Source organism: Protobothrops mucrosquamatus, unplaced genomic scaffold (assembly GCF_001527695.2).
Source record: "Protobothrops mucrosquamatus isolate PMUCROS unplaced genomic scaffold, P.Mucros_1.0 scaffold1173, whole genome shotgun sequence".
Lineage (NCBI taxonomy): Eukaryota > Metazoa > Chordata > Lepidosauria > Squamata > Viperidae > Protobothrops > Protobothrops mucrosquamatus.
This window is the reverse complement of record NW_015387387.1, coordinates 37,167-143,774: the sequence shown is the minus strand read 5'-3', so window position 1 is coordinate 143,774 and position 106,608 is coordinate 37,167. Positions and strand designations below refer to the sequence as shown.

Below are 106,608 nucleotides of genomic sequence, written 5' to 3'. Positions count from 1 at the left end.
TAACAAATGCAGTGATTCACTTAACAGCTGTGGCAAGAAAGGTCATAAAATGGGGCAAAATTCACTTAACAACCGTCCTGCTTAGCAATTGTGGTCGTAAGTCGAGGACTACCTGTGTGTATAAGTTGTAGATTCACAGCTCACTCTTTGGTCTTTGTCTTATATATATGATCTATTTTTTCAGATTTATTCCTTGCCATGAATAAGATGTAAGAGCTTCTTTACGCTTTGTTTTCTCTCCCAGTTTCAAGATTCTGACTGTACTGTAAACATCTCCAAATATCGATTCTTTTTATCTTTCTTTTTCAGTGTGATCGTGTCGTTCCTGATGAACTATCTTTGAAAGAATTTGGACCTTCTCACTGAGAACTTTGTCTCTCTTGTTGTGCTGTGATGATGCTGTGTAAACTATAAAAATAACAGTAAAATTACACCCAAACCTTTCAGCTACTCAAGGTTACATGAAGAAAAATAGTAAATGATCAACATATGGTTTCTTTGCAATAAGAACCTGGATTGCTTGCTTTAATCAGTCATTCTGATTATCAAGGATGCTGTCAATCTAATCTCATTCCACTAATTTACTGCAAATTGATGTCACTGCCCAAGAATGTCCTCTTGGCTTAGACTGTTTGCCACAACATGCTGGTGGAGGTTGGACACATTTCTCTGGTTGTGAAGTCGAGGCTGCATGTCAACAAGAAACACAAAAAAATGTCTGGATAGTAGATGTGGCAATACCTGGAGACAGTAGAAAAAAAGAGAACTCACAAAATACAAAGACCTGCAATTAGAAGTAGAATGACTGTGGTAAGAGAAAGTAAATGTAGTACTCATAGTAATAGGCACCTTGGGTACAATCCCAAAACATCTGGAGCACTACTTGAACCCCATTGGCATTGACAAAATCATCAAGAGTCAATTGCAAAAGGCAGCTTTACTGGGAACAGCTTAGATTCTGTGATGATACTTTGAATGGCACCAGACAACAACATTTGCCTATCCCAAGTCCTTGAGAAGGACTCAATAAGTATATAAAAATGCCAAATACAATCTAAGCCTCTGGTTGATTGTGTAATGAACTATAATAATCCAGAAATCTTAATATAGCTCTAGTAATCTTCACCGAATGTATGAAAATCAAATTAATCTCCAATCCTGAAGGACAGTCCATCATATCTACTTGGGGTTGAGGAACCCTTGCATTCCAAAAACTGTAAGTTACTTTACCTCCAGTAGGAGAGAATATACAGAGTTCATATATTACGTTCTTTTGCCAAATAGGTTTTCCTTCTGCACTTCCCATTACAAAAAAATATCTTTCATAGACATGCTTTGAATGTTTTTTGTACTCTATGTATAACAACACACTTCAACTCCAATGATTAAATGGTAACCCTAAACAACAACAACGTGGTGCCTGATCTGTGCAGGGAGTCTCATGCTGTAATCTGCTACCACAAACACACTTTTCTGTCCCAGCAGGGGTCATACACATATTTAAAAGATCTACTCAAAAGTTAATAGAGGAGAAGCGAGAGTATACTTCGAACTAAATGCCTACAATGAAGCTGGTTCTGCACACAAGGTTTGTTGTTGTTAGTTGCGAAGTCGGGTCCGACCCATCGCAACCCCATGGACAACGTTCCTCTAGGCCAGTGGTTCTCAACCTTTTTAATGCCGTGACCCCAACCGGTCGTAAGTTGAGGACTAAACCGGTCGTAAGTCGAGGTCTAAACCGGTCGTAAGTCGAGGACTACCCAACCGGTCGTAAGTCGAGGACTTTCCCTGCCTGGGAGCACCACGCATGCGTGGTTCCGCCCCCTGCGCCGGCCGAGGCGTAGCTGGCAAGCGGCAGAGACAGAGCAGGCCGACCACCAGCTGGCCCAGCCCAAGGGAGATAAGGCACCCGCCAGAAAAGGGGAAAAAAAATGGCGGACAAAAAAGGTGGACAAAAAAAATGGCGGACAGCCTTGCTTGGCGACCCCCGTGAAATGGTCAATCGACCCCAAATGGGGTCCCGACCCACAGGTTGAAAACCACTGCTCTAGGCCTTCCTGTCCTCTACCATCTTCTGGAGTCCATTTAAGCTCATGCCTCCTGCTTCAGTGACTCCATCCAGCCACCTCATTCTCTGTCGTCCCCTTCTTCTATTTCCCTCAATCTTTCCCAGCATTAGGCTCTTCTTCAGTGAGTTCTTCCTTCTCATTAGGTGGCCAAAATACTTATTTTAACTTCAGGATCTGGCCTTCTAAAGAGCAGTCAGGGTTGATCTCCTCTAGGACTGACCGGTTTGATTGCTTTGCAGTCCAGGGGACTCACAGGAGTCTTCTCCAGCACCATAGTTCAAAGGCCTCAATTCTTTGGCACTCAGCCTTTCTTATGGTCCAACTTTCACAGCCATACATTGCAACTGGGAAAACCATGGCCTTGACTATACATACTTTTGTTGGCAGGGTGATGTCTCTGCTTTTTAGTATGCTGTCTAGATTTGCCATAGCTTTCCTCCCCAGGAGCAAGCATATTTTAATTTCTTGGCTGCAGTCCCCATCTGTGGTGATCTTGGAGCCCAGGAAGATAAAATCTGTCACTACCTCCATTTCTTCCCCATCTATTTGCCAGGAATTGAGAGGGCCGGATGCCATGATCTTGGTTTTCTTAATGTTGAGTTTCAAGCCAACTTTTGCACTCTCCTTGTTCACCCGCATCAAGAGGCTCTTTAGTTCCTCTTCACTTTCTGCCATTAGAGTGGTATCATCTGCATATCTTAGGTTGTTGATATTTCTCCCGGCAATCTTAATTCCAACTTTTGATTCATCTAGCCCTGCCTTTTTCATGATGTGCTCTGCATATAAGTTAAATAGGCAGGGCGACGGAATACAGCCTTGCCGGACTCCTTTCCCAATTTTGAACCAATCAGTAGTTCCATGTCCAGCTCTCACCGTTGCTTCTTGACCCGCATATAGGTTTCTCAAGAGACAAATAAGATGGTCTGGTACTCCCATCTCTTTAAGAACTTGCCACAATTTGTTGCGATCCACACAGTCAAAGGTTCTAGCATAGTCAATGAAGCAGAAGTAGATGTTTTTCTAGAAGTCCCTAGCTTTACCTGCAATTCCACATTTATCCACCAGGTGTACCTATAGATCTAGGGAATTCAGTGGGAATGGGGGTGGGGACAGGGAGGAGCAGATCTTTTGCTCTCTTGACAACTGTTCAGGTTAAAGAAAATATTTTTGTAGAGAAAAGAATGCACCTGCTTTTTATACTGAGTTGCTCGCTATTCCTGAAATAAGTCAAAATGCCACCGAATGATATGTGGCGCATTCGTAAAAAGAATAGAAGAGAATATCGGTGGCTCAGGTTGAATTGTGGGGGTCCTTGGTGCTCAGTGAGCTTGGTTGTTTTCTTGCAGATATTTCATAAATAGGTGCTACCTAGCTGGGTAATAAAAGGTGTGCATGAAAACAACCAAACTGAAAGAACAACGTTAGAATTTTCCCATCACCACCACACTGTTCGTTGATCTCTGTGTAGGTCACCATGATGGCTGGGTTGACACATTACAAAGGTGGCTTGTTTCATCCTGACTTTGTTTCGAACCACCATTTGTTGCGGAAGCAAAATATCCTAGACAAATCACACTGTGGCTACATTCAAGTTGTAGGAACATTTTTTCACATGACAGAGGAAGTCTTTCCTACCAGGTTTCTAATACCAAGATGGCTATTAGGGCTATGGAAGAATTGGCTTGTAGTGGGTGGAATTAAATGCTGAAAAATGTCACACAACAATCCAGAGAAATACGTCCTTATAAAATGAGAAACTGATCAACAAGCTTAGAGAACCACTGAAAGAAGGAATCTAGAAGTTGGCTAGCACTGGCAAAATCCAGTTGGTCACAGCACTGCTTTGCTGCATGATCCCACTTGAGCGACGTAACCAGTGGTGGGATTCAAATACCTGAACAACCGGTTCTCTTATTGGATGCAGGTCTGGGCCTCCGAGGCCTAGAACAGACTTCCGGAAGTGGCATCCATACACTTCCAACGGGCCATTCTAGGCCTGTGAGGGTTCCTCCAGGCCTCCGAGGCCTAGACTGGACTTCCGGAAGCAGTGTGCATTCAGCCGGTTGTCCGAACTCAGCAAAATTTAGCTACTGGTTCTGTCGAACCAGTGCGAACTGGCTGAATCCTACCACTGGACGTAACCCAACCAAATCACTTTCATGGACCCTTTGTGTAGCCCTACTAAATAGCAATCAGAACTAATAGTTCTTGATTATTATTTTGTCTCCCCTCCCCTGCTTTAAGAATAGGAAAATTGATAGCTCCAAGCTAAGTGTACAGAAGGGTTTCCTTTAATTTACGTCCTTGATTTCCCCCCAACCTTTATTATTGTTTGTAAATAATTTAAGGAGGTAAACATACCTAACTCTCCTTCCTCCCATTTCCCCCATAACAACAACCCTGTGAGGTGGGTTGAGCTGAGAGAGAGTGACTGGCACAAAGTCACCTAGCTGGCTTTCACACTAAAGTAGGACTAGAACTCACACTCTCCTGGTGATTGACCCAAAGTCACCTAGCCAGCTTTTAGGCCTAAAGTGGGACTGGAACTGAGTCTCCTGCTGATTGGCTCAAAGTCACCCAACTGGCTTTCATGTCTAAGGTGGGACTAGAACTCATCGCCACCTGGTGATTGGCCTAAAGTCACCCAGTCTAAGATGGAACTAGAACTCACAGTCTGTTGGCGTCATCATTTCTCACCGTGGAGTTTCTCTGCCCCCTGATGAATATGCTGGCCCTTTTCTGCATCGTTTTCAGCTCCACCACATTCTTGTTCAGCGGGTGGCCACCGCATAGATGCAATCTGAACTCACACCCCAGATGTATTTAAGCTCAATTCTATACTCAGAGTGTCCTTTTCACTTCAATTCGTTTTCATTTGAGCTGACCCAATGAACCTCTTCAAGGAAAGGGTTGGCCCTTAACCCTTCCCTTGATCAAAAGCTGTGTTTTGAGGACCGTGACTTGAAGACTACTTAAAAACTTGTTTCCTTATACACCTGCTTAATCTTCCTTCCCCCCCACTCCAGTGAAGTGACTTAAAAGTAAACAAATTAATTCTACAATAGGATCTGAACATAATTGCCAGACCAACTTTGTGATGAACATCCAAGTCAATCTTGACAAGTTTTCTTTTCTTCTTGACAAATAAAGATTAAAAAAAATTAAAAGATTTAATTGTCTCACCAACTCCCCCCCTTTCGTACCTTCTATGCAGCCCCCACCCCCATCCAGACCCTCTTTTTGCTATCTTAATGCACGTACAATTCTGTCTTCCATCCAGATGCACACCTGTGGAAAGCATCCCGGCATGTTTGCCTTCAAGACCTGTCAAGGAGTCTGTTTATGAGCTGACTGCTGACAGATGAATTAACTGTGGAAAATGTGAATGACTTAATATATTATGTGTTCAGAATTGCTTTTTCTATATTATGTATCTCCGCTTAATTTATAACTCTGTCTATACAGCTTGGGCTGAGAACTACATGCTGCCACAGGTTTTTTTTTTCATTCCTTGGGATGGCATCCAATTCAATATTTTTTTTTTCCTCCCAAGAATGAAAACAATCCAGGCAACATAAATAGAACATGGAAACAAGGCTGGCATCTTGGAGTAAAGGATGTTTTACGGAGCAGAAATACCAACGTCCTCATTAAAAGGCTGAAGATCAAGTCTTAGAACAGTGACGGCGAACCTTTTAGAGACCACGTGCCCAAACCTCAACCCAAAACCCACTTATTTATCGCAAAGTGCCAGGGCATCATCAGCATTGTGGTGCCCTCGGGGTGGGCGGGCAGGGAAGCACCTCTGAGTGCCGCCTCTGGCACGCAAAAACCGGGGTCGCAAAAATGGGCCACAGTGCTGCAAGGCGCAAAAACGGCCGCCGCCACATCGCTGGGTGCAGATACAAGGTGCTGCGCCACGTAAGAACGGGACAGGGCTAGTGAGTATCACGCAGACACTAGCCCTGCCGCATTTGCAGCAGGTGCTTGCTCGCGGTCCTGTGCACACATGCACACATGTAAAATGCTTCCCCCTCCCTTTTTTTCCAGTCCACCAATCGACAATGGTTGGTTACCTCTGCTCTACCACCTCTACTTGAGCTTGCTAGTTGGCCGCTTCGCCTCCTTTGTGCTGGGTGGGGCTCCTGCTCCGGGTGGCGGGGGCAGCCTGATGGACCTGCTGCTGGCGGCGGTGGCGCCCGTGCCAACAGAGAGGGCTCTGAGTGCCGCCTCTGGCACGCATGCCATAGGTTCGCCACCACTGTCTTAGAACATGGTTATAGATGGATTTTCCAACTGCAAATTATTATTCCTTGTGAGCAATGTCACATTCACACCAGCCCTGGCTTTGGTCAAAATGTGTGCGTTGGCAACCTAGGTATAATTTATACATGGTTTTTTTGTGTGTTTTAGATATGTTGTATCTGATATGTCTTGTCAGATCAGGGATCTATCAAAAAAGTTAAGACATCACCTCCCTGTTCAAAGCCCTGTCTTTTTAAAAAAAATTGTGCGTCATGTCCACAGTGCGTGAAAATAAAAGGTGGAGTTTTGTTGGCTTGGGTGTCTTATCTGTTTTACAAATTGACTGAAATGACCGAGTGAAGAAACTTTGATAAGAAACATCTTCTTAGCAATTAAAAAAAGAAGGTTGCAAGGAAGAACAGCATTTTTTTAAGGGCTAGGCAAGTTTCAGAAATGATTAGGAAGAGGTGCTTTTCACAGAACACAAGGCTTCTCTGTTCATTAAAGCAGCCCCTTTAAAAAAGATGGTTTTGAATAGTTGTTTTAAAGAGCTGGTTCATCAAAGATAAAGATACTTTTATGAATCGTAGTGTCTTTTCAATATATGTTAGACACTGGTTGAGTTCATTCATTGTGCCAAGCTCTATGGTACGATGAGTTGTTTTAGTCGAGGTGATAGGTAAACTCATGGTTGAGGGCTTAGTATTGTGTGTGAATCAAATCGTTGCATTTTCAGCAAACTATAATTGAAGCAAACCATAGCTCAGTATGATATGGACTGACTGACTGGATTTATTCACACTACGGCAGATTTGCTATCACTGTGACTGGCTGAATAAGTCAGAACTGGCTGGTTTACTAGTCATTGTGCAAAGCAAAATCACACACACACACACACATGAAACCCAAAGGTTTGTATTGCATACATTACTCCTTTCTTGTGGAGAAAGCATTCTTCTTCAGATCGCCATACTGAGCTGCAATTGTTAGAAATGTAAAACTACTGGATTTGGGCTGTAAAAATTTGGACAATGATGCAATGGCAGCCAAAATTTAGAATTTTACGTATTTCTTTGCTGCCTTTTAGTGGTCATCTTATTTTTGCATCCTATTCTGTACAAACAGTTAAATGGTATGAATTTACATTCATCCCAATTTACAAGGGCAACTAACAATTTGGTTTTTGCTTCTTTGTTTTGTTTTTTCTTAGACCAAAAATAAAATAAAAAGGATGGATGAATGGACCTTTTGTTTTTCCTAATGTACAGTTCCCCATGTATTCCCACCAATAATAACGTGCAGGTAAGAACCACTTGTCATTCTTGGTTTCCAGAATTCTGATTTTTTTTATGTGTGGCTTTGCAATTTGGGATTGGCTGGCGGAGCTAAGATAAGCTGTTTTTCGAACCTTTTCCAAATATGCAGTTTTGTGAATAGCTGTCATAGAGCTTCCTGTTTTTCTGGTTCTTTAATCTGGTTAAGAAGCAGAATTGATGACAATAGGAAGTCCATGAGCCCTGGATATTGAAAGCTTAAGGCACCTGCATGTGCCGCCCCAACAGAAGGTACAAAACAATGTATACTGGAATATTTCAGGTTAATGTCAGGAAATCAACAATACAATAATGGATCTGTTGGCTGGGCTCCTGCTTTGGTTCACATTAAGTTCAGACCTTCTTAGTCCCTCTTTGTTTTGGTTTACACTTAAAGTGTTGCAATGCCTTGGTAAGGCCACACTTGGAATACTGTATCCAGTTTTGGTCACTACGATGTAAAAAAGATGTTGAGGCTCTAGAAAGAGTGCAGAGAAGAGCAACAAAGAGGATCAGGGGACTGGAGGCTAAAACATATAAGGAACGGTTGATGGAATTGGGAATGTCTAGTCTAATGAAGAGAAGGACGAGGGGGGACATGATAGCAATCTTCCAATATCTCAGGGGCTTCTACAAAGAAGAAGGAGTCAAGCTATTCTCCAAAGCACCTGAAGGCAGGACAAGAAGCAACAGATGGAAACTAACCAAGGAGAGAAGCAATCTGGAACTAAGGAGAAATTTCCTGACAGTTAGAACAATTAATCAGTGGAACAACCTGCCTTCAGAAGCTGTGAATGCTCCAACAATGGAAGTTTTAAAGAGATTGGATAGCCATTTGTCTGAAATGGTATAGGGCAGGCATGTCAAACTCACAATGTCACGTGACGTCGCGCAACATATTGGGCCGGTTTTGCAATTGCCAGCAATGGGGTGGGTGCGGCTTCCACGTGACGTGTCTGGCCCACGGGCCGGCAGTTTGATACCCTGGTATAGGGTTTCCTGCCTGAGCAGGGGATTGGACTAGATGACCTCCAAGGTCCCTTTCAACTTTATTATTATTATTATTATTATTATTATTGTTGTTGTTGTTGTTGTTGTTGTTGTTATTATTATTATTATTATTATTATTATTATTATTATTATTATTATTATTATTATTATTATTATTACCTGCAACTGGAAATCAGTTCCCACTCTTTACCACCATGTACCATTTTGGGCTCAAATGAAAAAGAATTACATGCACAGGGACCTGAAGCAAGCCAAGTTACGGCTAGAAGATGAGAATTATCTCTAATCACTGGCCTATTAGCTGCTACAAGATTAAATTTATTCCAGTTGATTGCAATCAATTCCAGCCTTCTCTGGATGATTTGCAGCATTTTAGCTGCATTTGCTTTCAAATGGTTCTCTCATTTTTTTAAAGTAGAGCCCCATCTCTTCAGGTGAAGCTCAGTGGTTGAATTCTCACAATGTAGCCCACTTTGTTATTACCTCAGGGGTCTTCAAACTTGGCCCTTTTATGATGTGTGGACTTCAACTCCCAGAATTCCTCAGCCAGGCACGCGTGGGAGTTGAAGTCCACACGTCACAAAAGGGCCAAGTTTGAAGCCCCCTGTACTACATATTGACTTTGCAAAAAGAAAATGAATCTTAAACTAAAACAAGTAGGTGGATTTCTACCACCTGCCAGTTTACCCCAGCAACAGCAGCAGAGGTGGCTAGATACAAGTCAAGGAGGGCACCAACTTAGAGAAAGATTATTTTAGCATATCAGTAAGGATGAACTTTGTGGATTTGGATGTGAGCTGATCTCAATTGCCCCTCTAGGGCCTAGTGCATATTAAAATTTAGTCATCAACCATTTTTCATATTTCCTGAATGTCTCGACACACTTTCCCGCTCCAAGCCATATCAGAATGCATGGAAGTAAATCTTACTTTGTAAGAAATTATGCTGATATGCGTAAATGTTTTTTAAGCATGTATTCATCTTCGAAAGATGTCCTTCTGGTCTCCTGGAAGATGGCATGAGGTACATGGTTTTACGGAAAGTGATTTTTCAGGGGTGGCAACTGCTAACTGAACGATCTTTCTAAGGAAATGCATGTTGCTACCTGCTCAAGGCTGAACTAAGACGTTCGGTTTCTAGATGGCTTTTCAGATGGGAGTCGTTTCTTTTCTGAAAACATAAGCACTCTGCATTCAGTAGGTTGGGATTATTAAAATGCCCTCTGCATAAGGCTGTCCTTGAAAACCACCCAGAAGCTTCAATTGGTCCAGAATGCAGCTGCGTGGGCATTGATGGGGTCATCCTTATGCCATATAATACCTCTACTACAGATGCACTGACTTCCAGATGGGAAGTGTGGAATCTTAAAGTAAGATTTAAGAGGTTGAAGACTGAATCTTAAAGTAAGAATTATTGTTTTGTGTTGCTGTCTCTTGTCTTTTTCATTGGGTGTTTCCACGACAGAAGGAAGCCATTGAGGAGCTGGTGATGACCTTTAAAGTCCTACATAGCCTAGGACAGGGGTAGGCAACCTTGGCTCTTTTATGACTCGTGGACTTCAACTCCCAGAATTCCTGAGCCAGCCAGCTGGCTCAGGAATTCTGGGAGTTGAAGTCCACGAGTCATAAAAGAGCCAAGGTTGTCTACTCCTGGCCTAGGAGCAGGTTTCTTGAGGAAGCACCTTCTACCAAGAACATTGCCCACCCCACATACTCTGACAGGGAGGGCATGCTCCAGGTTCCTTCTTTTGAATCTTGTTGTCTTATGGCTCCTAGGAAAGTATGTGTTTTCTGTAGTTGTCCCTGTCCTCTGGAGCAAACTATATGACAGGTCCCAACTCTTCTCACCTTAAGATCTGGTCTTCGTCAGGCATTAGGGACCAGTTCAGTGGGAGTTCTTTGGTGATCGTTCTGTTATATGCTCTGCTCACCATATTCCATTTGGTATTTATATATTGTCTATTGCTTATTGTGGGGGTCCTTGGTGATTTTTGAAGTTGGCTGTTTTTTGCAGATGGTTCATTACTCAACTAGATAATGGCATCAGTGCTAGAAGGGAGTAGTATTCTAGCACTGATTATGTTACCTAGTTGGTTAATGTGATGTCTGCAAGAAAACAACCAAACTCAGAAAGCACCAAGGACTCCACATTTCAACCCTGAGTTACAAACATTGTCTTCTGTATTATGTGTATTGTGATGTGGGCTTTTCTTTTCCTTCTTTGGTGTACTGTTGTGTTTGCACTGTATGCCACCCAGAGTCACGTTGATTAAATTGGGTGGACTTATAAACCAAAGAAACGTAAATAAATGCTTTGATGCATGTTCTGAAACCCTGGCGTTGGGTATAACTTCCAAGGCAAACTGTTCCTTCCTTCTGAATATGTGTCCATACTCCTGACCTGCTTTTTTGCACTTCCATCTAGTAGGAATCTTAAATTCCTAGCGGATCTAGTTAAAGGTCCTCTAGGAATCTAAAAAAACTTCAAAATATAAGTCCCAAGTCTGAAGTTTCCCAATTTCTTCTTTATGACAACCATCTACTTCGGGGTGTCTAACCTTGGCAACTTTAAGACCTATGGACTGGCTGGGGAATTCTGGGAATTGAAGTCCACAGGTCTTAAAGTTGCCACGGTTAGACACCCCTAATCTATTTGCAAATACAGTGTGTTAATTGCTTAGCTACCCTATGCTGGATGAATGAAGAACACCATAGTAAACCCTCTGCTTTTGTCTCAGTGCTCTCTTTGTCAACCAAAGGAGCAGAGAGTGCTTTGACTGAAGCCCTTAATCCTTATCCTTTCCACACGCACTTCCAGTTCTGCGAGATCCCTTTTCCACTTACGAAAGCTGCTGTCAGAGCTGGCTTGTGGCAACCCACCAAGGGATTTGCGAACCAGGCTGAGAAAAATGACACCCTTTGTCTGGCAGATGCTCCATTGTCTCTCCAACCACAAATGATTATTCGTCTACACCTATCGGTGACTAATTCTTCTGTAACCAGGATGGGAAAGTGTCTTACCTAACCAATCTTAATGGGCTAAGTATTTCAGTGGTATTTGTTGAACAATATATAATTGCTCTGTTTAGATTTAAATGAAGGGCTCCTTTGAGGACTCAGGGTGTAAACCAGAAAGTGTATTCATTTCCTGAGATTCTGGTGAGTAATACTCAGTAATCGGTGACTAAAAGACTTCTGTATGTGCACATTTAATATAAACATGTAGCAGGATGAACAGGAAATTGTGTCCCTTTCTATTATAAAAGCCTAATACAGTAAACCCTTTCACAGATCATAATTTTTATGTAACCAAGGATTATCTAACCTAAAATATGTTGGGCTGTTGCCATGGTTTCATTGAAGCCTCCCTTACTTTTTAAAAGTATTTTATATATTTTCTTCAGTTCTAGTAATATAAATTTTGATATTTTTGCAGTGTCTGGTTGTTTACAGATTATAACAGCTAACTATTTTTGACCACTATAACTATAGAGAAGCAGTTTGGCCTAGCGGTAAAGGCACCGGATAGATATCAGAAGACTGTGAGTTCTAGTCCCACTTTAGGCACGAAAGGCGGCTGAATGGCTTTGGGCCAATCATCAGAGTCTATGAGTTCTAGTCCTGCCTTGAACATGAAAGCCAGCTGGGTGATTTTGGGCCAATCACCAGGAGACGGTGAGTTCTAGTCCTGCCTTAGGCATGAAAGCTGGCTGGGTGACTTTGAGCCAATCACCAGGAGACGGTGAATTCTAGTCCCACCTTAGGCATGAAAAGTGGCTGGGTGATTTGGGGCCAATCCCTCTCTCCCAGCCCAGCCTACCTTACAAAGTTGTGGGGAAAAATAGGAGGAGGAGGAGGAGGAGGAGGAGGGGAAATTAGTACCTAGTAGGTATAGACCAGGGGTAGGCAACCTTGGTTCTTTTATGACTCATAAAAGAGCCGAGGTTGCCTACCCCTGGTATAGACACTGGCTTGAGTTACTTATAAAGTAATAAAGGCAGGATAAAAAACATCAAATATATAAAAATAAAACCACTTTTCTGATTTCTTTCAAAGCAAACTCTCTAGAAAGGCTGCATCCTGAAACCATCTCACCTTTTGGATGGGCAGGGTGCTCCTAACTGTGTCTGAATATTGACTTGGCTCTGTTGCTCTTTATGGTAACCAGTTTGCACCTAAAATAAAGGCTCCACCCTGCTTGCCTTGGCAGTGTTACTCCTTGAGCATTATGGGCTTGATGTGCTGTAAATCTTTATTATCAGCTTCAGTCCTAACCTTTGGGCTGTCATCAGTGCAAATCAAGCAGTCGCTTCCAGGCCAGGTAATTAATTTAAGTGGCATAAGTAGGTGCCTGGATTACCCTTCCATTTGAGGAGTGTCAGCAGAAAACAAGACAGTCGTAAAAATAATTCAATTGCCAAACGCACTAAAAAAAAAAAAACCCCCAAATCTACCTAAGGCCACATTCTCTTCTCAGCCACACTATCTTTGCAGTGGAATAACCTCATCAGCTTGGTTTGTCTTCCTCCTTTTTCTACACTAAGTCTATGCATAAACTTAAGATAGGTCAAAAAACTTGCCCTTTTCAACCTGGTGCTCCCCAGATGTTCTAGATCAGTGTTTCTCAACCTTGACAATTTTAAGGCATGTGGACTTCAACTCCCAGAATTCCACAGCCAGCATTGCTGGCTGTGGAATTCTGGGAGTTGAAGTCCACATGCCTTAAAATTGTCAAGGTTGAGAAATACTGTTCTAGATCATGGGTGTCCAACCTGGGCAACTTTAAGACCTGTGGGCTTCAAGTCCCAGAATTCCCTAGCTAGCATTTACAACATTTATAAAACTGACCATTTTTATTTCCAGTAAGTTTTCTAATGGATCCAAACGTGGAACATAACTTTCCCCCTTCACAGTGCCATGCATGCAATAGATTTTTTTTGTTGTTGAGCAAATTGCCCCATGACCTTAAGGTCCTTTTATCACTCATATGGGGGGTGTGGGTGTTATGTTTGCCTGTTTATCTTGTAAGTTTATCTGAGTGGATATTTATTTATTTTTTCTCATAGGATTCAAGTTCCTTCTTAAACTGTCAGAAATACAAGCAAAAGCTGGAGACAATTGCCATCATTTGCCTACTCTTTGGTCCATAAAGATTTTGGCAAGCAAAACTAGAGTAGGTCACCGGTCTTTCTCCAAAACCATAAACAAAGAAGTCCTAGACCGAACCTCACCAAAAATATCACCCAAAGCCAAAATAGTCAAAACAGAGGCTGTCTGTTTGGTCATGAGAGTTGACATACTTGAAAAGTCAATCATGCTGGGAGTAATCAGCAGAAAAAGAAGAAGGGCTGCCCTAGTACCCGATGGCTGGACACTATAAAGGATGACACCGGGATGACCATGGCGGATCTGAAAGAGACGATGCAAGACAGAGCGATATGGAGAGTGCTGATCCATAGAGCGGCCGAGGGTCAGAACGCAACTGAATGGCTGACAATGATGACAGTGCCTACTCTTTCCACCTGGTCTCTTTTTACAATTGCCAAACAATGTCACAACATGACTTGAAATTCACGATTGCACACATATTCACACATTTTAATCTGACTAGGTTTTGAAGACCTAATGCCGATGCTGGACACCCTCTGGGCTCTTCAGATGTTATTCTGGGATAACTTACATTAAAACAAAGAAGAAGATTGAAAATAAGAACACCTTAATTTCCCCATGTTCTCCTTGCTCACTCCTTATATTACTCCCTTTCTTTGAGGTGCTTCTGACACTGTTCATGAGAAGAAGCAACATCTGTCAAAATTGTGTCAGAAAAAATGTGGGAGAAAGGAATAGAAAGTTGACACACTGATTGATGAAATCATGCTGCAGGAACATGATCTAATGGCAGCAGCGGTCCTTTGATCATAAAATCATAAGCGCTAAAAGGGATCTTTACCATAATCTATTTGAACTTCCTGATCTATGGAGTATCAGTAAACAATTTTAGCTGGTGGTTCACTTGTTTGTTCAATTTACGTCTCACCTCTATTACTCCAGGTGGCTTACAAAGTTATCAGGGCCGAACAACCCGAAAAGTAATCAGAAAGATAACAAAAATCATTAAAGAGGCTTTGAGAACAATAACAATTTTTTTTAAACCATTAAAAACATTAAGTGGATTCAAAAACGATAGGGGGAAAAATGCTACACTGGATATACAAATGGAATCGGCTGACTCTTCACATTCTAACCGAAGACGCGGGAACTGACAGCCACAGCAGGATGAAGAGTTTTGTGAGAAGCAACAAAGGAAGAATGAAATAATGAAATGATGCTTCCATTGTGAAGGCTCGCTTGAAATTCACGAAAATCAGAGGGCAGCTGTGTTAAGCAAAACCATCATTTCCCCATTTGTCTTAAGGCCATTCCATGCAAAACGGTGCTGCTAGGAACAACAAGTGCTTATGAATCAAAAGAGAGGAATTTACTCAGGAGGTGTCAGCAGTAGCTCATGTCAACGTTAATTAAGTGAAGGTTTTCAGTGAGGAGAATGCTTCTGCTTGTTGGCTCCTTAGGCAGATCAGAAAGTGAAGATGGCACTTGTTAATTCTCCTGAATACAGTCTAATTGAGCATCTCGCCGCACAAATATAAATAATGATGGTATATCCAGTGCTGGAAGTTGTTTCTGTCATACTTCCTAAGAATTGTGGTTATGGGAAAACCCCTGGAGGGCACCAAGTCAGAGCAAGTGGTTCTTCTCCAGAAACCAGGAACTGTACAAGATGGCTCGGCTTCCATCGGGACTAGACTTATGAAGCAAACATAGCTTCATAATCAAGTTTACTGCCAGCTCTTCTGTTTCTGAATACAAGCATTCAAGTCTACATCTGGAAAGACATAAACTTTTTGCCAGTTGGCTGACACTAAAGAAAACTTGACGTTATTCAAAATTACTAGCTACTGAAAGAATGGCTCTACTGGACTGGAAACCTTTCTTCAGAGATTATGTCTCAAAGGTGCTTTTCCCCTGCCCCCCCTCCGAAAAAAGGCAACTGGATTGTTTTTTCCTTGAGAAAGACATTTTGCATCTCATCTAAGAAGCTTCATCGGTTCTGATGAACTGATGTCTTCCTCAAGGGAAAGCAAAGTCCAGTTGCCTTTTGAAAAAAAGCATCTTTGTGACAACTGTGACCTGGATGACTGAGAACCTCCACAGACATCCAGAGAGGATGCTTTGGAAATCACATGAGAAGTAAGCAGAGGAGATGCTTTCTCAATCGTGTGTTTTACTTTAGTCCGTATCCCATTTAACTGAACTAGATTTGATACCCAAGTATCACATTTTGCTTTATTCTCTTTTTCTATATTTGGCTATTGCATATAACCTTTGTTGCTTTACAATATTTTATTGATAACATTGATGGTCAGGTAATTTATTCTGCATTGTTTCCTACCAGCTCTCATTCAGTCTGATGAAAGAGTATTTCTTTTAAGAATCTTTTTCAAGGCACAAATTAATTCTGGTAACATTATTTTATCATTGATTTATGCATTTATTTAGTCATGAAGTGATTAAGGAGAATTTGAGAAGGTCCCTGACTTTTATTATGCACTGCTTTTTTTGGTAGTCAACAAACTCAGTGTCATCCCATATTTTGGTTCAAAGAAGGTAAGATAAAACGATAAAATAGACAAGACAATTCTTCTAATGGGACTTTTTTTTTAAAAAAAGTAGGAATGCTATTGTTAGCACTAACTCATGCCATTGAGAAATTAGTCAAGAATCACTAGTGGGAAATTACAGATTCAGGTGTGAATCAATTGTTTTGGGAACAGTAACATATTACAGAATTTTATGAGATGATTTTTGTACATTGGGTTGGTTGGTTACTTGAACAGAAAGCAAAAATGAGATGGTTTTGTCTTGGCTGAGACCAAGTACCTTCGTTTTCCCAAGAAGTTTAAGAACTTACCTTAGATGTGTGATGACAAGGGCATTGACATGATCTGCGCAATGGGGAATGTGGAAGAATGATTTTGCAGGAGCTGGAGAAATTAAGAAATAGAAAGAGCCAGAAATTGACTTTCCTATTGCATCTTCCTTAGGTCAGATCTGGATGGTGGTGCCTGAAGAATCAAACGGCCAGACTTATTTTTGCAAATAGAGAGAGACTAAAGTTGACTCAATAGCAGCGTTTCTCCAGTGCAGCAGATACCATGTCAATCTTGGTGCCTGAATGTAGACCTCTTTTGGGATCTAGTTGCTTCATGCAACACAGCATAGAACAGTGATGGCGAACCTTTTAGAGACCGAGTGCCCAAAAACTGGCCCCGCCCCTGCTCCACCCCCACCCCACCCCCGCCCCTGCCCCGTCCCCAACCCTGCCTGCCCGCAGGGCCACTCACTGCTTCCAGGGCGCACCGCAGATTGCCCAAGCAGCCCAGCAGCACCATGGCGGCCACACCCTCTGCCCATGCCCTGCAGCATCAACTGTGCAGGATGGGGCGTGAGGGCAGAGTCTTGTCTATGCTGCCTGGCTGCCATGTCCTTGGTTGCGCCGCTCCGTGTGAGCCACACTCGGGGACGACTCTCCTCCAGGGGGGCTGCTGGCGAGGAGGGGGTCATGGGGGGAGGCAAGGCTGGGGCAATGGCATGTGTGCCCACAGAGAGGGCTCCAAGTGCCGCCTCTGGCACGCATGCCATAGGTTCGCCACCACTGGCATAGAACATAACCATTCCTCAGTTTGATATCAACGACAGTGAAAGCTTCTAGATGAAACGTAGGTGAATTCTGCTTATCTCAGGGTATTCCCATAGAGATAAGTGCCTTTATATAATGTGGGAAACGTTGATGTTATTGCATTTTAATGTGGCGGCATATAATATCCACTCACTTATTATACCTTTGCACCAGGGGCGAGAGAAGGATTAACACATGTATGAGCAATGGGAATAATATTGAGTGGCTGAAAGATTGATGATTGAAGACCAATTAATATTTATTTTAGGGCTTGTTTTTTTACAGCAGGGAAAATATCCAAAAGATTAATTATTTATCGAATTGCTGAATCTGCAGAGACACCCCAAAACCATAAAGAAGGAGGAAAAGGAGAATTAAAATATTTGTCACTCAGTACTTGGCAAGATAATCCCTTCAGTAATCCAAGCTCATGTTTTGATAACATCCTTGGCTCGAAGGTCAACTTAAAATATAATCAGGAAAAAATATTAAAGGCAGTTAGGCAGAGGAGGAGCGGAAAAACATGGCGGTATTGATTTATTGTTTTCTTATAGTGGGGACAAGTGGCTGGCTCAAGGTCCTTAAAAATGCCAGCTTGCATTGCTCTTCTAATGGAAGTTGCCAATGTGGGCACTTCATTTGCTATACTCAGCAGCCCAATTTATCTATTTCTCAGGAATTTACAAGGGAGTGATAAAAGAATAATCCCATCAAACCAGAATGAAAGCAGTTAGAGTTAGGAAGGGGGAGGAGGAGGAGGAGGAGGAGGAGGAGAAAGAAGAAGGAGAAGAAGGAGGAAGAGGAGAAAAAAGGAGGAGGAGGAGGAGAAGGAGGAGGAGGAGGAGGAAAAAGAAGGAGGAGGAGGAGGGAGAAGGAGAAGGAGAAGAAGATGACAACATTCACACAGATACACACATGCGTTGTTTATCTACATATCTTCCCAGAGGGGTCAAAAGGACAATGCTGACTTTGTCTTTGCATATCTTTCAACAGGCAATGTAATAAATATTACCTAGGAGATATTTTATTTGCCTTATAATTACAGCACCACCTTCCCCCTGAAGAAACAGACAGTGCTAGCTAAGCACCTTATTCATTTGCATAATTAAGGAAACTTCTGTTCTCTCTACATTCCGGTTCCAGGCTATTGTTTTCCTGCATGACCCTTACAGAAATAGAGCTCAGTCAAGTGGGCTTTGCAAAGAGCTGTACTATCTTTCCTGTTCCTTTCCTGATGATCACTGGAGAAGCTCACATAAGAAAAGGCTGATCTTGGATCAATTCACTGGTGTGGTGCTGTGCTCTTCTTCTTTCTCCAGAGTAAACACAGGGGACCCAGAGCCTTCGGTATGATGTCCATCACATGGCAATTTATTGGCCATGCTCATCAGGGCTACTCTGAGATAGAATTAAGGAGGAGCACAACTTACACCTTCTTGTTTTTGATGTTCTGGTGGATCAGACCAACATTTTATTCAGCCTGGCATCTTGTTCCCAGATAAAGCAGGGCATGAGACAATTAACTCCTTATCTCCCAGACACTGCAGCCTAGTGGTGTCCTATGTAAGCCCCTGGAGGTAGCCTATCAACCTGGCAACTGGTAGCTATAGATGGCCTTATTCTCCATAGGCAAAATGTCTCTTGATAACCTATATCGATAATAATTAAATAATTAAATTTAATTAAATTTAATAATAATTAAATAATTAAATAATTATTTAGAATAATTAAAACTTGGACCACACATTTTCTGAATAGTTTTTATCCCAGAGCTATAATTGCACTCAACAACGAACTAAAGGGCCACCATCAGTGAACTGTTGGACAGCATTACTTGGTCTGTTGTGTGGATGTTGGGTGGTTTTAGGGGTGGGGATTGTGGTGGGGGGGAGTGTGTTTGGGGATTATGTGTGTGGGACTTGGTTTTTGGGTGTCAAGTAAATTTTGTTGTATATGTATACTATGTACGCACATACAATGACAATATAATAAAATTCATAAAATTCATATATCTCAGTGGTCCTTCTGTTTATTAAATTAACTATGGATTGTTCGGTGTTCCCATCCCTACTGTAAGGGATGCATAGCTGGCATGGAAGCTTCTATTTTATTTTATTTTTTGTCACCCTTACCAAGTCACAATCTGAAGAAGTGCAGAGGAGTTGTGGGGAAAAAAAATAAGTGCATCTCATCTCGTCTCACTCCATCCTTCTTAAAATCTACTCCCTGGTCACCCCCTCTCCCTAAGACAAAACACATTCCTTCCTTCATTAGATTGCAAGTTGGACAAAAGTAGATGGAATATGGGAGGACAACTTGGGTGTGAGGAAGCTGCAGGCTGAGGATGACTTACGACTGTATTTTTTTTTAAAGACTTGGATGGGGATTCTTTCTCCAGTCCAGTTAGAAGAGGGATCTTATGTGACTATCAAGTCATATTTTATGTAAGAGTTGATCTCAATGTACGTAGCATGACTCCAGTTACAGATGTGGTTCTGCTCTTATCCCCATTAACCAGGTACCTGAACAGCAATAACGAATCAGTAGTACAACAATATCATCAGGCAATCTTGTGAGACCACAAGCAGGAGGAGTAGACTGGTTATGCCCTTGTGATAACCATGGGATGGGTTGCAGACCAAGTGTCTGCTCCCATTACAGCAAATCACCGTTCTTTGGCAAACTCACAAATTATACAAATTTTAGTGACATCTCTTGATTTCAGGGGTCTGCTTAGGATTTTATCAGCCAATGGGTGAATCTCCAAAGAAGCAAGTGCCTACAAGAAGTGACTGGCACACAAACACTTGACTCAAGTTAGTGCTACAAGCTCAGTCAAGCTTCCAAAGACTTGACTGAGCAGGTTTGAATGAAGACAAGGAACTCGTCTCATGTGCTACGTTTAGAACATTTATTTGCCTTCCCAGGAAGATAGGCTGAGCTGTATCCAAAGGCTGATCTTCTGATTCTAGTGAGCAGATTGGCACAATCCTAAGCCAAAAATGGGGGCAAAGAACCTACTTCTCAGGATGGTTAAGCAGGAGATGATGATTATTATTGTTGATCTATGGAGGACTTTGTTTTAATGAGTTTAATTCAATGGAAGCTCGAACTGATTAGTCAGCAAGAGCCAGATTTAATCAGGGGTGGCAAATTTTAACTGATGGTTTTGCATGCTCAACTGGTTTAAGCAACAATTTTGAGAGCTTTGGTTACTGGTAATTGTTTCTGAAAAGCTGTTAGTTTGACCTTTGTAAAACACCGGTTCTGTTAAAGTTCCCTCACTCACAGGTATATGTAGCCGGAACCCCTGAACTGTGTTTTATCTCAACTCCGTTACTGTCTGGCAATTGGTAACTGAGTCTTATGCATTAGAAAGACATCAAACTAAGGAATGTGAAGCCACAGAAACAAGGCAGAATGATGGCCCTCTGTAATTATTTTTTAAAAAAATATATTTTATTAATTTTTTACAATAACAATCTTTAATGCTTCATGAACAGAGTGTTGTCTGCGTTCATATATTCAAAACAATCAATAACAATTAATTTCTACAATTAATCAATATGTTAGTTGGTAATATATTTCTTGATCCTCTCTTCTTCCAATAATAATCTCTTTTTATCTACATTAAACAGATATAGCTCTTAATATTTTCAGTACATACCAAGTTGAATGTAAACATTTTTTTGTATTTACGCATGTGATAACATCAACATATAACATATTTTCTAATCAGCTTATGTTTCCATTATATTTATAAAAATCATCTTAAAGTCATTCTATGTCCTGTTCAAACTTTTTATTAAAGCTTGGTTTCCCCTCAGTATTCAGATCACTCTTATCAGCCATACTTTTCTCAAAATTCTCGGTAATTATTCAAGTACATATCCTAGCAGTGCAAAACATGGAGGAGCACTAGATGTCTTAGTGCACCTAGTAACTTGGAGAACTTGAATTCTCTTTCTAGGAACAGAGTAAGAAAAATAATAGGTTCTCATGCTTTAATATCTTAAACCCCACTGACTACTTACGACCACAATTTCTGTCGCTAAGTCAGAAATTCATTAAGTGAGTTTTGCCCCATTTTATGACTTTTCTTACCACATTGGTTCAGTGAATCACTGCACTTGTTAAGTTAGTGGCATAGTTGTTAAGTGAACCCAACTTTCACGTTGACTTTGCTTGTCAGAAGGTCGCAAAAGGTGATCACGTGACCCCGGGACGCTGCAACCGTCGTAAATGTGAACCAGTTGTCAAGCAACTGAATGTAAACTGCCTGACCCTGGGGTTGCTGCAACAGTCCTAAGTGTGAAAAATGGTCATAAGTCCCATTTTTCAGTGGCGTTGTAACTTCAGAGGGTCACTAAATGTAACTCGAGAACTACCTGTATTTTTTCAGCAGCGCATAAAAAGACATGAGCTGGAAGTCAGTCGTCTTATTTAGAAGAATAATAATTTTAAGTCGGTGCCTGGAGGTGATTTCGCAAGGTTGATCTGTAATGTACTCAATTATGGAGGCTTATTTTATTTCAGGAAAGTGCAGGTGGTGAGTTACACCTTATCACAGGTGCTTTTCCAATTAGCTCTGTGTTTTCTAGTTGAATGTGTGGCCAGAAGCCAAACGTCTTTGCCACTAGCAACAGACAAAATCCAAACTAATCCAAGGACTCATCTTGTTTCTCATTAGAACACCTCTCTCTCCCTCTCTCTCTCTTTTTATATTTTATTACACATGGAAGGATCTATTCCTGCCTGGAAACAAACAAACAAACAAACATAAAAGAGGCACACACATCGCATTAGGCAGCTTCAATTCATTTGGAGTCTTCTTTTTTAAAATAAATAAATAAAAATCATGCTTCCCAGCAGCTGTAATTCAATTTCAACTCAAGCTGTTTATCAGCTTTGGGCAAGAAGCGATTCCTATCTCGATTCTCTATCTGCTAAATGTTTTCTTTGACTAATCAGTATCTACATAATGAATGATATTATGCAACCGTTGCAGACAAGTGGCTTTCAGTTCTTAATTGGAGACAACTGATCATATTCTGTAAAATGAGGCAAGCCTACTTGTGAAACGTACCAGATTGACAAGGCATCATATAGGCAGAAATTATGCAAGTTCTACCGATCACTATCAACTTACCAACATTTGCCAGCAACTCTATTGTTGCTAATTTAAGGGTAAAGGAGATGCTAGAAATGGATTTTTGTCTTAGCTTAATGTGGCTAGGGGGTATTCAATTCAAATAATAATGGTTATAAACTCTTCTCCGTTGCTCTGAGATGGCCTAATTCAACAGATGGAATAATTGCGTGGGGTGTTAAAGATAAAAAGATAACAGCATGTTTTACAAAACCATCTAGGATCAGGCATTCTGTGACTTCCAATACTATCCACAAACTTGCTGTGATAACACTATTGGACGTACTTGTCCTAGCAGTATATCTAAACAACTGAATTCAAGATATGCCAGGGAGAGGCAGTCAGACAATGTTTAAGTCTACTGTGTTTGCTGCAAGAGGGAATGGAAAGATAGAGATCCTATGTCAGGACCTATGGAGGAAACGTGGCTTCTGAACTCCTGTTCATAATAGTCTCACTCAACATGGCCAATGGTTAATTGCCAAAGGTTTAGCATAGCCATAGGTCCTCCCCTCTTGCGCTGTATCAGGGGTCTCCAACCTTGGCAACTTTACAACTTGTGGACTTCAGTCTCCCAAAGTTAATTTTCTGAACTTCAATTTTTTTCTTTTAGAATATACAAAGTTTGGTTATCAATACCATTCTCTTTTTTCCCCTTACTAGGCTGCTATTGTTCAAATAAATTCAAACTACAATTGACCTAAACTTGGCTGGTCAGCCGGTCATGTTTATTTGACCGGTTCAACACCAACTGGTTCAAAACTTACACTTTTTTTTTAACACCTGCCCTTCAGCCTGACCCCAATTGTTTAAGATTCCTATCTAGCCTTGAGAAGCTGTTCCATCACAGCTTTTGGAGTAGCTTTCATTGCATCTGCAAAAGCATGGGTGATTTCTTTCTTTTTGCCTTAAATGCTGTTATTCATTGTGGGGCTACGGGGGACTAACTGAACTATCCTGCTCCCAAAATACTGACTCAGAAGACCTGCTGAATGCCAGCCTCACCTTCATAATCTTTCACTAAAATGCAAAAGGATAAACAGCATCAAACCTTTCCATAATCCTAGGAGTTTCAACTTGCCTGTGGTTTTCTGATGGAATAAAAATATTGACACACCATTGACAAGCTTCTCCTTGATTAACTGACGGCTCTATCCAAAGAACATATAACATCCACGCTAAACACAGAGAACACCCAGCACATTGATGCAAATGGAGCAAAGCACACATACATTATTCTCTATTTATATCATCCCTGCTTAAATCCCTTTACATCTGCCAAGATCACGATGTTTTTCTCTTTCCATTAGTCAACTGCTTCTTGGGTATGATCATAAAAACTGGTATGTTAGATCAGACCAGAGGTTTATCTAACTCAGTATTTAATTTCCTTCCATGGTCAGCTCTGGGTCCAGAATAGCCAGCAGGCAAGGGATGATATTTCATGCCTTGTTATTTTGGTAATAACTAGAAGGTAAGGAGTGATGAATCATTAGAAGAAAAAAAAATCAGCAAGTGGCTGTCATTCAATGGTTTATTGTCATACAGTAATTCAACCTAAATAAATGTGAAGTGATTCATGATTTCAAATTAGTTTTAATTTCCCTATGAAACCAGGACCAATTATCCCTTCTGTCTGAAAGCTGGCATCTCGGAGGCTCTGGAAGACAACCGGTAAATTTCTCATCCTGTTCTAATAAATTTGAGGACTAATAGAAAGTCTGCAAATATCACAACATATGGACAGAGGGCACAATAGTTCCATACAGAAATCTCGATGTCCTAATGCAATCAGAAAGAGGGGGGGGGATGGGAAACCCAACAAAATGAACAAACTAATTATGAACTTGAAAGCAAATGATTGGAAATACAAAATTGTTTGTTCCCTAACAACATTTTATGTAAGTTACACCGACCTTAAACATAAAAATAGTAGCTGAATTGCCATGGCTAATATTCAGTATTTCCTCCATGAATTTGTACACTTTGGACTCATTAGTTTCAGGATATTAGAGCCAACATTTTCAAAAGACAATCTAAACCAGGGATTTCCATCACGTGATGAAGTAATTAATCTTTTAAGATGAAGACTTTATCTCTCTGATTTCAATGCCCAATATTAATATTGTACAGACTGAACATTATATCAGTCACTGTGCAATACCGTGCATTCTCATATCAATGAAAAGTAAATACATTTCTGCAGAACGAGGACAGGTTCATAAAGACTCCCAAAAGGTAGGTTAAAATAAGGCAAAATTTAGACATTTTCATGTTTGAACACCAATTTCCACAGTGCTTCTTGTTTCTAGGATGTTTCAGAAAGATCAGTTATCAGATCTTTCAGTTTACCCAGGATAAAGGCCTCCATTCAGTTGTTTAATATATTCGCCTGCTTCAACAATTGCTGTGATGTTATAAGTTTGAATTAATTAGTATTTGCAAAGCATTTTTAAGGCTGTCTGGGAGACACTAGTTAAATTGCAAAGTGTTATTGCAGAGCTATTATTGGCACAGGAAAGAACCACAACAAGTGTCTTTTATTTTGCATCTCATTATTATCCAGGAATACTCTTTCCCAATTGTGTTCTCATTTTTTTTTTTTCACAAACAAAGCAGGGTGCTTAGTGGGCTCTTTCCACATACGGTTAATAAAACTAGGAGTGTTATTCCAAATTGCAAGTGATAATTGGGAGGCCGTGCCTCATTTGGCTTGCTGTAAGATCAGCACTTTAGAGCAGAAACTTTTTTTTTTCCCAAGGAAGAGGCAACCAGTGCGCTAAGAGACACAGCTCTTCAAATGAAACCAAGAGGAAGAAATAAAAATGTTGTCATCAAAGTCATGAAAGAACATTTGTGAATGCATTGCTGTACACCGGTAGTTCTTGATTTGACGGGTCCTTGGCGCTCTCTGAGCTTGCTTGTTTTCTTGTAGGCGTTTCATTACTCAACTAGGCAACATCATCAGTACTACACAGGAGTGGGGTGTATGGAGTGAAACAGGAGGAGGAGGAGTGTGAGTTTTTTGGTGCTATCTGAGCTTCCTTGTTTTCTTGCAGACATTTCATTACCCAACTAGCTAACATCATCAGTGCTAGTCTGATGATTAGCTAGCACTGATGATGTTACTTAGGTTGGGTAATGAATCATCTGCAAGAAAACAGGCAACCTCAGAGAGCACCAAGGGCCCCTCATGTCAGCCCCGAGCTACAAATATTGTCCTTCAATAAAGTTCTTGACTGAGGATCATCTAGCACTGATGATGTTACCTAGTTGGGTAATGAAATGTCTGCAAGAAAACAACCAAGCACCAGAGAGCACGGTTCTTAAATGAGTCATGCCCGATTTTATGACCTTTTTGCCAGAGTCTCTAAGCAGATCACCACAGCGAAGCAAACCATGAGGTCGTTAAGCCAATTTGGCTTCCCCAATTGACTTTGTCGGCTGGAAGCTGGCGGGGAAGGTTGCAGATGGTGATCCCATGGTTCAGTAAAATCACCCTAAGCACATGGCCGTTGCCAAGCACCCGGGTTTTGACCCTGTGGTCGTGGGTATGCTCCGAAGGGTGTGACCACCCGTCATAAATCACTTTTTTTCAGTGCCTTTGGAACTTCAAATGAAGTTCTAAAAGAACGGTTGTAAGTTGAGGACTGTAAAGAAAATGTCCATGAACAGCAGACTGTTGATGGCGTTCAGTTCCTGAATTCAACAGCATGGGGGTTGCAAGGGTACAAGGAAATAATGTAAACAGAGTTTTTTTTAAAAAAATACTAATACATCAAAGGCTGCATTTCCCTCCTCTTCCTTTTACAAAAAGCTTGTGTTTAAAAGAAACCCGTGGAATGTTCACCTTTTTCTCACCCAATACTTACAATATGAGCAGCAAAAACATAAGCAGGGAGAGCGAAAGTGAGGTGGGACTACGTCTCCTCGACGTCTCCTCTTCATCCCTGCCAGCCTATTAAGACATTGAACAGAGATGATAACAGGCACTCAAGAAAATGTTTATTTGCCCCTCTCTCATGGGCACACAAAACCTGATATTCCTTCTAGTAAAATTACACATATTCCACAGAGTCCTGACAGTCATTTTCAGAAAAACATACATGCAAAGCTTGGTTGTTCTTACCTGACAAGAGTTCAACAGAAATGAGAAGACTGCAATGACCTATGACAGCTTTTAAGTGAATCACATCGAATTTTATGACCATCGGTGCCACTTTTGCTAAGCAAGTCCCTGCAGTTGTTAAGGGAATCATTCACCTGTTAAGCAAATAAAAATAAAGTAGAAACTTACAATCGGGGGGCGAGGCGGTTTTTGGGCACTCAGTCTCTAAAAGGTTCGCCATCACTGCACTAGGCTTATCATTCATTGGTTGTAAAGCTGTGAGTGACCACTCAATGGCAGCAAAGAGTTGGAGTTATAGTACCTCTTTGCTGCCCCCTAGTGAAGGTCTGAGATTGTGGCTTTGATCTGTAGAAAGTGGAACGCATGATGGAAAAGTGCACAGAATTATTATGACAAATACGCAAAAGTCCGTAGTGTTATCACAACAAACGTGCTGTGTCTTTTTCTCTCTAGGGTTACCATGTTCATTTTGTAAGATTGCACAGGCCTTCAGTCCTGTGCTCCAAGCTCTCCTGCTCAGTCAAGTATCAGAAAAAGCCATGGTGCCTAAAATTCAGTGTTCAACCTAAAGGCAATTCAAAATTAACAAAAAATAATAATCAAGGTGTCTTGCTAATGCTTTTTTTTGGGGGGGGGGTAGGAATTGCTTTCTTTCTTTGTTTTTTCAAGACAGACTGCATGCTTTTGCCAGGAACAGGATTATATTAGTATTTTCTCCATAAATGCCACACAGCACAATTGTTCATTAGCCGATGATAGACTTAAGGAAAAAACATTCACTAAAGCAAACTGCTAATTTTGTTAATTCTCAAATTGTCTTGGTATTTAATTTTTTTCAGCGCTTTGGGCATGGGACGATAATGCACTACAAGGAGATTTCATTTTATGCAAAGTGTAATCCACCTTGAGTGATATATAATTGATATTTAATTAGCACATGACATAACTAAAAACTAATTTCCTCTTTATCTCTTTTCCAGGCTAGAATTCTAAAGGCTGGGAGAATTCCAGAGGAAAGGTAAAGACTGGGAGAATTCCACAAAAACACTGGAAGCCAAGCCCTGCCCCAAATGGATCCCTGGGGCTTACAGCAATGTTTAAAAAAAAATACTGCATGGGCCACCTGAGGTGTGAAGCTTTTAAGTCTGAGATCCCATCATTCCTTCCAAGGTTCATTTGCCTACTGTTAGATATTCCCAACTTCAGATGCAGATTTTACTCCTAACTACTTCTGTTTTTCAAGTGGCATGTCTTCCCTCTAGTTAATTTCATAGAACCAAGTTGGACAATTTCAGAGGAGGAGTTACTGATCCCTGAAGAAATTGGTCTGAAGGATATTCCTTAAAGAAATAGGGCCTTTTTCTATCTCAGTTACATGATGTTCACAGTCCTTTCTTTTTCCAGACAGCAGGGGGATGATAGTAGCATTGGAAGAGTAGTTAAGAATTGCCAATTTCAGAATACTGCAAAACTAGGTAACATCAGGAGTGCTAAAAGGGAGTGAGGTTTGCTCTCTGCTTATATATAAGTGGCTTGCCCTGTCAGTATTGATGGGGTTGTTGTTGTTGTTGTTGTTGTTGTTGTTGTTGTTGTTGTTCTTCTTCTTCTTCTTCTTCTTCTTCTTCTTCTTCTTCTTCTTCTTCTTCTTCTTCTTCTTCTTCTTCTTCTTCTTCTTCTTCTTCTTCTTCTTCTTCTTCTTCTTCTACTTCTACTTCTACTTCTACTTCTACTTCTCCTTGATTAGGAACCACTTGTTGTTTACCATTAGCTTGTTTGTCCAAGTTGCTTGTTCCTTGATTGGGGTATTCTGTATTGTTTGATTGTTGGTCTAGTGTTAATTTTGGTGTAAACAACAGGCTAATCAAGGAACCACCAAGAACACTCCCACCAACACTGATAGACAAACTACCAGTATCTAGGCAGAGTTCAAATCCCACTCCTAACCAAGAAAACAACCAAGATCAGAGAATACCAAGGACCCCCACAGTGAAACCCTGAATATTCTCTTTTATTGCTATCCCATGTAGGTTTATTCTATAGTAATTGCATACTTCATTACTTTCTCCCAGGAAATTGGTGATGGATTTGCATCCTATTAATTCCTTCTTGACATCCAAGAGACACTGCAAAAAAGAAGGCTGACGACACCCTTTCTGCAACACAAGTGAGGATGCCTTCTTTAAATCCAGGTTTTATACAATGCATTGGCTTGTTGAATCAGGATGATATGTACTGTACCTTGAGGAGCTGTCCTGAAATCCTAACCAGTTCTTCTTTCCATCATATCAGCATGTTCTTGCTGTGTTATTGAATTGCACCAGTTCAGATTCTAAGACAATGAAGATTCTAAAACCCAGGAGAGTTAAAAACACAGATTGAAATAACTGTTTAATTATAAGGACAATGAGACCATTCAGATAAATTTCATGGAAATCATTGATTGGGGTATTCTGTATCATCATTGATGATTTCCAGTGATGGAAATCTAGTCAGACAGGTTCTACTAAGAATGGGTTTCTGATCAGTTCAATAGAGGTCCAGGACTCATGATTTTATGAGTTGTCCAGTTTCAGGGCTGTATCAGTACCACTGCTACTACTAGGAGTGGTCCTGTCCTGCTTCACTCCTTCTGTAGACCACCACTGGAAGTTATAGAATTGCCAATTCCCCCTCCCCCAAAAATGGGGGCAAGAGAGAGAGAGAACACTGGGGAAATATCCTTTACAGTTATTTTATCCTGCTTCCTTTACCTAGGCTAGCAGATCTAGTGTATCAAAAGACAAGATGGTCACTTGAATTTCAGTATTTCTGCTACTAGCTACTGGTCACCTGGATTTTTGTAGCTCGGTTCTGGAAACCATGCCTCACCTGCAATAGCTACTAATAAAAGTTTTGCTAATAAAAGTTTTTACTGATATATCTCAAAGGAAAAAAACTAAGATGGGTGATTGGATAAGCTTCTTGCTTCATAAAAGTGGTAAGATCATGTGAAATGGAATTGAATTCTGAAGGAGCAAATCAGCAAGTCACCACCACAGGCTAAAACTACCCCATGTTTAGGATCTCTGTTGGGGTGTTTATGTGTGTCTCTCTGTGTTACAAAAGTCCCTGATTGTAATACTCTACTTTGATTTCTAGACAAAAGATCTTTCTACAGCTCTTGATGAACAATCAACACAGCCCTTAGTTCCCAGTGGCTCTTTACATTGTGTAGCTGTAATTTGCTACCCAATTTATGCACCATCACTAATCCCCAAATATTCATTTACACTAATTAAAAGCCTTGACACTTAATGCCGGGTGCATGTTCTCACTTAGCTTCATGAATTTTCATTTAATGGTTTGTTAGTCTCGATTTATAATTTCATCCTGGAAGGTCCCAGTTAATTCCTGCTAGAGACCAAGCCAAAAGTTTCAGTGGGATAATGTTTCTATATTCCATTGTTTATTTTCTTTTTCCTCCCAGTTAACGGCTAGTAATTCACTACTGGTTTTATTTATTTTTATCATTGCACATTTTTATGGGCTTTCTGTGCAATCTCATCATATCTTGATATGGATAGGACATAGGCATAGGCATAGGCCAATGTGGTTGACAACACAGAGAATCAAATAGCATCAAGTAGCTGGAAGCTGAGCTAGGATGGACTACTTAAGATTCAGTTTTGGAACTTAATGTTGGGCTGCAATGTAGGAGTAAAAAGTAAAGTCTCTGTTGAGTCAAGCTTAACTCCTTTGACTTTGTGAATACATCTCTATAATCATTTGTCATTTTCTTGGATGCTTCTCCACTGCCTAGTCTAGTCCACATCTCAGTATTTCCATCCAAATATCAGCTTTGACCCTGCTTATCTTTTGACTAATTCAAAGTTAGCCAAATGCTGCTAAGAATACAAAGTGCCAACTGGAGCTGGATCCTTCTGTTGGGATTGCATATTTGTGATCACACCCAGAATAATGAGACCGTTTCATTAGATCAGAATTTTATATCACTTTAACATAACAAAATGAGAAGAATTATCTTGCACATGGAGAAACAATAGGACAGCAGATTTGTCAAAAGAGGGAATAGGCAGATCCCATCCTACAGAAAGGACAGGGCAAATGATTACTTAGGGCAGAGAAGTAAATACAGAGTAAGGATTTCTCTATCTTAACTCACTATCGCTCAAAGGCAAGCGAGTCGTAGAACAACTCAGACATTCATAGTTATATCTCACATGGAGCATTAGGATTATTTATGAGCTTGTTATGTTAAAGTGATATAAAATTCTGATCCAATATCACAGGTCTTGTCTCATTATTCTGGGTGTGATCACAAATATAGTTACACAATCCCAACAAAATCCAACATTTTCTGCCTCTCCCTTTATCATTTACTCATCCATAAGAGGTATGCCCAAATTCCAATCCTGTTCCTTTGTGATCAGCTTGTTCAAAATGGTGTATTTGTAGATCTCCAGCAAAGGGCAACATTTAGTGTGGTTGACATTAATCAATAAATCCCTACCTCCGGGTCACTTGAGAATTAAATATTTCTTCAAAAATTCAGCCGAAGACAAAGAGCGGTTGTTGATTATTTCCCAGTGTGCTTTTCACAGACATCAAAATGAAGAGATTTTAAGGTGAAATACAGTTCTCTTTGTGCTTTCTTAAAACACAATTTGATTGTTTTCTTAAGTAATCCCATTACTTTTTACTCTGTTGGACTTTAGGAAGTTGAAAATGTTCACATATTGTCTGCTGCCTGGCAGTTCTCTCTGAATTACAGGCATGAAGCCAAAACCAACCTGATATAAATCTTTCAGGAACTTTACAATGTCACATACTTATGCAAATCTTTGAAATGTTGATAGCAACTGGCTCTACAACAAACTAAAGTTTTCAATTAGACATAGCTAACCAAGCAGGTTGAGAAACTGCACCAATGTGCATATAAGTGTGTGTGTGTGTGTGTGTGTGTGTGTGTGTGAGAGAGAGAGAGAGAGAGAGAGAGAGAGAGAGAGAGAGAGAGAGAGAGAGAGAGAGACATTGTACTGGAAAAGTAACCCCACACTATAAGAGTGCCATGCTATCTATTGTTATAATGAAGATGTTCAATTTTATGTTTTGCAGTGATCTTCAGTAAAAATTGAATGGCCATGGTTTGTGCCCTAGGGTCTAGGACAACCAAGCTTTCAGGAAAATTCCTGAATATTCAAGCTGTTGATGAATAGCTGGCTTATAGTGGGCTTAAATAATGATTAGCAGGGTAGATTTTGATTGGATTTAGGCAGAAACATCTTGATAGTAAGAGCAGATTCTCAAAGGCAGGCCTGGCCCTACAACACCCTAGAATGAAGCAGCCTCTTTAGCCAGTGGACTACCAGGGACAAATTCTGTGTGGAACAAATTGTTTCACTGTTCCTAAGTGATGTAGCACTTTAGAGAGAATTGCCTCCCTTGCTGGCCACTTCATATGTGTCCCTCAGAGTTACAGATGTGAAGGTGGCTAAAGCATCTATCTACTTTTTGGGCACCTCATGATGGGTTGTCTTGAAGAACTTCTCAGAGTAATACGGATTGAATAACAGAATAACAGAGTTGGAAGGGGCCTTAGAGGTCTTCTAGTTCAATTCCCTGCTCAAGCAGGAGACCCTATACCATTTCAGACAAATGGATGTCCAGTCTCTTCTAAAAGCCTCCAGTAATGGAGCACCCACAACTTTTGAAGGCACGCTGTTCCACTGGTTAATTGTTCTCACTGTCAGGAAATTTCTCCTTTATGCTAGGTTGCTTCTCTCCTTGATTAGTTTTCATCCATTGCTTCTCGTCTTGCCTTCTAATGCTTTGGAAAATAGGTTGACCCCTCTTCTTTGTGGCAGTCCCTCAAATATTAGATCTGCTGTCATGCCGTTCCACATTATGAGTACCACATAAGCTGGATGGATGATGATGCGAAGACCACTGAGACAATGATGTGTGAGGGAAAAAAAACTTTCTTCTGCTTCCCCTACCAATTCCTTTTGGACTGCTTCTTCTCAATGAGTTGGCATCACTTGTTAAATCTAGTGGCCTCTCCATGTTTTGCTCTACAACAGTCAAAATCTCACACACCCAATAGACCAACGTCTCCAACATGCTCCATAGTCCAACAGTTGAAAAGCACCTAGGCTTGGAAGTTTGTCTGCTCCTGTCTGGAGGTGAGCAAAGATGTTACTGTCACATTCACACTTTTAAGGGCATGTGAAGAAAAATCTTTCAGGGGCACGCCTAAGCCACATGATGTGGAAGTGGCCTTAGGGCGAAATTAGGGACAAATTGGGATCAAGACGAACACTGATCTGTGCTGGGTTATACAGAAGAGGTGGAGTACCTTCACAATGCGGCTGCATTAAATCATGAGATTAAAAATAAATAAATGACTGAAGCATGTCCTGTGTGCTTGTCTAAGCAAGGGCCAGCCATGCTGAGAGACAGCCTCTTTCCCCACCTGGTGGAAACTGCCCTGGGGGACCTTCCCAGTGTACAATTACTTAACTGGGGAACATTGCTCAAGTTAATATAGTTCATTCCTGTAAGGAGATTCCAGATGAACATTCAAAGAGGTGAAAAGGGAAGCCCCACCCAGACGTTTTTTTTAATTATTATTTTTTGCAACGAGCTTAAATGAAAATTGAGTGACAATGAATTGTGCCCCAGGAGGACTGAGCACCCAGGAAAATTCTTGAATATTCAGGGTGTTGATGAATAAGCTGGCATATAGAACAGCTATATACATATCCCTCTTTCTGCTTCCTCTTTGTGTTGCAAGTTGGAAGGCTAATAAAACGAAGAAATATGGATCCCATGCAGCTGGGCCTGAGTGGGAAATCTGAAGGGGCTTTGGAAAAGAAGAAAGTGCCAGGCCTTTGCCCAATGCACAAATTGTTCATTTAACATGCCATTTTTTTAAATTCTGAGACAATTAGCAGTTCATCTTACCCTGTGGTTTGACTTCATTGGTTTCCATGTATCTCCTCTTTCCCTAATATTGCGGATAGCTTTTATTTACCCCATTGAAGAGCTGTGTAATCCATAATTGCATGCTCACACATAATAAGAATAACAACAACTTCAATTATTGTACTGAAGGGCTACGTCATTCATGAGAAGAAGCTATAGGAGTCATTGTTTACATCAATTAGCAAAGTTTTATCGATATATAGATGAAGTGCTGTGTTTGTTGGCTTGAGATGTTTCTAGCCATCTTGGATGAATCCACCACCTGTGACCTCCTTGGAAGGTTCCAAAATATTCTGCTCATACACTCTGCATTACGCACAGATCCTTGAGGAAGACAATCCAGTGATCGTAAGATAACCACTGCCTATTTACCAATAGTCCTCAACTAACAACTGGAACTGGAACTAGAATTTCCATTGCTAAACAAGGCGCTTGTTAAGTGAGTCACACCCAAGTTTACAACCTTTTTGCCGCAGTTGTGTAGCAAATCGTTGCAGCTGTTCAGTAAATCTGGCTTCCCCCATTGACTTTGCTTATTGGAAGCCAATTGGAGGGTCACACATGGTGATCACATGACCCTGGGATGCTGCAACCATTGTAACTACATGCCTGTTGCCAAGCACCCATATTTTGATTATGTGACCTTAGATTTGCTGCGACAGTCGTAAAACATGAGCAAGGGTTGTAAGACAATTTTTTTAAGTGCTGTTGTAATGTCAAGCAGTCACTAAAGAAATGATTGTAAGTTGAGGGCTACTCATAGTTCTGCAAGTATTTTTGAGAATTAGCAATAGCAATAGCACTTAGATTTATATACCACTTCACAGTGCTTTATAGCCCTCTCTAAGCGGTTTAGAGTCAGCCTGTTGCCCCCAACAATCTGGGTCCTCATTTTACCAACTTTGGAAGGATGGAAGGCTGAGTCAATCTTGAGCCGGTGAGACTTGAACTGCTGAATTGCTGACCAAATTATTAGGACCAAATTATTTAAAAGATCACTTGTACTCCTACACATCCACCCGAATTTGGAGATAAACCAAGATTTTGCTATCAGATTGGTGGGAATAAGAGACAGGAGTCTGAGAAATCGCCCTCATGTGGATCTTCATTGTTATTCGTTGTTATTCATCTGCATGTTGTCTTGAAAAAACATTTTGTTCCATTTCATATTTTACTGACTTTCCATGTAAGGTGATATGTTAGCTCTTGTTAGCTACCTATCCTTTCAAGGATCTGATGTGCTTAACGTTGATTGGATTTTTAATATTACATATTTTATTGGTTTGCATCCAGAGATAATCAAATTTGAATGAATAGGCATTGAGCCAGTCATGATTAATTTATATTTCATCAATGTCAATGGATTTACGCTAAGTATGACTCAGTCAAGAACCAAGTGAATGCATCTTAACTTTTTTCAAGTTGCCTTAAAGATATTTAAAGAAGAACTATACTAAATCAGAATGTTTCACTAACTCCATTGTGATATGTTTTGAGGGGGGGAAAAGAACAACAGAATTAATAACAGCTGAGTATATCTGAATACTTCATTAAATCAATGTCTGCTTGACAGAGCTTAGAACATTAATCACGTCTTCAAAATAGTTAATGAATCAAGTAATTGACTTCAGTTTGGAAACCTGAATTGGGAGCTGATGCCCAGGGCTAGGGATGTTGCTGAAAGAATTTTAACTCTATCTTCTATATTATATTTGCAAAAAAATCTGTCTCAAAATTTTCCAAAGCGACTTTAAATGCTCTAAATGTCTGGGGAACAACTGCTACCAAAGACTAACCCATCTGTCCTCTGCAAAATAATAGGCTGATTCCCAGCCTGTATACTATCATCTGAGCAACATCTGGCAGATGTTGCTGAATTCAGTTCCTTGCACCATTCATCATTGGCCATTCTGGCTTAGACTATCTGGGAATGGAAGGTCAAAAGAAATTGGAGAGCCATAAATAATATACTCATGCATTATCTATCTATCTATCTATCTATCTATCTATCTATCTATCTATCTATCTATCTATCTATCTATCTATCTATCTATCTATCTATCTATCTATCTATCTATCTATCTATCTATCTATCTATCTAATTTACATGGCCATGTAAATTTCCATGTAAGTTAGAGAACTTGGGACATACCCAAAACCCATTCTTATTATTTGCATTGCTGCAGATTAGGCTAAAACTTTCTGAACCTTCAAGAACCATCTCATAAACTGTAAGACTCCAGTGTATGAGACACTAATGCCTTCTCCTCTGGATATGAAAGGATTTAGATTTGAAATATACAATATAGGAGAGACAGCGTTAGGCATATCCAAATGTCAAAGGTTGAACTACAGCATGAATACAGGAAAATACACAATTGTTTTGAGTCTTTCTGCTCACGTATGCAATGGCTATTTTAAAATTCTTAATATTTTAAGACAACACCATTACTAACTTTAATAAAGGAGAATATTTGTAGCTCAGGGTGGAAATGAGGGGTCCTTGGGCTCTCTGAGCTTGGAGCTTGGAGCCCTCATTACTACCTTTGGACATGAAACTGGCAAGGAAATTTCTTCCGTGATTAGCCCACCTCTGATCTGTAAATAGTAAGGCAAATAATATGGAGCAAAATCTTGGCATACATTTTAATTGGTGTTAAGTGGCCTGTGGTTTCTGTTCTGTTGCTTTATAGGAGTCAATTGGTCAGTGATTCATAGAATAAGCCATAGAATCACAAACAATTTTATGGCTTTACTTTCCCTCCAGATGTTTCAAGAGCTCATCAGAAATTAAAGGGTCTTTCACTCACTTTCTTTGTGTTTTTACATTATCTTTCTCGGCTCCAAGAGAGATTGATTACTCTTTTCTCATCTCTTTTAAACGTTTCTTTCCTTAATGATCCTGAAACGTTTGACTGACAGAACACTGATTAAAAAAGAGTTGCATTTTCATGAACCATTCAAGACCAGCCTTTTTAATCAGGGTTTCTATGCCTAAGGGAGAGAAGTTTTGGCTTGAATCTGACTTGAAATTTGATCAGCACAGATTTGGAATGTAGAACTTAATACGGGGGGATACCAAAAGTCAAGGTTGAACTGGTAGCCATAAAGTGATAGGAGAACAGAATGAGTGGTGAAAGGAAGCAGACATTGAAAGATGTGAAGTATATGATAAACAGTGTGAAGGCACCAGTGTCCCAAAGCTTTAGTTAGGGTCCTTGATTGCATATTTCAGGACAAAGTCTCTTGAATTGAACTTGATTCCTAGTTATTATAGTAACATGTTCATGTTGGATTTTTGACAATAAGGAAATAATTTGCTTTCCTTTGGGATATTTCTTTAACTTTGCAGTCCAAGTTGATAGCTATAGATTTCCCTGGTGGTCATCCTTACAAGAACTAACCATTGGCCCATCTGGAGATGACCATGACCTATGGAAAGTGATGACTTGAAGTCTAAGGAAGATAAACAGGAAATAGTTTTCATTAGCCACATTTCCTTCTTTTTTTGCTTGTCTCACATCTGTAATTTCCTTTGGTTACTATTTCTTAATCTTCTCTCTGGTTTTGGCATACAATTGCTGAGCACAAAAGGAATAGTGAAACGGGTACTTTAAAAATGTTTGTTGCAAGATTCATGCATTAATTTTAGTAAAGCATAGGTAAAACACTGCCTTAATCTTAGTAAAGTATGGGTAAAACACTTTTGTTAAATAAAAACAACCCTATACAGACATATCCATGGTATCACTACTGAAACAATGAATATGAGAACTCTGTTAACCAACGGTTTTGACTGTAGGATATGTTAATCAAATGAACCATGCTTTGTTGAATTAATTTGTAATATGGGCTCACATAACATGAATAACCATTCTGGCTAGTTTCCAGCTAAGCCCCAAATGGGTTAACCTGATCTTAACTTAAACCTTGTGATATAAACACTGCTGATAGGATCCTCCTTCCATGAGCAAAGGTTCAACAAGATTTGCATCAGAGAAATACCTTACTTAGAGTTGCTGGAATTGGGTATGTCTAGTCTAATGAAGAGAAGGACGAGGGGTGACATGATAGCAGTATTCCAATATCTCAGGGGCTGCCACAAAGAAGAGGGAGTCAAGCTATTCTCCAAAGCACTTGAAGGCAGGACAAAAAGCAACGGATGAAAACTAATCAAGGAGAAAAGCAACCTAGAACTAAGGAGAAATGTCCTGACAGAACAATTAAACAGTGGAACAACCTGCCTCCAGAAGTTGGAAGTTTTAAAGAAGAGATTGGATAATCACTTGTCTGAAATGGTATAGGGTCTCCTGCCTGAGCAGGGGGTTGGACTAGAAGACCTCCAAGGTCCCTTCCAATTCTGTTATTCTGTTATACTTCATTTAATGTATGGTGAGAAAAACAAACTAAGAAACTCACAAACCCACACCACAACCCACTAAGGTCTGAGATGTTGATTGGCTAGACACTGAATGTCTTCTAAACAGAATGAAAGAAGACACAGTCAAGCTGACTAGCATTGCAAACCCAAATGACAGTAGCAAGCAGCGTTAACTGTTCTATTGAATAGTAACAACACTTAAATATTGAGCTATATGCACCTCCTGGTTTTAAGCTTTTTCCTAGTGTTTATATTATCATTCCATAGAAACAGGTTTCTATGTTGACAGGCAAGTTCCATAACATCTCTTGTGAGTATATTGGCTAGTTGTAAACTGAGAAATGCTCGTTTGTAATTTTAATGACTTTTTCAGAAAATGTGCAGAATCACTTTGGATCTATTAGCAAGTCAATTTAAGCATTCTACCTCCCATAGATAAATGGACCTGCAAAGTTCTGTTATTGCTATACACTTTTGCTATTATTCCCATTCTTTGTCTCTACGGTACTCATATTATTCCTTGCACTGACTCTGGTTGCCTAATGAATAAACCTACATTTAATAATAGTGGGCTCATCCACACAAATTCTTCACTGAACTCTGCATAGCATGGAAATGGCATCCTGGTGTGTGTGTGTGTGTGTGTGTGTGTGTCTTTTTTTTTAAGTGAGACATTTGCCAGGCTGTTTGAAAGCTGAAACTTTGCACCGACGGGAGAGTTTTTCCATAATTGCAATGTATCCCATTCTTTCAAAAAACACTAAACGTCCAGCTGGCCATAGAATCACTTCCCCCCCTCCCCTCTTGCCCAGCCGCCTGCTGTGACTGTATGTGACTACTGTAGTGATATACAGCTGTTTCCTGCAGAAAATATGTAAACGGTCTAGACATGCAATAATGAACTGTGGCCAACACAGGGTTCCCCAGTGGGTGTCCCCAGGTGTTTGGGGGACATTGCAAAGAAGGTGAATTGCAGAAATTCATGATCAGCGCTCTCTCTTTCTCAACAAAAACCAAGTCCATGTGCCAATGCCCTGCAAATTCTTTCAGCTAAGAAAGTGTTGAGGGAAAGATATGAAAAATCATCATCATCATCATCATCATCATCTTCTTCTTCTTCTTCTTCTTCTTCTTCTTCTTCTTCTTCTTCTTCTTCTTCTTCTTCTTCTTCTTCTTCTTCTTCTTCTTCTTCTTCTTCTTCTTCTTCTTCTTCTTCTTCTTCTTCTCCTTCTCCTTCTCCTTCTCCTTCTCCTCCTCCTCCTTCTCCTTCTTCCTTTTCCTCTTCCTCCTCCTCCTTTTCTCCTCCTCCTCCTCCTCCTCCTCCTCCCTTTGTGATTTATTTGGAAGGTGTTGATTTTTAAATAAGAAATACATACTTATGGTTTGATTTCATCACATTTATATAGCTGCTCATCTCACAAAATATGGGCACTTGCAGAGGAATCAAGAGTTCAAGCCAACGTCAAGTGGACAATTCATCCCATGTGATAGATCCCTCTTGGCAAAATAGAATTCCAGTTCGGGTATTGGCAGGAATAGCTACCCACTCACTCATTAAAAAGCAGAGGAGTGAACTGTTAATCCAGTAATGTGCCTAGGATGTTGTGCCAGGGAAAAAGAGAACACCTGATAGCTGAGACATAGAAGGAAAAAATAGAAAATGTTAGAGTGAAAAAGGCTACTCCAGAACAATCTTCTACCCGAAAACAATTGAGAAAAAAGAAACATTTTAGTTAATTTCCCTGAATTCGTGGGGATCTCAAAGAAAGGGTGGCCCATGAGTTGGCTACATCTCCATCAGATGGAGCCCTGGTAGTGCAGTGGTTAGAATGTAGTATTGCAGGCCAACTCTGCCCACAGTCTGGGGTTCAATTCTGGTGGGCTCAAGGTTGACTCAGCCTTCCATCCTTCCGAGGTCGGTAAATGAGGATCCAGATGATTGGGGTAATAGGCTGACTCTATAAACAGCTCAGAGAGTGCTGTAAATCAATATGGGGCAGTATCTAAGTATAAGCACTATTGCTGTTGCTAAATCTATATGCATTAAAACTCATGTGTCTGTAACCTTTAACCAAGGATGTCAAACTTGCCGCTTCCTGTGACGTGTTGCAACGTATCACAACTTTTTCCCCCTTGCCGGAGCTGGGGTGGGTGCAGCTTCCGTGTGACGCATCCGGCCCGCGGGCTGATAGTTTGACACCCCTGCCTTTAACTGACTGAAATAGTGCATTTTCTGAATATATTTCCTCCATAGTTATCTCTTCTCATGTGGAAAAATAATAAATAAACCTTATCTTTAGAAATCTTCTCGGTCAGTTGCCAACTGACAATACCACCAAGATATAGTAACTGAATACTGAAAACAGTCACCTGAACCTGAAATTAAAGCTGTAGACAAAGGGTGTCCAGTCTTGGCAGCTTCAAGATTTCTGGACTTCAACTCCCAGAATTCTCCAACCAGCTATGCTGACTGGGGAGTTCTGGGAGCTGAAGTCCACAAGACTTAAAGTGGCCAAGGTTGGGCACCCCTACTGTAGAGATTTGTTGAAGGCCAATCTTCCCCACCTCATATATTCTCAAAGCTGTGCTGATTTCAACTCTAAGAATCCACAACAATAGCTGTGCTAGCTAGGAATTTGAGCTCTTGACTGCCAACATTTGGGAAACCCCTGAGATGAAGAAGATTGCTCAACCCAGTTAGAATAATGGTTTTATATGGCTATCTACCAGGCTAAGATACATATCCTATACTCATTTCTAATCTGGATTCATCTATGGTACGAAATTATTTAATTTGCATGGATTATAAAGGTTTGTTGTTGCTGTTAATACAGAATTTATGTAACTCCCACCAATTTCAGCCTGTATATTTGCTTGATCTGGTCATGTTTATTTTCACAAGCTCTATTTTAAGCTCAGTTTTGTCAGAACAAAGGACAGCTTGACATAGGTACAATCTGTGCTTTATTTGGTTTCTTTTAGATCAGGATTACCATGTCATTAACTACAACCTTTTCCCAGAGAGAGAGAGAGAGAGAGAGAGAGAGAGAGAGAGAGAGAGAGAGAGAGAGAGAGAGAGAGAGAGAGAGAGAGAGAGAGAGAGAGAGAGAGAGAGAGAGAGAGAGAGAGAGAGAGAGAGAGAGAGAGATGTTAACCCATTCAAGAATTTTGATAAGCATAAAATTAGGCACAATCTTTCTTGAGCTAGTGCACAAGCCCCAGAATTGTAGGTAAAAGGCACTGATGTAGGTTTCAGATAAAGGAAAGGAGATGTTCAATTAAAGTTGAATAGCTATACAATAGTTTTTTGTTTTTGTACCCCCCCCCCCAGTCCTCTCACCCAACAGAGTCCAGAATATCTTCCTGATTTTCTCACAATTACCAAAGAGCGGCAGTATCAACGTGTAAACTCAGCTCATTTTAAGCAAGCATACCCCATCATAGAAAAGGAGGTGGGGCTTTCCTGAGTCTAATAACCCAATCCTCAACCCCTAGAGCGTAGTTTCCCAATCGGTGGACTTCAATTGAAGTCCATGGGTTTTAAAGTTGCCAAGGTTGGGAAACCCTGCCCTAGAGGCACATCAAAATAATTTTTGAGGTCTTTGAAAAGGCAAAATAATAATAATAATAATAATAATAATAATAATAATAATAATAATAATAATAATAATAATAATAATAATAGTTTTGAGTAGTTTGTTCAGCCTCAGATGCAAAAAAAAGCCAATTATGACCTATTACACAAAACAGAACTTTATGATCCTGAGCTCTGTGGTTTTCAAAAGCCCAACTTGGTGCAGCTACTGCTGCATTACACAATTTGGTGTTTACCCTGGATATAGACCTCACTCAGAATATCGTTAGCTGCACTGTGAGTGTTGCTGGGTCAGAGTTTGCCAACTCTTGCTTCTCTTTCAATTGTTGGCATGCCACATGGGCAAACGTTCTCAGCTGGCCACACTTGGCATTACTGCAATGCAATTAAGGAGTAATCCTGCCCTGGCAAGAGCAGGGCAACTGTTCTACCCAGCATGCCTTGCAGAACAATTTTGTTTTTATTAATAGAAGAAGCAGTATTAGGGAATGGATGAGAAGAGTTCACCTGGTGTTTTCTGAAACAGTTTGTGGAAATCTGGGGCAGACTTTGAGTCTTAACTTCACACTTCTGATCCATCGGAGAAATCCATCGGAGGAATTATTATTTTGTTGTTTTTGCATGTACAATGAGAGCCTCTGCACCGGAGACAAATTCCTTGTGTGTTTAATCACATTTGGCTAATAAAGTCTTCTCTTCTCTTCTCTTCTCTTCTCTTCTCTTCTCTTCTCTTCTCTTCTCTTCTCTTCTCTTCTCTTCTATTCTATTCTATTCTATTCTATTCTATTCTATTCTATTCTATTGTGTCTAGTCTAGTCTAGTCTGCTCTATTTCCTATCCTATCCTATCCTATCCTATTTTCTAATTCTATTCTATTCTATTCTATTCTAGTCTAGTCTAGTCTAGTCTAGTCTGCTCTATTTCCTATCCTATTTTCTATTCTATTCTATTCTATTCTATTCTATTCTATTCTATTCTATTCTATTCTATTCTATTCTATTCTATTCTATTCTAAAGAGACTAGACAGTTACTTGTCTGAAATGGTATATAGGGTCTCCTGCTTCAGCAGGGGGCTGGACTAGAAGACCTCCAAAGTCCCTTCCAACTCTATTCTATTCTATTCTATTCTATTCTATTCTATTCTATTCTATTCTATTCTATTCTATTCTATTCTATTCTATGTTTTTTCTGTTCTGTTCTATAAACCAGGGAGCCCCAATCTCCGAGCTGTGGACTGGTACCGATCCATGGCCTGTTGGGAACTGGGCTGAGCAAGTGGTGGGGGAGCACGCAAAGCTTCATTTGCGCATGGGTGGGAGCTAGGTTGTGCATACAAACCCATCCTATCCCCGCTGCTGCTGCCGATTTGTGGAGCCAGGAAGGCTGGTTAATGCAGCCATAAATATTAGTTTCATAAGCCCAGTAAGCTTCAGACTATCATCTAGCTAGCTCTAAGGACCACAAATTTGTATTAAGAGAGAATCAGAAATCCCAGGATGGAAAAAAAAGGCTACCTAATACTGAATGGTAACTTATTCTGAAACTATATTTCAGGGAGGGAAATAGGACCCAATTTATACTGTAACTTGTCATTTAAGACAAAAATAAAAATAAAAACAAAACAGGATAATATAATAGCATGAACCAAATACTAATATAACTTCCCAAGCACCAAGGAGTAATTAGGGTCCATATATACACAATCGTTCTCTAAGAAAGAGAGAACTACGATGATGTTTTTATGGCAAAAAAAGGATCATAAAATCAGGGCTGACTTACTTAACAACTGTCAGCAACAGAAATTCTGATCCCAGTTGTGGACATAAGTCAAGGACTACCTGAATTTGTTAAGAAGATTTATATCCAGCTTTTTCTATTGGAACTCAAGCAGGCTTAGGAGGGGATCTCCTTTCATTCTCCCCCTTCAACATAACAAAACCCATTTAAGTATTTTCGTTGGGTGAATCACTGACCCAAAGCCATCCATTTTCACAGCTCAGCATGCACTTGGACCAGTTTTCCCAGCACATTTTACGCAGTTTAGGCCCAAATTGGAAGATATTTTTTTTTGTTTGGACAAGAACCCTAATTTTTCACTACCCATGTCTATTCTTGTTTGAAAAGTATATGAAGGACGGCCTTATTAATGTTAATAGTTTCCTTATAAATACCTCAGATACCTTTGTGCAAACATAACATGCAAGCAAACTCTGCCTGGATTAGCCAAGGAGCTTTGCACAGTGATTTGGAATTTCAAGGGAGGAAAACTGATACGAAATTGTCAATTTGGTCAACTTTATAGTACAATTTGATCCTCCACGTATAATGAGCTTTAAGCTGGGCAATAACTCCGGGATCAGGTGAAAAGAAATCTTTCGCTAGAGAAAAAATGGTGATGCCGTTCATTGGGCAAGATTCAATGTCTTAGGAGATGGAGTGAGAACTGAAGAAGTGATCAGTTCTCTCAGGGTGGGATTAAGAGGTTCATTTTGAACAATGTTTCATCAAATTACTTTCAAAACAATTCTCCATCTCCCTTTTAAGCTGCGAATACAGAATATAGATATGGCCATGGAAGCCCCCTCTGCATTACTGACTTGCCCGCTACATTTTTTTTCCCTTCCAGAAATGTCGATGCGGTCCCAACCATCCAAAGCATCCCCACCTGTATCTCAGTTTTGTACAAGAATGTCCCAAAGGTGCTTTTTCAAAAGACAAGTGGACATTCTTTGTTTTTCCTTGAAGATGTTTAGCTTCTCATTCAAGAAGCTTCTTCAGCTCTGGACTGAAGAAGCTTCTTGGATGAGAAGCGAAACATCTTCAAGGAAAAACAAAGGAAACCCAGTTGTCTTTTGAAAAAGCACCTTTGGGACAACCCATGACAGCACTGAGACCGAGCATCTCCATAGACATTTTATACAAGAAGTCCACCTTCCACACAATAACTGGGGAGATTGAGATTTTCATCATAGATTTTTCTTTTTTTCCAGAGTCATCCTGAAGAAAATTGCTTTTCCACCCCCTTATCTGTTGTTTACACCACTTATGGACCTGAAAGTCATTTTTTTTTTGCATTGCCAGTGTTGGCCCACCAGAGTCCATGTACCTGAAAATAAAACCAGATTAGAGAAGAACTTTGGAAGAAGTCAAGTTCTTCAGCTGGTATCCTTTGTAAGGTGAGTGGTGAAAGTCACCAGACTTGGTGTGTTTAGCCAAGAAATCATGGTACTTTGTACACCTTTTCCTGAGGTTGTGTGATGCAAATTTCTTTGTCCCAAGCAGAGGCAACAATCTCCGATGTAGGCCAAGAAAATACCTACCGAAATATCATTTGGTTGAGAGATAAACTAAACCCAGTTCAGTAATATTACTCAACACGAGAATGCTATTTTTGTAAGCACAACTGAATCTTCTGATTTTGCTTTTTTTTCTTCTCAAAGCGTCATGTCATCCTATCTTAAATTTAGATGTCTTCCATCGCTAATTTGTGTAGTTTTCAGCCAAGCATAACAGAAAGCACCTTTTCTTCTCTCAGGGATGAACATTACAATATCCATCAAGTGTCTTTCTGAGGCAGATCCTAAATAAATCACATACCTCATTAGCAGGTGCATGATTACCTTTTTTTATCCCCAGCTTTGGGTTATTGTTATTTTTTCTCTTGAGTTGCTTGAGGCCAGAAACAAAAGAAACAATCTGGAGTTCAAACACTCAGTTAACCTGACAATAACCCCAATACAAGAGTGCATTATATTAAAGAAAAAGCTGGGATGTTCCCAGTTGCATGATTCTTATATTTTTAAGGCACAGTTGACTGAGTTTTGGTTGATCTTGGCCTTCTCATTGACCCCAGGCAGTAAATTCTTCCTCCCTTTATCCACAGCTTCTTCCTTTTGCTGTTCAAATAGTTTGTCAGCAAATTATCCAGTTAATAAAGTGCCAGTGATGACAGTTTTTCCAAACATAGTGGGACCTAATTGTGAGCCTGATCAAGCAAAACAAATAGAGAAAGAGAGAGGGAGAGGAAGGGAAAGTGCTCAGAAGGGTAAAGAGAAATTGATTAATGAATTCTAAGACTCCTCGGTGCTTAAAGACATTGAATTATATACACTGTATGGAATTTATTTAAAAATAGAACGAAGATGAACATTAGTTACATGCCTGAACTGTGGAACAAAGAGTTTGACTATCCAATCCATGGGTGTTGGTTTTAAGAAATGTAAAATATACATCTTATGATTTAAATCAGTGGTTCCCAACCTTTTCTACACCCTGTACCCCTAAAACGCTTCTAATATATTCTCGTACCCCTTACAAAAGTTTGAAATAACGGCAACGAATTATGCATATACACTATAATTTTGAAAACCCAAGTTTTCGCACCCCTGGTTGGGAACCCCTGATTTAAAGGGTGAAGATAAAACCCATCAGAAAATATTATTTCATGTCTAAAACAACAGATGTTTAAAAAGGTTGGATGTCAAATTTGTGTGTGTGTGTGTGTGTGTGTGTGTGTTGGCATTTAAAGAGGTTTTAGGGCTCTTTATATCATTTAGTCTTGTCCTATCATAGCTTTGGATGGATGGATGGATGGATGGATGGATGGATGGATGGATGGTGGATGGATGGTGGATGGATGGATGGATGAATCCACCATCGCACATATCATTCTCAAATTAATTCTACTTCAGCTTCTCAATCAAGCCTAACCCAGGCTTGCAATTTGAGTGTGAGCTCCACCTACTTTTGCCTTGTAGCCATTGAAGCCATTAGCCTACCACCCCCTACATTACGAAGTCACCATGAAGTTGTTCACTGGTGTGTTAAGGCAATAAGCAGACCCAAAATACATTCAGATCCATTCTGTTTTGTCTGCTAGGGATTGTTTTCTTTGGAATTATGCAAATACATGCATACATGCTACCGGTTTGCCCTTGAAACATTCCCTGTGATGGAATGTCTTTTCCTAATGGGTTGTTTTACAAAAACTGGCAAAGGAGGTGAGACTACCGTAATGCCCCCTGGAGCCTGGGAGGAACGAACAAATGCCTACCAAGGAACGTTGGGGCCTCCTTCTCTTCTCCGAGACTGTTCTTGGAAACAATAGCCTCAGTGTTTCCACCAGATAATGGACATGTTAGAACAGATGGAGGGGTTAGCTCATCTTGTTTGTCTGCCAGCCTCCAAAGAGCACACCTTTCTCTTTTGGCACAATTGACAGATTTCATCAGCCAAGGCAAGCCTGAATTCACCCCAAGTGCTATGGAACAAAAATATAATTACTTCTGTCATTCAGTTAAGTGGTGAATAGTTTGCATACTGGGTTGTGACTGAGAGTTAATTCAAAACCATCAAACTCACAGGCTCAACTTCTTCTGCCTCAGATGGGATGATTAATTTTTTTTTTTAAAAAAGAAGGTTTGCAGCCAAATACACACACACACACACACACACACACACCCGTTCACCCACACCCATGCAAAGGCACATAATGTGCACATTTTTCCCATCGTGAAGATATGTTTGTCAGAACAGTCAACGAGAATGTGGATTATCAATTATCAGATGATAGCAATGATAGAGATGTTAATTTTTTTCCCAAGAGGTAAATGAGAATTATGGGGCCAGGGCTACACCTGCCAAACTCTTTCCATTTTGAGATGATTTGGAGAGAAGAGGGACCTGAACCAGTGATTAATATCAGAGTTACAGGAGAAGTTCTAAGCTTCCTTTAGTAATATACAATAACTGAGAAAAGAATAATCATTAACAATTTAACTGAAAAGTTGTTTCATAAAGAACCAACCCAGAGGCAGCAATTTTAGCACTGAGAAGACCAGATTAGAAATGACAAGATGACAGCAAATGGCTACAAGGATAAGTCTTCCCTGCAGTCCTATATTGTATATAAGATGACTTAAAGATAGCCCCCACTTAATTCCATGGAGATTCCTTCTAGGTTGATTGATATAAAATTGCTGTCTTAATATCTATATGATCCATGATTATGACCTTTCATGCAGATGTGTCTTCTAGTAAAGACACATTCTAAGATTCTTCTCCAAGCTGACATATACTTTGTGCAACTCTATGCTATCCAAGAATTTATCTCAGGGGTCTTCTAACTTGGCCCTTCTATGACTTGTAGACTTCAACTCCCAGAATTCCTTAGCCAGGCACACTGGCTGAGGAATTCTGGGAGTTGAAGTCCACAAGTCATAAAAGGGCCAAGTTTGAAGACCCCTGCTTTATCTGATACCATCATCATTGTTTGGAGTTATCTGGCAAGCTGTAATACTCTTTTCAAGTACATGGGAATGCAGGCTATTAGTTATCTTCAGTCTCACTATAGCTATAGGTCATAGACTCATAGGACTGGAAGGGACATAAGTACATATGAACACAAGCAGTGCTTTGCTGAATGAGATTGCTGGCCTATCTAGTCTACCAGTTTGTTCTTATAGTGCTAACCAACTGTACGAGGAAGCCCATGAGTCTTAACCTTCAGAGGCAGTCCACTGCCATCAAAGCCAATAGCCACTGATCCCCAGGACTTCCAGCAAATGGTCCAACCCCCCCTTTTTTTAAAAAGCTAATTAAGTTGATAGCCATCACCACATATCAAAGTAACATACAAGAGAGAGAGAGAGAGAGAGAGAGAGAGAGAGAGAGAGAGAGAGAGAGAGAGAGAGAGAGAGAGAGAGAGAGAGAAGATTCCATTGACTCTTTTATTTACACATTTTATTTTTAATTAAAAAATAAAGGTTATCTTGATACAGTTCTTTGCAGCATCTGGGCAAAATATGCACCCTTTAACAAGACTGTAGGAAACAAGATAGTTATCTAAACTTTGGCACACAGGACTGGAAAATAAAAGGCAATCCCTCTCCTGCAAAGCTTTCTTCCCAGGTTCATGACTTGTTTTCCTGCTGATGTCAAGGATGGATGGTTCAGCCCTTCTCATCTGAAGAGCGTTACTAAACAGGAGAAATGGCAACAACAACAACAACAACAACAAATGGAACTTTCCAAATCCAGTGGAAAGAGATGGGCACAAAGACTCTCCCTGAGCTGATCTGAAATGGGGGATTCTGGGAGTTGGAGTCCACAAGTCTTAAAGTTGCCAAGGTTGGATACCCCTGATCTATATTGTTACGGTTTGAATGTTGGCTCCAGGGCCATCCACCAAGGGGTCAGGAACATCAAGATGGCAGTCCCAATGACTAGATCAAAGCCCTGCTCCTTCCTCATCTGCACCAGATGGGCAACCCGGTAAAATAAGGGCAGCTATCAGACAGTTGTGCCTGCTCTCTTGATTCTTCTGTCAGTCCCAAGAATCCCCAGTCTGGTTCACAGGTATATTTTCTTTAAAAACTGGATTGCATCACAATAGCATATCTATTTGCTGGATCTCATTACTTAGAAAAATATAGTTAATTGAATTAGTGATGACATTTTTCCAACAAGTGAGCAATTACTGCCTCATTCTTATGCAAAGAGAGCCTTGTGAGATTGGGCTGTTTCCAGTAATAACTACATTGACAAATTTCAGATCCAAGGAACTGACCTGATCTTTGTTTCAGCCATTTGCACATAGATTAAAAATTCAAATAACTCTGAAGCTACTGCCCTCACCAAAAATTTTAATACAAGTCTTGGCACAAAGACATCAAAAAATATTTGCAAGCCCTTCCCTCGAGGGAACAAACGTTTAAAAAAATACAAATTGTGTGCAGGAGCAAATAACATTTTTAAAACAAGCTTTCAAATACCATTTGGATGCATGCCTTTGATGCATTGTTTAAAATGATGATTTCGTTTTTTAAAAAAAATGGAAGAAACTTACAAAGAAGAGAGCAACTGAGGCTAAAGGAAAACCCTAGTTGCTGCTCCTTAATATAAACTGGCCAGAGTTGAACATATAAAGGGTAAACTGGCTTTTGATTATGGCAGCTTAAATTCTTAACAGTTCATTGCACAGATACCCTCGGGGAAATACTATATGCTGGTGTTTTGCTTGGAGCCCAACTTGCTCCCCTATTAATTTCCACTTCATTTCCAGGGTAATACAGTATTCCAGATGATTGAAGGGAAGATTTGCTGCAGAGATCCAGTAATGTTCTCTCTAATGAAAGAAACCATTAAACTGCATGCACTGGCATTCTGCTGTACACATTGACTCAAGGGTTCTCCAAAAGAAATGAGTCAGCCTGGCAGTGATCCAGTTACGGAAGACTCTAGTGCAAGAACTTTTCAGGGCACACTTATGCCCAACTGGATCCCTTTTCAGTCTTCAATACCACCACACAAGCCTCCTCTACTAAGTCAAACCTGGACCACAATCTAGATCAGGGGTCTTCAAACTTGGCCCTTTTATGACTTGTGGACTTCAACTCCCAGAATTCCTTAGCCAGGCACACTGGCTGAGGAATTCTGAGAGTTGAAGTCCACAAGTCATAAAAGGGCCAAGTTTGAAGACCCCCCTGATCTAGATAGAGAGTACAAGGGGATTGGAGAATGCTATTATGTCACCTGCCTCTTGTTTTGCCTTTCTATTCAGAAAAGCAAGTTGAGTAAATAGCAAAGTTGGGTTGGCAGTATCCATTCAGACTTGCCACTGATCAACCCCAGAACACTTAGGGCCTTGACATGCTCCTCAAAATTCCAACCTCTGATGTTGATTTTGGTATTGCATGGAACAATATAATTTACTTACAATGCAATGGAGACAAAGAGTAGCCAGAATGGAACTATGCATATCAGCCATAGTTCTAGATTGCAACTTCAGCCTACTGAGTATTCTAAAAGCAGCCCCTGATCTTTGTTGACCAAATCAATATATTTGCTGTCAAGGGAGCTCTTCCTAGGACAGTTCTCCCTTTCCTGGTGGCTTAAATGATCTTTTAAGGAATGAGCTCACCTGAGACTCACAATTTGAGAGCATCATTAATATTTCTCTTGACTGCCACCAGGCTCACGCACTGGCCAGCATAATGGTAGACCACTGACATCCCCTTGTTTTGAAGGGCCCATGAAAAATGCTTTGCATTGGCACTTTTACAAAATACAACAGTGGGAATCCTGTTCTCTCTGTCTTTGGTAGTTGCTGCTTAGAATCCATTTTAAAGCATTCTGAACAATTATAATAATAACAACAACAACAATTATGGCAAGATAAAGAACCAGGATATTCAGCATGCTGAAGTCCTTAAAACACTTCTTCTCATGAAAGCATGAGGAGTTGACTCGCTTGGGTGCTTCGGAAGCTCCAATCTCTAAGCATGCAGTTTATTTGGAGAAAGATTCCAGGATATGTGTCGGGAAAGTGTATACTTGACCCTGGGAGTCAAGAAATCATCCTGGTTGACATTGGATTTCCTCATCCAACTGTCACCTACCCCACCGATTGATTTCTTAAGGCACAAGGTGCAGGGAAATCCAGTTTATGCACTGTCCCCTGGGGAAGCTTTGAGATGGCTCTTAACTTGAGGTTGTCAGCCCTGGAGATGCCTCTGCTATGTGTTTAGGAGATCCATCGGTTTCTGAAGAGGAGCCCAACTGCTCCTTGATCAACCCACAGTCTTCCTCTGCTTGGCTTTCCTTCAAGACCTCTGGCTGAGTTTGGCTGCTCAACTTTTCTTCCGCTTCGATTTCCTCTGAGGTGGGAATGGAATTTTTCTTTGGGCGGCCTTTGGGCTTTGTGGGGGCCTCCTGTCCTCCTTTCAGAACCTGGAATAAAAATAAATGAAGCTGTTTATGGCTATACTGAGATCCTGCTGTCCAAGTTACAGAGAGGCGAATGGATCGATTTTGGCTTCTTTGTGTTGTCTCCATCTTAAGTTTATCTTGCTCTCTATACCCTACGTTGGTTGGTGTTAAGAACCCCCTCCTCCCCATTATTAACAACACTTTGTGCATTTTTGCTTAATTTACACATGTGACAAGCCATTTCCCCTAATTTATTACATGCTCACCTATTATTTTCCCTGATTCATACATTTATGGATAAAAATATCTATTTTATCATTATTTTTGGGCAGGAGCAACTCGTGTTTTAATATATGCACTGTTGGATGAGAGATGAGTCAGATGTGCAATTAAAAGCGAGTAGAAAACATTCTTCCCATGTCATGAACACTAGTCATTGGTATTCCAGGCAGCTCGTTATTTTACATTTATTGATTTATTTATCACATCTCTAAATCTCCTATCTCCATCCCATCATGCCATCCCCTCAAATTCCCCTATTTTATCATGGTGTGTATTCTGGAGATGACAAACAAAAGACTAGAGTCAAAAATCACTAGAGACAAAAATCACACCAGTGCACAAAACACAACTTCATATGTAAGCCGGCATGGATTAACTGTAATATTGTTTTATATTGTGAACAAAATAAAGATTTCTTTGTCAAAGGCTAAACATCCTTAGGCCACAAAGACAAAAACTATACAAAGTCCTTGTCCAAACAAAAAAACCAATGAATCAATACACACAAATATTTACAAAACTCAGGGATGTCTACAAGTTAGGGTTAAAAAAGTAAGATGGGGCACTTAAAACTCAATCCATTTTTAGCTGTGTTTTACTAACAGGGCTTTGATGTACCACTTTGATATTGTGGTCACCATCTTGACTTTTTGACCATACCTTGTAAAGAACCCTGACGTCACTTATTTTTTTGGGGGGGGGGAGTGGATAGACTTAATTATGGTTGCTAGAGACACCCTGAAATCAACTGATATATTTCTCAGAGTCAACTTCATTCCTGTTGAAGTCACTCAACTGACACTCAGTCTAACCACTAGGACTCTCACTGAATTCCGTAAATCAGGGGTCCCCAACCCCTGGTCCATGGACCAGTGCCGGGCCGCAGTATGCCAGCAACTGGTCCGCACAAACAAGCAAAGCCCCATCTGTGGGATGCAGGCAGCACACAAAACCACACACTCTTTGGTCCGTGGAAAAACCTTTTGGTGCTCAAAAGGTTGGGGGCCTCTGCTGTAAATGCTTACCATTTTTTTCCATTTCATCCTGCGATTTTGATACCAGGTTTTCACTTGGAGTTGAGTGAGGCCGAGTGACTGAGCAAGATCCAGCCTAGAAGAGAAACTATCCAGATTAATGAACAAGAAGAAGAATGTGACATCATCATTCATTACAAGACTTGATTACACTGCATCTTATTGAAAGTGAGCAAATGGTTCATCCACACTATTGTGTGGATCAAGAGACCAGCAGCTTAATTGGACATGATAGTGATTAGAGAAGACCAATGACTAATGATCAAACAAGAGCAATGACCACAATATCAGTCGTTGTAGGGTTTCTAAGCAAGTCACACCAAACTCAATAGGAAGTTAGTCTAAGAAAGCAAACAAAGGCCTGCGCTGTAAACTTGCTTTTTAAAAGTAAACATTTTAATTTGCTTAGGACTGTATTAACTAAACAGTTCTAGGCATTGGATTTACTTCTCAGCAGGGATGCTGTGTACTATTTCTACAAGTTCTGCTTTCAGGTTATGCAAGGTCAGTTGGGGCGTGCCTGTTCAGAATTAAAAAAAAATGTGATGTTAAGACTGAGCCTGTAAAAAAGGAATATGTAGCTTCTCCTGATTCAGAATTTAGAATAGAATAGAATAGAGCAGGAAGGGACCTTGGAGATCTTCTAGTCCAGCCCCCTGCTCAAGCAGGAGAACCTATACTGTCTTGGACAGGTGAATGTCCAGTCTCCTCTTAAAAATCTCCAGTGATGGAGCACCCACAATTTCTGGAGGCAAGCTGTTCCACTGGTTGATTGTCCTCACTGTCAGGAAGTTTCTCCTCAATTCCATGTTGTTTCTCTCTTTGGTCAGTTTCCAACCATTGTTTCTCGTCCTTCCATTTGGTGCTTTGGTGAACAACCTGCCCCCCTCTGCCTTGTGGCAGCCCCTCAGATACTGGAACACTGCTATCATGTATCCCCTATTTCTTCTAGCTGCACTAGATGTTATGTGGCATGCTGAGAGTCACGCTGCAGAACTGGATGAAGCCAGACTCCATCCTGAAGAGGGTATCAGGAGTTTCAAATGGTATTTGAAGCAACTGAAAAAAATACGGCATCTATTTTTCCCTTTAATTCCTCTCAAGATAATATTTTGGCCCCAGCTGTTCTACTGGGGGGAGGGGGCTCTAAGAAGCCATAAATCTAGTAGGTGAGCTTGCCACTTTAAACATGTTTATCTCCATTATAAAAACCTTTAAGACAAAAATAGGAAAAAATATTTTTCCCTGCTGGGCAAACTGGAGTATTACATGATCCACTAAAGAAAAAAAAAGAAAGCTGGACAGTATCGACCAAATCAAGTGTAAAATTGGTGGACAAAGTCAAGTTCTCTATTGCACGTTCACAAGTCAGATGAGCTGCCTAAACAGGAAATATCTTCATCCCAGTTGTGAGAAACTGGGGATTAAAATGTTTGATCTACTGTCTCTCAGAGATCTGGCCAAGGGCAACCAATTAATTCTTTCTTTTTAGAAATAAGAAACTAGTGTGGCTGAGAAATGTTAAAGCAAGAATAGTTATGGCAGAAGATTTTTATTTTGCTTTCCCAAAGTAAAACTTTTGGAGTTGAACAACTCAGCTGAGCCATTGATGATTTTTTTTCTTTTTTCTTTTTTATATTTTTGTTTTATATATTCATTTATTATACATCTTTCAAACATAGAATGCATTAACATACATACATTTCAATTCTAACATTACACATTTTAGTTATATAACTATTAATGCATACTTATAATACCATCCCAACTCTCCCCCCCATCCCATTATCCCCCTCCCCCTCCCTTTCCCCCCCTTTCCCTCCCTCACTTCCCAGAACGGAACACAGGGTTACTAAGCCATTATAATATCCACAACTTATCTACCATACTCTCTAATAGCCATTGATGATTATAAAGATCTACAAGAATACCTTGTTCTACTTTCTGCCTTTCCCTTCTTTTCACTGCTTTTAAGCCCAGCACGGTCTTCCCTAACATGACAAATAGCAGAAGGTATTCCCCTAACATCAGAACTGTATTTACCTAATCATTCCTTCAGAGCTGGAATGTCAGAGTGAAGCTCATTCACTTGAATGAAACTTGCTGGTACTGCTCATGAGTTATGCTTTTTCCATGATTAATATTAGTGAACCGGAACACAAACAGTGTGGAGGCAACATAAACAAACATGATGCACCTTGTCTTGTTTCACGCACTAGCAGTTGCATAATGAATGGTTTTGAATTAGTCCAAAATTTCCCAACCAATTTTTTTTTCTTAAGTTGCCTTTTCCAGCATAAACAATACACTCTGTCCCTAGGTTGCAGTTGTGGAACAGTGGTGGAAGCGTTTGTACTTTGTTTGGAAACAAGTGATTGCGTATATAGGCTGAGTTCATACAATTTGGCATACTGGGTTAACAAAACACAGTGTAGTGCTCGCCACTTAATAGGCTATGTCCAAACAAAGGCATCATATTATAGCCGTGGTGGCGAACCTGTGGCACGCGGAGCCCTCTCTGTGGGCACGCGCACCATTTCCCCAGTCCTAGGCCTTCAGCTGGGTTTTATAAAACCTTTTCGCTTTGGGCATCCACCGCCGTGTGCAAAAAAAAAAAGGTTCAATCAATCAATCAATTTCAACTTCTCGCGGGGAAAAAAAAATCTCGCAAAGTTGGAATTGATTGATTGAACTTTTTAGTCCCACTCAGTCTGCCGTTACCACCTCAGTCACACCCACCTAATGGCCCACGCCCACCCAATTGGCCACACCTACCCAATGGGCCACACCCACCTGGCACCCGACGATACATAAGTGGGTTTTGGGCTGCAGTTTGGGCACTCTTTCTCTAAAAGGTTCGCCATCACTGTATTATAGCTTAATGTGATGACCTGGTTCCTACAACATGCTAAGACAATGAAGGGCTCCCATACCTTGATGAACAGAGACACCAAACACATTTGGTCTAATATAACAAATTGGATGAACCCAACTGAAAAATCTTGTAAGGGATCAGATCATGGGAAGTTGCTAGGAGCATGGTGGAGCTTATATGGATTGTGAGATTAGCAAGTCCATGTTCAAGACCCGAGTGCTGCCATGGGACAGGGTGAGCGCTCGTCCTTCACTCCAGCTCCTGCCAAGGACATGAAAGGAACCCCCAATAATGGTAATTGGATAATGATGATAATGGCTAAAAGGATAAATGGTGATGTCACTGGCTAATCCTATCAATCCAAAAGCACCTTGGTGCTTCTGACACAAGTGCAATGTGATGGGAAGTCACTTACATTGAACTAGAACAGGGTCCCAACCAGTCTGAGCAAGGAATCTAAAAACCTTCCAACTCTTTGGGGTTTTATCAACCTATCATTACAACCAATGGTGAGAGATTGTATCTATCATCCACAACTGAAAGTGCCCCTTCAAACCATATTTATATTGTTTTTCAGCTATCCAAGGCTGCAGGGGACATAGAGAAGAAACAGTGGTGTCATCTATCAAAGGCTTACTGCCCTTATTTTTAACTTCTCCACAAAGCAGAAAAATCCCAGTCCTGGGATTGGGTGGTATGATTTTATGGGTCTCCCGGGGCTCACCACAATTTTCTCCTTATCCATGAATGTCCATGCAATCCTTGTTTAAAATCCCCTATGCTAGCAACCTATAGGCTTGTTGTATCTTAGGGCAGCGAGATTGATCAAGACATTATCTTCAGAATCTCCAACCCATCATCATTTTATTGCCCAGAAAATATTCTGAGAAATTGGATACCACAATGTACTATCCCTTTTATGGTGGAAAGGAGAGACCTTCTGAGAAAGTACATAAACAAATAGATTTCCAAGTTTTCACGTATTAGGGGCGAGTCTCCCCATTCCATTGCCAAAGGGATATGTATCAGATCAATCTTCTTGGGCCAGATAATACATGCCTATCATGGCTAGATTGCCTGTAACCCTTTTGGGCTGCTGGCCTGTGGAAAACTACTGATGGCTGCCTAGGAAACGGGAGCAACAAACACAAAGAGTGAGGCATAAAGCCGCTAAAATTGCCCTTGCACATCGGGCTTAGTCATGTACAAAGCTGAGCAATATTAACACCAGCCAATTCAAAGAGCAGCAGTAGCCTGAAAATGTGATCAAGAGGCCTATGGCTGATAGGCTCTTGGGAATTACAGTATAGGCCATTGAGAATTACAGGGAACTTGGGAATTACAGTTCAGCAAGATCTAAAAAGAGCACGCTTCTTCACCTATAATGTTTAAGGCCAGGCAAAGATTTGGAGATAGTTAGGATATTGTCAGGTTCAAGCAACCACATCCACCCAGGACAGGTTCAAATTGACTATTTTATTGTAGTCTACCTATAGTACAAGAATCTCCCCAGACTGCTTTTGGGAACAAAGAGATAAGCTTCTTGGAACTTCAGGGGAAGATCAGGCTTATGTCTCTTGTGGCTGAGCAAGGATTCAAGGCTAGTTCCCACTTGATAGCAATAGCAGAAGCACTTAGACTTATATACCACCCCATAGTACTTTCACAGCACTCTCTGGGTAGTTTACAATGACAGCCTCTTGCCCCCAACAATCTGGGTCCTCATTTTACCGAACTTGGAAGGATGGAAGGCTGAGTCAACCTTGAAGCCCTATCAGGATCGAACTCCTGGCTGTGGACAGAGTGAGCCTGCAATACTGCTGTTTAACCACTGAGCCACCAGGCCTCTTGATCCCTCTTCCTTGCTGGCTGGGAGTTCCCCAATGGATATAAGGTCAAACTATGGCATTGCTATTATCTGTACAAGCTAGATGAATGTGACTTCCTTCTTTGATACAGTTGATTCTTCTTTAAAACTAATTAAAATTATGCTCCATTCAGTCGGCTTCCCTTCCACCAACAAGGGTTAGGGTTAGGGTTAGAGTTAGGGTTAGGGTAACAAGGACTAAACCCTTCATGTTCTGAATTTCAGGATCCAGAACCCAATCTAGAATGAAACTCCCACACTTTTAATTCAACTTTTTTTTTTAAAGTCAATTTGTTCTGTCATTAATTCTGGGATTCTTGTTACATGATGATGATCAAACAACAGTGAAAACCAAGAGCTGGTTTCCTTCTCCACACCGGCTCCTATTTGCTCTCCGCTGATTGCATATTTGCTCTCAGCTAGTGGAAATAATTTGCTTCTCCCTTTCATAGGAAACAAGCTTCTAAGTATCACTGCCCATAAATCTATGCTGGCAAGTATGCACATATCCAGCACACTCACAGCCTGGTATGTGTTTTCCACTGATATGATCTATTCATGTAGCCTTTGATTCTAAGGGAAGGGTGCTTTGAAATCTGATCCGATTATGTGTCCGAGCCTTCAGACAAGAGCAGGCTCATCTTCACATGCTTAGGAGCTATCATGGTCCACTCAGCACCTGAACAGCTGAGAGGAGCAGGGCTTAGGGACCCCACTCTGTTATGGCTGGAAAGACGGCCTCATCTTCAATGCTTGCTTGAGAAACAGACTAAACCCTGCAGGGGATTTCCTTTCTGAAGTGGTGATATGATGAGGCTAAAATGGTGCCTGGTCTCAGAAGATTAAAACTAGGTATTTTGAATTTTAAAGCATCTGCCTGGTTAGTCTTTTCTCCCCTCCATAACATATAAAGCAGCTCGCTCTGTCTTTCAAGGCTGCTAACAATTGTTGTTAGGTGCAGTGTTTCTCAACCTTGACAATTTTAAGGCACGTGGACTTCAACTCCCAGAATTCCACAGCCAGCATTGCTGGCTGTGGAATTCTGGGAGTTGAAGTCCACATGCCTTAAAATTGTCAAGGTTGAGAAACACTGGGCTAGGGGATAATTTTGTGTGGTTCGTTTTTATTGGTCATTTTTATTGGTTTTATTTATTGGTCATTTTATGGATTCATTTTATTGGTCAGTGACTGGAATAAAGTTCTCTCTCTCTCTAGCCTTCAAATGCAAATCACTATTCCTGCAGGGATACATTGCTCTGCTTGAATTAGTCTAAATCTAAAACTTCTGAATGTCTTTTTTTCAAATGGTAAATGTAGAAGCTATTCCCCCCTTTTACTGTTAAAAATGTAACTGAGATAAAAAAAACATTCTCCTTCCATGTTAGTTGTTACCCACATGTCCCTTAGCTGGCCCTACCCATTAACCATTTGGGACTCTCATCAAAGATAACAGAAAATTAATGGTGCAGGGTCAGGTCCCTATCCAATCTCCTCCCTTTGAGAACAGAGTTATGTATGCAATTGGAATAAGGATAGGATCTTAATCTGTTCGTAAGAATGTTTAAACAGCCACTGTTTTGAACAGCCCCATGATTTGTGGATTACATGAGTATCCAAGAAAGTTAAAGATAATTCTCAATTTGCAAACCCTGGCTCTTCCAGGCTCCAGTATATGGGACTTTGAGGAGTAACTGTCTCAAAATCTTCAGTCAAGTACTGACAATAGGGATTCCTACCACTAGAGAGAAATAGGGTAAATAGCAGTAGCACTTAGACTTCTATACCGCTTCACAGTGCTTTGCGGCCCTCTCTAAGTGGTTTACTTAGTTGGCTTGTTGCCCCCAACAATCTGGGTCCTTATTTTACTGACCTCAGAAGGATGGAAGACTTCCTTTTCCTCCAATTGTCTTAGACTTTGTAGAAGGATCTTTCATTACTATAATCACAATTTAGCCTTCACCCGTCCATTATTTTGAATGATCTAACATAGAGTAGTAGTCAAAACGCTCTATATTATAACACTCTGGCTCATGCAGAATTTCTGCTGTCTTCTTAAAGGCCACTAAGTCTCACTTCACAAAGAGAAACTTGTAATATTGGCGTCCAATGCCACCATACATGCTAGTCCTCAAGGTACGACTCAATCTTGAGTTCAACCCACTTTCAAAGATTCTCCAAAGCTGGAGTATTCAGAAGACAATTTTACCATGCTGAGACTGCAGAAGTGATTGGTGGGTGAATTCTTAACATGGAACTTGACACAGGCATATCCTTCTCAATAGCAACTTGCTCTTAGAATCCTGCTAGTGCAAAAATCAAAACCTAAATGACCTCAATATGCTTTAGATCAGGGGGCTTCAAACTTGGCCCTTGTATGACTTGTGGACTTCAACTCCCAGAATTCCTCAGCCAGCATGCCTTGCTGAGGAATTCTGGGAGTTGAAGTCCACAAGTCATACAAGGGCCACGTTTGAAGACCCTTGCTTTAGAGTCTAAGTCCTGTGCTCCCTTGCTCTGCCCATGCTGGCTGAGGTTGACAGGAGTAGAAATCCAAGACATTTTAAAAGCGCCAGGTTGCCCATCAAGGCCTCAGTGGCTTCTTTTTATCACGAACCAGTTGGGTTGCCCTCTCACTCACTCACTCACTCATTCACTCACCCAACCCAATCTCTCCTCAACCAACCTGTCTGGGGTGGACAGGTACTTCTGCTTTTGGAATTTCTTCTCTAGTCCCATCAGCTGCAACTCCGTGAAGATGGTCCGGCTGCGGCGAGGCTTTTTCAAGGGGAGGGTGGGCTGCTCTGTCTCGGATTCACTGCTTCCATGAGTTTCGTTGGCTTGGCTCTCTGAACAGGTACCTGCCGAAGGTGGGAGTGGTGAGAGAACCCTAGAGGTGGTCACTGCAGGAATGAAGTGAGAGACGGCTGAAGGCTGTCTGGTGATGACAGAGATGAGCGGATAAGCCCGAAGAGAAGAGGGACCTGGGAAATAAGCATCAGAAGGAAAGGCATTACTGAGGGAATTCCCAGCTCTACTTTGAGGAAGATTTGATTAATACATAGTACAGTGGTCCCCAACCTTTTGGGCAGCAGGGACCGGTTCTGTGGAGAGAGGTTTTTCCATGTGTGGTTTTGTGTGTTGCCTGCATCCCATGGATGGGGCTTTGCTTGTTTGTGCCGACCGATTGCTGGCATGCCGCGGCCCGGTACTGGTCCAAGGGCCGGGGTTGGGGACCCCTGACATAGTACATAGTAGGTACGATAAGTACATAGATTGGGACCACCAAAGACAGGGTAGAGGCAATACTTCTTTTCAGCATCTTCCTTTCCCTTCTTTCATTTTAAAAACTATGTTCCAGACACAGCAGCAAGCTTTAAGTAATTACGTACAGGCACCAATTGATTAGGGGTGGTGTCGGAAAAGAGAGGGTTTTATTAGGACAAGAAAAGTGATTTTCTCCAATGCCCTCAGTCCTGAATGGATCACCATTTGTTTTCAATTAAATGTATAAAATCATAAACCTGCAACAGGAAGATATGCAGATTGCGTGTGATCTAGTTACAGCCTAGGCAGCTGTTCTAGCCTCCAATTATGCCCCTTGCTCTGATTTTCATCCTTCAACTCCTTGGGAATTAGCACTGGAAGAGCCAAGGAACAGAGCATTAAGGCATGGCTGGCAGTCACCTTCTTACAAGCGGGGAAAGAAGAATTTATGACTTCAGGAAATTCATCTATAGCACTGAAGGTAAAGAAGTTTCAGTGGAATGATCATAAACCTCGTTTTTTCCCCCTTCCTTTTTAAAATAAATTTACCATTTATTGGCAAGCATAGCCAGCTTCACAAATCAACACACTTGGAGGCTATTATGAAATAAATATAATTTACCCTTATGGTGCTAGAGAAGAAGCTGCAATTCTCTGTAGAGGTTTAAGAGGACATTGCCTCCATTTGGACAGATCAATTTATTCTTAATAATAATAAAGTTGGAAGGGACCTTGGAGGTCATCGGGTCCAACCCCCTGCTCAGGCAGGAACCCTACACCATTTCAGACAAATGGCTGTCCAGTCTCTTCTGGAGGCAGGTTGTTCCACTGGTTAATTGTTCTAACTGTAAGGAAGTTTCTCCTTAGTTCTAAGTTGCTTCTCTCCTTGATCAGTTTCCATCCATTGCTTCTTGTCCTGCCTTCAGGGGCTTTGGAGAATAGCTTGACTCCCTCTTCTTTGTGGCAGCCCCTGAGATATTGGAACACTGCTATCATGTCCCCCCTCGTCCTTCTCTTCGTTAAACTAGACATACCCAATTCCAGCAACTGTTCCTTATACTGTAGGTTTTAGCCTCCAGTCCCCTAATCATCTTTGTTGCTCTTCTTTGTCTGGACTTGTTTGGCATATGTTTGCTGAAAAATTCAGCATTTCTAAAGCATGTTATAAATGGCCATTGTTTTTGTTTGCACGTCTCACATTTTTATGCATTTGATACTTGAAATACTTTGGTTATCTGGAGCGTTCTTTATTCTGGAATATCTACCTTTAATGAATGTCGGTATGTTTTCTGAATAAAAGGAGAATTAAAAACCCATGACAGAAGGGTTTTGGCCCAAGTACTTAGAGCCACGAGTGTCAACCAAGTCAATGTGTTTAAAAACGCAAGCCAAATACATTCACAAGTGTGTGTTTGTGCATATGTAGGCTGGTACACTTTCCACTTTACTTAAGCACAAATGCTTGCAAATAAGTAAAACATTGCTAATTTTTAATTATATTGAAGGAGAAAACATGGCAGCAGGGTCATTTTCTGCCAAAAACATCGCAAAGAAACAGCATAGCTTACTTAAACCCTTTTTGCAGTCATGATTTCTTCCACAATTTTCAAGCAAACCGCAAAAGCCATTAAAAAGTAATAAACCAATAACACTCAAAAACTATACTCAAACACACAACCACAAGCACACAAAGTCTGGAAGATTGAAATCATTACAGGGAAGCATTCTTTAGCAAGGTCTTTCTTCTCGGCATATTAAAGTTGTTGGGATAATGGTTCCTATTTGGGTGGGATTCAAAGACAAGAATGCCCTGGGTGACTGCAGTTTGGGAGAGTCAAACATGGTTTAAGAAAAGGGCAGTGAGTGGAAACATCAACATCAACTCATTGGGGAAATGAAAAATAACAAGCTTCTCTAATAGCCGACATAGGTAAAAAGTTATGCTGGATCCAAAAAATAAATCTGGTTTTTCCTAACCTTTGTCTTTCAATTTCATGAAAAAGGAAGTGCTTCTGCTTTTTTGGGGGGGAGGGCTCCCATGGAGAAGAACAGTTTTGCTGAAGTTGCCATATCTTGGGGTGTAAGGTGTGCTCAAATCAACTGGCTGCCAGTTGCCATGTTGTAACTGAAATCTGAACTCTCTCTTCTCTCCTTGGCCCAGTCTCCCCCAACGTCGTAGTTTTATCTCAGTCTATTTCGGGCACCACCTTGGAGATATTTTCTCAAAAGGCTTTGAAGATTATGGTTTCCACAAGTGCCTTCTTCTGCTTTGGTTGTAAATCTGAATAGTTCAGCTAGTAGTAAGAAGGAATGTGTTGTGTCCCATCCTTTAGGGTGGGGAGTGTAACTGAAACTGCAGGAGGGCCATGGAGGGTGGAGAAGAAACTTCTGCAGAGGTTTGCAGTACTATGGCAACGAGGAAAAGATGGTGTGCTGGCAGTGGTGTGGTGAGTGATGAAGTCAGTGACAGAGCAGTACATAGTCCTTGTCCTATCATTGCCCTGGAGCAAGGCATTGGTAGCCATGAATGAGAAGACTCTTCTTCAGCTACATTCCTCTTTAGAACATCATCATAAAGCTGAAAAGGACCTTTGAGGTCTTCTAGTCCAGTCCCCTGCCACAGCAGGAAACCTTATAACTGTCCCAGTCAAATGGTTGTTTGGCTTATTTTCAAAAACCTCCAGTGATGGAGCACCCACAACTCTGGGAGACAAGCTAGTCCATTGATTAATTGTTCTGACTGTCAGGAAAGTTCTCCTTACTTCTAAGTTGGATCACTCTTTAACAATAGAGTAGAGTAGAGTAGAGTAGAGTAGAGTAGAGTAGAGTAGAGTAGAGTAGAGTAGAGTAGAGTAGAGTAGAGTAGAGTAGAGTAGAGTAGAGTAGAACTGGAAGGGACCTTGGAGGTCTTCTAGTCCAGCCCTCTGCTCAAGCAGGAGAATCTATACCATTACTTCTTATCCTGCCCTAAGATGCTTTGGAGAATAAATCAAAACCCTCCTCCTTATGACAGCCCCTCAAATACTGGAAGACAGCTATCATGTCCCCCCCACACACCTCAATCCTTCTCTATGGTTGGCTAAACAGATCTAGTTCCCTTAACTGTTCACTGTACAATTTAGCCTCCACACCCCTTATCGTTGTTGTTCTTTTCTGCACACTTTCTTATTTTTTTTAATTTTTACTCTTTATTATTTCCTCCTTTAGGAGAAGGTCACATTTTAGGCAGCACAACTACTTCTGATCAGATTGCATTTGTTCAGAAGTTTTCTCTTCACTGGCCTGAAAGGCAGCCGATTTAGTGGACAACCAGGGAGTCTCTGTAGGACACACGTTCTTTCCAGAATCTCCAGAGAACCCCCAGATTGAAAATCCCGCCAGTTCTTTGCCAACCCTGAGTTAGAAGGACTCACGTTTCTAAGCAATGTAAAGTCATTTAACATTTCTGTGTTTTTAAACTCATAAACAAAAAAAAAGTGTAAAAACCTTGGGGCTGCCTTTCCAGTTAAAAGGAAAACCATTTTTTTTTAAAAAAAAGCTAAACAATTAACCAAGCTCGGCAGATAAGAGGTTGGCCATAAACTCAGATGACCCCAGTTCTATTCTGAGTTCTGACTCATAGCATGACCTTTAACAAGTCACTTACCTTCCCCATCTCCATTTCATTTTCTGGCATCTCAATCCTCAAAATGCTGACTTGCAAATAAATCCCATTAATTGGGGAGGAGGGGAATCATTGTTGTCATCGATGCTCATCAATGTACAGGTAGTCCTCAGTTTATGACCACAATGGGGACTAGAATTTCTGGTGCTAAGCAAGGCAGCGATGAGGTGAGCCACACCCAATTTTATGACCTTTTTGGCCGTGTGTATCACACGGTCATTGCCTATCGGAAGCCAGTTGGGAAGATCACAAAGGGTGATCACCTGACTCCGGGATAATGCAATTGTCATAAATGCACCCAGAGTTTGGTCTTTGCAGGGATACTCTGATGGTCATAAGTGCAAGACTTGGTGGTGACTCATTTTTTTTCCGTGCCGTTGTGACTTTGAAGGGTCGCCAAATGAATGATTGTAAGCCAAGGACTACTTGCACGCTATTCTCGGCAATTTTGACAATAAACCTGCAAAGCAGGTTAATGCTGTCATTCCTATCAAGGGGACTTTTAGTTCTCTCTTTCAACATGAGGAGTTTCTCTTTTTCTTTTTGTAGGTTGAAAGAAACAGCTGAAAGTTCTCTTTAAAGGATGGGGGAAGGGCGACAAGGTGTTCCAGCCTTGCTCCTTCCTTTCAGATCTCCCAATGCAGTTAGGGGAGCCTTGTAGGAAAGTGCAGTCGCATTTCTTGAACCCTGTTAAGGATGATTTACAGGAGCAGAAGCTCTGCGCAAGCGAAGGAAGCTCATGTGAGTCATACTGTTTTGCACTGAGCTGAAGGTAATCAGATCTGTTCCATCAGCAGGACAAGACTGGAGGTGGAAAGAACAAGATTTACAAGGATCCCTGATTCCTTCCTTCAGTAGCTTTCTGGAACGTCTCAAAGGGAATAACTGAATTGATTTGCCAAAGCCCACTTAAGTGAGTTCCTGGCTAGGATGAGATTTGAAAGATAAACTTCCGGGTATAAGAGTCCACCATTAACACCACCAGGGCAATAATTTTGAGAAACTAGAAAAGTAATCATGTTAACAATTGGATTCAAGAGACATGTGACTCCTCTGTGGCTGAAAAAGCAATGTCATCTGTGAATCCAAAATGACCCAACATGTTTTCCTGTAGCATAGATTTCAGTTGATAATGTCGGAGAACCATAATTCCTCCCCTAAAATAAATTTAGAAATCTGTTTGACATTTGATATGTTTGTTTGGGGGAGGGGGAATAAATGTTTATACTTGTGATTGATAGATAGATAGATAGATAGATAGATAGATAGATAGATAGATAGATAGATAGATAGATAGATAGATAGATAGATAGATAGATAGATAGATAGATAGATAGACGGACGGACGGACGGACGGACGGACGGACGGATGGATGGAGAGCATAGACAGATACAATTAGCCAAGTTTTTATTCCAGGCAAAACTTGGCTAAATCTTTTTTTGGAACAAAAGTAAAGAGAAGGAAAGATTTATGGGCTGGCGGCTTGCTGGCATGTCAGCTTCGCTGGGAGGCAGAAATGAGATCTTGGCTGAGTGAACACTGTCTAAGGTGATGAGGAAGAAAAATAAATAATAAGAAAAAAAATAAATGAGCTGGCAATGGAAGAGCTCTTCTCTGCTGGCTGGAGACAGTCAAAATAAAACAAAAACATAGAAACAACTTTTTTGCCCCTTTCTGGCTGCAGGTATGCACAGATTCTTAATTCCTGCCACTGCCTCTGCCCAACCCTTTTCATTCTAGGAAATGGATCCTTCACCCAATCCAGAAGTAGTGGAGAAATCCTATGTGCATTTGGCCTTTTTATTGTGAAATAGTTTAAAAAATAATAATAATAACCTGCTGTTCAAAATGCATTGTGAATACTGTTCAATGCTGCAAATTAGATTTTAGGTAATTTATGGCAATTGCACAAGGGTAGTCTTATTAGACTCTGTTTCTTATTAAACTATTATTCTCTGTTGAAAAGGGGCTGAAATGAAAGGGACAGCATGTCTTGCATTTAATCTACATTGCAAGCTGGACTGAGAGAGTTTTGTCCCACAAACACCTGTTCATTGCATTATCCCAGTGCAATTTGGAAACTTGTGCTGTGAGATAATAGCTTACTATTACTAACAGTTCACTCTTATGTTACACGTCAAAGGAGAGATTAAATCTGGCTTGGATTTCTGAGTCACAACTCCACCATAACCCAAAGTCAGTCTATTTAAATGTAGACACACATGAGAGAAATGAATAAGTGACAATCTTCAATCCATGGAGAAAATAATGTAAACGCTGTACATATTTGACCTATCTACCACTGATGTTACTTGAGAGTAAAAGACTAACTACTCATCACTTCCATTCTTTTCCTGGCCAATAGATTAGGTTCTGGCCTATTTCATGCATGTTAAAACATTGGATGAGTGATTAAGTTCAACCTAATTGAACTTAACAGTTGTTGGTTACTCTAATTGTTTTGATAGTTAGAACAAATAGTCAGTGGAACAACTTGCCTCCAGAAGTTGGGGATGCTCCAACACTGGAGTTTTTAAAGAAGAGATTGGACAGCCATTTGTCTGAAAGGGTATAGGGCAGACATGTCAAACTCATGATGTCACGTGACGTCGCACAACGTATTGGGACGGTTTCGTCATTGCCGGCAATGGGGTGGGCGTTGCTTCCGGATGACACGTCCGGCCCATGGGCCAGCAGTTTGACATCCCTGGTATAGGGTTTCTTGCTTGAGTAGGGGGTTGGACTAGAGGACCCCAAGGTCCTTTCCAACTCTGTTATTCTTCTAAAGCAAAGGCTCCCAACCTGTTCTATACCCCGCGTCCCTAGAACACTTCTGATATACTCTCGCACCCCTTACAAAAGTTTGAAATAATGGTAACGAATTATGCATATACACTATAATTTTGAAAACCCAAGTTTTCGCACCCCCTGGAATATTGTCTCGCACCCCTGCTTGGGAACCCCTGTGCCAAAGCAATGCTGTCTGTAGGGGAGGTGTTTTATGCCACTGCTTTGGGCCTTCAGCCTTCCAAGAAAAACTTCAGTTGCAATGAAGAATGCAATTAAATTCAAATTTGACAAATTAATTAGCCAATTAGCCAAACTGCTGCTAAAAAGAGAATGTCAAGAATTTCTTTATTGTGCTTTTCAAATCTCTAAGACAAAAGTACACAAGCTTGTTCCTACTTCTTTAAATCTCACTTTCCCATTAATTCCAAACCTTCCCATTTGTTTTTCTTCTGCCCCAAGTAATATTTGCAGAGCCCATTCTTCCTTTTTCAAAACAACCTATCAACTCAACTTTGCTGTTTAATTGGGCATCATAATGGTAATGAATGAATCTGACTGCAGTGAGCACTTAAAGGTTTCATGCCTTAAGGTGTTTTGGAAGTTAGAGCAAACAAACACACACACAAACCCCAGTTCCTAATCAGGGAAGATAATTAACGCACTAAGATAAAAGTTTAAAATACTACTATATACATCTTCAAGGCAAATGCTCTGACAGTAACTAATTGGCTCTAAAATATTTGATAATCTGCAACTTTTGGAAAAGCCAGAAGAAGTTAATGAAGTCAGTCCTGAAAAGTAATGTTTAAACCTAATTTAACATGTATTATAGCAACTCCACCCATAGGCTGTCAGATTCATTTATCAGCCATAATCATACACTTGTCTGACAGCCAGACTAAAGGGTATTGTAGGGAGAGACCTGGAGCTAAATCATGGTTTATTTAATCCTGGTTGGCTGAATAAGCTACCATTGGCTGGATTTGTTCAAGATGCTGCATTGATTATAATTCTTTATAATCTTGTATGCAGCCAAAATATAGCTTATCTGCCTTTAGATTTATTTCTTACTGTTGTTTAGTGAAGCAATTTTATAACTGTGCCAAGATGTTGTCAATGATTTAAATACCCACAGAATGTATGTTTTTCATAGAGGCTGTGGATTCAACAATGTGTAATGTTGATTCTTTATCTGTCTCCTTCCTTCTGCAGTAAATACAGCAATTCAAAACCTGACTGGCACACAGACACACCCTTTACACACAGATGCTCTTTCTTTATTTTGGATCTTCTGCTAACGTGTGCGTGTTTTTAATCTATTTTTGATCAGCATGATATATAAAAGACTGATGCAGTTTTGAGGCTGTTGCTCTGCAGGGGACAAAGGACCAGTTATTCATTGTAACCTGCTAGCTTTAGAAAGTAAAGTGACTGTTCAGTTCTCTTCAGTTGTTGGCATGTTTTTCTGTCACACTAACCAGAAAAAGGCTCAGGCCTCCTTCATTAGTCTTGACTGCTTCCTACTCACACGGACTCTTCCCAGGTGACATTAAAAATTGATTCATCAAGAAGAGTGGATTCCATTTTGACAGGTTAAATAGCAGCCTTACAAAGGGCCCAGGCGGTGGCTGCAAACATAGACATGCTTAGCCCCATTGAACTAAAACATGTTGCAAATCCACCTCTGTATTCAAAAGGCGCATTATTAACTTAGCATATCGGCATTTGAATGAAGGCATGCGTAACTATAAATCAATCGGTTGTTGGCTTCCTTCTTGGTTAATTAATGCACTATCCATAAGCAAGCATGAATTATGGCTGCTGACTCACAGGGTGCACAAAAGATGCCTTGGGTTCCAGAAGCCCATCCTTCTGCTGGCTGCCAAGAAAGCACTGGCTGCAAATGCCACCGTCTTTTCCTGCTTCCAACGTGCAAAAACAACAGGATGAATGACACAGGAGGCGAAAAGAGGGATCTTAATTATTTGCAAAGTAAGACCTGCTTTAATTCAGGGTTGTGCCAACTTTGGGGACGTGCATTTCTCTCTGAGGTAACATTTCTTAGGTCAGGGGTCTTCAAACTTGGCCCTTTTATGTCTTGGCTGAGGAATTATAATAATCATAACAATAAAGTTGGAAGGGACCTTGGAGGCCATCGAGTCCAACTCCCTGCTCAGGCAGGAACCCTACACCATTTCAGACAAATGGCTGTCCAGTCTCTTCTTAAAAACTTCCAGTGTTGGAGCATCCACCGCTTCTGGAGGCAGGTTGTTCCATTGGTTAATTGTTCTGTCAGGAAGTTTCTCCTTAGTTCTAAGTTGCTTCTCTCCTTGATCAGTTTCCACCCGTTGCTTCTTGTCCTGCCTTCAGGCGCCTTGGAGAATAGCTTGACTCCCTCTTCTTTGGGGCAGCCCCTGAGATATTGGAACACTGCTATCATGTCCCCCCTCGTCCTTCTCTTTGTTAAACTAGACATACCCAGTTCCAGCAACCATTCCTTATATGTTTTAGCCTCCAGTCCCCTAATCATCTTTGTTGCTCTTCTCTGTACTCTTTCTAGAGTCTCAGCATCTTTTTTACATCGTGGACCCATCTTAGGTGAACGACATGTCAGGCACACAGGAGATATGAGTTGTGTGAAAAGACGAATGCATTTTAGTCTGGAGAGATTAATCCTTACTTGAATTGCCAAAATCCAGAAAGTACTCCATGGGGTGCTGTGTACAGCCATGAATGCTTGAAATCAGAGTTTGGGTTTCCTGTATTTCCCCTTCGGATTGTTTGCTTTGGATAGGTGGTTCTGACTTTGGGAATTCTCTGGGTGGCTGGACCCTGATCCATCCAGTGCGAGCTGCAACAACATTGTGGAACGGAGCACATGTCCAACAACATGTTCTTTTTGAAAGATCTAAAGAAAGCTGGCAAAGCTATGATAACTATCTGTGTTGCTCTGATTGATTGATTATATGCCATCACGCCTGTGTTGACTCTTAGCAGCTGAAAAGATAGTTCTTCTCCAAGATGACCTGTCTTCCATCTGAACCTTTAACTTTCCCCGTAATACAGTCATCATGGCTGTCATTGAGTCCATCCAGCTGACTGCTGGTCATCCTTCCACCTTTCTCAGCATTACAGCCTTTTCCAGAGAACTAGACCTTGGCATGAGGTATCCCAAGTAGGATAATGTGGGTCTAGTCATTTGTGCCTCAAATGAGGTCTCTGAATTTATTTGATCTCCATTTGATGATCCATGGGATTCTCAGGAGTTTTCTCCAAAATCAAAAGTCCAACTTTTATTTTCTTAAAGTGTCACAGGGAAGAGCATTGTCTGCATGGTCCAGATCTTTGTAGGCACTGATACCTTAGGACATCTGAATACCTTCCCCAAGGCTTTCATTGCTAACCAACCGAGCACTAGTCTGTGAAACATTCCTTGATGATGGTTCCTTTACTGTTGATAGTCAATCCTGAAAGTCAGAAGCTATCCACCAATATTTTTATTGTCATTTCTAAAGCTGGTTGCTGCACCTGCTGTCATTAGTTTGGTCTATTTTGTATTTAATCTTCACCTTCATCTCCCAATGTGATCCACAGCTTTCATTATAGAGGTTGTCTTCATTTACAGCATGTAGAAAAAAAAGAAACATCATAATTGCCTTTTTCTTTCTTTAAATAATGCAAGTGAAACATGCCTCCGGCAGGAATGTACTAACTATGGACTGACATTTCAGTTGAGTTCTCCTATCATTCGAATTGTCCCAAATCTTTTCCCTACATCTTGCATTCATCGCAAGAAGACTTCTGCAAGAAGCTGCCTTAGATCTCCTGAGCTCTGTTATTTTAATTCTTTGGTATCATTCATGTCACAATCGAAAGAACACCCTTGCCTTTCCCCCTCCTAAATGGGCCAAAAATAAACCATGGAGCCAGCTCTAGAGAACAGCTGCACAAACAATGCCATTTAGAAGAATGCATCGTGACACATGATAAAGTTTTCTGTCTGCCCGCGGAACCTTTGTTTTTCATCAATTAGCTCCCCTGGGTGGGTAACAGGCAGAGAAGTGGCACAGACAAATTAAGAATGTTAACTGCTCTCTTTTCTAAGAATCTCCTGAAAAAGAAACATAGAAAAGACCCAGAGATATGATGGGGTAGCCAGAAATGGAGGAAAAATGTCCCCTTTGGCTGGCGCTTGCATTTTTTATTTATTCCACTGTCTCATTTCCAACAGGGATTATGATCGGACCATGTAATGTTATTTGATTAACGATCAGCTTTTAATAGACCAGTGGAGATAACTTATTACTGTAAAATATGGTGGTATCTTTGAAACCCTAACATTTTATACAGCATTAGCACATCGTGTGTCTTATTTATACCCAATCATATAGTTTTGGAGCTAGTCATTATCTCTCAACCCAACCCTACTTTCCAGAATTGTAGTAAAATTAAAATGTCAGAATCACAAGATGCAAACTGGCAATAAATGTAGCAAAGAACCGAAGAAAACATAAGCCTATCAGATGTTCATTTAACAAACAAAAATTACACTTAGATGTTGAGTGGTATCTTAATACCAACACCTGAGGACTTAAAGAGCAATTGAGGTGTTGAAATGGGGGTGAGCTGGTACGCACCCACCAAAAGCTCCAGTGTTCAAGACATTGGTGCCTAGCTCTCTTTCTAAAGAAGGAAGGATCTTTTTCAATGCATCCTTTATCCTTCCCATTGTGGAAGTATGTTGGAAGGAAATCTTCTTCACAAATAAATAAGTACACCATATAGCAAACGGCCCAATAGGATGAGCAAATAGCTATTCAAAAAGAATCTCTACCCATGAACTGACTAAAGTCCTAATTACTTTATTGCTTAAACCAGCAAAAGCTCAGAATCTCATTTCTACCTGTCAACACACATTCCGAAACTGCTAAATTTGGATTCAGTAGCTCCCATATTTTAGTTGACACACCTCTTTTTTTTAAATATCCCTTGAAATATAAGATTGCTTCAGGTATTCTCTGAACCGGCCCCACCATGAAGTAATGGGCACCTTTGTCAATGATGGACTAAGAAGAAGATACATGTGTAATGGTGTCCAAATTACCATCATGGTTTTCCTACGATAGTTCTGATGATTTAAGGGAGAACAATCTGGCTCCAAATTATATTATAGTGTGTAATCGATATTTAAATTTTATACCTCAAGCCAAATGGCTTGGGAGTGAGTCTATATGGGCTTGAACATTTTTGATACATAGACCTTCTAAAATAGTCCAATGTCCTCAACAGATGGACAGTATTGTATAATTCAGCCACAGGAGCAGCTGTTTAAATCCTTTTTGTGGTTGGGAGAAAATACAGAAATACTCATAGACAGAGTGCAGTTCATCAAAGACATATCACCCATTCACATTAAGATATAAAAAATCTTCCCCGTGGCTTCTGGCCTGCTTTAAGAGCTAGAAGGAACTATTTAACTGGAATAAATGGAGAAAACAATCATATAGGAAAGTTTCAATTCTTCACATGGTCAAATGGTCTCTCTACATGCACAAGAGGGAAGCATCAGATGCAGAAGGACAACACGGTCTTTTGAAAGTCTTCAAATGGACTACTGGAACTCTACTTTGCTGTTGCAGGGTATAATCACAGAATCTTGAAAGCCTGAGAGATTCTCTCTCCTCTTTCTTATGTCCAAGAGAATCAAGGTGGGCCTATCTTAAGTTTCTTTCTTATACTCTCTTCCTTTCCGAGGCTAAGCTGGTGTCTACCTAACAGACACTGAATCCTTCTTTGAGATGATCTCCACAACCCTCTACAAGTACCAACATTCATTTGATATATGATAATACAGTATATGATTACTGCTAAACAATGCTCCCAGATTCACATGGACTGAACGTTCTCAGTGGATTAAAAAAATGTGAGTTCAGAGTATGCCTTGTGGGAACGGGAAGAAAGAGAGACAGAAGGCAGAGCAGAAACGGGATGGAGTATCCAACAGAAGAGCATGGCTGAATGAGTTGAACGATGAACAAAACCCCATTCACATTGCAATGTTTTGTTGTGATCCCTTTTTGGTAAATAAACATTCAAATATCTGTCAAGGGGAAAAAAGAATAAAAATAAAACAAGTCAGAGAAATGATCGTATGAATTAGGATGCTGGCAGAGCTCAGTTTACAGGTACATCATTCCATCAGTCTAACCAGTTAAGGCAAAGCATATCTTAAACGCAAGCCTGGGGACTTAATTGTAACTAAATTTGTTTCAGTGCAAACAAATGAGCTTAACTGATTTGTGGATCAGGATAACTTACATTCTTTACATGGTGAACTGCCTCCAAATTTGTTTCTCCTTGCATAGGAGATAAAGACAATAGGACGGGGTATAACTTCTCTGGCAAGTGAAAGGCAATAGTGAGTGACACGGCATAAATACCTCCTATTTATAAGAAACTTCTCTGTTGTTTTTGGATTTGAGTTGTGAATTATATTAATGAAGCAACAGGGAATAGCTAACTGCTGCCCAGCTGCCTAGAAACCAAACAATGGCAATACTTCAATACTGTACAGGCAATTTGCAACTAAGACAGAGCTATAATAAAACATCGTCCTTCACCACTGAGAAAGAGATGAATAAACGGAAGGACTTCCTTACTTAATCTATAGTTAAACTGTAGGAGTTGCTGCTATCAATTGTAGAGAAGATTTTATCAATAGAGTCACTTTTAAAAGAAAACCGGGCCAACTCCTAAAACACCAGGCTTTTCATGGCCACGAGTCTGGATGTCTGCTATTTATTTTTCCCATTTATGAACTGCCCATCTTCTTCAAAAAGGGATCCCTAAATTCTTAAACTTCTAATCGGGCCCTTAACACACTTGGAGTTTCAGGCCTGGACACATAACCAGGTCTTCAACGCCTTAGAAAAGGCCAACAGGGTTGGGACTAATCTCAAGTTTTCCCCTTTTTTAATGTGGATCACAGATCAGGAAAGTTTACACTTTTTAATAAAAATAGATAGTTGGAAAAGGTGCCACTAAACTCCTGAGTTTTGCTACCGTAGACTAACACAGCTTTCCTTCTTCAATGAATTTATCTCTTAAAAAAGAGACTCTCTACTCTCTTGGAATTCAGACAGACTGAGATCACATCTATTTTTATCTGATGAGATCTCTTACATGCAGGAATTTTGCATTTACACAAACCCTTCTTTCAAATGGATTTCTGACGATGATGGAAATCAGCATAAAACAATATCTACAGAGAATCTTCCCAACTCTTTCTTCACTCCTAATGGAAATCAACCCTTTCCCCACATTAAAGAGAATTATGCAAACAGTTTACGTTTCATGCATGTTTCTGGATGCATTCACAGGAAACATAATCCTCTTTGTAATGAATTATAAAACCTGAAAGGAATTTAGTAGGTGAAAGTCCATTTTACACATATACAGTAGGAAATCTAATCTGGGATATGTTCAGCATAATTAACAATAGTCATGCATGCACAGGTTACAAATGGACTTTGATAATAAGAGAATGCACTAATTGTCTTCCAATATAACAAACGTATAACAATATAACGTGCATCTTTAAAAAGAAAAAGGAAGAAAATAATGAGCTAAAAATCCCAGTATAATAGGTTCCATTTACTGGGGGTTTGCTCTGAAAGTGGAAGACACCTCTGGAAGAAGATGCTCCTTCAAGGATTCTGGGCATGGATTACAAACTTTCCATTTTTCCATTTTTAGTATGAACATCACTGTGGCTTGATTTTCATTTTATCAATGAACCGTGCTTTGTGGGGCACTTAAACTCTAGCTGGGGAACCATGCTGCAGTAATTACAGGACAGGCTATCTACAATATCATCTATCTGAAAGGTTTATTCCTAAAATTCCAAAAGTCTCCCAAACCACATCCTTCCTGTGTGGGTGCCACTTTCTCTTCATTGTAGAAGAATGGTTTGAGGTTAGCAGCCCTGCTGCAGAAGAACAGGCCCTCCCCCTTGCTTTTAGCTACTGAAAGTTGAGTTTTATATCCATCTCATGGGCTACAGTTCCTATCAGCCCAGTGATACAATTTGTAAGATTTGCCGTTCAAACCGGATCATGCACATAAGACTGTTTTTCTATTTTTCCCTGGTTTTTTTTTAAAGGGAGGCGGTGAATATTGCAATCTTCTGTGTTTCTTTAAATGTATAAACCCAACAGCATTACTTCAATGCAGAAAGGAGGCAGAAAAAAAGTCCTCTGCCGGGTTTCTGCTGAGGTAGTCCTTAAGTTTGCAGCCTGGTCAAAGGTGACTCTGGGGTTGCAGAAGAACAGTTGAGATGAAGTTGGCCTCAGAGACCTAGCTTACACTTCTCTGGATGAGACAAACAATTAGTCTTGCTTGTATAAGGTTTCCTATTAAAAACATGCCATTCCCCAAATGGATGTAAGATATGTCTGACTTGAAAAAATGCGGGAAGCTTAAATGACAAACACTTTAACCAAGGCAAGACAAAGGCCACCTTCTCGCCTATAATCGCCCGGAATTTGTCTGCCATTTTTCATAGAGTTTGCAATACTCGGTTGAAGGTGGAAGGCATGTTGGACCGAGCTCAGGATATAACTGTTTGGCCAATCCCACTGCAGCTCTCCAGACACATAAATCAAGCTGATCACCAGTGTGTTTCTATTTTAATACTAGCTGGTACAATATTTAGATCCCAGGGTGCTCCGATACAACTATCAACTACATATTTCCAAGCCCAGCCCGTTGTTGACTTCAGCTGTAGGTTAAGTTTTCTTTGAGTTGAAATCAACTCCCATCGATTTCCGTGGTGTAGTTATTGAAATGTGTTTATTAAAATAAATTGATGAGTCTGGCCAAATTTATAGTGACTCTGGATGGCGTATAATGGAATTAATATTTAAATGCAAGACACACATACACGCCAAAGACTCCAGAACAAGAAACTATTCTAAATAATAGAAAAAGACAGAACTTGACAAATAATTAAAAAGACAGAACTTTTTGCTTGCCTTAACCCAAGTTTTCAAGGCTTAGGGTGGGCAGATAAATTCAGAAGAGATGGCAAATCCAGAAAGTAGGTGGTGTGACAGAGAAGGGACACTCATCTTTCTGGATATCAAAAAAATTAAGACGTTAGTCACAATCACACAATCAAAGTCCCACCTCTTTAACAGTGTATGTGTGACATAAAATGGAAGGGTGTCAACTCTGCCCAATTGAAAGGCTGGCCGAAACTATGGAAGACACCTAATCTTTTAAATAACTAACACTATGCCATGTTGTGTTCTTCACAACACTGCTGTACTATATTGCTTTCTTTTACTCTGTAAATTCCAGTCTCTCATCCAAAGACTAACCAGATCTAAACCTGTTTAGCTTGTCAAGAACAACATGATCAGCCAAGTATTACAACTGCTGTGATTAACAGAACTACTTAGCACTACTCTTTAAAAAATGCAGAAATGCTTCAACCTAAAAAAAAGCCCCCCAACAAATCTTATGGATTTACAGGGCAGGGATTTGCCCTGATTTCTCTAGATAAATAAAAAATGTAGCCTTGGACTTGTCCCCTGGCAGGAAGTTTGAGGTCCAGAAGAAACCTCCATTCCATCACATAAGACTTGGGAGTCCTTCACTAGGACTGCTGAAAATTCAGTGGTTTGGAAGATAAGATTTAGGTAGATTTGACAAAACAAATATTGGGTTACAGAATGCTAACATCTGCACTGTGCAGTTTGTTACATCAAATGCATCATTTAGGTTCATACATTTGTTCCCCTGTTGATTATCAAAGTTTGGTCTAGTGGTTAAGGCTAGAAACCAGAACCCTGTGAGTTCTAACCCTGCACCAGGCACAAAAGCTAGCTGGGTGACTTTAGGCCAATCAACTAGGAGACTGTGAGTTCAAGTCCGATCTTAGGCATAAAAGTCAGCTGGGTGATCTTGGTCCAGTTACTCTCTCTCTCTCAGCCCCCCCACTTCACAGCGTTGTGGCTGTGGGGAAAAATAGAAGGAGGAAAGAGGATTAGTATGTTTTCTGCCTTGAGATAGTGATAAAAATAATAAAGGTGAGATAAAAGTAAATAAATTCAATCCAGTCAAACCAGAATTGAATGGGCCTGCCATGATTGAAAAACCTCTTCCTAAATTCATGTCCAGCAGAACCCAAGAAAATTATGGTTTACTGCAGCATGTGAGCCCACGTTCTGTCGGGAAACTGAGAAATCATGTGATCCTACGCTGAATATCCAGGAATGCTATTTTAAGAAACTTAGTATTCCAGCCTCTTGAGATAACTCACCGGAGACATGTGCCCCTGTAGCGTGTGTATGTGTGTGTATTTCAAACACATTGACATTTCCTTGTTGTTTTCATGCTCTTTTCAGATGCTGGCTGTAAGTGTATTTAGGATCTAAAGACGGTGTAATACACGCCATGCTATGTGATCTTACAGCAGCACAAACCTATCAGCACCTTTTGACAGCATTATGAATCAGCTCATCCAGGCCCTTTATTTTCACTGCAATCGTTTTAGTGATTTGAAGGGTGGGTGGGGGAACCCTAATCACTCCGCATTTATGCTGGATTTTTCACAATGCAGGTGAGGCAACTGTTATTCCCCTCTAGTAATTTAATAGAAGGCTTTAATCGTCCTAAACCACAGCCGTAATGCGCTGATTCTTTTGTAAGAAATCCTGTAATCCTCGCAGTGGATGGATTCCTTGACTTTGTGAAGATTGAGAAATAAAGCAGGCATTGTGCACCAGTGGATTAATGTCAAGGAAAAAAAATAGAAGTTAAAAAAGAGAAAAAGAAATCGGATAAAAGCAGAGGAGGAAGGTCAAGATAATTGCTAAGAGGAAAAGGAGTCGAGGTGGAATAATACAGGCTTTCAAGCAGCTCTGGATTAGCATCGTTAAGGGCTAAATTTAGCTCAGAAAACCCAGAGCGCTGAAAAAAAATGGGATGGAAAGAATAGGCTACCGAAGCTGTTTGTGGCGCTGACTGCAAGAGAGTGTGTAAAACATCAGGTAATACAACAGTAATAGCAAGATGCGTGGCCACTGTTAAGAAGCTTTGTCCACAACCCAAGCACAATTAGAACTCTTTTCCAGATTTTTTTTGGTCTCTGTTTTGCTGATTCAGTGGCCATCTATATATGTTATTTCTATTTCTTTCTTCTAGGCTAGCTTTCCACCAGATCAGATTTTTTAAGCAGCTCTTTTACCAGAAATAAGCACCACTGCAAAACTCAATTCACAAAGAAACTCTCCACTCCACTCTTATTATTTATTTGTATCCTGTTATTGTTTTTTTCACAAATCACTCAAGGAGGTGAACAAATTCAACACCCCTTCCTGCTCCCCCCCACACACAACAGTAACCCTGTGATGTGAATTGGGCTGAGAGAGAGAAGGACTGGCCCAAAGACACCCAACCCAGCCAGCTTGCATGCTTAAGGTGGAAACTAGAATTCACAGTCACCCAGTTTTTAGCCTGGTTGTAAAAATACTCAGGTGAAACAGATGGTCTTGTCTGATCTTCATTTATGTTAGAAATTCATTTCACATTTCAAAGCTTGCCGAAGGATGTGTTGGTATTCGGAAGGAGAATAAAATGCAACTTGCCAGATGTGGAAGAAGTATGACAGCCAGCATCCCTCACTAGCAAGTCTTGACAGCTGGGGTGCTGAAAATTGTTCAACAGCATCTGGAGAGTCCCATGTCCTGCACTCATACCTTTTCTACAGCTACACCAGTTCTCTGTGGCAAAGAGATATCACAACTGCATAACAGCAATTACTTTGGGCTGGGCTGTTTTATGTTCTCATCATAGTTGTTACAGAGAATCTGATAATTATTTTTGGCTGCCTTGCATATTCTATTGTGCAAAATGTGGTGTTCTGTGGCAAACCAGAAAGGACATTGCAGTCAGCCTAAATGAAGGTTAGAATATTTATGAGTGTTCGGTGCCTTGCCTCAGCCAACTTTATAATCCTTTTAGATGGAAAGATTTCTGCAAATAAGGAATTGTATCCCATTCCTATTGCCTCTATCATTGCCAGAATGCAAACTCCCTCCAGCTAGGTGTAAATGAGACTGATAAACAGTATTACCTACAATGGCATGTTTGTTTTATTTAAGTGAATTAATACAGCTGCTACAGGGCCGATAATAAGGTTTAGAGTGAAAAAGAATCTACCCACACTGTACTCATCATGTCTTGTTCCCTTTCCCACAGCTCTGTGCCTTCCCTCAGGAATGCCGTAACACTATCCATTCAATTAAACGGGGAAAGTAGGTCTCAGCAGAAACAGTTTCCATGTGGATTTTGAAGTGTGTCCCAGATCAAATTTAAAACAATTCCACGCTGGGACTTTTGCTGACCTTCTCCACACATACACACAAAAATGCCATCACGAGCTTCTGGGGTCACCAATATAAACAACTGGATTGTTTTATAATATGTCATAAATCTTCTGCTTCTCTGGGCTTCCAGAGTTGATCAGGTTGGCTACGAAACTCAGACTGACCTTTCCTATTTCTGTGATAAAACTTAAAATAATTTCTAAAAGGGTTCTGCTTCCTCCCAAAGCTATGGGGTTTGTCCAAGGAATGTTAAAACACCACATCTTCGGGTGGCCTGGTCATCGGAAATCTTTTAAATGAGCTATTTACTCTTTGCCCAGTTCAGAAGGGCTTCATGTGAAGTGCAGACATTCCATTATGTAGAAAATTGGATGGATGGAGATGACATGGGTGCATCTCCAGCTTCAGATTTGGAGACGGGCATTTTTGACTCTCTAACAGCCACAGAGAGAAGTTCCCTGAGGTTTGGTTCCAGCATGAGTCCAAAAACTCGGAAGACTACACCTCTGGGTCCCAAATACCTTCAGGTTCAGGAATGGTTGACAAGTATTCTTGGAGTGCACCACTGATCCTCAGTCAACACATGTGCCATACAGCAGAGGTCTCCAACCTTTTGGGCATCAGGGACCAGTTCCATGGAGAAAGGTTTTTCCGTGGACTGGAGGGTGCGTGGTTTTGCGTGCTGCTTGCATCCTGCAGATGAGGCTTCACTTGTTTGCATGGACCGGTTGCTGTCATGCCATGGACCGGTGCCGGTCCACAGACCAGGGGTTGGGGACCTCTGCCATTCAGAGAACAGCTTTTGTGCATACAAGAAGCTCCTGCCCTTGTAACTTGGAACAGTTGTTAAACAAATGTCATAATCTGAGGACCAGCTGCACCACACTGATTGATAATATGCCAGTTCCTTCTTCTATTTCCTTCCACCTTTTCCAACATTATACAACTATTTGCATAGCCCTAATGAAACAATACACTGACCTTTCTTATTATGAGACTCCATTTGACAAAGTGACCCTGATCGTTGCAAACGCAATAGGAAATAATGCCCAATTGATATATATGAGATTCCAGTCACCCAAGGGTTATCTTCTCCCTGTACACAAACAAGCATTGCACTTGAGTTGCCCAATGCACTGGGTTCATTCAACCTCATCCAGATCCAAGATTACATGGCAATTTGTCGCCGATAGGAAAGATAGCATTAAAGTGTTGATCCTACGTGCAACTTTTCTTCGGGCCTAAAATAATCTTGGAACCAACCTGCCAAAAAGTGGGTGTGTCCAGGAAGAAATTTAATTTTAAATGGTTTAAGTGACATGTAATTAAAATGGCAATAAATAAAATGCAGGAAGTAAAACTACTTCCCATGCACATTAAATTATTAAATGTTATTAAAATTCTCCATTGTGTGGCAATTTGGGGTGCGGCCTTGGGGCCCCCTCCAATGCTTTCAGGGTCAACAAGGAGCTCTGGCAAGCTTCTGGTTTTGTACCTCTGATATAGATTGTGTTACAGTTTTGGAGTAATTAGTTCTTTATTTATAACAGGGGTCTTCAAACTTGGTCCTTTTATGACTTGTGGACTTCAACTCCCAGAATTCCTCAGCCAGCCAAGTCATAAAAGGGCCAAGTTTGAAGACCCCTGATTTATATCATGGGTATTTCATGTGTAAACTACATCTCCCAACATCCCTTGCTCTAGGCAATTGCAAGCCAGGGCTTCTATGAGATGAGGAACAGTGTGGTTGATTTTTGGGTTATGCAGAACAAAAGGGTACTCTAAGCTTTGCTGCTAACATATACATGCTAGAGGTTTTTTTTTTAATTGTAACAGTTGCACATTCTAGTCACGCCACAATGCAGCATCTGTGTGTGCAACAAGAGGACCACCAGACAGAATGGCGAATTCACTATAAGGTGTTGAAAAAGTGTACTAAGTTTATGAGGGGTCCACAAACTAGTCTGCTAACCTCATGGATAGTGGGAATTGCTGACCTGTTATTATTGCTCTACCTACCCAGGTCAGTTTGTACAGAAAGAACATTGTCTCATTTACAGAAATGTCTTGAGCCCATATATATATATATATGCTGCCGGGCGACTTTGTGCTCGGCTCCTTGACCTAGTTACTCCCAGCAATCTTGCATCACGCTCTGATGATGTCGGTAGTGTTGACCGACGAAAGGCTCAGCTTTTATATTAAACAGTTTTGTTTTTAGTATTATCCTGGTGTTCGGATTATTTTATGGTATGGATTTACCCAGGATTCGCATTTTTAGCATAATTAGAGACCATATATATATATAAATTGTTAACTCCATCTTTACAGTTCCAAAATGTCTTGTGTTTTCAATGAAGTGCCACTCCTTTATTAAAAGATTGTGTCAAAATCCATGACAAAAAGGCTGTTTCACAAAATCAGCATCAAATGAATATCAAAAGGAAACCAAAATTAAGAAAGTACGATGTTAAATCAGTTGGCTTTTAACAAGGTAAACAGCAATTCGGGTCAATATGGTTCCAAAGGTAATATTCAGAGATTGAAACCTAATCTGGAGATGAATTTGGTTAGTACAAGCTCTAAGTTCTTTAGAAGGATGTTCTAATTAAGCTATCAATGCAAATCAGGAAAGCTTGCTATTGATATTTGAATCTCATAAATTCATCCCTACAGAAAGATTCCACTGTTTTGAATGAACTTGCCTCAACAGCTCTAACCTTGCTATACTGTTCTAGTTAAAACAACAACAATGCAACAACAACCCTCCCCGCTAAAAAAATAATATATATATATAAATAAAAAAGAACTTCTGGGTTGGATTAAGGATTATCTATCATGCGGCTCAAGGAAACGCATGCAATTCTTACATAATCGACCATTTTTTAAAGTTGGTTGTCACAACACCTGGCATTCTAAAGATCCATTTCCTACAACAATGAATTGTTGATAGGCACAATTGTGCAGTTCTTGCATTCCAAGGCAATTGCAAAGTGGTTTGTGATTATTATTATTTAAAAAAATAACCATTTACAATAACTTAACTCAGGTCTTCTATAGATTGATTTCAAGGGAAAAAAGAAGTTTGCGGTAACCTATCTCTTACATATATTTTGAGAACAACCCTCAATGGCCACTTCTTAGCTAATAACTTGTGCATTTCTCCTTCAGCCAAAAGCAGTCAAATTGTTCATTTTCATGATTAACCAACTTTCTTTGATCTGAACATTGGAACTTTTCAATGGCCGAGTTAGAACTGTTTTTGTCACTGATAAATTCAAAATCAGAAGAGACCAACCAGAATTTGTTCCCAATGTGCTTTATGGACACTTAAACCTATAACCATCATGCATTTCTGTCTGTTTTTGTGATGGGTTATTGAATTAAATAAAACATAATTTACCCTATTTTTGACCTTTTCAGGAATTCCCCACCCCTCCTCCTTTGACTCCTACAGTCTGCATTTGTTTTGCCTGATTTAGTCCTCTTTAAGCTAGAAGCATGAGTAGGACAGTATTTATTACAGTCAATTTAACTGTGAGCTTGATGGCATTCTTTTATCAGCAGTGAGCGTTGAAGAGAAAGCATGAGAATGGGAAGAATCAATTGTGTGGGTAAAATTGTCTGACTTGGTCATCTGGTATTCAGATATCAGTTGAGTTGGAAAGGGATATTGCTGGGCTGTTCTATATCTTAAAGGTCTGCTAGTTGTGTTGGAAAGTCATATTTTGCTTACCAACCATGTGCTCTAAGATGAAACAAAGATTGTTGGCGAGTTTCAGCCAACAAAAATACTAAGAGATTTGACTGCCAACATGAGAAAAGTCTGTCCTTTAGAACAGCTGTGAAGATGAAGCAATTCATCATGAAGATTATTATTCCAAGCATTTTAGAAACTGCCTTGGGTATAATATCTGGGTAAATTTTACATGGTTTCAATTAAGAGCGGTCATGCTTAAAGAGAGTAATACGGCACTGTCTTCCTTTGCCTCGCTCCTGTCACGGATGAAAGGTTTTAAAATAAGTAGGTTCAACTGGAAGCAGGGAAACCATTATAAGTTGTTTGTCTTAAAGAGCATATTGTTATTAATGTCATGTATTATTATTAATAGTTGCCCTCACGCTGAATTTCTCAATGCACCCTGCTTCTCATTGAGGCATTAAAAGACTGAAGCAAGACAGTGTTTAAATCGCAGTTTGGCTGTAGTTACAAAAGATTGTATATATTTTACTCATGTTTATAGATCAGTTTCATGTTCTTAATCAGTAGCTGGTTTTCCTTCCGTGAGTAGTTGTGCACCTGAAGTTTGAACTATTAAATTCAGGGCAAGGAAAGAAAGCCACTTTGTGTTCCTATTTTAATTAAAAAAAAACTCTTAAGGCAAAAATACTTATGTTCCCACCATGAGTCAATCGATTATCATAATCCAGAGTAACTTTCTGGAAGAAATAATTGAGATGACAGGAATTCCACTGTTGAGGAATTCTGATTTAGCACTGTGTGAGTAAATATTGTATACGGGTTTTTGCAACTGAATGATGCATGAGTAGCTACTGAATCACCACATTTGGTTATGAGCCATTCGAAAAATTAAAAGAGAACAGCCTCCAGCCATTTGTTAATATTTTTTTCCAAGACAAGTTAATAATAATCAAGATAAGTCTTTGAAATAGGAAAATACCTTTTTAAAATTAATTCCACATTCCCATGTCATTCTGCTGTACATATGCTGATTCACTGGAAGTTTATGAGTAAAGTAGCAGCAAATTACAATAGCTGTCTTTTTTATTATTATTATTCACAGGATTTATAGGCTCCTCCAACTGACTCTGAGTAGACTATTATTTCCTTCTGAACAATATCTGAATGTGCTAATCTTTCATACAATACAGATCAAGAGGTGTTTCCATAGTGCAAATCTACTCAAAAATAAACCATTCTGTGTTCAGCAGTCATTCCCAATAAAACATACGAAGAATTACAACTTTCAAAGAGCTTCGGATTCTCCAGATCTTGTTTGTTTTAATTAATTGCATGCAAGGTAGTTTGAGACTTATGTATGCAATTTAACTTGTAACTTCTGACAGATTACTGATCTATTTTAATGGGACTTTTATTTTATATCTGACTGTCTTTCACTTCATGGGAATCTCTCAAAGATCAGGATATGATAAATGCAAATGAAGAGCAATTGCCTTTGAGTTCTTAATAAGCGATTCTTGGTTATAAATTCTTGGCTTGAATGAAAAATGAGGGGGAAATTGATATAAAATATGAATGACAATATAACATTGTAATAAGGCAATTGTAAAGTGGAATTACTCTGTCAATGCTTTTAAGCACTTCCCTAACATTTCAATTAATTACACATTGTGTTCCTACATGGCATGTTTTGCCAGACTAAGTTATAGGGAATCCAATTATTTTTTAGAGAATGGAACTAGTGATTCCCAAAAGACGGGAATCAGGCAGAGGGCAGTTGGAAATTTTTTAGCCAAATTTTACACTAATTGTCTCAAACATAAGTGACCCTGAATTTGGTGAAACTTACATCTTTTTAATACATGAGATTGAAATCTAGCAGTATTTTACTAACAACACTTCCTTATCAGATGGGAGTGGATAGATTTAAATTAAAGCCCAAAAGAGATACGCCTTCCAAAAGAATCCCTATCCAATAACTTTCTGCTTTCATTTTAAACACTATTTGTCATGAAAATGTTTTGCCACTCATGCTATGATCAATGTGGTTTATTGAGATCTGCTTTAATGATAACACACTTAATCTACACCCAGGGTGTTTTATGAAGGAACCACACCCAATTTCTAATTCTTGGCTTTTTTTTTTGCTTTTTTTTACAGGAATTTAATGATTTTGGTTTTTAGCACAAGTAGCAGCATCAAAGTAAGATGCCCAAGAATGAAATCTGAAAATGTCATAACTTTCTTTTAAATGTTATGTTTAAAAGCGACATACATACCATTACATTTCAGTGCAATCTTTTATTTAAGAGGCAGGAGAACACCTGTTCTATTAAAATGGGATTAAAAAAAATACTAATTTTAATGATCGAAATTTCACTGCCAGTTCTGCCCTTGATTTTACAGGAATAGAACAGGTGAGTGTAAGACTTTAGATATTTAAAGTAAACAGGGCTTATTTCAAAATGTTACAGTCACTGTGCCAATGTGTTGCACTTGATTGGCTAAATAAATTACATAACTTTTCCCCATCCTAAAATATTTATTACACAACAGCTCTATTTGCTACTTGGTAAAATTTATACAATTATTAAGGGGATTCTGTATGAAAACCTTTTGAGTATGCCACAGTCAATGTTAAATTATTTCTAAACACAAGTTTAGTAGGCTAACAATTGAAAAATTTCTCCTTTGATCAAATTGGGACTAGTATGATTTTCAGTTCAATTAAAATTGATACACTTTTTTTGAACAGATTCTCATTTCTGGCCACATTGTCCCAAAGGAAAGGGAAAATGGATTAAAATATTTTCTGATTCGCTGATTACATGCTCACTGATTTTCAGGGATATTTCCCAATGAAATATATTAGGGAAGCGTGGAAAGTTTGGCCTGAGTGGCTTCATGTTAAAAGAAATATATTTGCCCAGAAGATTTAAGCAAACTGGGTCTTGCAATTTAGTAGTATAAAGTATTAGTGGGTTTACTTCACATTTAAATCATAGGCATGTCAACTGATCAATCTTTACACCCAGTGCTTGCAAGACCTGTGAACTTCGTAACTAATCAGTTTCTATTTCAGTTAATCTTATTTCCTAACAAGGAAATTGCAATCATTTTGGAATTGGATTACATCCTAGAAGACAATGGGACACTTTATTTATTATACAGAAATCCCACGGGTCTTTCAAAGCAACACAGTGTTTCTTTATTTTAACCTGACATTAACTCTGCAAACTAAATTAAGCTGGGCAAAAGGTTGAATTCACACATTATGTTAAGACATAGGATGGTTTCCTTGATCTAGGCTTGGAGGAATGTGTGAACCCACTCCTTGTGATTTATAAATCTCAGTTTATGTCTTAAGCCCAACAATTTGGGGTTGATTTAGCAGAGTGGCTTGGTGGCATACCTGAACTCAAGTTTTATTGATTTGTCATTCTAATAAGCTTCAAAGTTGAAAAAAAGCATTTCGGTGTGGCTCAACCTGAACAAAATCCAGCCACAAGGCAATATTAATATGAGGGGAAGTAATGGAATTGGCGCATCAACTTTTGAAGAAAGATAAGCAACTCTTTGCAAACAGCTACAGGAGAACCATGCTAGAGATCCTCCTTCTGAATCACACATAGAGAGATCTAGTTTTTGCTTAGGATTGGAAAAGGGGAGATTTAATGAAAGAAGGTCACTCTGCAAGGACTAGACTAAGCCAAAGCGCTAACTTATTCCTGCCTCTTCCCCGTCCAATCCAAAGCTGTCTCACCATTTTCGCCAAAATCCGTAACTGTTAAAAAAAATAAATACTGGGAAAGCTGACATTTTTTTTTATTTTATGGTAAGGAAATGAAAACAAAACAAGAAGCTTTTTCAGTTCTGAAGTGAAGAAGTGAAGACGCTTCTTGGATCAGAAGCGAAGCGTCTCCAAGCAAAAACAAAGCTGCTCCAGTTGCCTTTTATAAAAGCACCTTTGAGACAACCATGATCTGGATGACTGAGACTCTCCATATAGACAAAACAATTCTCCCTATTTTAGCCCCAAGCTCACAACACCCACGAATTACAACCAATCGTATTTGCTGTTTTGTGTATAATCACAGAGCAGGGTGACTTAATCTTGGACTCTTGGGTAGCCCCCCGCTCGTCATAGGAACTCAACTTTGGAAGACAAATGCTTGTAGTAAGTAACTGCAATGTATTGTAAGCAACTGCATCTGAAGATCTGAGCTCCTAAGAGCACTTGGAAGTATTTGTCCAATTCACCACCCTTCTCTAACCCCCCCCCCCAAACCTGGGTATTATTTCTGGGTCCTTTTTGGATCCAGAGGACAGTTGCTTGCCTGTCAAAAAGGAAAGACAGATGAAGAGAGGATAGCCATCTACTGTGTCGGTATAAGCACCGACAATTGCCACTTTGTGCCTTTGAAGTCATAGGAGATATAACAGGGTAAGTGACAATTGGGAAACATTTGCTTGCCAGGCATTTGAGAAACAGCATTATTGGGAATTATGTCCTTGATTGATCTGCCCTAGTTAGAGGTTGATTTCTAAAGTTCCTTCTTACACTTGGATCTTAGTTTCGGGACTGGGATGGGGGTGGAGAGCAACTGAAACTTTCTCTGAAACCAATAATCTCCCCAGTTGCTGATCCCGAATCCTTGGCACAATCTTAAATCCCACTTTGAGAAAGATTACCCTTAATGTGGTGTGTGTGTGTGTGAAACTCTCTTTTGCCCCTGGGTAAAATTCAAAGCAGGATGCCTGCAACCCACTGAATATGAGTTTCAGGTAAGACCACAAACGTTGAGGTTCAACAACAACAGTTGCCCTGAAAACTTATTTGCAAGGGAAGAGATTTGCGGCTTCTTTGGCAAACATTTTACAGAGAGAGAGAGAAAAGAACAAAAGTAAGTAAGTAAGTAAGTAAGTAAGTAAGTAAGTAAGTAAGTAAGTAAGGAAGGAAGGAAGGAAGGAAGGAAGGAAGGAAGGAAGGAAGGAAGGAAGGAAGGAAGGAAGGAAGGGGAAAAAAGAAAGGAGAAAGGAAAGGAAGGAGAAACGAGAAAGGAATTGAAGGAAGGAAAAGGAAGGAGAAAGGAATTGAAGGAAGGAAAAGAAGGAAAGGAAGGAGAAAGGAATCAAAGGAAGGAAGGAAAAGGAAGGAGAAAGGAAAGAAAACGGAGAAAGGAACCGAAGGAAGGAAGGAGAAAGGAAGGAAGGAAGGAAGGAAGGAAGAAGAAAGGAGAAGAGAAGTCTACATCCATCGTTAAGCTTTCTTTGCCTGGACCCCGAGGCAGGATCCAAGCCCCGCAGCCGGTCTGTCTCCCCCAAAACGTTGTCCTTCTCGAGAGGGGAAAGCGAGGCTTCCCTTCCCCTCCCCTCCCTTCCCCTCCCCTCCCGGGCCTCTTACCGGTGCAGGAGTGCAAAGCTTTGGGTCTCACGACCAGCGAGGGGCAGACGGAGTAGAGCGAGAGCTTCTCGAAGTAATCGCAGGTCTCCTTGGAGAGGATCTCGTCGATCATGAAGGTCTTGTAGCGCCGCCTGGCTGCTTTCAGCTGCTGCCCGGGAGACGGCAGCCGGAGCCCACCTTGGCAGTGCATGGCGGGGGGAAAGCTCGGGGGGGAAGGGGGGCACCGCGGAGCCCCGGGAGGGGAGCGAAGGAGAAGGAAACCGCAGGGAAAGTCGGCGCTGGGCTGGCGGGCGGCCCCCGAGATCCAGTGACTCTGCCTGCCTGCCTGCCTTCCTTGGCTGCCTTCCTTGGCTGCCGTCCTTGACTGACTGACTGCCTTCCTTTCTTCCTTCTTTCTTTGCCTGCCTGCCTTGCCTGCCCGCCGCGCTCTCCTCCTGCCTTCCCCACCTCCAGCCTCTATATAAGCCTCGGAGAGAGCCGCGCACCCGGCCCTGCTCAGAACACCCCAGCTGTCAATCAAGCGCGCCTATCTTCCGCAGCGACCCCATTGTTCGACCGCGGGCTGCGCGGGACAGCGAGTCATCGCTCTATTTTAAGAAGCCGAGGTGTGGATTGGCTTCGCTTCCCTCCTCCAGCTGGAAGAAGGCCCAGGGGTTGGGGTTAGGCTTGGCTGCGCTGATGTGTGTGTGTGTGTGTGTGTGTTGGGTGTAAGAGAGGATTCACTTCCCCGCCTCTTCTTCCATCCTCCCTCCCGCTTTTGCAACAGACGTTGGAAGAAACAGAAACGAACCCGTCAGACTCCTTTGGAGACTTAAAGTTGTCCCGCGGGAAGTCCTGGGAGGACTTCGGCGCTTGGTTCCAAAAAGGAGCAGAATCCGAATTAAGCTAAGCCACAAATAGGCAGCCCGCTCTGCCTTCTGGTGGTACACCCCCTGCTTCCCCAAGGGAAAAGCAGAGGGACCCTAACCCTCAGGTGAAGCTCAACGCGGGGTCCTGCCCTAACCGAGGTAAATCCAGGGCGCCCTGGATTAACAGGTGCCCTGATTGTGGTCCGGTCCCGTTTCAGGGCTTTTGGGGTGGGCCGGTTAATATTCGCTTCCCAGCAAACGCGCGCAGGTCAGCATTATAAACTAAAAGACGGGAGATTTGTAGGAATAGCTGGGAAAGGCGTTCTGACGAGGGCCTTCAGGCCGAGTCCGCTAAAAGAAGATAACCTTGGCCGGAGCATGAAATGGTCTCTGAATATATGAAAGTTGTGTTTGTAATGGAAACATCCCATTCTTTGTTCTGAAGGATATCCTACCGGATAAGTACAGTACTTTGTAGCATTGTACAAACACAGACACACAGACACACACACAGAGAGAGTGTGAGAGAGACCGAGACTGTGATTCTAAAAGACTCCTATAAGCCACAATGCGCTCTCGGGGTAATAGGCTTCGGTGTGAAATAATCTCAAGGGAGGCCAACAAGGCTGAGGATGCGCCCAGGCGCAACTCCACATCTGTCTGTTAAGTCTTACTGAGCTTGGACGGGCCGACCCCGTCGACTTGGACGCCTAAATGAAACGAGAAAGTTTTTCCCACCCACTGACTGCTCCAACGATCCAACTCTTTGCCGATTCAGGATACTGAATGTGGACCCCCATCGGCCGCGATCAAAAGAGGCTCAAGTTCAGAAAATTTGCCACACCAGCCTGAATTTTATTTGGCTTCATAAGAAACTGGAGAGCCATAAAGAATACACTCATGCATTTCTTTCTTTCTTTCTTTCTTTCTTTCTTTCTTTCTTTCTTTCTTTCTTTCTTTCTTTCTTTCTTTCTTTCTTTCTTTCTNTCTGTCTGTCTGTCTGTCTGTCTGTCTGTCTGTCTGTCTGTCTATCTATCTATCTATCTATCTATCTATCTATCTATCTATCTATCTATCTATCTATCTATCTATCTATCTATCTATCAATCATCTGCTGGTTTTATTGGTTTTAGTATACATTTTCAGCGCTCTTCTCCTGGATTTCCCATATTCAGGCGGGAGCTGCGAGGTGAAAAACCGGCCTGAAAAGCGACCCATCCACGCTCCCGCGCAGACAGCTTCCGTCCTTTGGGGGAAAGGGCCCCTGTAAGCCGATTCAGCCAATATCAAACTGTCTTCTCCCCTTCTGGAGCTGCAGGCAGGTGAAGCCAAATCGTAACAGGCTTCAGTGTTCGTTCCTTTCCTCGGCTCTCGGCTGGTTGCCCGGAACGAGCTTTTTGACGGTGCGCCTCCGGGAGCGCGCCTCTCTTCCCTGCTGCAGGGGCTTCGGATCCGGGACTTTTGCAAATGTCCCCAAAATCCAGGGAGGGGGGGACGATGTTTAGGGGCGCAGCTCCCTCACGTAGCACCCCAAGACCAGGAACCATCTCCCCCTCCCCTATATGTGACCTGCAAGGTAACAGGCCGGTAATCGCGAACCTGGGAGGGAAAGCTAATCCCTCTTCCAGTTATTCCCGGGCTTTTTTTCCGCGGTCAGGCTTGGATGGAAAAGGCTGGCGAGTGCACCCACGGGGTCCCCCCCCCCCATCAACTGCGGTCGCGGGCAATTCTAGCCCACGAAACCTTTTCAAGAAGAGCACCCTGGAGTTTTTAAGGGACGGGGCGACGTCGACCTTTCTTCCTCCTCCTCCTCTCTCTCCTCCACCTCCTCCGGGTAGAAGCTCGCGAATTTCCCCGCATCCCACCACCACCTTCCTAACCACGCGTGGGAAGAAACCGCCCCCCCCGCGCGGAGAAAAGCCTAAATCCCAGATCTCTCGCGCCCCGGGTCTCTCTCCTCTCTCTCCCTCCCTCTCCCATTCCACGCCTTGCAACTATCTAATTCTAGCTGCAGTTATTTTCCCCAACCGTTTTGCCCCAGAAGACGGAGCTTTTTCAGCCGCTCTCATCTCGAATGGTGGGGTTTTTTTTTTTTTTCCCCCTTCCCCCCTCCCCCCTTCTTCCGCGCTCATTCAGAAACTCGCTCCCGCTTCTTTGATCCTTAACTCTGGTTCTCCTGCTTAGCAGCCCCCGGGCTCGGCCGCTCTTCCTTCCTGTTGCATTTTTTCCTATCGAAAACTTTTTAAAACCCCTCGCCGTCAGAAAACCGGCCTTCTCCTCCCCCAGGACGAAAAGCCAAGCAAACGAGAGAAAAAAAAACCACGTCGTTTTAAATGTCCCTTCCCCCCCCGCCCCAAGAGTGGACAGATGGCTGGGTGAATAGTATTTTTATTCCGCGTGGATAAAAAATAAAAGTAAGCTTTCCTATCTTACAGCATGTCCATATCTACCGGTATCTATCTCTACCTGCATATATCTATAATTCATTTTATTTCCTCCCCCCCCCCCGTGATAAAGCAACCGAACTCCCCTTCCTCCTTCGGTAACCCACATTTAGGGAGCAGCTACGTATCATTCGCGGGGGAGTCGCTACCATAGACCTGACTTTGCACTTGGGCGAAGGGCAAGGAAGACGCGCTCCTCCCCCCTCTCGTTTTCTTAGTTTCCTGCCGAACCGGAGGGATATCTGCCTGTCCGTTTCTTATGTTACTGCTTATGTAATTCTGCTCCTCCCAGGATTTGTTTAGTTAGCTTGAAATCCTGGCGTGAAGGAATTGAGTTTATAAACTTTCCTACAATTAAATCAGAAGGCGAGAGATACAAAATGGAAACGATAACTTTGGGATCCAAACAGACAGACTGATAATTTTGGGACATCTGTCCCACCACACGCCTGATATCGCTATCGTGGGAAAGGGGGGGGAAAAAAGTCTGGTTCATTGATATGATGCAGGAGTGGAAGAGAAACAGCTAGAAAAAAATAATAATAACGAAATATCGCGATTTGCCAATTCAAGTTGAGCGATTGTTGAGGAAGAAATCGATGGTTGATTGATCAACGGAGCAATACCCAAAGGGCTGCCTGGATACATGGAAATTTTGAATTTATTAGACCTGAAGATTATGACATTGCAAAAAAACAACAACACACCATCTCACTTGGAACTGCCTATATACTTAGACGCTTCCTTAACAGCGCTTAGGTCCTTGGTTAGGACTTGAACTTTTAAGTTTTTACTAGTCCCAGATTGTGAACCAAACTGTAGATTAAATCAGCAACAGCAACAGCAGCAACAGCAGCAGCAGCAGCAGCAACAACAACAACAACAACAACAACAACAACAACAACAACAACAACAACAACAACAATAATAATAATAATAATAATAATAATAATAATAATAATAATAATAATAATAATAATAATAATAAAGCATAGCCATTTAAGGCAGTTAGGAATAACGGTCTGAAATCAATTTTAAAAAATTGGGAAGAAGCGCCAGAGAGGGACAGCCCACCGGATGGACCCTGTTTCTCCCAAGGGTTTTGTGCATTTGTGTGTGTGCTCGACCCCCCCCCCCCGTTGTATATCAGAAAGAGAGGGAAAGACTCCAACCTTCGAGACACAATATTCACCCGGCTGCACAAACCCAAAGCCACACAGCAGAGACCGAGCGGCCCCTGTGTGGTGTATTTGTGTCCGCTTTGTGCGGGTGTGCAATTCAGCAAAGGCGGTGCAAGTGACCCAACACCGCCAAGAAAAGCCACGGCACGCACGTAGGGGAAAAAGGAATTGCAAAAGTCTTCGAGAATAACTCCCATTGACCTCGATGGGATTTATTCCTGGGAAAGCTTGAAGCGCGCGCGTTCCTTGCTTCAGAAGCAGCCGCTGGGGATTCCCCCTGCCCCCCCTTTAAAGATTCGCTTTAAAAGAACACCTGCTTTAAAACTTGCAGCCAACGGTAACAAAGCGGGATTCATAATGTGCGTGTAAACATTCCAGTTCCTCTTCTAACCGCAGATTCATTGAAACCAGTGCCATTAAACGAAGGATAGAGTGCCATCCTAAAGCCGCAGTAGATGCTTGAGATAAATGGATAAGATCCTATGTAGGTTAAGGAACGAACGCCGGGCTATAACGAGTTTTTCCTCCTGTCAGTCCCTATTGTTATGATTTGTCTCAAGTCAACCACCACGAATTTTCCCAATGAAAGGGAGCACCAGAAAAAAAAATATTATTTTGCGCCTTGTTTCCCCTCTCCCCGATTCAAACGAAACGAAATAAAATAGGCAGGACTCTCTCCCCGGAGGACAGCGAATCCTGGCTGGCAGGATTTTTTGCTTCTTTTCATTTTGAAATAAAATGAGAATGAACTTCAGAAGCCCAAACGGAGATTCAGCCAACGGGAGTCTCCCATAAACTGAACCCCCCCCCCAAAAAAACCCCAAAACCTCGAACCGGGAAATTAGAATTTCTGCAAGAATATAATACTTAGACGAACAGAAAGAACGCTATTAAAGAAGCGCTGCTGTTTTCTCAAGTGACAGCTGAGGTTTTGTGAAACTAAGCTAGAATGACTTGAAAAACGAGGCTTGGGGAAGTTTGTGCAAGGAGATTGTGTGTGTTTTTTCCCTTCTTCTTCTTTTTCTTGGAATTGTGCTGAAGGTCTTTTCGCCCTACGGGCAACTGATCAAAGATCCGGAGGACGAAGGCTCAGCGCCAAGGCCTTCTCCCTTTTATTGGGGTCTTTCCCCAAAACTTCATTCTCCCGAAATGTAGGGCGTGTTAAAATCCCAACTCCTTCTAAGTACACTTTCTCCGACTTGGAGAAAGAAAAGAAAAAAAAGGCTGATTTTGTGCTTGATTGGAAGGCACGTTCAGCCGACAATCGGTTTTAACTTTCGATTAAAAAAATAATTTTAATGTACTTTTTTAATCAGAGATAGAAGAGAAACAAGGCAGACGCCTTTCCATTTGGCCCCAGTTTGATGGAGATTATTTCACCTCATTTTTCCTGTCTGCGTACTTATTCTTCTCTGAATACAATAAAGCTGTTGAGCACGGAGAAAACTAGAGAGGCGGGGCGGGGGGGAGGGAAACAACATTATCAGGCAGAAGGATAATGAAATTGGAAGCATTTCTGCATAAATCTCCCTTTGCTTTTCAAGGATTTTAAATAAAGCTGTTTCTTTTTTTCTATTTCAAATCCTCTCCCATGAAAAAAAAAGTTCATTGGAGAATTCCACCCCTTGTTTTAATGAGTCCAACTTTCAGCCGTTTATCAATGACATTTTCTTTCTGGGTGATCAAAACAACTGGAATAAAGTCACAAAACCTTGTTGATCACTGTTCTTTTGAGGTGCTTTGGTATTTGCGTGCTGTGTATGTATATGTATCCCAGCAACTGTTCAGATTATTATTATTATTATTATTATTATTATTATTATTATTATTATTATTATTATTATTATTATTATTATTATTAAAAATGTATGGAGTATTCCCCAATCAAAAGTGAACCAATTCTAGTGCAATTTTACTGGCACAAGCAAACAAAAATATTTCGCTACTGGGAGACGCTTGTGAATTCAGCCTGAGGGTAGAAAAGATATTCAAATTCATGTGTGCATTTTTAAATTTAATTTTTAGTTTCAGGAAAATTAAGTGTGAACATTCTACACCTTATAAAGTACACTTTGTAACATGCAATCAATATGAAACTGTTACAGATCTGACTCCTTTATTCTGTTCATAAATTCTACTTATCATTTTTTTTTTTGTATTACCCAAAGTTACTTTGGAGAATCTAACGCATCTTTCTTTCTGATAATTTACACATTGTTGGAATCATTATCATCCTGCCTGGCACATTTTAACTCTCGCAGATACACAATAGTGTAAGCTGCAACTGCATTGATTCTATATTGATAAAAGATAGTAATAATTATAATATTACTATAAAGATCAGCAGTAATATTTTAAGATGTATTGTAATATATTTGTTTCACATTTTGGCTGTTTCATTTTTTTACACATGTCGTATAAAAGTAAAAAAGTGGTGAGAAAGGCTGAATAGCACAAAAGTTTGAAAGAATGAAGTGGAGCTTTATTTCTCTCTTGTGGTTTCTTCTCCCTCCCTCCCTCCCTCTCTTTCTCTCCCTCTCCTTATCTCTGAAAATGAGGAGTTGTGCCAGTTTGGCAAACCAAAATTCACACTCCCCCATGTTGTGTTTTTCAAGGGGCTGCATTTAAAAATGGTCTGAAAACCTTGGCTGGTTTTTCACAGAGTAGCTACCCTCCTTTGATTGATTGCTATACACACATTAGATCAGTTCTGTCATCTGCAGTGGTTGCCAGGTGGTTTCCAGACCTCAGTTGCTGGCATTAAGCTCTAAAGTCGGAGTGAGCAAACTTTTTCCAGCGAAGAATCCTATCCAATGCTCCAGTTGCTTGCTAGGGCATCCTACACCACAACACAATGGGCAGGACTTGGGCCCAAAAAATAGAAATCAGTTACATTCAGATGTGGTGCAAATTGTATAGGCAGCCCAGCTATCCTCCATTCAAATATTTAACTCATTGCTTGGTGTTATATTCAAATTTATAATTTGGTAACAACTTTTGACAACTTGTAGGGATCGCATTCAAGCCTGTTGTCTGGGGTGGGAGAAAGTGATAAGCCTCACAGCTGCATATTTGCCTGGGACAGTCTGGGGCCATTGTAGCTGTTCCTGGCTTTGTGTGTGTGTGTGTGTGTGTGTATGTGTGTGTTTGTGTGTGTTTGTCAGGTAGTGAGTTCTTTTTACCAGAACTATCTTTTCCCACTGTTGATTAGGCATGCATTTGGATTATGTTTTTATATCTAGAATGGAGCAGGTACTTGATTTGGCCAATAATGATAGAAGAGAATATTTGTAGCTCAGGGCTGAAATAAGGGATCCTTGGTGCTCTCTGAACTTGCTTGTTTTCTTGCAGATGTTTCATTACCCAACTAGGTAACATCATCAGTGCTAGAAGGGAGTGGGGGAGGAGGAGGAGGAGGAGGAGGAGGAGGAGGAGGAGGAGGAGGAGGAAGAAGAAGAAGAAAACTGTGGAGTCCTTGGTGGTCTCTGAGCTGGGTGGTTTTCTTGCAGATATTCCATTACCCAACTAGGTAGCATCATCATTATCTATTTCACTTGGTAATAAAATCTCTGCAAGAAAACCACCGAACTCAGAGACCACCAAGGACCCCACAGTTCAACCCGAGCTCAACCCCCATTCCTACTTCTTGATCACATGGCCTAAAATGGAACCTATGTGATCTGCATTGCAATTGCAGAGTGCAAATAAGCACACATAGATACAACACAAAGAGAAAACACACAAACATGCACCATGTTATTTTTTTACACAGAAGTAAATACAGACACCTCCAAAGGCCACTCCTGGTTAAAGGGCCTTAATAATTTCCAGAAGCTATGCTCCATTGGTTTTCTTTCTTTCTTTCTTTCTTTCTTTCTTTCTTTCTTTCTTTCTTTCTTTCTTTCTTTCTTTCTTTCTTCTCTTTTTTTCTCTTTCTTCTCTTTCTTTCTTTCCACTCTCAGTGACTCTGGGCGGCTTACAAACAATAAAAACCCAATATAAAAGAATAAAAAACAATAACCTTCCACCCCCTTACTCTTCTTTGTTAGTTTTCTAAGCCGTTTAAAAACAATTGGTTCTAGAGCTATTTATGCTGTATTTATGCTTTTTGTTCATTCTGTGGTTGCTTTTTAACAGCTTTCCTACTGCATGGTATTAAATGTTAGTGTTTGATTGATTGTGCTATCAAGCCTTTATGCCATCACATAGATCAGTTTTCTCTCCGATTATCTGCGCCTTATATTGTTGTATGTTTAAGCAAAGTGATTTAAATGATTTGTACACTACCTAAAATTGCAGTTATTGGGCACTTTAAGAGGCCATCAATCAGTCAGCAGAACTAAAGGCTGTCAAGGATAACAGCTTGTAAATTTAAGTAAAGCTTCCCTTATCCTTTTCCTCCATAATTCAAGCACTGTGAAGTGTGTTTCTTATCATTCCTTGCCCGTCTGGAGTCAGGGCTTGGGTGAGCCTCCCATCCATCCATTAAATGTGATGTTCTGAACTTTTCAGAAATTAAACAAGAGAAAAAGACCGATTGGGAGGAAAGACAAATGTTAAATCTTTCAATCTGATGCTTCATTCATTTGGTCTGAAGTCCATTCCCACATGCCAGAAAGGGAAAGATAAATGGGTGAACAAAACACACAGCTGCACACATGACTGCAAGCATGTTTAGTGTTCTATGAAAAAAAAAAAAATTCCAAGGAAACATTTCATTAAAGAGTCGGATTCTTTAAAAGAGAAAGAGAGAGAAATTTAATGTCAGGGTTCTTGTCATAGGCAGCACACGCTAGCTGTCAATCAAAGGCAGCCTCCTTGGTCAAGAAGAATCAGGGGTCTTGTTTCTAACCCAGAATGAAGTGGCTTCAATAGCAAACATCTGCTGTATGGGCTCAACCCCTCCCCTTACAGCTGTCAGGATCACCCAACACCCCCCCCCCAGTGTTGTTAAAAAAAGAATTCACCCCATTCCTGCATTTATTGAGAAACATCAAATCTGGGGGAAACATAAAAGTGAAGATACTTAGCAAGGAAGGAGGTAAAACATTAACTTTCAGCCAGGTCAAACTCAGCTCCAAATTTGCCAGTTTGGCCTAGTGGCTTAGAAACCAGGAGACGGTGAGCTCTAGTTCCCACCTTAAGCATGAAAGCCGGCTGGGTGACTTTGGACCAATCACCAGGAGACTGGGAATTCTAATCCCGCCTTAGGTATGAAAGCTGACTGGGTGACTTTGGGCCAATCACCAGGAGACTGGGAGTTCTAATCCCGCCTTAGGTATGAAAGCTGACGGTGACTTTGGGCCAATCACCAGTAGACTGGGAGTTCTAGTCCCGCCTTAGGCATGAAAGCTGACTGGGAGACTTTGGGCCAATCATGAGGAGACTGGGAGTTCTGATCCTGCCTTAGGCATGAAAGCTGACTGGGTGACTTTGGGCCAATCACCAGGAGACGGGGAGTTCTAATCCTGCCTTAGGCACAAAAGCCAGCTGGGTGTCCTTGGGCCATTCACTCTCTCTCTCAGCCCAACCTACCTCACAGGGTTGTTGTTGTGGAGAAAAAGAGGAGGAAGGAGTGTTGTGTACGTCTGCCACCTTGAGTTACTTCTAAAGTAATAAAGGTGAGACAAAAATCAAATAAACAAGAATAGTAATAAACTCATTCCTGTCTCAGACAAAGAATACGAAGCCATAAGACCTCAAAACTGTCTCTCATTTTATTACTATGGGATGAGGTCCCACCAAAAGGCTGCTCAGGTGTGGCAGATCCATCTCTGTTTTCCAGAGAGAGGCAGAATCCACAGGCACTAAATTGTACCCCCAGAATTTGCTGCACGAGGAGTGGGGATACCCATATTCAGGTACTGCTTTAGTCCTAGAAGCTACCTGGGTGCCCTTGGGCCAGTCATTTCACCAACATGCCAGATTGAGGAGATAGAACAAACCAGAAGAGGGAATTCTGTGTTCCCCGAGTTCTTGGCAGGATAAAAATGTAATGAAATGTAGTGGAAAAAACCACATCTAAGGATAAACAATCATTTTGGGTTGGCAACTACATTTGACTTCAGCAAGTCTTTCTCCAGAAGACAAACTGGCAAGATGCTTTCCAACGGCCTTCTAACAGCCTCAGAACGTTCTCCATCACCCCAAGCTTGCTATTGTGCTTGGTGGGCAGGTGGACATACTCCTAAACAGGTCCTGGGCTGCAGCCTGCACTATTTTTAATTGGAACCGGTCAGTGATATCTTAGTGCACATGTGTTGCGCATAAAAACGGGTGAGATTTAATCTCAGGATCATGGCCCACCAGACCCGTGGAGAACAAGATCGAAGACCCTCTTGGATTAAAATATAGATGGTGATAGTCAGCAGGACTTTGCATACTGGGGTTTTTGTTTTTCATTTTTTCCAAATACGGTAGCCTCTTTTCAAAATATCGAAGTCACAGGCCAAGAAATTGTCAAAGACTACAGTGTTGCCTATCCTTCAGCTGGGCATATTCATAGGATGTGATTAGAAAATATTCATAGACAAGTTCAAAATGTATCGATAAACTGCACACTAACTATCCAGATTGCTCTCACCTTAAAGCAAAGACAGATGTAACACCTCCACAGGATGTGAAAGTGCTTCATCGCAGTGGTTTATCTCAAAACTAAGCTTCAAAAAACCAGTTGTGCAACTTTCCCTGCTTAGCTAGAACCAGGGAAGATCCTGCTGTAGAAGGCACAAGTTGACAGAAACATACCAACAATTACCTCCCTTTCTGGAAGGCTTAATTCCTTTGAAAAGATCTATGCTTATTTGTGCTCTTGTTGGTGTGTGTCATACAAGCAAACATATTTCAGCCTCGGCTATGATAAGAAGGCACATGAAGCAACAGCCTTGGGAGACAAAGTATATCAGGGGTATCCTGTTGTCAGATGGGCAGCCAATAAATTTGATAAGGAAGGAAGGAAGGAAGGAAGGAAGGAAGGAAGGAAGGAAGACCTTATCAAGACCAAGTCACCCTAATCTTGATTTGCTTATTCCACATTAAAATCTAAGGATGAAAGGTGGATTTAGACATGTGTATTACAGAATCAACAATACCTCATACTTTAACATTTGGGGTAAGAGGGCACATAGCAAAAACGTCTTACATTTTATACGAAGGCAGCTACTCAGAGTGATGTGGTGCTTAAGTTTATTTCTAATAACAAATCCCTTTTATGTACCCTAATTCCTAAATCGCTATGAAAGTATTTGCCTTCGTGTTTGTTTTTCTAGCTAAAACTCCTCACCTCCACAGTGTGAGAAAAAGTCTAATTTGCACTTGCCAAAAGGAAATTGCCTTTCCTGGCACAGAGTCAAAAATATGTTGGGTGTCTTTGCAGTACTCAGCAGAGAAGGTGTGTCACTCCGGAAGTGTCTCTCAAAATCTTTGTAGGTCTGCTTGGGTCTCCTTTCTGCTCAAGCGATAATCCTGGTGGATCTTTCATTGGCTGGTGTCTTCAAAAAGATTCAGTGGGATACAGAGAGCCAAACTGAACTGGTTGATGAAACCTGGTCATATAATGCTAGTTATCCAAGAAGGCAATTGGGGCAACATTCTGCAAGAAGATGGTGGAAAGAAGATTAAACTTTGTAGAGCACCTAGCCTTAATTCTCCTCCAGGGCTCAGAACCAATCAAGGAGGCATCCTACTTGACCAGGCAGTGTTCAGCTTTTAAACTTGTACGCAATCTGGGTGCCACACGAATCTTCCAAACCCACATTTGCATCTTCAGAAAGCACCCCAGAGATCCACACCATTCATTATTTTTGGTGGAACCTTTTCCTGACATTTTCTTAAAGTTTGTTGAAAATCCTTTCAAGATGTCTATGTAGATTCTCCATCATCCAGATCATGGTTGTCCCAAAGGTGCTTTTTCAAAAGGCAACTGGACTTTCTGTGTTTTTCCCTGAAGGTGTTTCACTTCATCCAAGAAGTTTCTTCAGTTCTTCTCTTCTTCAGAACTGAAGAAAGCTTCCTGGATGGGAAGCGAAACATCTTCAAGAAAAAAAGAATGTCCAGGTGCCTTTTGAAAAAGTACCTTTGGGACAATCCTATCAGATTCTCAAAGGATTCCCTTTTACACTTCATGTCCTTTATTTTGAGCAAATTTTCTAACTTCTCACAGCAATAACTTAAAAAGCCAACATTTTCAATATAGCCCTCTTCCAATGATGACAGTAAATCACTATTATTTCCCTTGTGGCCCCTGGAAATATCATTCCTAAAACATTAATACAGAGTGCTCAACTGGAGGAAGGTTGTTCCACCTCTGCTTTAAATAGCATTACTGACATCCAGTTCCCTTTAGTTTTCTATAGAATAATGCAGGAAATTTTTGGAGAAGACCTGTAAAGATATTTCATTCACAAATACCTCGCAATTATAAGAGGCCTTTTCAAGAAAACCTCTCCCAGCTGTGCAGAGCGACCATTTTCATGAGTACATTGGTTTGGTAATTTGAACACACACACACACACACAGACACAAGGTTCAGTGGGTGGCAGCTAGGATGGAAGATTCTTTAACACCTACAAGACATCACCTGTTTGCTTCATTTACTAGATTTATGTCCCATATTTCCTTCAGAAATTCAGTGCAACAAAGGTGGCACTTCACCAGTTTTTCTTCGCAAGAGAGATAAAGAGATAAAGAGATAGAGCAGCGGTTCTCAACCTATGGGTCGCGACCCCATTTGGGGTCGATCGACCATTTCACGGGGGTCGCCAAGCAGGGCTGTCCGCCATTTTTTTCCCCTTTTCCGGCGGGTGCCTTACCTCCCTTGGGCTGGGCCAGCTGGTGGTTGGCCTGCTCCATCTCTGCCGCTTGCCAGCTATGCCTCGGCTGGTGCAGGGGGCGGAACCACGCATGCGTGGTGCTCCCGGGCAGGGAAAGTCCTCGACTTACGACCGGTTGGGTAGTCCTCGACTTATGACCGGTTTAGTCCTCGACTTACGACCGGTTTAGTCCTCGACTTACAACCGGTTGGGGGTCGCGGCATTAAAAAGGTTGAGAACCACTGAGATAGATAGATAGATAGATAGATAGATAGATAGAGAGAGAGAGAGAGAGAGAGAGAGAGAGAGAGAGAGGATAGAAGATAGAGATGGGAGATGGGAGATGGGAAATGGAAAGAGAGAATAATTGGATCAAGTCACCCCATGAGCCTCTGTGGTTGAAAAGAGATTTAAATCTGTGTTTCACTAGAGCTGGTTGAACAACATAAGCATTATTCTCCATTAGCTCTAAGGACAGCATGAAGCAATGGCAGCTGGAAATAAGACAGAGCCCACAAATTGGAGTGAAGCAACAATTTATTTCCCTTTTGGATTTAGTAAAGTTTGCTGTTCATTTTGAAACCAGCTCATAGGCATTGCTGGCAGGTTGCTCCTCAACATACGACAAGGTCCTCAACATACGACAAGGTCCCTTGCTTTGCAAGTTTTATTTCTCATCACATAAGAAAATGGAAATGAGAGGCACATGGCCACATGGAAGCTGATCTGTGCAATATAATTACACTAATTAATGCTTTGCAATCATACAACTTCCGATGAGTTACAAATAATCTCTTTATCGTTTTGGAGGCAGGAGTAAATTAAGCTCACTCTCCGTGTGAGTGGAGATACATATTATCAAGCTCTGTTTGTAAATTGCTGATATGACATGGGAAAGTTATGAATCTCAGCACACAAAATTAGCAAGGCAGAAGAGGAGGTTGGATACAAATGTGAATAAATTTTTGAAAGGATGGCAAAAGAAAAGTTGGTATGTAACTGAAGGATCCATTATTAGTCCAAGGATTTAAACTTCTGGGCTGGTTTTCCCATTATTTTAGCCCTGATCTGTACAACATATGATTTTCCAAGTCAACTGTTCTCACCTGTATCCAAATGTATTCTGAAGTTCTTTCAGGTAGTTAAGAGGAACCAAATAGTGGTGGACCTTTATGGTAGATTTCTAGATAGTTAGGAAGTAATGTTGACCTTGCCTAGAAACACCTCAATGGAGATGGCCTAGTAAAGCCAAAAAACTCACTGAGATATAAGACATGATGTCATCCTGCTTTTGAAAAAAAAGGACTAAGAGTGACATGATAGCACTGTTCCAATATTTGAGGGGCAGCCACAAAGAAGATGGTGTGTGTGTCAACCTATTCTCCAAAGTACCTGAAGGCAGGACAAGAAACAATGCATGGAAACTAATCAAGAAGAGAAGCAATCTAGAAGTTAGGAGAAATTTCCTAACAGTGAGAACAATCAACCAGTAGAACGGCTTGGCTTCAGAGGTTGTGGGTGCTCCATCACTGGAGGCTGCTAAGAAGGGATTGGACTGCCACTTATCTGTAATGGTATAGGGTTTCCTGCTTGAGCAGGAGGTTGGAGACCTCCAAGGTCCCTTCCAATTCTGTTATTCTGAAAACATATTCTACCTTGACCATTGCAGTCTTCATTTTGACAGATAATTAATGCACTTTCAAAGGGAATAAAGCAACAGAGCATGGATGAAAAGACGGGGAACCTTTAGCTTCCAGATATTACTTTATCCATCACCTTCCTTAATTTTCTTAGTGTTTTGAGAATTAAGATATTTCCATGCTTAATAACAGGCCAGACTTTTCAATAGGAGTGGGTGCACTATTCTGTTGAGTTTAGTGTGAATATATTAATAAGCAAACATATGTGAATATGAACTGAGAAAGCATTGTTCTAACAAATGATGTCCACGTGACAGAGGGGCTGCTGTTTTAAGCCAAGACCTCTTCTACTTGCTAATGATCATACAAGCTTTGAAGACGAGTCCGCATGATTCTCTGCTAGTCACAGACACCCACCAAGGATTAGCTTTTCATAAGGAATCTATTTATAGGTGATATTACAAGGAACTGAAATGACTTTGACAGTCTGTTGCCACTATTGGCAGTTACAAGGAGCTCAGAGAGACCTATCAACCATCGGACATCAAACTCCATAATCGGTTTCTAGAAATGCAACCTACTTTGCAAATCAATTTGGACCAGGAGCAGTCTATATCGGTTTTGCTCAGTAGATACAATTCTATAACTATTTATTCAATAGCACTAATGTGTTATGGATGTATCTCCTGTTAGAAGCTACATCTAGAGGCAAATGAATTGAGGAAGCTTGCTCTAACCACAGACTCTTCTGCCTTATTTTCATGCATGGGATTTTGGGGACTTCCATAGGGATCACTTCAAGCAAAGTAGCACCCTGAAGAGCTCATGACTACTTAATTGTTTGGGAAAAATAAAAAAAAGGGATAAGAAAAGGGATGGGAAAACACCAAAGACACACAGGTAAAATATGTTGTCATCCAGATCTCTAGTACAATTTCTCAAATGAAGATGGATAACTGGACAAGAGGAATTTTGAATGGACATCTCATTTCTCTCTTCCTGCATGGCACATAGCTAAAATCTGAAATGCACCCCCATAAGATTTGGTGGCAGTCAGCTATGAAGACAAGATGTAGAAGGCTACTGAAGACTTCTAGTTGTGAAGTCCATGAGCTACTGGCATCCTCTAAGCTTAATTCCTTTGGTGGAAGAGGACAATTGTTTTCATGAATTGCATATAACATCTAATGGTTCTAAGCGTCTAAGCTCTCAGAGTAGAGAAACAGAAAGGAAAGGGTGGATGGCAAAAGATGAAAGCAAGAACTTAAAGATACATGGACACCTCACAGGATCCTGGGAAAAGGACAAGTTTTTGGAGGGGCTTTCAGCTGCTGCAGGCAATTGCTACCTTTGTGGTCCTGTGTCATCTAAAGCATTTGTTGGAGACCAAATCTGAAGTCCTGCTCAGCCCTAGTTGGAAATAGAAGTACTACATAGCCACCTTCACCTCATATTCTTGAGAAGTTTCAGACTTCTCAAACTTGAGATAATTCAATGGATCCTTGTCGAATTACCCTCTGATTAAATCTCTTCTGGATTCCTCCTAGTTGTGCTGCCTGCTAAAAGTTTGACACTGCTTTGCAGTCTGGATTCCCGCTGCTCTCAGCCATTATCTCGGTCTTCAAGTCTTTGCCCACTAGATGGTCTCTCAATGAATGGCTTACTTCTGCTCAGCTCTGCTCCAACACATAGTAAAGTATAACCATCTGACCTCTGACTATTTCATTTCTTAAAATGTCAATTTGAAACCTCCCTCCATGCCTTTCCCTGTCTCACTCTCTCCATGATCTTTCAGAGAAGGAATGTTCATTATCAGAGAGGGAAGGGGGGGAGAGAAAAGGAATTAAATTATCCCTGTGAATAATTAGGAAACCAAAAACACATGGAGATGTGAAGACTCTGATTTGAGCTCTGGTGCCAATGGTTAAGCCTGGAAGCTTCTGCTGCATAACTCTGGACTAACCCCTCAGAATTGCTTTCAACAACTGTCTAAGCTCCCCCTTTTTAGGGAACATCCTTAATTTCTAATCAGTTCAGTCTCAGCCCTTGACTGGTCATCTCGATAATGTAGAATGGGCAATATATATCTGTCTGTATATCTGTCTATCTGTCTATATCTATATCTATATCTATATCTATATCTATATCTATATCTATATCTATATCTATATCTATATCTATATCATCTATCTACGTATATATCTATCTATATCAGGGGTGTCAAACTCAATTTCATTGAGGGCCGCATCAGTATTGCGGTTGCCCTCAGGGGGCTGGGTGGGTGTGGCCAGGGTGGGTGCGGCCTATTAGGTGGGTGTGGATGGAATGGGTGTGGCCTAGTGGGTGGGTGTGGCCAGCTCTACATCATTTGCGTCAAGGGTGTCCTGTGGGGGCCTGGGCAGGAGTGGGACAGATCTGAGGGTCTCTGGCAGAAGGGGGTGGGACCGGGGCAAGTGCCAAGGCATGGTCCACTGGAGGAGCCTCACTGTTCCTCTCAGGCCATGCAGGGGTGGGGGCTTATGGAGCTAAGACTGAATGTGTTTCAGCATAGATGGCCACCACAAAATTGTACATTGGCTCCTGGCTGGCCTGGGTCAGGGCCAAGGCAGAGGGGGCCGTTCCCTCACTGTTTCCAGGATGGCTTCATTGGCCACATGAAACCACTTCGCGGGCCGCATCCGGCCCCCGGGCCTTGTGTTTGACATGTCTGATCTATATCTATCTATCTATCTATCTATCTATCTATCTATCTATCTATCTATCTATCTATCTATCTATCTATCTATCTATCTATTTATTTATTTTATTAATTGGATTTTTACCCCGCCCTTCTCCTTGCGGACTCAGGGCGGCTGACAGCCTGATAAAAACAACTACAGAAATACCCCCAAAACTATCATTAAAACAAAGTTAAAATAAAATATTAAATATTTGGCCTTATTAATTATTAAAATTGCTTTTAAAACCCCTCTAAAAATTTCCCCTTAGGCCAGTCCTGCTTGTTGGAAGAGCCATGTCTTAAGGGCGCGGCGGAAGGAGGGGAGATCCGGGATCACCCGGATCTCTGGGGGTAGTTCGTTCCAGAGGG

At 40.9% G+C, this 106,608-nt stretch overlaps 1 protein-coding gene across 1 annotated transcript; it reads right to left on the bottom strand.

Annotated features, from left to right (window-relative positions):
• Positions 1-50,852: 50,852 nt before the first annotated feature.
• Positions 50,853-88,787, bottom strand: LOC107291715 (homeobox protein BarH-like 2). The gene is made up of 4 exons (XM_015820741.1): positions 88,598-88,787; positions 60,063-60,360; positions 52,629-52,713; positions 50,853-51,342 (listed from the first exon to the last, which is right to left on the bottom strand). Exons 1-4 carry the CDS (start codon positions 88,785-88,787, stop codon positions 51,094-51,096), a joined length of 822 nt encoding a protein of 273 aa, XP_015676227.1. The 3' UTR covers positions 50,853-51,093.
• Positions 88,788-106,608: the final 17,821 nt, after the last annotated feature.

Bases quoted from the DNA above. Each gene is read 5' to 3' on its own strand.
- LOC107291715 (XM_015820741.1), bottom strand. From the start codon at position 88,787: ATGCACTGCCAAGGTGGGCTCCGGCTGCCGTCTCCCGGGCAGCAGCTG. The intron at 60,361-88,597 runs GTAAGAGGCCCG...CTTATTTCCCAG, and splicing joins AGCTTTGCACTCCTGCACCG to GTCCCTCTTCTCTTCGGGCT. The intron at 51,343-52,628 runs GTAAGCATTTAC...TTTTTATTCCAG, and splicing joins GGATGAAATGGAAAAAAATG to GTTCTGAAAGGAGGACAGGA.